This window comes from Triticum aestivum, chromosome 6A (genome assembly GCF_018294505.1).
Source record: "Triticum aestivum cultivar Chinese Spring chromosome 6A, IWGSC CS RefSeq v2.1, whole genome shotgun sequence".
NCBI classification, from domain to species: Eukaryota; Viridiplantae; Streptophyta; class Magnoliopsida; order Poales; family Poaceae; genus Triticum; species Triticum aestivum.
Window position 1 is genome coordinate 355,368,353 of NC_057809.1, and position 144,179 is coordinate 355,512,531.

Consider the following 144,179-nt stretch of genomic DNA (forward strand, 5'->3'; position numbering starts at 1 on the left):
AACATGGCATCATGAAGTTAACAGAAAACTGGAACATCATTTAGGCATTTTCATGGCAATGAAAACATATGCTACATGACATATATGAGGTATCAAATGGCATGGCATGATAAAGCATAACATGGACATCAAAACATGTCAACTAGGCATCTCCAGATTATGCATGGAGTTGATGGTAGCATCAAGTTAACATGGCAACATAATGTAACAGTTACAAACTTGGCAAAAATCACTAAGTCTCAGAAAACAACAAACATCAAGTACCCTACTTTGCATGCTTGTGCTAGTCACCACAAGGCACATAAAAATATATGGGTTACACCATTCTAAATGGCATGAAGATGCTCCTAAAACATATTGACATGATGCCCAAAAGACAAACACACAAAATGCTATGAAAATGACAAATCAACAATTTATGACAATCTTCAGCAGGTTATATCATTTAGCATTTTTGCAACGATGATTAGGGCATCGAGATGGACATTAACATGCATGCAAATGACACTAGCATGTAGAGCACTCAGAGACGAACAATTTGACATATTATACATCATCATAGGATAACCATGCACAAAGTTACACACACCGTAAGATGCACACATGATATTGGAAACTAGGGACTTAGCAGAAATTACCCAACGCGAAAAACAGGATCGGGCGGTTCTGGGGCGAGGCAATCCAGGGGGACGACGCGTTTGGTTCGGGGTCTGAGGCCGTATTGGGATGGGGCGATGCAGATCGGGCCGGATCCGGCGATGAGGTCGCCGGCGGTGATGAGGAGGCCAGAGAAGGGCGCCGGACGACGAGGTCGGGGCGGCCTCGGCCGGTGGCCGGCCAGCGATGAGGTGGCGTGACATAGGCGTGGGGAAGCCGAGGCGGAGGCGGGCTGTGCGAGGTGGCGGCGGCGCGCGACGGCGGTGTGCAGCGGCGGTGGCGCAGGGCGGCTCGGTCGGCAGCGGTGCGGAGTCCGGCGGAGGCGCGCGGGCAGCGAGGCAGCGCCGACGTGCGGCGACGGTGCGGTGGTGGCGATGCAGCGGGGCGTGGGGCGGCCTGGTTCAGCCCGGGGGCGGGCCGGCTGCGGGCTCCGCTGGCCACAATGGCGGGGAGGAGCGAGGAGCCACGTGGCGACACAGGGTTGGCGTGGGAGGCGGCGGCGATGACATGGCGGCCACTGATTGGCTCGAGCGACGTGGCTGCCGGCGGTGGATGCGTCCGACGGCAGGCGGACATGTCCGGCGGCACGGGAAGGAGTGGATCTAGGGTTTCAGACCCAGATTTGGACCGGGGAGGTGTTTATATAGGTAGCGGGAGCTAGGAGAGGGCCATTGAGGTGCGGTTTTCGCCCACACGATCGTGATCCAACAACGGAGAGCATGTAGGGGGTTTAGATGGGCTAGTGGGCTGTTGTGGAGGGGTGTTGGGCTGCAAAGAGAAGGAGGGCTTTGGTTAACACGATTAACCGTTGGGGTATCAAACGACCTCCAAATGGAATGAAATTTGACAGGCGGTCTACCAGTGATATACCAAGGCCACTCGACAAATCTTGGCGCATTCCGAGAATGGTTTTCTCCCGCTTACGAAACAAGGTCTGGAAGGTGCGGCGGGTGCATGTGAGAGTCGGATCCCGAAACGGACAATGAAGAGAACTGGAAGACACAGACGGATGCAAGTTTTGAAAAACATGCAAATGAAATGCACATGATGACATGGCAAAATGCAACACGCAAGTAAATGACATGGCAACGATGGTGAATGACTAGAAGACACCAGGCGCATCGGACTCGGGGTGTTACAGCCTGCCCCCACCCCCTGACGCGCCCTGGTGGGTAGTGGGCCCCCTGTCCAGCCTCTGGTGTCCATCTTATGGTATATAAGGTCATTTACCCTAGAAAAAATAAGGAGAGGGCTTTCAGGATGGAGCGTCGCCGCCTCGAGGCGGAACTTGGGCAAGAGCACTTTTGCTCTCCGACAGAGCGATTCTGCCGAGGATGCTTCCCTCCGGGAGGGGGAAATCGAAGTCATCATCATCACCAACGACCCTCTCATCATGGGAGGGCCAATCTTCATCAACATCTTCAACATGACCATCTCATCTCAAAACCCTAGTTCATCTCTTGTGTTCAATCTTTGTATCAAAACATCAGATTTGTACGTGTGGGTGACTAGTAGTGTTGATTACATCTTGTAGTTGATGTTAGCCGATTTATTTGGTGGAAGATTATATGTTCAGATCTATTATGCTATTCAATACCCCTCTGATTTTGAGCATGAATATGTTGTGTGAGTAGTTACTTTTGTTCTTGAGGACATGGAGAAGTCTTGTCATAAGTAATCATGTGAATTTGATATTCGTTCGATATTTTGATGATATATATGTTGTGATTCCCTTAGTGGTGTTATGTGAACGTTGACTACATGACACTTCACCATCTTTGGGACTAAGGTAATGCATTGTGGAGTAGTTATTAGATGATGGGTTCCTAGAGTGATAGAAGCTTAAACCCTAGTTTATGTGCTATCCTGTAAGGGGCTGATTTGGATCCATATGTTTAATGTTGTGGTTAGATTTTATCTTAGTTCTTCCTTCGTAGTTGCAGATACTTGCGAGAGGGGTTAATCATAAGTGGGAGGCTTGTTCAAGTAATAACAACACACAAGCACCGGTCCACCCACATATCAAATTATCAAAGTAGCAAACGCGGATCAAACCAACATGATAAAAATGACTAGATGAAATTCTTGTGTGTCCTCAAGAATGCTTTGCTTACTATAAGACACCGTTCTGGCCTATCCTTGGCTATAAAAAGGATTGTGCTACCTTGCCGCACCTATTTTTACTATTGCTACTTATTACTTGCTACAATTTATCTTGCTATCAAACTACTTGTTACCAACAATTTCAGTGCTTCTAGAAATTACGTTGCTGAAAACTGCTTGTCATTTTCTTCTACTCCTCATTGGGTTTGACACTCTTACTTATCAAAAGGATTATGATTGATCCCCTATACTTGTGGGTCATCAAGACTCTTTTCTGGCATCGTTGCTGAGGAGTGAAGCGCTCTTGGTAAGTGGAAATTGGCAAGGAAAAATTTATATTACGTGGTGAAATTTGCTGTCACTTGTTACTATGGAAAATAATCCTTTGAGGGGTTTCTTCAGGGTATCTTCACCTTGACCGAAAGCACAAATAGTTGCTCCTCAACCTACTGCACCTACTGAAAATATTTGTTACGAGATTCCTTCAGGTATGATAGAGAAACTGCTAGCTAATCCTTATGCAAGAGATAGTACACTACATCCTGATATACACCTAATCTGTGTGGATAAAGTTTGTGGATTATTTAAGCTTGTGGGTTTACCAGTAGATGAGGTTAAGAAGGTTTTCCCTTTATCTTTGGGGAAACAGCTGTTGAATGTATAATTTGGCTACTAGGTATTTTATGGGCCAAATTAATTTAAACTACTTTGGTTAGATTATTGGTTGATACAAATATTTTGCACTTGCTATTTAGTCTAAAATACAGGATTGGATCATAGTACAATACATATGCTGAAGAGGCAGACCAAGCTAGCACTACAAAAAAAGACACATCCGTGACATTTTGGGTCGAACAAATTTTTTTCTGTCATACATATGACACTTCTATGACGATAATTGTGACAAAACCCGGTATCATCATAGATGTGGTGGGCTCCTACTTCTATGACAAAAAACCATGACAGAAAATGGGCTTTTCGTCCTGGGCAGGCCGGAGACACACCTGCATGACATTCTTTGGGCCATCCATGACGAAAAAACCATGGTAGAAGCAAGGGGGTGGAAAATTTCGGGGAGTTCCCGGTTACGGTGGGAGGTCGGGGGCCGAGCGATGTGTGTTTCTCTCATACACGTACGCGCGTGTGTGTGAGGCGTTGGCTCTAACTGAACCCGAGCGAGGCGTTGGGCTCTAACTGAACCCGAGCGATTGCACTGCAGGCTACGCATTACTGAACCTGAGCGATCGATCGATGGCTGTTAACTGAACCTGATTGAGCGATTCCTTCGCTACTGCTGCTAACTGAAGCCGATCGATTGGATGAACAGTGAGCGTTGCGGGAGGAGGGGGGTTGGATGAACAGTGAGCGGTGGCGTTGCCTCTGGATGAACAGGACCCCATGGTGTGGAGGGCTGGATGAACAGTAGACGGTGGAGGGGTGCCCATGGAGGGGTGGTTGAACAGAACCCCGTGGTGTGGAGGGCTGGATGAACAGTAGACGGTGGAGGGGTGCCTGTGGAGGGGTGGTTGAACAGTAGCCGGTGGAGTAGCACGCGGTGGAGGCTGGAGGAGGTCGACGGTAGCCCGTGGAGGCTGGAGGAGGTCAACGGTGGAGATGAACAGTATCCCGTGGAGTCCCGTTTTACGGTACGCCACATCCCTCCCGATGAACAGGACCCCCGTTTCGACCGTAGGAGGTCCGTTTCGTCCGTTTTGCGGTACGCCACACCCCTCCTAATCAACAGGACCCCCGTTTAGACCGTAGGAGGTCCGTTTCATCCGTTTTGCGGTACGCCACACCCCTCCCGATCAACAGGACCCCCATTTCGACCGTAGGAGGTCCGTTTCGTCCATTTTCTGGTATGCCACACCCCTCCCGATCAATAGGACCCCATTCCAAACATAGGAGGTCCGTTTCCTCCGTTTTGCGGTACGCCAGGCCTCGTTTCCATCACCTGTTCCGTCCAAGCCCTCCCGATGAACACGACCACGCATTCCGTTCTGACCCAGCCAGTTGGCTCCCACGCGTTCCGTTGCCTCCCGATGAACATGACGCATTCCGTTGCCTCCCCATGAACACGACGCATTCCGTTGCCTCTCCATGAACACAACGCATTCCGTTGCCTCCCCATGAACATGACGACGACGCTGTTTCTCCGTTCCGACCCAGCCATGTACACGAGCCCTGGCCGTACGTATGCGCGAGTAGGCGTTCGAGACCCCGCCCGTATGTACACATACGTGGCCATATTTTCTTTCTTGCACCCTGGCCGCTGTACGTACGTGTACATGCTACGTGCACGCCTCTACTACGACACATACGTGCCTCTACTACGACACATGCGCGCCTCTACATCCACCAGTATATATGTACGTACACGTTCACGACTAGAATGACAACGCTACGTACGCTTCGACCAGGTGGGTCCCGACTGTCAGGCACTTCCTTGCGTGTGAAGATGTAGCTGGTGGGTCCCAGCAGTCAGTGGGGCGGGTGATTTTTTTTGCCCGGACGCAGTTCCTTGTGTGCGAAGATGTAGCTGGTGGGTCCTAGCAGTCAGGGGGAAACATTTTTTCACAAAATACGGTGGACCGTCCGGTGGGTCACCGCTGTCAGGTGGAGGAATCATTATTTTGCGTGTAATAAGGAGGCACTTTGTTGTTGCGGCCGTGAACCCAGCTGTCAGCCTCTCCATGTACAGTCCACGTCCGATGGAAGTCGTTCCTTGACCACGTTAACCACGCCGTGTCGAGAGCACCACGGCGGTGGACGACGGTGAGGACTAGGAAGGGGACGACTCAGAGCCAGGGAAGACACAACAGTGGATGCCCACGCGAAGAGGAGTACGAGGGTTCACTAGTTCGGCTGCGGTGTGAGGCTGCTATCGCCGCAGAATAACAAGGGGTGTGGGTGAGTAGAGGGATGGCCTGGCCAGCGGTGGGAGTAGTAGGGGGCGGTGAGGCCTCTGCGGCATCACATCCGGCCAGGCGAGGCAGGAGCACGCGGCACGACCGGCGCTGGTTTGGGCGGCTGGAGCAAGAAGACTAGAGGTTGAAGAAGCACTACGGCCATTGGATGAACATCGTATGGTAATAGGAGCTAGAATCGTTCATATTGACTAAGTTGACAAAGCCCTCCATCCCCGTCAACTTGGTAGGCCCACAAGTCAGCCTCCCACTATGCTTGGTTCCAGCTGGTAGGGGGAATATTCAATTTTGTGTGCGTAATAAGAAGGCACTTCCTTGTGTGCGAAGATAGCTGGTGGGTCCGACATGTCAGTGGGGGCCACATTATTTTCATGAAATACAGAGGCCCTTCCGATGGATCCCAGATGTTAGGTGGAGGAATCATTATTTTGCGCGTAATAAGGAGGCATTTCCTTGTGTGCGCCGTGGACCTAGCTGTCAGCCTCTCCACGCACAGTCTACTTCCGATGGTGTCGTTCGTTGACCACGCCACGCCGAGCGCATCCAAGGTGGTGGACGACAGCGAGGCCCCAGACAACAACGAGCCGGAGATGGGAAGACGCGGGAGTAGAGTCGCAGACGGAGAGGTGTACGAGGGTTAACTGGTTCTAGTGCGGTGTGGTTCGGCAATCGGTGGAGAAGAACAGGAGGTGTGGAGGGGTGGAGGGATGGCTGGCCAATGGTGGAGTAGTGCTTCATAGCAAAGTGTGCTAAGCAGAGCTGCTAGCAGCAGGAGGCGGGAGGTGGTCCCGACGGTGCTGGAGGAAGAAGACGAGACATTGAAGATGGATGCCGGTCGTTGGATGTAAATCCAACGGCTAACATGTCAGAATCATTTGTTGACTAAATTGACAACGACTTGCGTTGGCTTCGAGCTATTGGCCCACATTTCAGCCTCCAAAAATGTGGCACGTATTCAACCCATTTTTTCAGAATTTACAGTCTTTTTTTGCGCAGTAGAATTTACAGTCAATTTGATCTTTTTTTGAATTACAACCATTAGCTGGGCTGGGTGAACAAATAATGTAGCGTCCATGCAGCCCATTTATTTTATTTCCTAAAAAATTACAGGTCATTTGCACTTTCTTGAAATACATGATTTTGCTGGGCTGATTCTAATTATAATGTTGGGTTGGGCCAGCAATGTTATCAAAAATTAAAAAGGGGCTGGGCATTCTGTTATAAATATATTTAAATAATAAATGATATTATTACATTCGTCCTTAAATCTTACCAAGCTTTTGTACACAATCACTAGGATTTTCCTGCCAAAACAATCCAGGATTTTATTTGTTAAGAAATTATTTTTATAAGTTAATAAGGTGTGGGATATTGTTTTCTTACATATGTAAGTATCTGTTAAATATATGATGACAATAAAAATAGTATATAATAACATATAAAATAATTTAAATATATATGATATAGTTAGAAGGGAAACATAAGTTGGACCTGGTGTTCCTATTCTTATATATAAAAATAGAACAGACCTCTGCGTTTTCTTCAAAAAAGTACATAAATTGGGCTGCCAAAAATAAAACCTCGGATGGGAGGTCCATAGGCCGGTCGATACATGACGGCCCTAAGAAAATACAAACAGACCTATGGACCTCCCATCCGAGGTCGTGGGCTGCACATGTTAAAAATGAAAGCCTAGACGGGGCAGCCCAAAACCACATCCAACACTTGCCAAAACTTCGTCCCTCGTTTTCTCTGTGTTACGCACACTCGACATTGTGTGGGCATTTTGACTGTGCATCATATGAAGATGTGCTATGCATGAATGTTGATCAGCATGATGTTAACTGGCTGGTAGTTCCATTTTTGACCATGAATAAAACTCCAACATGATGTTAACCCTGTTTGAAAAGGTTGTGTTAATATAAATGCTCTGCCTCTGAAAGTTGCAGTTTCTTATCTAAAACTGAACTTGTAGTTTCTTATCTGAAACTGAAACTTGCAGTTTCTTCTCTGAGAATCACATTGTCTGCACTTTTATACTCCTATGAAACTACATTTTTAAGTGCTAAAAATGGATCTCTAGAATTCATAAAATACTTCATATGCTCAATACTGCAAATCTGAAATTCAAAAGACATTCATATCTGAAAGTACTCTCAAAATACACAACACAAAACACAATTCACAACCTACAAATACTGACAACCCTAAGCTCCTCCTGACAATTCACAACCTGCCCGACTATTGGGCTGGGGGGCAGCCCCCTCCTATTCCTCGGCGACAGACAACCGCCCCATGAGACGATGTGAACGGCGAGGGAGGCGATGGTGGGGAAGCGTCGTCGTGCCAACTGCTTTTCTCCTCTTGCAGTTGGGTTCGGTCGACGAAGACTCCATCAGCTCACTCTGGCATGACACCCTCACAAACGGCACCCTGTAGATGCTCGATCCTTCAAGCTCTGGTGGATGCTCCATCTGGGATTGATACTCCCACCACCTCTCCCTCACGATCGGATTCAGTGAATCTGTTTGCTCCATGGCCCAGAGGAGCAGCTCTATGTACTCCGACGCGACTCCCTCCTGGACTATCGCTGCCTTTTCGCTCTGTTGCAGATATTTGGCCATGGATGTCGCCGTCGCCGCTAGTTGGTCCTTGTTATCAAACCAAGACTGTATCTCCAACATCCTAGCTAGCTTCACAGGGTCGCCGTCTATGATCCTCACGTATCGGTTGTACTCCTCCATCGATCTACTTATCCACAACACCTTCACTCGCCGGCGGTGGTTTTTGAATGGAAGAGGAGAGGAGCAGCGCTGGTTTTGGATTAGAACGGGAGAGGAGCGACGCTGGTTTTGGACTGGAACAGGAGAAGAGGGGCGGTTGTTTTGAAATGGAAGAGGAGAGGAGCGGCACTGCATTTAGATTGGAACAGGAGAGGAGCGGCGGTGGTTTAAGAGGAGAAGAGCAGAAGAGCGGCCCTAGTCTTGGAAGTATTTTTGTTGTTGTTTTGCGTATTTCTGGTCAAAGTTTGACCACATACTATATTTGACAAGCAAAATGTGAATGCATGTCACCAAAAATTGTATTGTTTGGTTCGTATCTGAATGTACTTTCAAATTATATTATTTTTGCAATGTATAACATATATTTTATGTGTGAAAATCATGGTCAATTATGACCCAGAATAAAAGGGAGACTAGTTAATGTGGGGTCGCTTTCTTAATTGAAGGGTAAATTGATTTTGATTTTGATCCAGTCATAGCGCGCCGGCTCTCTCGTCCAATCCTAAATCGCTGCCGCACGCTCCTCTCCCTCTTCTCCATTGCAAAACCACCTCCTCTCCTCTCCGTCATCTCCATTCCAAAACCACCATCTCGCCTCTCCCTCTTCTGATCTTCTCCATTGCAAAACCACCTCCTCTCCTCTCCATCATCTCCATTCCAAAACCACCGTCTTGCATCTCCCTCGCCTTTTTAATTTCAAGTTTTGCTCCATGGCGCAATCCATCGATACTACTGCTGTACAAAAGTATACATTTTTTAAAAGGCTAGAGGGCGGGGCAGTCTAGCTTGGTCGGTTTCACGAGAGGCGAGGGCCTTTGTGATTTGACGGCTCATTACTGCTGGAAGGACGGGCCTTATGATTTGACTGCTCGTATAAATGCACCGACGACCTGATCGAGGAGGAGCAAAGAACCGTGCAGTATACTCAAGTTTTCCACTGGAGTAGTACTGCGACGGAGGAGCATGAAACACGGTAGCCCTGTGCCATATGGCGATAAAAATGATCTAATTTGCTAGTCATCTCATTGTTAGCATTGTTCTATTCATTCCCTAAAAAAACCATTGTTCTATTCATGCCTCGCAGAGAACGTGACACGTGCGGCGAAACACCCGAAGCAAAAGATGAAACACATGAGCAAAAGAAGAAGGAAGATTATCACCCCAAATGATCTAATTCGCCGCGGAGTCGTAACTGCTTCTTCATCGCCTCCACGACCTCCATCTCCTTGCGCGTCTCCTCCGCCATCTTCATTCTGTCCATGACACGGGATTTCTCGACGCGAGCCTTCATCATCTGTTCCACGACCGCGTTACGTACCTTGATAGCAGATGGGTGCTCGATGTGGAGCTTCGCCAACTCCTCCTTCCGTTCCATGACGAGGGCCTGCAGCATCTTCATCGAGGAACTACTATTCTCATGCAGCTTCTTCCAGCCGGCGTTCTTCTCCTTCAACAGGTCGATCTCGTGGCAGAGCTTCGCCTTGTCCTCCTGAAGTCGTAGGATTTCGCCGGTCGCCTTCTTCCCCGAGGCAATGCTCTTCTTCAGCAGCATCACCAAGCCGGCGGTCAACTCCCCCTCCTGATTGAGCTCAACGAGCATGTTGTCGAGGCTCTCCTTTAGCAACTCCATCAAGCCTTGGATGAACTCCTTCTGCTTATTGAGGTGCTTATTGAGCTGATCGGGCATGCCGTCGAGGGATAACGACTCCAGCTCCGCCGGCTCGGCATGTTCGCCTCCGCGGCTAGGGCGCTCCTGGGAGCCATTGCCTGCCCGTGAGAGATCTTTCGAGGTCTCTGCGTGGCGGCGAGCCCTCTCTTTTTTTCCGCAGCTTTGGTTGCCGCTCCCTTGTTACGAGTAGTTCTCGACCTAGAGCTCTGGTCATCGGCCATGGCAACGACGGACGAAGAAGAAGCACTTATGAGGAGGAAAGGTAGAGTAATTTTTGGTTAGGTAGTTCCCCTTTTTATAACCTAAGTAGTAGCAGTAGTACTAATACCTGCATAGTGGGAACACGTTCAGGTTTGGTACGTACTAGTAGGTGTGAGCAGGCTATCGGATGTGATGGGAACAAGGTAAAGATTAATTGATGGTTTTGGTTTCAAGGCCCGAAACGGCTCCCGATGAGTTTAGCGGAACATAAATTTCAAGTACTACACTGCTCAAATGCGTAAATATTATGTTACTGTCAAAAATTGGCACAAAATACAAAGGAGACCAATGGAAGTACTACTAGCAACCCACGATTTAACTACTCGCATGCGCGCAATGGAGTAATAATGTCTTTCTTCCTCCCTCACGTCCACTCAATTTACATGCGCTATATTAATTGACCATCAATGAAGTGAACGACTTTACACGCGTCAAATTATCACATGGGGTGGATCTTGGTACAAAATTGCGTTCGCCCGTGTACCCGCGTGTGCGTGCGAGGGAATGGGTGCGTGCGTGGCGTGCGTGCACATCTTCGCTTCGTGCATGTATCGCCAGTATGGCTCAGGGAGGACGAGTACATTCTTCTAGAACCAGCAGCACGTCACTGTGATCAATCCACGCAAGGAGGCCGCGACAACGCCTCCACATGTGCCATGTGGCTTCATGAATTGTAAGAGAGACATTGTGTAGCGTGCCATTGGTATTATAATTTACGTGTTTTGCACATACTGGATGTACTAGTAAGGTACGCGTGCATTGCACGCATCAGATTTTGCAACCAAATTATGAATAAATACCACACTATAGCATGTAAGCTCTGAGTCATATATGCCTGATGTAGCCCTTCGTTTAATTCTTATAGTTCATATCATTCAAAATCAATTAGTTTTTATAAAAAAGCTAAGAACGCGGGAATAGGAAAAACATGGGATTATAGTGGAATGTCATCTTGAATCCTACATGATTGTACGAGTGTTTGATTGTTCATAGAAAAAATGCAGAATTCTTTCAAAGAGGTTTGAGTGGATGGGATGTTTCGTATGAAATCTAGTGCAAATGAATCATATGGAAAAATTCCTATGGTTTACAATCCTACGAATCAAACAACCAAGATAGGAAAAATTCCTAATGATTAGAATCCTCCAAAATTCCTTTGAGAATCCTTTGAATCAAAGAAGCCCTTAATATATTTTATGAGTCATGGAATTGTGCGTTGTAAAGCATAAAGTACAAACAAATAATGGCAATTCAACTAGAAAAAAGGTTTGGGCAGTTATGATACTGAAGATTCTAGAACAAAAGAGAACCACTGTTGTTTTGAGGTTTGTGCATTATGCTTAAGTTCAACCATGGAGTCTGCTAGATTGTACATGTGGAAAACTCCGGTGGGGGGCTAGAAGATGGTGCGAGGGGCCGAGTGGAGGGAGACTATGAAGGAATGCACAAGTGCGAGATCGATATTTAGAGAGAGGGGGCGAACACGTGCACTGTTGCCTGTAGTGGCGGAGCCATGAAAAATAAATGAGCTAGGGGGCCAAGCTTTGCTAATCCTTTATGAGGAGGGTCAATTCATGAACTTAAACCATTTTTTGCAGCAATTGTCTAATGATCACATTCATATTAGCCTCGATATAGTGATGTTAGGGGGGGAGGGGGCAGGGCCCTTACTGCCCCTGTCTTCGCCATTGTGCACGCGTCTGAGAGATGAAGCAGAAGGCATGGATGATGAGAGGGGGACGTTGGATATATAATTAATGTGGGTGTATTAGCTATATATGTTAATCCTATATAGAGAGGTATAGATTGATCGATGTGGACGTGGGAAAGAGGGTGAGACCTCACTGGATATATCGATTGATCGGTTTGTGTGGAAAACTATGAAAGACCTAGCTATATACACACATACATAGAGGAACATCGATCGTTGCGCATGCACGCGTGAGAGATAAAGAATGCCCGATATGATGGAGAGGGGGATGTGTGTGGGTGTGTGCCTTCATGGGAGACCGACCTGAAGAAAAAGATTGCATGCGTGCGATGGATAATGCCGACTGGTAGTGTGTGTGCATGCATGCACGAGAGAAAGTTAGTGGTACAATTATAAAGAGAAGACTACTGTGTGGGTGTAAAAGAATAGGTGAGGTCATAATCAATGTAAAGTTGAATTCAAATATTTGAATAAGAGATCCTGATGTTTGAAACCCATGCATGCATGAATATAACGGAGATCTGCGCGGTGTGGTTTGGAAACGAGCATGTTGTAATGTATACACATTGAACAAGGTCAGACTGATTTGAATTTGAGATACCGATGGCAGACATCATTTGGCCACGTCGCATCCGTGCATGGACACACTATTCTAATTGGAGATGATGGGCGGCTTTCGCATCACATATCTATATCTATACCCTCTATATATATATTATTTTATATTTTTTATATTGTGTGCGGGTAACTTTAACTTTGAAAGATGGTCGTTGGATGAGGCGAATCCGATGGTCCAAAGATGGCAAATTTGAGCACTACTGGCCGTTGGATATCATCTAGATTCCACCAGATTTCGCCACATGTATAATCTAGAAGACTCCATGGTTGAACTTAAGCATAATGCACAAACATCAAAACACAAGCACTTCTTATTTGTTCTAGAATCTTCCGTATCAGAATTGCCCAAATGTTTTTCTACATGATTTGCCATTATTTGTTTTTACTTTATGTCTTACGACGCACAATTCCATGAATCTTAAAATAGATTAGCTTTCTTATAAAAACTAGATGATTTTGAATGAAATGAACTATAAGAATTAAACGAACATCTACATCATGCATATATGACTCAAAGCTTGCATGCTATAATGTGGTATTTATTCATAATTTGGTTGCCAAATCTCATGCGTGCAATGCACGTGTACCTTACTCTAGTCTAAATGGTGTTTGTGTGTGTGTGTTGTGCGTGTTGAGGTGCAAATTGTCTTTTTTGGTACACGTTAAGCTTGTTCTTCCGAAATTTCAAGCCGCGCCTTGTTATGCCGAAAATTCAAGCTAGCGTCTCTGTCTATCGTGCTGCGAAACTCCCGCCTCTTCAACCCGCGCCTTGTTAGCCCGAAATATTTAAGATATATCTTTGTCTCGTTGTGCTCCGACAACTCCCTCCATCTCAACCCGCGCCTTGCTATTCCGAAATTACAACGCGCGTGAAAACTCCCACCTCCTGTGAAATCCCGACACGCGAAATGCCCGTGGTACCCCTGAACCGAAAGAACCGCCTCAAATCGGTGGGGGTACTTTCGTAACTTACCCCACATTTCGGACAAGCGCGTCTCTAAGCCATGGTTCCCCACTGCCATCCCATCCGCCCACCCATTTGTACACCGAGGCCGCGAAAACCCGCGAGGAAACCCCACACCCTGCTTCGTCCGCCACCCAGCCGGAGCCTCTTCCCTGACGACGTCGTCCACAGCAACACCTCGACGTCCCTCATCCATCGTACCGGATGAAGATCCATCGTCGATCTCATTGTCCCGCCGGTTCAGCCACCCCGTCCTCCACCTCCAAGGAGCTGCCCCGACGTTCCCCTCGTCTTTCGCGCCACCTCCATTCCCACACCGCCGTCTTCACCTGCACCACCGGAAGAGCATCATCATCCCCATTCCCTCGGATGAAGCTGCGGCCTAATCGGCGCCACCAAAGAGGTTGCACACTAATCGCCGCATTTTTTTCTTGATTCGATCTCACGGTGGTGCCGGCGCTCGGTCCCGAGCCGACACGGTGTGGCTCCATCCAGAGCGGCGTCGCCGGCCACTTCCTCCACGACGTCGCTCCCTCAGCAGCGACGTCCACATCAATAGGAGCTGCTGCTGCTTTAGCTCTCGCTTGCGCTGCTGCTCTGCTCTTGCTCTCGGTCCCCTGCCTGGTCTGCTCTTGCTATTGCTCTTGCTCGTGTTGCTGCTCTCGCTCTTGCTCTTGCTTGTGATGCTGCTCCGATTTAGCTACACTTCAGTTGACAGAATCAACTTTTGGGTTAGTCGGTTTTTAGGGGGGGGGGGCTCGCCGGGGTGAAGAAAGAACCAGCCGCATCGGGGAGGCGGGCTCGCTGGAGAGGTACCCCACTATCTATCTTAGGGTTCAGGATGGGGCGGTGGTCGCCGGCGGTGGCGGGGCGGTGGGAGGGCGGTGGCGTGGGGATTGCCGGAGAAAAAGCTCGGCATGGGCGGGCCTAGAGGGATGGCCGGGGCAGCGGCGGACCGACGGTGGGGTGTGTTTTTGGGGTGGGCGGGGCAGCGCACCGCCGGCCGCGGGCGGCGGGGGGCTGCTGTTTGGCCAGTGGTGGCTGGCGGCTCAGTGGGGTGGATGTTGAAGATGAACCGTAGGCCCTTGATTTCATATCCAACGGCTGCAAAATCGACTGACCAGAGATGAAAAAGTCTGTCGACCGACGTGTAGCCTCACCTTGCTAGTGCATTCAGTTTCGACAGTTAAGTTCAGTTTCGACAGTTTAGTTCAGTTTCGACAGTTAAATTCAGTTTCGACAGTTAAGTTCAGAGATGAGCGGCTGATGTATTTTACATCTAGCACTTTGTGGTTATGTATTTTATGTCATGTATTGGAGATGCTATTAGAATTCCACTTAGGTTAACGTTGTTCATTGTCTCTCTAGTCTTGCTTCAGCCTCGGGGTCGTACAACTCACCGGAGCTGCTCCAACGACGAAACCCTCCATCACAGCGAAGCAGTACCTCGAGCTCCATCTCCAGATGCCTAAGATCTTCTTCCCCTCCTCCGACAGCCAAGTCAGCCATAGCATCCTCACCGGCCAACCGAATCACGCTGAGATCGACATGGCTTCGCCAAAGAGGTTGTACACTTGTTGCATCTCTTTTTACTCTACATGTTATATATATTGTCCACTGAGCACTTGTAGTAACAGGAAATACGATTATTTTATCCTACTATATGACAAGCAGTGAGGTACCAGGCAACTTAGCTATCCGTGATGGACTCTCTTGAATGCCATCATTATTTATCTCTGCGCGTTTGAGCTGTGCATTTGTCGATGGGCCTGGGAGTTGAGCTAGTATGGCAGTGGCCTGGGTCCAAAGTAATAGAAGTAGCACAAAAACATTTTTTTAGTGTAGGATTTTCCTTGCTCAAGCCTGCCTACTAGAATCGCCAGTGCTTGAAAGGAAAAGTGAATGAAAAACATCGGAATTGGAAAGTTTCCTATGGTACTACTTTTCATGAATTTGGTGCAAAGGAATGGAGCAAAGGAAAACTGTAGGATTTGTTCCTTTAGTGTCTCCTTGAAAGAAAAACCGTAGGAATTCTAATTTCCACTTCTCCTCCTTTTCATATTCCTATTCATCAAGCACAAGACTAAGAGATAGTAGCATAATAGCATTATAACCGTACATTTTCTTGTGGTTTGACTTAATCTCACCATGCTTTTTTGCATCCTGTGATCTTCCAATTGTTGTGAATCAAACACCCAGATTGGCAGAAATCCTGTGTTTTTAAATTCTCTGTTTTGCACGTGCATTCCTATCCTATTCCTGTCTATTTCCTATCCCTGCATTGTTAGAATCCTCAAATTCAAACAAGCCCTTACTCAATTACTTCTGTTACAGATATGTGTCAAAGAAAACCTTGTGTGGTTTGTCCTGCTCCTGCGGCGCTGTGTTCCACCCCAGCTCAGCTGCTCCAACGACGGAAGGGTTCACCACAGCAGGGATCCGCTCTCCAGACTGTCTTTCGCCGCCTCAGATCTTCTTCCCCGCCGCCGGCAGCCACGGCAACTGCATTACCATCATCAACTGAGCAGATGACCTTGAGGACTACACGGGTCCGCAAGAGAGGTCGCACTCTTCCGTGTCTGCTTACGTTATGCGTCGCTTAATATGATGACATGCTACATTATCGTCGTGTTCACCTATTAGACTCCGAGTCAGGTCCAAACTAATGCTGAAACTTGAGTTTTTAAATGGTTGTGGGGTACATATTGGGGCAGCAATCAGTACTATCTGTCTACTATCTGGTTAATCTCCGGTGTCTACTATGAGTTTCATGTTGGGTGCAAACAAACATTAAAGGAGCCATTATCTGTATTTTTTAACTAAAGCTATTATCTGCCTGCTATCATTGGTTTTGGGTCTATCCACAGTTTGCTACCATCACTCTGGATTTGTGCATGCACTCCTTACATAATCTCACTATGTTTTATTCCTATGCATGCCAGTTATTGTACACAATGGAACTGATCATGTAGAGCAAAAGAGACGAGCCTTGCGTGGCAATAAAATTTCATGCAGACGTCGTTCCATGGTGGGCGCAAAGGCAGCCCCCCTCCACCCATTTCGGATCGTAATCAAGAGGAAGATAACTGTTCTGAGGGGGATTCAGAAGGAGAAGACCACTCCTATTTACCCCATGAGGTCTTCGCTCTAACTTGGCATGCTGATGTTGGTAATATCATGCATATGGTGCCTTGCATTGCTTACTGTATACATTAAAGATGTCATCTGCTTAGTTTAGACATGCTTTGTGTCAATGCCATCTGTTTAGTTTCTTTATCGTATATGTGAATCATGCAATGCCATCTTGTCTAGCCAGGCATCATATATGTGAATTTTGCAATGCCACCCTGGTTAGCCAGTCATCTTATATGTGAATTATATCATGCCATCATTTTTTATTACGTGTTAAATTTGTCAACAATTTTAGTACATTCAATTACTCTTCCTGTGCATCAGCCATTCGGCACGGTCATGGAAAAATCTGGAGTGGAAACAAGGTCTTCAGAGCAGACAATGCTATCTGACGAAGCGCATGTCTTGCTGGTTACCGATAGCTCCTCAGAGGAGGATTCAGAGACAGATGACCAGTCATATCCCCCCCCCCCCGAGGTGCATGCCCTAACTTGGCAGGGTTATGTTGCTCATATCGTGCGTATGGTATCTTGCATTGCTATGTCATTTGCTTAGTTTAGACATGCTTTGTGTGAATGCCACCTGTTTAGTGTCTAATTACCATATATGTGAATTATGCAATGCCATCTTGTTGCAAGACATTATATATGTGAATTATGCAATGTTATCTTGTTGCAAGGCATTATGTATGTGAATTATGCAATGCCATGCTGTTTAGGCAAGCGTCATATATGTGAATTATATCATGCCATCCTTTTTTGTATTTCTCATTGCTTTTGTCGACAATGTTTGTATATTCAACTGCTCTTCCTGTGCATCAGCCATTTGAATTGGTGATGGAGAAATCTGGAGTGAAAACAAGGTCTTCAGAGCAGACAATGCTACCTGCTGAAGCAGATATCTTGCTGGTTACAGATAGCTCTTCAGAGGAGGATTCAGAGGCAGATGACCAGTCCTATTATCCCCTGAGGTGTATGCTCAAACTTGGCAGGGTTATATTACTCATATAATGCATATGTTGTATTGCAATGCTTAGTTTTTACATCATATACACAATATTGAATGCCATCTCCTTAGTTGACACATCATATATGCGATTGCCCTCTGCTCACTTCCTTAGTATATAAATCATATATTTGAATTATGTCATGCCATGATGTTTACATAGATAGCATGTATCTGAATTATGGCATGCCAACCCATTTTCTAAAGACATAATATAGTTATATCATCTCATCCTGTTTACATAGTCATCATATTTTAAATTATGTCATTCTATCCATGAATTATATCATGCCATCATGTTTCCATCGACGGCATGTTTGTGATTTATGGCATGCCAACCACTTTAATAGACACATCATATAGTTATATCATGTCATCCTGTTTACATAGTCATCATATTTTGAAGTATGTCATTCTATCCTATTTAGTTAGCCATCATACATGTGAAATTGTGTCATGCTATCCTGTTTAATTAGCCATCATATATGTGAAATTATGTCCTGCTATTCTGTTTGCTTAGACAACATAAATGTGAATTATTTCATGCCCTGTTTTCTTCCCTACTATCCATTGCACCTGTCTATCTTACAATGTCTATACATTCAATTACTTTTCTTGTTTATCAGCCATTTCAATTGGAGGGAGTGATGGAAGTATCTGTGGGAGTAAAAACACGGTGTTCAGAAAAGATCGTGCTACCTGTCGATGCAGATAGAACCACGGTTGTACTTGCCCAAGAACCAGCCCCACCACACATAACCCACACTCATGCAGATTGTACCCCTACCCAGTTGGACAGAGAACCAGCTACACCCCTTCTAACCCCAACCCCAGCAGATAGACACCCAGTTCCCGTTGACACAACACCGTCTCCACCATAGAGCACCCAAACACGAGCAGTTAGTAAGGCAACTGCAGTGCCCAAATCACGAGGACCACCACTCCGAACCCAAAGTCAACGCTTAAAGCAGAAGAAGAATTGTTCTTAGGTCAGGTTCCGTAGCTATGGTTCATACTACTTTGCTCTTGCATCACTGTATTTACTGATACCAACTAATTTCAAATTTGAAGGATGCAATTGAAACTCCAATGGCGCAACAGGTATGTTTTAAACCTGTTTCTTCAACGTGTTTGGCTGTTTGCTGTTGTAACTTGCTCTATGTTGATTTCAGTTTCAATTGAATAAACAGTTATGTTCTCATGCCATGCACATTACAAGTGTTGTTATTGCTGTGTAGTTTCCCACACTTATATTCTGTCTATGCTGCTTTGTCTTAAATAGATATGATTCGAACTGTATCTATCTTGATTTGGCAACATAAACTAGAATGATATAGACCATACAGTGACCATACTACATAGATATATGTTTGTTTCATGATGTTATCCTGTCCACCTTACTACTGAACTGGTTTACCAAAATGAGTTTCATATACTACATTCTAAACCTGAGATGTGTTTGTTTGTTTCTCTTTTAGAACGCGGATAAAATATTGGAGAAGAGTACCCTGCTATGCAATGGTAAAGGAAGTAATGTAGATAAGGTTCAAGATAGTGAGACATCCCTGTTGATCTCCAAGAAAGCTGATAAAAACTATATTGAAGACACTGAGACAACCCCAAAGTCCTGTCTTGATGTAGTGTTTGAGTTACTGGCTACCACTGCTGGCACCAGCTCTTCGAACTCGTTGCCTGAATCAATTCGGCTTCTTGAGTCTCAACTTCATGTTGAAAGACATCGATCAGATGTTATACGACAGGAAGCCGAAGGACTGAGGAAGTCCCTACAGAATTCAGATGCATACTTTCTGGTGCAACAGCAAGCGCTGGAGGACTTAAGCGCCAAACAAGAGAAAGTTAATAAGCTTGCTAAGCATCTTGCCAGCATTATGGGTACCCAGGATATTGTTTCTTGAGCTCTTTTGAAGTGGTTTCAGTTCTGGACTTGTTTTGCTACGGCGTTTATATGCTGCTGTGTTCCCTATATTTGCATTGGTGGCGAACTTTGATGCCCAGTGGATGTAATATGTGTAATAGCCGTGATAGCCTAGTGTAAGTTGCTTGCTTATTTATTTCCTTGTTGTCTTGTTTATTTGTTTGCTTGTAGTCAGTGCAGTTCTTTTTCTGCGGTTTGCTAGTGGTTGCAATAACCTATTTTTTAAAACTAGGCCACAATAACCATGGGCTAATATTTACTGTAGTGACACTGGGCCTCCTATGGGCCGTATAAACAATGGGCCTTCTATGGGCCGTATAAGTAGTGGGCCTTCTACGGGCCATAGAAACAGTGGGCCTTCTACGAGCCGTAGAAACAATGGGCCTTCTACGGGCCGTAGAAACAATGGGCCTTCTATGGGCCGTATCATTAATGGGCCTTATATGGGCCGTATGATCGATTGGCCAAACATGGGCCAAACATATCTCATTCTGGCCGTAAACGGGCTAGAGTTGGAATCGTCCGTTCATGGGTCGACCATAACGGGCCATCGTTAATAGGCCGTATTTGATGACGCTATGAAAACGACCCAACGTATTAACGGACCACAAACGGGCCAACTGTAACCACGGGCTGAATTTGGCCCACAAGCAGAAAATGACAGTAACGGGCCGTAAGTAAATGAATGCTGGAAAATAGCCCGAGAATAAATCGGCTCTGAGAAGGCCGAAAGATAACATGGGCTGGAAACGGCCCAACCGAATAACGGGCCGTTAATCGGTATAAAGTGATACACTGTTCTTTACAGGCCAGTTTCACCACGGGCCATTAATGGGTGTAAAGTACACTGTTCATTACGGGCCAGTTTCACCACGGGCTGTTAATAGGCCAAGAGTCACATAGGGCCTCATATGGGCCTAAAGACGTCATGGGCCATACATGGGGCCAGAAGTGAAAACGGGCTGGAATCATATTGGATGGCCCAGATGACGCTACTGGGCCTAATTCGAATAGGGCATAACGGGCCTTGGGTTAGCGGGCTGTAAATGGGCTATATGCGAACATGCCGTTAACAGGCTTTCCATGGGTCGGCCCGCCATCTTTTGACCAAGTCAAACGGGCCGACCTTTTCACATGAATGGGCCTCTGTTGGGCTATGCCATGTGTCGACATATCATAGGCACCTTTTGTCCAATGAGTGGATGGCATCTGTCCCAGCGATGAGCCGACACGTGTTTCCTCCAGCCAATGATGATTTTACATGTGGAAAATCCCCATTGGCCGGGGCTGTTAACGGTTTATCAGATCCAAAACTCATCCCGATAGCTTAACGGTGTTCCGTTACAGTTGATGCCACGTGTCGGTCACCCTTGACGAAAGCACTTCTGTCACGCGTGATTTATCGTCATGGAAGTGGACACTTCCATGATGATAATTTTGGTAATGTCATGGAACACTTCTACGACAGCACATGTATGACTATCTTGATTCTGTCATAAAAGCATCATGGATGTACATGCATGACAGAAAACGCAACCTACTATGACAGACACGTATCATCACGGAAGTGTATTTTTTTTGTAGTGTAGCAAAGATATTTACTCATGACAAGTCTTGGGTATGAGCGATCAAGTGATGGACGTGAAGGTGCAACAACACAAGGAGGATTATTAATCATAATTATCTGGTGTGATAGTGACATGGCCGGAATATTTTATTCGTATATCCAAGAGTCCTTGTACGTGTATGTGGCCTAATACGATAGCATGTAGATTCTATATGCATGTACTACATGGTAATTGAATCAAGTCTAATTCAGTTCTACTTTTGGAGTTGTACTCCTGTACGGCAAGTCACCGTGTACGCCAAGTCCCAGGTGCCTTATATAGGCCACGGAAGATTGGAAAAGACCCAACAATCGATCTATCAATACAAACTCAATTTTCACGTACGTCTATTTTCCGTCGTTACTTCTTGCCGAGCCCTAGCAGCCCTAGGGTTTGGTGATCTTTGCCATTTTCACTGAAAAGCGGTTGGTTCTTCTCCACGAAAGCAAGGAAATCTTTGTTGCTTTGCTTGTAAAGCAATCGTTTGTCGTCACGAAAGAACAACAAATATCCTATTGCTGCGCGGCGATTTCGTGTGCCAAGACAATTGGCGACTCCGCTGGGGACGAGAAGAAGAAGAGGTACACAATGAGTACCGAATCCAAGAACAGGAGCGACATTGACCCAGAGAACGTCATCACCGTCACACTCGATGATCTGTCGGAAGATGATCGGCGCGATCTTGAAGAGGAGCTTGATAAAGAAAAGGTTGAGAGGTTGAAGCTGAAGTTGGCTGGATACGTGAAGACGAGGAACAACATCATCAAAAAGGTAGTTCCAAGCCCTTCCGATGTGTTCAACACTCAGGTAAAAAACTCAACCGAAGAAATTGCTCATCTAATTGATGTGTCTGTAGCTAGTAAATATGGTTCTGATATGGAAAATACGACATGTACAATTACTCGAGCAGTACCTAATAGACTTGAAGAATTTAAGGTGCAGTTTAATAAAGATGTTGAAAATTTTCTACCTGGTCATGTACGCTCATTAGTGCTGCAAGTCAATGATGAGTATTCTGGAAAAAGACCGATGCCACCACACAGTAGCAGATTTAACATTTTGCCAAGTAATATACATACGCCTAGTGCATGGGCTAATGCTATGCAGCCTCACGTCCCTTTAAACAATAATCTGGATGACCAGGACTATGTTGGTAGTTCAGCTAATAATTTTGTTCCTAGTACTACTGCTCCTATTGTTTCGACTTCGGTTCCAGAAAATCGTAATAGCAATAACCGAAGTTTTAGGTTTAATTCTAATATGCAACAACCTAGTTATCGGACAGTGGCATATAGTATGCCACCACTGTCGTCTGTTGGTATCGGGGTTCTGTACGGGCCGATACCCGATTCAAATTTTAGTGGGTCTCCATTGCAAACTTCACATGCTCAAATTTTGTTGCCGGAGTTCCCGCCGTGTGCTTGTGTTCCATCCGATCCACAAGCTAGCTCTCTACAACCCAATGATAATTTTAAGGACCAGCTTGCTAATATACTTAGATAATTTGGTCTAGAACCTAAGGTAGAGCACGTGCATATCAAAAACCATACCTTGATTACTTTGACTTGACACCATATCCTCGTGGTTTTAGAATTCCAGATTTTGTTAAATTTACAGGGGAAGATGTTATATCTACTTTTGAGCATGTAGGACAATTTTTAGCACAATGCAGAGAGGTCGGCACATCGAATGTTTTTAGGTTAAAACTATTTCCTTTATATTTATCTGGTACTGCATTTACTTGGTTTACATCGCTTGCTTGCAATTCTATTTCAACATGGGCACAATTGGAGCAAAAATTTCATGAGTGTTTTTATAGCGGTGAAATAGAACTTCGGCTTTCGGATTTAACAATGGTTAGGCAGAAATATAATGAGCATGTTCATGATTATATTAGGAGGTTTAGGGATGTCAAAAAACGATGTTTCAGCTTAACCATAGCCGAAAAAGATTTAGCTGATCTTGCCTTTTCAGGTCTACTCACTCATATTAAGGATAAACTAGAAGGGCAAGAATTTTTAGATGTTAATCAAGTTTTGTAGAACGCTTTGGCGCAAGAAAACCGGGCTAAGGAAATTAAACAATACAACCGGTTTAAAGAAAATAGAAATAAAGAGAAGGATAACCATGTGGTTCATGCCTTAAATCCTATATACTTAAGAAGTTCACCCCCACTACTCGATTTATCTCAACATGCCGGATAGACACATCAGCATCCAATCATATCTTGCCAAGTCACATCTCATGTAGTCCCACTCAAGCCCACCTCTTCAATTCTGAAAAAATATTTTCCATGAAAGAAAACTGAAGCGTTTAGGATTCCCCACTGCCCATGCCCCGCTCAAGCCAACCTCTTCAATTCTGACCAAATATTTTCCCTGAAAGAAAATCTGAAGCGTTTAGGATTCCCCACTGCCCACGCCATATATCTCCCTGATTCAGCCCAAACCCATCGCCTCCTTTCCCCTCTATACATCCTACACGGCGGCTAGGATCCCGTCTAATGCCTCCCGCAGCGGCCATCTGGCTTGGCGGACATGCTCCCGTCTCACGCTCCTTTTGCAGGGATGCTATCCCGACTCCCCTCTTCATTTAGCACGGTGACCAGGCTCCCGTCTAAGACCCCTTCGGCAGGACCGACGGCCGGCCTCCGCTCTAGGCAGAGATCTCATCTTACGACCGTCTAGCAGGACCGCCGGCCCGGATGTTCCACTTCTCGAAACTCTACGGCTCAGGTATGGTTACCGGTCCGATACTCCTCCGATGAGTGTCTTGGTCCGCCGTGACTGCCGGTCGTCCTCCGACGGCTCCCGGAGATTTTCTCGTATGTTCACTCCTCCGGCTCTAGCCGCTGGTCTCCCATCTCCGACGAATTAACCGGTCCGAAAAAACCACTAATGCTCCTCGGCCAATTTGCCTTTCGTCGCCCCCTACTGTCTTCATTCTGGCAAGAGTAGATGGAGGGGATCAGGTGGAGTTCTTTTTTCTCAATTGTTTCACTCCACATGTCGTCGTCCATGTCGTCCTCAACCTCCAATCTGTCATTCATAGTTCGCCTCTCGTGATGGCTCCCAGCTAGAGATGCATCTTGCGGTCCAAGGCACTAATAGTCTATCTTTTTTGCAGGAAACCATCTCTCTATCTAGGGCTGATGTCCAGTCAGATTCCACTGCCGATTGCCAAGGTACCCATCTATCGATTCATGCATCGACTCCCAAGGCTCTGCACCACATGCAGGTATCAATTGATTCACATATAACCAAACCCGTATTATTTGGATTTTATTTTTGTGGATTTTGTAGCACATGAAGCTGCCGATGACAAGCCAACAAGAAGTTTTAGTACGGGAAACACCAAGATATTAACCATTGGAGAGGATGGTATCTTATCGGAATTGCTGATTTTTTTATATAGCATGCACATATGCATGGGTATGGTACTGCCATCACACAGATTATGGGGAGCAATCCATGATACATGTTGAGTTTCTCATGACCGATTTTTTGCCGGTTTATAGCAGTTTAAGCACCATTGATACACACCTATCCAGCCAGATGGGGAATGGTCGGGTCTATTTTCATATAAGCATTTTTCCTGCTATGATCAAATATTTCCTAAATGAATTTGAACTTCCGTGAAATTGGTGATATTATTGGAGTTGGCCTCCATTGAAGATCCGAGATATTTTTAGGTACAAAACAAATAGCCATAACATAGCTCACAAAATGATACTTGATTGTGTCATATGACTTGGCAATAGTACATGCTATGAACTGACTTAGTAATTGCGCGTGGGCGTGTCTATGTGTGTGGTTAGTTCTATGTTTTCATCTTTAGATCGACATTACTTAAGAAAAAGCAAAAATGCTTATGAGTGTGAGTTATATTGTACAATATATTAATTTCCTAATATTTAGTTATTCATATTTGCAATAACCAAACCGTTGAAACAGATGTAGCTGAGTACTTAAGATCTATGATGAATTTTCTTAGAAGTTATGATCATTTAATCTTAGCTACCGTTAGCAATGTTTAGCTAATCGATGGATGTACAAACACAAGACACATGGTGATTTTATCCAAGTTATCCCATGAGGTCCTATGCACTGAGTAAATTAAGGTTTTCACATAGTTTTATTTGGTGCAAAGTTTCAACTATTACAGCTAATGGTTTGGCATAAACAATCTTCTATATGGTCTCATAAAAATCCAATAGGAAAATTATGTGCCTGCCAGAGCCGAAGTGCACAAAGGATTTATCTATGATTTTTTTAGATAGAATGAAGTGCACAAAGGATTTACTTCACATGTTTTCCTAAAAGTGTTTAACTCTCACCAATACTCAACTTTCCCTTTAGTTTATTTGCAGATGCGAAATTATTATTTCAACAACACCTACCTTTCAAATTTATATCTTTATATTATCATGTAAAATATTCCTATATATCTTAGATTTTCAACCTTTTATATTTTCTTCTATCCGTATATTGTTTTACCAGTTGCCTCCATATTTGCCTTGCCAATCTTCATATTTTTTTGATAGTCTATATCTTATAAAATGTTATAAAAGATATACAATATTTTATTAATCCAAACACTGATGTTCGTACAATCAAATTGCATTGAATTATATTACAACCGGTTCCCGCAACAACGTGCGGGGTATCATCTAGTTATGATAGTGATTCGGCTAGTGAGGATGACGTTAACATATGTGTAGCCGAATAGGTTCAAGCGCCAAAGTCAAAACCATTTGCATGTTCTTCTTTGAAACCTACACCTGCTAGAAGAGATGAAATTAAATACACTCTTGATGTTAGCAAGTGTGATAGAATTTTTGATATGTTGCTGTAGAATAAATTAATTAGAGTGACAGAGGGTCATGTAATTCCACCTCCAGAAGAATTGGGTAGAAGAGCTTATTGTAAATGGCACAATTCTTTTTCTCATGCTACTAATGATTGTAATGTGTTTCGTTGACATGTGCAATCGGCCATCAATGAAGGACAATTGACGTTTACAGAAGGCTCTAAGATGAAGCTCGACAATGACCCTTTTCCTATCAATATGGTCGAACTTGAGAGTAAAAAAATGCTTATTCAGTCGAATCAGGCCGAATCTGCAAGAGAGAGAAATGTCATTGATGATAGTGCTCCTCCAAGGATGATCAAACCAAAAAATCCAGAACTAGGAGTATGGAAAGTTAATGGCAGAAGAAAACAAGCTCCATGGCTAAAGCCGACAGGTACCATGTTGTCGGAAAATATACCTCACACAAGACCAGCAATGTGTTTAATCGGCTCGGAGGTAATAAGCATCTAAGATCTCCTTCTGGACCTCGCGGTCATGAGCAATGGCAAGGAAGTGTGTATGACCAACAACCATATTTTGCAATGGAGTCAACATATTGGGGTTGTGCACCTCCTCTGTATCTGCAGTTTCCTCCATGGTGGTTTAATCCTTGGGCACCATATACTACAGGGCCAGCAGGTTATTTTCAGCCGAGATGGATCCCGCTGAGGCCTATGTTCAGACTAAACATGCATGAGAAAAGGGCTCGGTTCAATGAGGAGGCTAGATCACATAATGCCATCGAGATTTGAGGAAGTAGATCAACGGTATGCAATGCAGATGACAAAAACTATAAGGGTGGTCACAAGCGTGTGTGGGTGCCGGTGAAGTGTGCTGAAACTAAAGTGGCAAAAAATTCAGATGATTTATGTGCTACTCATGGTCTGAAAATTGTTAAACACCAGGCTCAAGGTGTTGTCCATAATATAGAATCAAGCGATGACGGTGCAATAGGATCGGTCACCAAGAAGATTATTGGTACAAAGGGAAACAATGGTGTGAAGGTGCAACCAGTTGGCCGATCTAATCAATGTGGGAAAGAAACTAATTCTGGGCATACCATGCATGCACAATCAGATAAGGCATATGTGGTATCCTCACGCACTAGTCAACAGTCTAAATCGATAGGTTCGTATGCTAATTTAGTTAAGGGAACATGTGGCACAGGAACATCCAAGAGTTCGCCTCCAATGGATTTCAAGTATAATAGCAACACATGCACACATTGGGATTCCAGCAATGTAAGCAGACATAATTCTAATGCTAGTAAAGTATATGATCAGCAAGGAGGTTTATCGGCTAAAGACAAAATATTCGTCCCAGGAATAATAGGATGTCAGTACAGGCCAAAGGACCCTCGGGGCAGCAAAATTAAGTCAGTCACGCCAGGGACTAAACTAGCACCTCAGTGGTGCCCAAAGGGACTCACTCACACTCAGAAATGACGTGTACAACGGCTGCGGACATTGGAAATAAAGGAAGAGATAGCTGAGAAGAAGCGCGATAAATGGTTCAATCAAGATAAAACCAATCTTACCCACAAAAACTTGGAAGGAGAAGCGCATCGCATCAGAGGAAAATAAAAATACGGATTACACAATTATTGTAGAAAATTCAGGGAATGATAAAGATGTACCAACTGATATGGATGTTAATATGGTGTTCGCGTTGCCTGCTGAATATCGCGCGCTCGAGGCTGAAATTGCCGAACTTATTTTTGGCCCAAAGAATGCTACATTTGAGAAACCAGAGAAGCATGGTCAACACCTAAATCCATTATCTATCAGAGGTCACATTGATGGTAAGCCTATTGGTCACATGCTTGTTGATGGCGGTGCAGGTGTTAATATTATGCCTTTTTTGGTATTTTCTGAACTGAACCAAAAAGAGAGTGAGTTAATGAAGACCAATATGGGACTTTGTGGGTTCTCAGGGGAATTGTTCGAGGCTAAGGGTGTTATTTCTATGGACCTCACAGTCGGAAGCAAAACGTTGCCGACTGCGTTTTTTGTTGTTGATGTCGAATTCATGCAAATTGTTGCATCCCTTATACCTTACATCAATGCTTAATTCAATGGGTTAATGATGATGTGGAGGTGATTGAGGCTGATAATTCTTCATGCATTGCTTTGACGGACGTGCTGGTTGATTAGGAACACGGTGAGATGCGATGTTTGACCGGTAGGGATATATCGGACTATGATTATATCAGTATTGGTGGAGATGGTTTTGTACCGATAAATGCACAGCCGGCTAATGTAGCTTGGCTTAATGATTTATCTATATAAATGATGAATAAAGATGACCGTATTAAGTGGCTTCAAAGACGTGCGGAGGAGTATCATTCCGGAAAGAGTGATATGCTTGAAACTATTGAAGATTTTGATAACATGGAAAAGCTTGGACAGGGATTCTCATCGGCTGATCCACTTGAAGAAATTGATATTGGTGATGGAAGTATTTTGAGGCCTACATTTATCAAAGCTAGCTTGAAAGCCGGTCAGGAAAGTAAGGTATATTTATTACTTAAAGAATTCATTGATTGCTTTGCTTGGAATTATACTGAGATGCCCGGTTTGAGTAGAGATTTAGTAGAGCATAGGTTACCTATTAAATATGGTTTTAGGCCGTATAAATGTAACATCCCAATTTTTATTAAATTTCGATGTTAATAGAATCATTCAATGCATATCATATTTCTTTGCATTTTGGTGTTTCTGAAATATTCAAATAATATTTTTCCACTCGAGGAAAACAAATGAGAGGGTGACTTCCTCAAACCTATAAAAGAGTTGGAAATTTCATTTGAATATTTTGAAGTATTTGGAGTTTATTTGGTATTTATTTGATTTGCAAAAAGTGCATTAGGAAAAATATATTTTCAATTTGTTATGTGCTTAAGTTAATGTTCATTAGGCTCTAAATATTGTATAGTTATTTTAGAAATTATTGTGATGTTTTTGTAAATTAGTTTGATTTTGTTTTAGGGCCACTTTTGTTTTCTGTTTAAAAAAACACGCACACACTCACCCGCCTAGACCGAAACTAGTTCGGCCCAAGGACACGCGTGCCCAGCTAGCCCCGCCAGGCCAGCTAGCCCACCGACCGAAACGGCCCAAGGCCAGCGCCCAGCGCCTGAAGGCCTCCTGCCCGGTCGACCGACTGCACGGTCCCTCGCTCGCCTACCCGCCGCCACCACTGACTGGTGGACCGCTCCCCATCACCTCCAACCTCCCGCCGCGCCGCACGGGACAGAGCCGTGAGTGCACTCGTCCGCAACCGCCGGCGAGGCCTCTCAGGATAATGCTTATCATGCGACCCTGCAGCCCCCTCCGCGCCTATAAAAGGCCCCCCCAAGTCCCTCTTCGAACCTCGCCGTCCCGCTTCTTCCCACGCCGCTTCTAGCCGCCGCCATCACCGGTTGCATCTCGCCAAAGACGCACCACTCCGTCATCCATTTCGTTGTCTGTGGCATCCCCTAGCTCGCCTTCCTTTGTCAATTGGATCCCCGCGACAAGGCACCTCTTTTTGACACCCTTTTTTGACCCCAGGACCCACCGAAGATGCCGCCCCGACGACACCCGACCTCGCCGGAGCCCGCAGAGTGCGCCGCCTTTGCCTCGCCGACCCCGACGCCCTGAGGAGCCCCGACTCCACCATTCGGACGCCCTCAATGTGCCCATCCTCCTCGTCGCCTTCCCCGTTGCCGGAACCCGCTGGAGCCCACGCCCCGTCGTCTGCTTGTCGCCGGCCACCACCACCACCCACTATGAGCCACCACCTACCCTCGCCCGTTCGATCTACCATGGACGATCCAGATTAGATTATAGTCATTTTTTATTTAGCGAACCAGTACGTGGTTAACCGCAGGTTTTATTTAAACCGAGCCGGTCGTTTTTTAGTTAGCCACCGCATAGTGTTTTTTCTTATTTAGCGGCCGTTCGCCTTATAAGCCCCACAATGGACACTGTTCGGCCACTCGCGTACTGCCACGTGGCCAAGGGCCTGTTCATAGTTTACTCTTCTTTTCTGTTTCATTGTTTAGTCCCTGTAATTAGTAGATTAGCCCCTAAACTTAGAATAGCCACAACTTTTTACCTGTAGGTCCAAATTCAATGAAACCAGCGGCAAATTTTTTGTATTATTTAGATATATCCAGTGGTATCATTTTTGTAAACTTTTGTCAAATTCAAATTTGAAAATATTCAGATTTGAATTCAAACTTCAATTGGCCATATCTCCTAGACCGTAGCTCCGATTAAGTTGATTCTTTTTGCACTTTGTCACCGTAGCCAAACCCTATCACCTACACCTTTCTCAAAATATGTTCACACACTTAGGATCTGTCCATAGTAGTTTTACTCGTATGCCTTGTATGCACTATGCGTCACATCACAAATTCTGAACCCCATGCCTATGTTGTGTTGCACTTAGAATATATGTTGTGATAGTTGAGTGTGTTGGATTTTCATTTGGATTTTTCGAGTCTTTTCATGTTGCATGTTACTTGGTTCTCTGAAATGATTGCTTATGTGAATGCAATGTTTGACTTTATAGTTTTTCATCAGAGAGTGACGAATAGTTCTATTAAGTAAATTTTTGAGAGCGATATAATCTTCATCAACTATTACCAGGCAAGTTCACATCTGACCATTCTTTTAATTACCTATGTTTTATCTATGCACTTAGTCCTTTGCGGTAGGATTGCATGGTAGGAACTTTATGTCGAATGGCTACGCTTTTACCTAGTAGTTCATTTGAGGTAGGTCTGAACTATACACCCTTTGTCACCATCGTGTAAGTTTATTTTTGCCTTGCTAATGCGGACATGGACTGGGAAGTGTTAATGGCGAGACATGAGTGACCAAGTAGTAATCAGGACCAAGACTTTTAAATGAACTACCCGGGCGGAAATTAGTTTGAATGGTGGCGAAGTACAGTGGGGGCACGCATGGGAAATCCATGGTGGTGCACCACTAGTGGTCCATCCGCCCAGGATCAAAGGGATCAAACATATTTTCATGTCTAGAAGCTTACGTATGCAGCCACAAGCCAACATGGGCTCTGGCTTAATTGAGTAGATAGTATGACCTCTTTCGGGATAGGCTAGCAGATGTAGAATGAGTAGGTGTACCGGCCTATCCATGGGTTAAGGGGGATACTTTCGAAACACTATGTCTCGGTCATACTATTCTCAAATGCCATGCAGTGCGAGAACTTCAAGGGAGGCGATCGAGTCTTGTTGGGAAAAGAGCGCAAACCTCTGCAGAGTGTTAAAATCTAGTCGATTAGCCATGTCCCCGGTTACGAGCAACTTGAGCATCTAGTAGTGGAGATGTCGGGAGATCTCATCACTCTTAATTTAAGCAGTTGGGTTTTAAATGAAACTTTGGGAATGGATCGAGTTGGGTTTGCCAACTCATCCTATGCTATTTTGTAGCAGTAGAATAAAATATTTTATCTAGGGAAAAACTAGCTTTATGCAAAAAAAACTAAACTTAGAGCTTTCCACCAGCCAAATTGCATGTACAAATAGGTTCATTATTCTTATGATGTGACTTGCCAGTACATTCAATGTATTGACCTACAGGGCTGCAACATCTTATTGAAGGAAGTATGCCCTAGAGGCAATAATAAAGTTGTTATTTATATTTCCTTATATCATGATAAATGTTCATTATTCATGGTAGAATTGTATTAACCAGAAACTTAGTACATGTGTGAATACATAGACAAACAGAGTGTCCCTAGTATGCCTCTACTTGACTAGCTCGTTAATCAAAGATGGTTAAGTTTCATAGCCATGGACATGTGTTGTCATTTGATGAACGTGATCACATCATTAGAGAATAATGTGATGGACTAGACCCATCCATTAGCTTAGCACTATGATCGTTTAGTTTATTGCTTGCTTTCTTCATGACTTATACATGTTCGTATGACTATGAGATTATGCAACTCCCGAATACCGGAGGAACATTTAGTGTGCTATCAAACGTCACAATGTAACTAGGTGATTATAAAGATGCTCTACAGGTGTCTCCGATGGTGTTTGTTGAGTTGGCATAGATCGAGATTAGGATTTGTCACTCTGATTGTCAGAGTGGTATCTCTGGGCCCTCTTGGTAATGCACATCACTATAAGCCTTGCAAGCAATGTGACTAATGAGTTAGTTGCGGGATGATTCATTACGGAACGAGTAAAGAGACTTGCCGGTGACGAGATTGAACTAGGTATGATGATATCGACGATTGAATCTCGGGCAAGTAACAAACCGATGACAAAGGAAACAACGTACGTTGTTATGTGGTTTGACCGATAAATATCTTTGTATAATATGTAGGAACCAATATGAGCATCCAGGTTCCGCTATTGGTTATTGACCGGAGATGTGTCTCAGTCATGTCTACATAGTTCTCGAACCTGTAGGGTCCGCACGCTTAACGTTCGATGATGATATGTATTATGAGTTATGTGATTTGATGTACCGAAGGTTGTTCGGAGTCTCGAATGAGGTCACGGAGATGACGAGGAATCTCAAAATGGTTGAGACATAAATATTCATATATTGGAAGGCTACATTTGGACACCAGAATGGTTCGGGTCGTTTCGGATAAGTTTCGGAGTACCGGGGGTTACCGGAACCCCCCGGGAAGTTATTGGGCCTCATGGGCCTCATGGTGGAAGAGAGGAGGCATGCCAAGGTGTGGCATGCGCCCCCTAGCCCAAACCGAATTGGACTAGGGCTAGGGTGCCAGCCCCCTTTCCTTCTCTTCTTCCTCTCCTTCCTTCTTCTCCTACTAGGACTAGGAAAAGGGGAACCCTACTCCTATAGGAGTAGGATTCCCACCTTGGGCGCGCCCCTTGTGGCCGGCCTTCCTCCTCCCCTCCTTTATATACAGGGGATGGGGGCACCCCATAGACACACAAGATGATCTTTAGCCGTGTGCGGTGCCCCCTCCACAGTTTTACACCTCAGCCATATTATCATAGTGCTTAGGCGAAGCCCTGCGTTGGTAACTTCATCATCACCGTCGACACGCTGTCGTGCTGATGGAACTCACCCTCGGCCTCAACTGGATCAATAGTACGAGGGACGTCACCGAGCTAAACATGTGCAGATCGCGGAGGTGCCGTGCATTCGGTACTTGATAGGTTGGATCACGAAGACATTCGACTACATCAACCGCGTTACTAAATGCTTCCACTTTCGGTCTATGAGGGTACGTAGACACACTCTCCCCTCTCGTTGCTATGCATCGCTTAGATAGATCTTGCATGATCGTAGGAAAATTTTGAAATACTATATTCCCCAACAGTGGCATCCGAGCCAGGTCTATGCGTAGATGTTATATGCACGAGTTGAACACAATGAGTTGTGGGCAATAATAGTCATACTGCTTACCAGCATGTCATACTTTGATTCGGCGGTATTGTTGGACAAAGCGGCCCAGACCGACATTACATGATCGCGTTCATGAGACCGGTTCCACCGCCGTGCTTCGCACACAGGTGGCTAGTGGGTGTTTATTTCTCCAACTTTAGTTGAATCGAGTTTGACTATGCCCGGTCCTTGTTGAAGGTTAAAACAACACCCTTGACGAAAAATCATTGCGAATGCATAGGTAAGAACGGTTCTTGCTAGAAGCCCGTAGCAGCCATGTAAAACTTGCAATAACAAAGTAGAGGACGTCTAACTTGTTTTTGCAGGGCTTGCTGTGATGTGATATGGTCAAGACGTGATGATATATAAATTGTTGGATGAGATGATCATGTTTTGTAATAGTTACCGACAACTGGCAGGAGCCATATGGTTGTTGCTTTATTGTATGAAATGCAATCACCATGTAATTGCTTTACTTTATCACTAAGCGGTAGCGATAGTCATAGAAGCAATAGTTGGCGAGATGACACTGATGCTTCGATGGAGATCAAGGTGTCAAGCCCGTGACGGTGGTGATCATGACGGTGCTTTGGAGATGGAGATCAAAGGCACAAGATGATGATGGCCATATCATATCACTTATTTGATTGCATGTGATGTTTATCTTTTTATGCATCTTATTTTGCTTAGTTCGGTGGTAGCACTATAAGATGATCTCTCACTAAATTTCAAGGTATAAGTGTTCTCCCTGAGTATGCACCGTTGCTACAGTTCGTCATGCCGAGACACCATGTGATGATCGGGTGTGATAAGCTCCACATTCACATACAATGGGTGCAAGCCAGTTTTGCACATGCAGAATACTCAGGTTAAACTTAACGAGTCTAGCATATGCAGATATGGCCTCAGAACACTAAGACCAAAAGGTCGAGCGTGAATCATATAGTAGATATGATCAACATAGTGATGTTCACCATTGAAAACTACTCCATCTCACGTGATGATCGGACATGGTTTAGTTGATATGGATCACGTGATCATTTAGACGACTCGAGGGATGTCTATCTAAGTGGGAGTTCTTAAGTAATATGATTATTTGAACTTAAATTTATCATGAACTTAGTCCTGATAGTATTTGCAAATTATGTTGTAGATCAATAGCTCGTGATGTAGTTCCCTGTTTATTTTTTGATATGTTCCTAGAGAAAAATAAGTTGAAAGATGATAGTAGCAATGATGCGGACTTGGTCTGTAATCTGAGGATTATCCTCATTGCTGCACAGAAGAATTATGTCCTTGATGCACCGCTAGGTGAAAGACCTATTGTAGGAGCAAATGCAGACGTTATGAACATTTGACAAGCTCGGTATAATGCCTACTTGATAGTTTAGTGCACCATACTTTACGGCTTAGAATGAGGACTTAAAAAATGTTTTGGATGCCACAGAGCATATAAGATGTTCCAAGAGCTGAAGTTGGTATTTCGGACTCATGCCCGAGTCGAGAGGTATGAGACCTTTGACAAGTACTTTGCCTACAAGATGGAGGAGAATAGCTCAACCAGTGAGCACGTGCTCAGAATGTCTGAGTACTACAATCGCTTGAATCAAAGTGGGAGTTAATCTTCGAGATAAGATAGTGATTGACAGAGTTCTCTAGTCACTATCACCAAGTTACTGGAACTTCGTGATGAACTATAATATGCAAAGGATGACAAAAATGATTCCCGAGCTCTTCGTGATGCTCAAATCGACGAAGGTAGAAAACAAGAAAAGCATCAAATGTTGTTGGTTGACAAGACCACTAGTTTCAAGTAAAAGGGCAAGGGAAAGAAAGGGAACTTCAAGAATAATGGCAAGCAAGTTGTCACTCTCGTAAAGAAGCCCAAAGATAGACCCAAGCCTAAAACTGAGTGCTTCTACTATAAAGGAAATGGTCACTGGAAGTGGAATTGCCCTAGATACTTGGCGGATAAGAAGGATGGCAAAATGAACAAATGTATATTCGATATACATGTTATTGATGTGTACTTTACTAGTGTTTATAGAAACCCCTTAGTATTTGATACTGGTTTAGTTGCTAAGAGTAGTAACTCGAAACGGGAGTTGCAAAATAAACATAGACTAGTTAAGGGTGAGGTGATGATGTGAGTTGGAAGTGATTCCAAGGTTGACAAGATCACCATCGCACACTCCCTTTACCTTTGGGATTAGTGTTGAACCAAAAATAAATGTTATTTGGTGTTTGCATTGAGCATGAATATGATTGGATCATGTTTATTGCAATACAGTTATTCATTTAAGCCAGGAATAATTGTTGTTATATTTACATGAATAAAACCTTCTATGGTCATACACTGAATATAAATGGTTTATTTAATCTTGATCGTAGTGATACACATATTCATAATATTAAAGCCAAAAGATGCAAAGTTAATAGTGATAGTGCAACTTATATGTGGCACTGCCGTTTAGGTCATATTGGTGTAAAGCGCATGAAGAAACTCCATGCTGATGGACTTTTGGAATCACTTGATGCTTGCGAACCATGCCTCATGGGTGTCGGTTTCAAAAACGACAGATATCGGGTAGGGGGTCCGAACTGTGTGTCTAAGGATCAATGGTAACAGGAGACAAGGGACACGATGTTTACCTAGGTTCGGGCCCTCTTGATAGGGGTAATACCCTACGTCCTGCTTGATTGACTTTGATGAGTATAGGGGTTACAAGAGTTGATCTACCATGAGATCATAGTGGCTAAACCCTAATTGTCTAGCCTGTATGATTATGATTGTGATCTAGCCTCTACGGACTAAACTCTCCGGTTTATATAGACACCGGAGGAGGCTAGGGTTGTATAGAGTCAGATTACAGAGAAAGGAATATCCATATCCGCACGCTAAGCTTGCCTTCCACGCCAAGGAGAGTCCCATCCGGACACGAGGGAAGGCCTTCTACCTTGTATCTTCATGGCCCATCTGTCCGGCCCACATCACGGAGCTCGGACACCCGAGGACCCCATAAACCAAGACTCCCTCAGTAGCCGCTGAACCAGTCTTCAATGACGATGTGTCCGACGCACAGATTGTCTTCGGCATTGCAAGGCGGGTTCCTGCTCTGAATTCTTCAAAGAAGTTGACCATCAGGACTATATCTGGCTCTGTACAATAGTCATACCTCTGAATTAAAATACAGATAAGTTTTGTCCTCCGAAGATTTCACTGGTGAGAAGTTATGTCCGGCCATTTTATTATTTCAAACCGTTTTTCGGCCTCCTGTTTCGCGTTTCAAGATGCAACCACCGACGACACGTCTTGTCAAAGCAGAGATCGTGCCCCCTTATTATGGGATTCTTATCAATACGGGTATGGGAAACCCAACCGTGCCATCTCACACGACCACTTGGAAATAGGCGAGCTTTAAGGCTCGTGGGGGACGCATGGTATTCACTGTCTTTATAAGGAGATAAGATTCCCCCTTTTTACCCCACGCCTTCCCCTTGCTCAATCCATCCACCCTCAAGCTCTAGCACTCAAGCTTCGATCCACTCCATTCCCAGAAAGTACTCCAGCCATGTCCGAATCCGGAGCGCAGGGCAAGTGGATGGCCTCCTCCTTCATGGAGGCAAACATCAAGGAACTTCGGGAAGTGGGGTATCTGGCCAAAGAGATCGCCCACCGACTCTCGGCCAAAAATAGGTCATCCCCACTCCAAAGCCCGGCGAGAGGGTAGTGTTCATCCCCCTTTTTCTTCGCGGACTGGGTTTCTGATTCATCCTTTCGTCCGTGGCCTCATGTTTTACTACATGCTAGATTTCCATGATCTAGCCCCAAATTCCTTCCTCAAAATTTTAGCATTTATCGTCGTATGCGAGGCATTCCTCCGTATTTCCCCCCACTTCGGCCTATGGCTCAAGGTTTTCAATGTGAAACTGAAAGTGGTGGACGGCTAGCACGCGGACTATGGTGGCGCTATGGTGAGCAAACTGCCCAACGTCACTTGGCCCAAGGGCACCTTCGTGGAGACCGTGAAGGGATGGCAGTAGGGGTGGTTCTTTGTCACAGAGCCCAGCGACTCCACATGGGCTGCTCCCATGGAGTTCAAGTCTGGGCCACCAATGCGGCTGACATCCTGGCTTAACAAGGGCCTGGACTGGCGTCAACTAATGAGGTAACGATGCTAGAGAAGTGCATCAAGAGCATGCTAGATAAAAATACCAGCCTTGCCAGCGTGATACAAGTGATGCTCTTCCGCCGAATACTCCCCTGTCAGGCGCGCCAAGAGCCCATGTGGGAGTTCAACCTGGCTGGTCCTCGGACCCTGCATTGGTTCTTTGGCACGAAGCATGAAGACATGTGGAAGCTGCTCTTCAAGAACTAGAAGTCATGGCCGAAGACAACCGAAGACCTCGGCTACGACAGCTCCCATGCTGCGACCGCCGTAAGTTCTTTGGTAACATTACTTTGCGAGCCCAAGGAGCACACTAAAATCTCCATTTTCTTTTGCAAGGCTGGACCAAGAAAGTGAAACGGATTCACTGTCCGGCTTCGCTGCCCAAAGATGAAGCTATTCATCTGTTGACGAGGATGCTAGTCTCGGCGCTGTACCAAGCGCCGGAAAAAAAGTCCAAGGAGAAGGGCAAGGAGGCCAAGAGCGGCCTCCGCCATAAGGGTGCTTTGGACATAGTGTCCGAGGACACCGGAACCCTCTCCTCCCCTGACGAAGAGGAAGAGGAGTGTAACGCCCCAGATATAACTTTCCCGATTTGTACTCCAACTCTTGTCGTTTCTGGCGTTAAGTTATATTTATTTCTCGGGTTTGGGTCTTTGTCTCCGTGTGTTGTTTTCGTTTTCATGCATCTCATATCATGTCATCATGTGCATTGCATTCGTATACGTGTTCATCTTATGCATTTGAGCATTTTCCCCGTTGTCCGTTTTGCATTCCGGCGCTTCTTTCTCCTCCGGTGGTCATTTCTAGTTTTCTTTCGTGTGTGGGGATTAAAATTTCCAGATTGGACTGAGACTTGCCAAGCGGCCTTGGTTTACCACCGGTAGACCGCCTGTCAAGTTTCGTATCAATTGGACTTCGTTTGATACTCCAACGGTTAACCGAGGGACCGAAAAGGCCTCGTGTGTGTTGCAGCCCAACACCCCTCCAATTTGGCCCAAAACCCACCAAACTCTGCTCCATCTCCTAGAGCGTTCGATCACGATCGCGTGGCCAAAAACCGCACCTCATTTGGACTCTCCTAGCTCCACTTATGCCTATAAATAGCCCCCTTCGTTTTCCTTCTTCTTCTTCTTCCCCGAAACCCTAGATCCGCCGTTCCTCTCGCGCGCCGGACAATTCCCCCACCGACGGACACGTCCGCCCGTAGTGTCTGGCCGCCACGTGGCAGCCTCGCACTCGCCGCGCCCGGCTCGCGCCGCCGCCGGCCCGGGTGGCCTAGGAGGGGCCCCCGCGAGCCCGAAGTCCCCCGCGCCCCGCGCCTCGACTCCGCCGCCGCCTCTCCCACCTCCGGCGACCGGCGCCGCCTCGGGCCGCCATCGCCGCCACGGCCGCCACCTCGCCTCGGGACCTCCGCCACCACGCCGACCTCGCCGACCGCCGCCTCCATGCAACCGCCGCCGCCTCCTCGCATCGCCGGCCGCCTGCCTCACCGGAGCCCAAGTCCGGCCGGCCTCGCCCCGGCCTCTTCCTCCCTCCACGCCGGCGACCTCAACTCCGGCCGGTCAACCTCGACTTCCGCGCCCGATGAACAGTGCACCGGATCTCAGATCTGAGATATTTTGAGATGGTTGACTTTTTCCCTCTCCCCCTTAATTTTTGTGCATACTTTGACCGGTGATATCTCCGCATCCATAGCTCCAATTTGGACATATAGTATATCAAAATGTTCGCCTCGATGAGTACATCATTTCATTCCATTGCATCATTTTCATTTGAGCGCATTTCGATGCCCGAAATGCTGTTAGAAGGAGGCTTCGTGAGTTAATTGGCAGATCTGCTAGTTCATCTTAGACTTTTGTCATTTTTGCCATGATTAATGTGTGCATGCTATGGCCGTGAGTTCTTCATATGTTTTATTAAGGGTTTTGTCATCTATCCAGAGGTGCAACCCATGTATTTTTAGGATGTGTGTCGTGACTTGTGCAAGCTTGCAAAGTGGTGCACTTGATAATCCTGTTTTCAGGGACTTAGTAGTTTTCATTAAGTCTGGGATTATTTAGTTCATGATGCCATATGTTCATGTTGTTTCCTAGTGATCCGTGCCTCTTTTGAGGATGATCAGTAAAGGAGTTTTGTTAATCTTGTTATGCTCTATCCATCAATGTCTTTGTTTGCAATTATGGAGCAACCTAGCTTGAGTCAATCGAGCTCTACTTTTGCTTCGTTGTGAATCTGGGCAGAACGTCAACTTGTTTGTGATTTTGCCGATGTTATTGTAGCTAATCCGTGCATGCTATGCCATTGTTTTTGCCATGTCTAGCTTGTATTTTGTGCCTTCTTAAGGTATGTATGCTTGTCATGCCATGACTTGCACCATGGTGAGTGCATCGAGCTCGTAAACGTGCCTTCGTGAGTTATATTTCAGCATGTCCCAGTTTTCACTAAGTCTGAAAACTGATTATGTTTTTGCTATGTTCGTGTGCTTGTTAGAATATTTTGTGATCCCTTTTGGCTCAAGGTCACTTAGGGTCTTTTGTTAAGCTTGTTGAGTAGCTCCATGCCATGTTCTTACTTGTCTTATAAGGTCATGTATCATGTTGTTTTGCTGCTTCGAAGAGGGCTTCATGATCTGAAATTTCAGACAAGTGTTAATTTCACTAAGTCTGAAATCTGTTTACCATTTGCGTTTTTGCCATGCTTGTTTGAACCTCTTAAGGGATGATTTGGCCGTAGCTTAGTGCTAGACTTTTATTAAGCATCTTGTGTGCATCCCGGCCATGTATTTTGATGCCATGTTTGGTGGTTGTAGCATGTTCATCTCATTGCATGTAGATGCCTACTTGCTGTAAATCGCAGACCGGTGTCATTTTTGAATCGCTTGCCATTTCCAAACCATAACTCCGATTCCGGTGTTCTTTATATCGTTTTCAAGCGATTTCATCTCATCTTTCCAGTGGCACCCTTGGAATTCCAAGTTGAGGCCAGGTTCATGCATTTTCTTTCATATCTTGCATTTTGCATCTCGCATCGCATCCCGCATAGCATATCATCATTTCATCATATTGCTTGGTCTTGCATGTGGTTGATTGTATCCTTGTTGCTTGTTTGTCTTGTTTGGGTAGAGCCGGGAGACGAGTTCGCTAACGAGGAGCCCATTGAGTTTGCTTTTGAGGATCCAGTCAACTCTGACAACTATGCAGGCAAGATGATCATACCCTTGAAATCACTACTATCTTTGCTATGCTAGTTTGATCGCTCTTTTGCTATGCCATTGCTACGATGCCTACCACTTGCTTGCAAGACTCCCAAATTTCCATGTCAAACCTCTAACCCACCATGTCCTAGCAAACCATTGATTGGCTATGTTACCGCTTTGCTCAGCCCCTCTTATAGCGTTGCTAGTTGCAGGTGAAGTTTGGAGGCCGTTCCTTGTTGGAACATCTTTTATCTACTTGTTGGGATATCATTATATTGCCATGTTATCTTAATGCATCTATATACTTGGTGAAGGGTGGAAGGCTCGGCCTCTCGCCTAGTGTTTTGTTCCACTCTTGCCGCCCTAGTTTCTGTCATATCGGTGTTATGTTCCCGGATTTTGGGTTCCTTATGCGGTTGGGTTATAATGGAACCCCTTGATAGTTCGCCTTGATTAAAGCTTTTCCAGCAATGCCCAACCTAGGTTTTACCATTCGCCACCTAGCCTCTTTTTCCCTTGGGTTACCGGAGCCCGAGGGTCATCTTATTTTAACCCCCCCGGGCCAGTGCTCCTCTGAGTGTTGGTCCAAACAGAGCCACTTGCAGCGCCACCTCGGGGCAACTTGAGGGTTGGTTTTAGTTGTACGTAGTGTTCATCTGAGTGTGCCCTAAGAAAGAGATATGTGCAGCTCCTATCGGGATTTGTCGGCACATTCAGGCGGCGTTGCTGGATTTGTTTTAACCTGTCGAAGTGTCTTGAATTACCGAGATACCGAGTCTGATCGGAACGTCTTGGGAGGAGGTCTATTCCTTCGTTGACCGTGAGAGCTTGTCATGGGCTAAGTTGGGACTCCCCTGCAGGGATTGAACTTTTGAAAGCCGTGCCCGCGGTTATGGGTAGATGGGAATTTGTTAATGTCCGGTTGTAGATAACTTGAACCTTAAATAATTAAAATGAATCAACTGAGTGTGTTACCGTGATGGCCTCTTCTCGGCGGAGTCCGGGAAGTGGACACGGTGTTGGAGTTATGCTTGCGCAGGTTGTTCTTCTAGATTCTCGCTCGTGCTTTGCCTCCTCTTCTCGCTCTCTTTTGCGAATAAGTTAGCCACCATATTTCCTAGTCGCTTGCTGCAGCTCCACTCATATTTTACCTTGCCATACCAATAAGCTCAAATAGTCTTGATCGTGAGGGTGCGAGATTGCTGAGTCCCTGTGGCTCACAGATTACTATTACACCAGATGAAGGGCCTGATGATTCCGCTCCAGGAGACGCGTATGAGCTCAAGTGGGAGTTCGACGAAGACTCTCAACGATACTATGTTTCCTTTCCCGACGATCAGTAGTGGTGCCCAGTTGGGGGTGATTGGGACCGTGTCGCATGTTGGGTTCTCTTTTATTTTGGCGCTGTAGTCAGGCCTTGAGTGTATGGATGATGTAATGTTATTTATGTACTTGATTGACGTGGCGAGTGTAAGCCAACTATGTTATCTCCCCTTTTATTATTACATTACATGGGATGTTTGTGAAGATTGCCTAACTTGCGACATATGCCTTCATTGAGATTATGTCTCTAAGTCGTGCCTCGACACATGGGGTCTATAGTCGCACCGAGGGTGTTACAAGTTGGTAATCAGAGCCTTCCCCGACCTTAGGAGCCCCATTGCTTGATCGTTTTTAGCAGCCGAGTTGTGTCTAGAAAAATGTTTTGAGTCATTTAGGAATTATATATCGGAGAGTTTAGGAATTCTTTTTACTTCCCAGTCTCCTCATCGCTCTGGTAAGGCTTCCTGACGTAGAGTTTTGACTCTTCTCTTCTCAAATTTCACTAAGCCTAGTCACGCGGTTCTGCGCCGATGTTTAGGAGAACATGCCTGGCTGCCTCCCTCCGCCGGGGACTCATCCCGGCGGGTCAATCTCAGACTTCCGCGTTCTCTGATGAATAGTGCACCGGATCTCAAGATCTGAGATCTGAAATATTTGAGACGGTGACTTTTCCCTTCCCTCTTAATTTTGTGCAATACTTTTCAAGCGGTGATTATCTCGAATTCGTAGTCCGTTGGAGCATATAGTAATATCAAATGTTCGTCTCGCTCGATGAGTACATCATTTCATTCCATTGCATCATTTTCATTTGAGTGCATCTTGATGCCCGAAATGCTGTTAGAAGGAGGGCTTCGTGAGTTAATTGTCAGTCTGCTAGTTCATCTTAGACTTTTGTCATTTTTGCCATGATTAATGTGTGCATGCTATGGCCGCGAGTTCTTCATATGTTTTGTTAAGGGTTTTGTCATCTATCCAGAGGTGCAACCCATGTATTTTTAGGATGTGTGTGGTGACTTGTGCAAGCTTGCAAAGTGGTGCACTTGATAATCCTGTTTTCAGGGACTTAGTAGTTTTCACGAAGTCTGGGATTATTTAGTTCATGATGCCATATGTTCATGTTGTTTCCTAGTGATCCGTGCCTCTTTTGAGGATGATCAGTAAGGAGTTTTGTTAATCTTGTTATGCTCTATCCATCCATGTCTTTGTTTGCAATTATGGAGCAACCCTAGCTTGAGTCAATCGAGCTCTACTTTTGCTTCGTTGTGAATCTGGGCAGATCGTCAACTTGTTTGCGATTTTGCCGATGTTATTGTAGTTGATCCGTGCATGCTATGCCATTGTTTTTGCCATGTCTAGCTTGTATTTTGTGCCTTCTTAAGGGATGTATGCTTGTCATGCCATGACTTGCACCATGGTGTGTGCATCGAGCTCGTAAACGTGCCTTCGTGAGTTATATTTCAGCATGTCCCAGTTTTCACTAAGTCTGAAAACTGATTATGTTTTTGCTATGTTCGTGTGCTTGTTAGAATATTTTGTGATCCCTTTTGGCTCAAGGTCACTAAGGGACGTTTTTTAAGCTTGTTGAGTAGATCCATGCCATTTCTTTCTTTATCATGTTCAGGTCCTGTAGCATGTTGTTTTGTTGCTCCGAAGAGGGCTATATGATCTGAAATTCCAGACAAGTGTTAATTTCACTAAGTCTGAGATCTGTTTTACCATTTGCGTTTTTGCCATGCTTGTTTGTACCTCCTAATGGATGAATTGGCCATAGCTCAGTGCTAGACTTTTGTTAAGCATCTTGTGTGAATCCGTGCCATGTATTTTGATGTCATGTTTGGTGGCTGTAGCATGTTCATCTCATTGCATTTAGATGCCTACTTGCTGTAAATCGCAGACCGGTGTCATTTTTGAATCGCTTGCCATTTCCAAACCGTAACTCCGATTCCGACGTTCTTTATATCGTTTTCAAGCGATTTCATCTCATCTTTCTAGTGGCATCCTTGGAATTCCAAGTTGAGGCCAGGTTCATGCATTTTCTTTCATATCTTGCATTTTGCATCTCGCATCGCATCCCGCATAGCATATCATCATTTCATCATATTGCTTGGTCTTGCATGTGGTTGATTGTATCCTTGTTGCTTGTTTGTCTTGTTTGGGTAGAGCCGGGAGACGAGTTCGCTAACGAGGAGCCCGTTGAGTTTGCTTTTGAGGATCCAGTCAACTCTGACAACTGTGCAGGCAAGATGATCATACCCTCGAAATCACTACTATCTTTGCTATGCTAGTTTGCTCGCTCTTTTGCTATGCCAATGCTACGATGCCTACCACTTGCTTGCAAGCCTCCCAAATTGCCATGTCAAACCTCTAACCCACCATGTCCTAGCAAACCGTTGATTGGCTATGTTACCGCTTTGCTCAGCCCCTCTTATAGCGTTGCTAGTTGCAGGTGAAGTTTGGAGGCCGTTCCTTGTTGGAACATCTTTTATTTACTTGTTGGGATATCATTATATTGCCATGTTATCTTAATGCATCTATATACTTGGTGAAGGGTGGAAGGCTCGGCCTCTCGCCTAGTGTTTTGTTCCACTCTTGCCGCCCTAGTTTCTGTCATATCGGTGTTATGTTCCCGGATTTTGCGTTCCTTACGCGGTTGGGTTATAATGGGAACCCCTTGATAGTTCGCCTTGATTAAAGCTTTTCCAGCAATGCCCAACCTTGGTTTTACCATTCGCCACCTAGCCTCTTTTTCCCTTGGGTTACCGGAGCCCAAGGGTCATCTTATTTTAACCCCCCCCGGGCCAGTGCTCCCTCTGAGTGTTGGTCCGAACCGGGCAGCCTGCGGGGCCACCTCGGGGAAACTTGAGGGTTGGTTTTACTCGTAGCTTGACCTATCTGAGTGTGCCCTGAGAACGAGATATGTGCAGCTCCTATCGGGATTTGTCGGCACATTCGGGCGGTGTTGCTGGACTTGTTTTAACCTGTCGAAGTGTCTTGATTACCGAGATACCGAGTCTGATCGGAACGTCTTGGGAGGAGGTCTATTCCTTCGTTGACCATGAGAGCTTGTCATGGGCTAAGTTGGGACTCCCCTGCAGGGATTGAACTTTCGAAAGCCGTGCCCGCGGTTATGGGCAGATGGGAATTTGTTAATGTCCGGTTGTAGATAACTTGAACCTTAATTAATTAAAATGAATCAACTGAGTGTGTTACCGTGATGGCCTCTTCTCGGCGGAGTCCGGGAAGTGGACACGGTGTTGGAGTAATGTTTGCGCAGGTTGTTCTCTAGTTCTCGCTCGTGCTTTGCCTCCTCTTCTCGCTCTCTTTTGCGAATAAGTTAGCCACCATACTTGCTAGTCGCTTGCTGCAGCTCCACTCATATTTTACCTTGCCATACCTATAAGCTTAAATAGTCTTGATCGCGAGGGTGCGAGATTGCTGAGTCCCTGTGGCTCACAGATTACTATTACACCAGATGCAGGGCCTGATGATTCCGCTCCAGGAGACGCGTATGAGCTCAAGTGGGAGTTCGACGAAGACTCTCAACGATACTATGTTTCCTTTCCCGATGATCAGTAGTGGTGCCCAGTTGGGGGTGATTGGGACCGTGTCGCATGTTGGGTTCTCTTTTATTTTGGCGCCGTAGTCAGGCCATGAGTGTATGGATGATGTAATGTTATTTATGTACTTGATTGACGTGGCGAGTGTAAGCCAACTATGTTATCTCCCCTTTTATTATTACATTACATGGGATGTTTGTGAAGATTGCCTAACTTGCGACATATGCCTTCAATGCGATTATGTCTCTAAGTCGTGCCTCGACACGTGGGAGCTATAGTCGCATCGAGGGTGTTACAAGTTGGTAATCAGAGCCTTCCCCGACCTTAGGAGCCCCATTGCTTGATCGTTTTTAGCGGCCGAGTTGTGTCTAGAAAAATGTTTTGAGTCATTTAGGAATTATATATCGGAGAGTTTAGGAATTCTTTTTACTTCCCAGTCTCCTCATCGCTCTGGTAAGGCTTCCTGACGTAGAGTTTTGACTCTTCTCTTCTCAAATTTCACTAAAAAAATTTAGGATCACGCGGGTATCTTGGAATCGTTCCGATGGTTTTATGATGAGAACATTGACTTGGTGCCTCCTGTCAGGGGTTTAGTGGAAGTGTCCCGGGGAGTTGAGCTCTGAGGTGTTGTCATCATAATTTTATCGTTGCAATTCTGGAATACCTGAGTTTAGTACGCCGACATTGAAAATCTCTTTTATGCAGTTCGTTGGTGAGATAACCTCGACGCCACCCAGTACTGGGGCGGGAGTTCGGGAGTATCGCCATAACTTTTATAACGGATGCTTTTCAAAGGTTGAGGTAGATGGTTTCCGAAGTTTTCTTGGTTATGTGTTGAAGGATGGACACAGCTGGATGTAGGATTTGCTAGTTTGGGTGAGATATTATGCTTCCCCTGTATCCCCAACACCTGATTGCATAACCGGAAAGGTTCGGGAGTTTCATAGGTGGGAATTCTAGTAGCTCTAGTTCTTCTTCCACGGATATTGGTTTGAGATTGGGATTTCTTACCGATTATTCGTTCTTGATCCGTACCTTATTGATTTATTTCTCTACCTTAATTCTACGTGGCTTCTCAATTTATGGATATGTGACCATTTCAAGAGGAATGCATTCGTTCATTTTGTTCGGATGTGAAGACTATATGTTGCAATTTTCATTCCGTTGGATTCAGCTTCAATATTTATCTGTCAATGTGCTAATGGTGGTCAACCTCTTCAGGATGGCTCCTCCAACGCGCACGACTCCGGATCCTGATCCGCCACCGCCTTCACCTCCTCCAGAGGCATGACAAGCTGTGATGGCCGCAACCAATGCAAATACACAGTTGATCATGCAAATTCTTCAAGAACGCAATCAAGGCAGTCAAGGGAATCAAGGCAACAACCAGAGTCACTTTGCTACACTCAACCAATTCCTTGCTAACGGGCCAAAGACTTTCAGCAATTGTGTTGAGGCAACCGATGCTGATGATTGGCTTGTGGATCTGTGTAAGCATTTCGAGTGCAGTAATGTCAGGCCTGAGGACTTTGTTAAGTTTGCTTCCTTCCAACTCAAAGATCAAGATGCAGAATGGTTCCAGCAGTACAAGGACTCCAGAGGTGGACGTGTTATCACTTGGGATGATTTCCGTCGAGATTTCCGAGCTCATCATATTCCCCAGAGCGTGGTTGAAAGCAAGCGTGAGGAATTCCACAATCTGAAGCAAGGCTCTTTGTCTGTCTATGACTACAACAAGTTGTTTCAAAAGCTCGCCCACTTTGCCAAGTAGGACGTCCCTGATGAGAAGAGCATGATATATTAGTTCAGGGGTGGTCTTAGAGAAGATATTCAGCTCGCTCTTGTTCTCTTCGAGCCCTTGAGATACGATGAGTTCTACAACATGGCACTGAAGCAAGAGGCTGCTCAGTTGAGGTGTGATGCTTCCAAGAAGTGAGTCAGAGATGTTACTCCTTCTTCCTCTACTCAAGTGGCCAAGCAGCAGAAGTTTTGGCTTCCTCCTCCTCCGTTTCGTCAGCCGTATCAGCAGAAGAGCAAAGGTGGTAGTGGTTCTTCCCACCCACCCAACCCTGGTTTTCAGAACAAGACTTCATCTCAAGTTCCAAGATCGAGTGCTCCGTATCATCGTCCGCTTTCAGAGGTCACGTGCAACAAGTGCCAACAGAAGGGTCACTATGCCAACAAGTGTCTCAACCAGAGGCGTCTTCCTCCTCCTCCTCCTGTCAGATCGACAAGTACAGCTGTGGTCAAGCACAACCCCAAGCACGCCAAGGTCAATTTGATGAACGCAGCTCAGGCAGAGGATTCTTCAGATGTCATCATGGGTAACCTTCCTGTTAATGATATTCCTGCAAGAGTTCTTTTTGACACAGGTGCATCACATTGTTTCATGTCAAAGCCATTTTTTACCAAGCATGAGTTCATTTCTTCTCATTTGGGTAAACAAATGGATATCGTTTCTCCTGGCAAACGTTTGAGTGCTAGTTTGGAGGTGCCAGATGTTACTATCACGTTGGGCGACTACAAGTTCCTTTCTTCCCCAATGGTTCTTGGTAACTTGGATATTGATCTTATTCTTGGGATGGATTGGCTTTCTAAGCACAAGGCTCAGCTTGATTGTGCAGCCAGGCAGATTCAATTGACTCATTCGTCTGAGGATGTAGTTGTCTTTGCCGCTCGGGATAATACCATCCGTCTGTTTTCTCTCAATGAGAAGGGTGAATTGCATGCCATCTCTCAAATTCCAGTCGTTTGCGAATATCAAGACGTCTTTCCAGAAGAGCTTCCAGGAATGCCTCTGCACCGGCCAGTTGAATTCGTTATTGATCTTGAGCCTGGTATGGAACCTGTGTGCAAACGTCCTTACAAGCTCGGACCTGAAGAGTTGAAGGAGCTGAAGAAGCAACTCGATGAGCAAGAAAGAATGGGTCTCATCCGGCCTAGTTCTTCTCCGTGGGGTTGTGGTGTTCTTTTTGTGAAGAAGAAGGATGGAATGGACCGACTTTGTGTTGATTACCGTCCAGTGAATAAGAAGACCATCAAGAACAAATACCCACTTCCCAACATCAATGAGCTGTTCGAACAACTCAAAGGTGCCCAAGTATTCTCCAAGCTTGATCTCCGTATGGGTTATCACCAGATTCGCATTCGTGAAGAAGATATTCCCAAGACAGCATTCAGAACAAGCTTTGGTTCATATGAATACACTGTCATGTCTTTTGGCCTTGCCAATGCTCCTCCGATGTTCTCTCGCATGATGAACTTCATCTTCAACGCCTACACCAATGACTTCATTTTGGTCTATCTCGACGACATTCTGGTTTTCTCCAAGAACAAGGAAGATCATGCCAAGCACTTGCGTCTGGTTCTTGATAAGCTCAGAGAACATTAGTTCTACGCCAAGTTCTCCAAGTGTGAATTTTGGCTCGATGAGGTTCTTTATCTTGGTCATATCATCTCTGCCAAGGGCATTGCCATGAATCCTGAGAAGGTGTCTGCAATTGTGAATTGGGAACCTCCTCAGAACGTGAAGCAACTCCGCAGTTTTCTCGGTCTCGCAAGCTATTGCCGAAGATTCATTGAAAACTTTTCTAAGATCGCGAAGCCTCTCTCAAATCTTCTTCAGAAGCACGTCAAATACGTTTGGTCTCCGGAGTGTGATATTGCTTTCAAAACTTTGAAAGAGAAGTTGATCACTGCTCCAGTTCTGACTCCGCCTGATGAATCCAAGCCGTACGAGGTCTTTTGTGATGCCTCTCTCCAAGGTCTTGGCGCAGTATTGATGCAAGAGAATAAAGTTGTTGCTTATACATCTCGCCAGTTGAAGCCTAATGAGAAGAACTACCCCACTCATGATCTCGAGTTGGCGGCAGTTGTGCATGCTCTTTTGACTTGGAGACATCTTCTATTGGGAAGAAAAGTGGACATTTTCACTGATCACAAGAGTCTCAAGTACATCTTCACCAAGCCTAATCTCAACCTCAGGCAAACTCGATGGTTCAAAATGATTCAAGAGTATAATCCGAGTATTGAGTATACTCCAGGAAAGGCCAATGTGATTGCTGACACTTTGAGCAGGAAGGCTTACTGCAATAGTCTGATTCTTAAGCCTTATCAACCCGAGCTTTGTGAAGCTTTCCGCAAACTTAATCTCCAAGTTGTTCCTCAAGGTTTCCTCGCCAACCTTCAAGTCTCTCCTACCTTGGAAGATCAGATTCGCCAAGCCCAACTTCTTGATGCTATGGTGAAAAAGGTGAAGATTGGGATTGCCAAGAGTCAGTCCAAGTACAAGTGCTACCGCCTTGATGACAAGGACACTCTCTTCTTCGAGGATCGTATTGTTGTACCCAAAGGTGACCTCCGTAAAGTGATCATGAACGAGGCTCACAATTCTCTCCTCTCCATCCACCCTGGGAGCATGAAGATGTATCAGAACCTTAAGCAAGCTTATTGGTGGACTCGAATGAAGCGCGAGATCGCTCAATTCGTGAATGAATGTGATGTCTGCAGAAGAGTGAAGGCAGAACACCAAAGGCCAGCTGGTCTCCTCCAACCTCTTGCCATTCCAGAATGGAAGTTTGACCACATTGAGATGGACTTCGTGACTGGGTTTCCAAAGTCCAGGCGTGGCAATGATGCTATATTCGTTGTCATCGACAAACTCACCAAAGTGGCTCATTTTCTGCCTATCAAAGAGTCGATCACTGCAGCTCAATTGGCGGAACTCTATACCTCTCGCATTGTCTCTCTACACGGTATTCCTCAAGTGATCTCTTCAGACCGTGGCAGCATCTTTACCTCGAAGTTTTGGGATTCTTTTCAGAAGGCCATGGGCACCAACATCCGCTTCAGCACAGCTTTCCATCCTCAAACAAGCGGTCAAGTCGAGCGTGTCAACCAGATTCTTGAAGATATGCTCAGGGCTTGTGTGATCTCCTTCGGCATGAAGTGGGAGGATTGTCTTCCTTATGCTGAATTCTCCTACAACAACAGTTTTCAAGCAAGTTCGGGCAAGGCCCCTTTTGAAATTCTGTATGGCAGGAAGTGTCGTACCCCTCTCTACTGGTCTGAAACCGGTGAACGTCAGCTTTTGGGTAATGATTTAATCACAGAAGCAGAAGAAATGTGCAAAGTCATTCGAGATAACCTCAAAGCAGCCCAATCCCTCCAGAAGAGCTACTATGATAGTAAGCACCGTGATTTGGCTTTTGAGATCAGAGATCATGTTTACCTCCGCGTCTCTCCTATTAAAGGTACTCGTCGCTTTGGTATCAAAGGGAAGCTTTCCCCTAGATACGTGGGACCTTTCAAGATTGTCAGCAAGAGAGGCGACCTCGCCTATCAACTCGAGCTTCCTTCAAAATTTGCAAATGTTCATGATGTGTTCCACGTCTCTCAGCTTCGAAAGTGCTTCGAGACTCCTGACCGCACGGTCAACTTCGAGGACATTGAGCTCCAAGAAGATCTCTCTTATCATGAGCACCCAGTTGCTATTCTTGAAGAGACTGAATGCAAGACTCGCAACAAGTCAATCAAATTCCTCAAAGAAAAGTGATCACACCATTCTGACCGTGAAGCTACCTGGGAAAGCGAGGATCACCTCCGTTCTGAGTACCCGACGTTCTTTCAGTCCTTGATCTCGGGACGAGATCCTTTCGTAGTGGTGGAGTGTTGTAACGCCCCAGATATAACTTTCCCAATTTGTACTCCAACTCTTGCCGTTTCCGGCGTTAAGTTATATTTATTTCTCGGGTTTGGGTCTTTGTCTCCATGTGTTGTTTTCGTTTTCATGCATCCCATATCATGTCATCATGTGCATTGCATTCGCATACGTGTTCATCTTAGGCATTCGAGCATTTTCCCCGTTGTCCGTTTTGCATTCCGGCGCTTCGTTCTCCTCCGGTGGTCATTTCTAGTTTTCTTTTGTGTGTGGGGATTAAACATTTCTGGATTGGACCGAGACTTGCCAAGCGGCCTTGGTTTACCACCGGTAGACCGCCTTTCAAGTTTCGTATCAATTGGACTTCGTTTGATACTCCAACGGTTAACCGAGGGACCGAAAAGGCCTCGTGTGTGTTGCAGCCCAAAACCCCTCCAATTTGGCCCAAAACCCACCAAACTCCGCTCCATCTCCTAGAGCGTTCGATCACGATCGCGTGGCCAGAAACCGCACCTCATTTGGACTCTCCTAGCTCCACTTATGCCTATAAATAGCCCCCTTCGTTTTCCTTCTTCTTCTTCCCCGAAACCCTAGATCCGCCGCTCCTCTCGCGCGCCGGACAATTCCCCCACCGACGGACACGTCCGCCCGCAGTGTCCGGTCGCCACATGGCAGCCCCGCACTCGCCGCGCCCGGCTCGCGCCGCCAGCCGCCGCCGGCCCGGGAGGCCCAGGAGGGGCCCCCGCGAGCCCGAAGTCCCCCGCGCCCCGCGCCTCGACTCCGCCGCCGCCTCTCCCACCTCCGGCGACCGGCGCCGCCGCGGGCCGCCATCGCCGCCACGGCCGCCACCTCGCCTCGGGACCTTCGCCACCACGCCGACCTCGCCAACCGCCGCCTCCACGCAACCGCCGCCGCCTCCTCGCGTCGCCGGCCGCCTGCCTCACCGGAGCCCAAGTCCGGCCGGCCTCACCCCGGCCTCTTCCTCCCTCCACGTCGGCGACCTCAACTCTGGCCGGTCAACCTTGACTTCCACGCCCGATGAACAGTGCACCGGATCTCAGATCTGAGATCTGAGATATTTTGAGACGGTTGACTTTTTCCCTCTCCCCCTTAATTTTTGTGCAAACTTTGACCGGTGATATCTCCGCATCCGTAGCTCCGATTTGGACATACAGTATATCAAAATGTTCGCCTCGATGAGTACATCATTTCATTACATTGCATAATTTTCATTTGAGTGCATCTTGATGCCCGAAATTCTATTAGAAGGAGGCTTCGTGAGTTAATTGTCAGATCTGCTAGTTCATCTTAGACTTTTGTCATTTTTGCCATGATTAATGTGTGCATGCTATGGCCGCGAGTTCTTCATATGTTTTGTTAAGGGTTTTGTCATCTATCCAGAGGTGCAACCCATGTATATTTAGGATGTGTGTGGTGACTTGTGCAAGCTTGCAAAGTGGTGCACTTGATAATCCTGTTTTCAGGGACTTAGTAGTTTTCACCAAGTCTGGGATTATTTAGTTCATGATGCCATATGTTTATGTTGTTTCCTAGTGATCCGTGCCTCTTTTGAGGATGATCATTAAAGGAGTTTTGTTAATCTTGTTATGCTCTGTCCATACATGTCTTTTTTTGCAATTATGGAGCACACTAGCTTGAGTCAATCGAGCTCTACTTTTGCTTCGTTGTGAATCTGGGCAGAACGTCAACTTGTTTGCGATTTTGCCGATGTTATTGTAGTTGATCAGTGCATGCTATGCCATTGTTTTTGCCATGTCTAGCTTGTATTTTGTGCCTTCTTAAGGGATGTATGATTGTCTTGCCATGACTTGCACCGTGGTGAGTGCATCGAGCTTGTAAACGTGCCTTCGTGAGTTATATTTCAGCATGTCCCAGTTTTCACTAAGTCTGAAAACTGATTATGTTTTTGCTATGTTCGTGTGCTTGTTAGAATATTTTGTGATCCCTTTTGGCTCAAGGTCACTAAGGGACTTTTGTTAAGCTTGTTGAGTAGCTCCATGCCATTTCTGTCTTTGTCATGTTCAGGTCCTGTAGCATGTTGTTTTGTTGCTCCGAAGAGGGCTATATGATCTGAAATTCCAGACAAGTGTTAATTTCACTAAGTCTGAGATCTGTTTTACCATTTGCGTTTTTGCCATGCTTGTTTGAACCTCCTAATGGATGAATTGGCCGTAGCTTAGTGCTAGACTTTTGTTAAGAATCTTGTGTGCATCCGTGCCATATATTTTCATGTCATGTTTGGTGGCTGTAGCATGTTCATCTCATTGCATTTAGATGCCTACTTGCTGTAAATCGCAGACCGATGTCATTTTTGAATCGCTTGCCATTTCCAAACCGTAACTCCGATTCCGGCGTTCTTTATATCGTTTTCAAGTGATTTAATCTCATCTTTCTAGTGGAATCCTTGGAATTCCAAGTTGAGGCCAGGTTCATGCATTTTATTTCATATCTTGCATTTTGCATCCCGAATCGCATCCCGCATATCATATCATCATTTCATCATATTGCTTGGTCTTGCACGTGGTTGATTGTATCCTTGTTGCTTGTTTGTCTTGTTTGGGTAGAGCCGGGAGACGAGTTCGCTAACGAGGAGCCCATCGAGTTTGCTTTTGAGGATCCAGTCAACTCTGACAACTGTGCAGGCAAGATGATCATACCCTCGAAATCACTACTATCTTTGCTATGCTAGTTTGCTCGCTCTTTTGCTATGCCATTGCTATGATGCCTACCACTTGCTTGCAAGCCTCCCAAATTTCCATGTCAAACCTCTAACCCACCATGTCCTAGCAAACCATTGATTGGCTATGTTACCGCTTTGCTCAGCCCCTCTTATAGCGTTGCTAGTTGCAGGTGAAGTTTGGAGGCCGTTCCTTGTTGGAACATCTTTTATCTACTTGTTGGGATATCATTATATTGCCATGTTATCTTAATGCATCTATATACTTGGTGAAGGGTGGAAGGCTCGGCCTCTCGCCTAGTGTTTTGTTCCACTCTTGCCGCCCTAGTTTCCGTCATATCGGTGTTATGTTCCCGGATTTTGCGTTCCATACGCGGTTGGGTTATAATGGGAACCCCTTGATAGTTCGCCTTGATTAAAGCTTTTCTAGCAATGCCCAACCTTGGTATTACCATTCGCCACCTAGCCTCTTTTTCCCTTGGGTTACCGGAGCCCAAGAGTCATCTTATTTTAACCCCCCCCGGGCCAGTGCTCCCTCTGAGTGTTGGTCCGAACCGGGCAGCCTGCGGGGCCACCTCAGGCCAGTGCTCCCTCTGAGTGTTTGTGAAGATTGCCTAACTTGCGACATATGCCTTCAATGCGATTATGTCTCTAAGTCGTGCCTCGACACGTGGGAGCTATAGTCGCATCGAGGGTGTTACAAGGAGGAGTAAGAGAGAACCCCCCCCAAGGGGGAGAAGAAGAAAAGGGCAGCCTCCGCCGATCTAGAGGCCGAGGCGTCCAAGAAAGGGAGGATGTCTCTTACAGATGACTCCGAATCGGACGCCGACGAGTGGCGCCCCAGGCCGAAGCCCCTGGCTGGATCGTAAGTACTCAAAGGTATATATATGTCCGGCTTTTCTGGCTTACAGTTGTAATGCATTTAAATTGTATGATGCAGTCCGGTTAAGGTCCTTCCCCAATGATTCTCTTCTTCCGGGATTTTGCTGGGTCCAAACATGATGGAGAGCGATTCACCTCCACTAGTTTCCTCCCCCTGCAGTGGACAACACCGAGGTGCCATCCCAAAGGACCCTTACGGAATAGGGAGAGGTGCCGGAGGCTGCCAAGAACATGGGGGAGCCGACCCCCATGGAGACTGGAGACAGGGGCCATGTCCAGTTTGCCCCCCAGCCAAATGTCATTCCGGAAACCCACACAGTTCCGGAGACAGAGGAGCAACCCTCTTCGCGAGAAGGGGGTGCGCCTACAACACTGGCGCCCTCCATCAATGCGGAGGCGCTGGACACTCTGGTGAGAGCGCTTTAGAACGCCACCATTGTGGAAGAACATCGTACCCTTATGGGTATGGTGATTGAAAAGGTTCAGTCTGCGAAAAGCGGACTGAGTGAATCCTACACTAGCCTTTAAAAAGGCTTTGAGGTATGTGATTTACAGTATCTTTTAACTGTATAAAAAGAATGCATGTGTATAGATAGTAGCCCCTGAGACTCTGTTTGGTGTTTGGAAAGAAAACCGAACATAGGATCTAATAACTCATGCAGGAGACTAACACGCATATCTATTTGAACAAGCAGGGATCAGCTGCTCATGCCGCCGAAGCATCCAAGCTAAAGCGGAAGCTACAAGAAAAGTAAGGTATGTAATGCCCAAGCATGTCTTGAAACGATGCTAGCTATGATGTAGTATCTCAATGAGTTTCATAATTTATGTTTTGCAGCTGACACGTCTGAGGTCGAGGCCCTCAAGAGTGCGCTGGCCGAGGCCAAGAAGGAGGCAGAGGAGCAACGAGCCTCCCGCCTTAATCATGAATCACGGGTGGATGAAGTCCAGAAAGAGCTCAAGGATTCCATAGGAAAATGTGAATCCTTAGAGCGCAAGAGTTCGGAGCCGAACTTCGAACTTGCTAAGGCACTCCAAAGCGCACAGGAAGCCTGGGTCGAAGCCCAAAGTGATGTCCAGGAGATCCAGGAGGCAAGCCAAATTGTGACGGGTAAGGCCTTTAACCTGCAGAGAAAATTTGTGAAGAAAAGGTACATCTTTCTAACCCGGATTTGGAGTTCTCCAGGAGTGTTTGCGGACCTACCCCGGAGTGTCGCTGATGCCGCAGAGTTATTCCGGGCCGAAGAGGGGAGCTCAATGGAGAAGCTGTTCTGGTCGCAATACCTTGCACCAGAGCATCCTATGCCCCACAGCGATCAGCTGAAGCAATGTACCGAACTACACAGGGTGGCTGAATTGGCCATGAGGGATTTGATAATCCGTCTTTGGCCCGCCGAACCCATGCCCAGTAGCTACTTCAGTCTCGTCAAGCGGCTGGTCAGCGCCTGCCCTCGGCTTGATACCGTGAAGCGGTTGGCCTGTATTGAAGGTGCGTGGATGGCCTTCGCCCGCGTCAAGGTGCAATGGGTGAAGATTGACGCCGTCAAGCTTGCGACCAAGGGACCGCCCGCTGGGAAAGAGCATCGCACGCCGGAGCGGTACTTTGATGATGTCCTAAAAGGATCCCGCATTGTAGAGGGCCAATGTTCAAAGGACATCATATTTGAATGAATGTAATTATGTTGTCTACTCCTGTATCACGAGATAAGGCTTATGTATGATATATTGCTTATAAAAATATCTCCTCCTGTGCGGCTGTTTGTAATATCTGAGAGTCGGCTAGTCGTCGGCTTCGACCCCCACATAGGTAGTACGGGGGTGTTCGGGATAACACTTAAAACACACTTGACCCATCATACTGGTCCGTGAAGGAGGTGTTAGTGCGGTGAACCAGGCAATTGGACTATACGGCTTGATTGCCCTCACTTAGCCATAGGAGTTTTATAATGGGAGAGCGGGCGCAGCCCATAGTATTATTCGATTATCCGAACTCAGGTGATGTGAATGCCTGGCCGGGTGGAGACCGGCCTATCGCATAATGCGGAAAAAATTGCTAAAGATTTATACTTAGTCACCGAATAGCTGACCAGCTCTTGCCGCATCATGACAGTCAGTTTTCGGCTTTCTCTACTGAGGTGTTTGTCTGGGTGAACCAGAAACACAATCGTAGTAGTTCTCCCTTTACTACCCTAGCCGATCAGACAAAACGTAAGGTAGCAAGCACAGGAGCCAGGCAACCCAACTATTGACCAAAGACATGATTCGGAGCCAATGCATATAATGCTATATTCGGGACGCCGAATTGCACTATTAAACGATGTACGCGGCTTAATAAAGCCCTTGGCGATTTAGGTCATACCAAGGTGTACATGACAACCAGACAAAAATAGGGAAACATATGTTGAGAGATACGCCAACGCCACATAGGTTTGGGCAAAAAAAACTGTTTCCATAGTAGTCTGATTGATACATCTAAATGTATTGATACAAATAGTGCAATAAGCAACAAGGCCATTTTACATGCCGAACACAAGGGGAAGCCGTGCGTGAGTCTTGACCGCGGACGGGGTGATCTTTAAGGATCCTTTAGCTATTCTGGTACGTATCTATGCTTCTTTTCTCCTTGGTATATTGTCCTTCGAGAGGAACATCGACCGGTGTTTTCATAATAGGCCACGGAAAGAGGCTTTGGTACCGTCGAAAGGGTGACGTGGTTTTGAGGGAACCTGAAAGAAAAAAAAAGAAAAAAAGGAAGAGGAATGTGAGTTTCCTGGTAGGGTCTAGCTGTATTGCAGGCATTGTCCTTATTGTGCCTCCATCCTTTCATATGGTATTTTTAGTGCGTAATTATGTATGCGTGTCACATATGCCACAATTCGGTAGGGGATGAGATGGAGGACGGATTGCTAATCGAGCTCCTGACGAGCTGGACTGTCGTACAATGGGGTAGTCAGGACTCGTTTGACAATGTCCGAGGACTTGGCCGCCGACGTAATAGTTGGCTAAATGAGGCCACCTTGTACTTCCGCTGCCAAGGCCGCGGTGTGCTCCTCAGTGCGGAGGGAGCGTTCCATGTTTCCATTCACTGTTATAACACCACGTGGTCCCGGCATCCTGAGCTTGAGATAGGTGTAGTGCGAGACTGCATTAAAACGAGCGGACGTGGTTCGTCCGAGCAGTGCGTGGTAGCCACTGCGGAAGGGGACAATATCAAAGATCAAGTCTTCGCTGCGAAAGTTGTCTGGTGAGCCGAAGACCAATTCCAATGTGATTGAGCCCGTGCAACGGGCCTCTACACTGGGTATCACTCCTTTAAAGGTAGTTTTAGTAGGCTTGATTCTTGACGGAGCAATACCCATCTTGCGGACTGTGTCTTGATAGAGCAGGTTAAGGCTGCTGCCGCCGTCCATGAGGACTCACGTAAGGTGGAATCCATCGATGATTGGATCGAGGACTAATGCGGCCGAACCTCCCTGACGGATACTAGTCGGATGGTCCCTGTGATCAAAGGTGATTGGACAGGCTGACCATGGGTTGAATTTTGGGGCGACTGGCTCTATCGCATAGACGTCCCTTAGCACGCGCTTGCGCTCCCTCTTGGGGATATGGGTGACGTATATCATGTTCACCGTTTTCACTCGGGGGGAAATTTCTTCTGATACCCTGTTTTCGGTGTGCGAGGTTCCTCATCGTCATCCTCACTGGGTGACCCTTTCTCCTTATGTTCGGTATTTAACTTGCCAGCCTGTTTGAAGACCCAACAACTTCTGTTGGTATGGTTGGCAGGCTTATCAGGAGTGCCGTGGATCTGGCAGGGACGATCGAGTATTCGGTCCAGTCTTGATGAACCGTCTTTGTTTTGTTTGAATGGCTTCTTCCATTGACCGGAGTTGGAGCCACTAAATCCGGCATTGACTGCCGTATTCTCTGTATCATCATTGTTGCTCCGACGCTTATGTTTGTTGCGTCAGGGCCTTCCGTTGCCGTTTCGGGCTTCTGAAGTGCCGGGGTCGCTGGTACTGTTACCGCTATGAGCTAGCCAGCTATCGTCACCCTCACAAAAGCGGGTCCTTAGTGCTGTAAGGGCTGCCATGGACTTCGGCTTTTCTTGGCCGAGGTGTCGGGCGAGCCATTCGTCATGGATGCTGTATGTGAAAGCCGCTAAGGCTTCGGCGTCCGGACAGTCGACAATCTTGTTCTTTTTAATTAGGAACCTGGTCCAGAATTTCCTGGCCGACTCTCCGGGCTGTTGGACTATATGACTGAGGTCATCCGCATCCGAAGGCCGGACATAAGTGCCTTGGAAGTTGTCTCTAAAGGCATCTTCCAAGTCTTCCCAGTTTCCAATAGAGTTTTCTGGGAGGCTGTTTAACTAGTGCCTAGCTGGCCCCTTAAGTTTTAGAGGAAGGTATTTGATGGCATGTAGATCATCACCGTGAGCCATGTGAATGTGGGGAAGAAAATCTTCAATCCATACCGCGGGATCTGTTGTGCCGTCGTATGATTTGATGTTCAAGGGTTTAAACCCTTCAGGGAACTGGTGCTCCATTACCTCATAAGTGAAGCATAGGGGGTGTGCGGCACCTCCGTATCAGGCCATGTCACGACGCAGTTCAGATGGAGTCCGTATGCGGTTTTCAGCCCGAGGTTGGCTGTGTTTATCACACCAGGCTTGATAGCCCACCTCTCACGCCGGAGCACGCCCCAGTGATCCATAGATTGACCTGGTCTGACCTGCCCTATTTTCCAGGTCCTGTCATAGGTCGTATGTGTATCCCCGAGCTGTTGTTTCTATGCTTTTACGACGAGGTGGTGCGGGCTGGTGTTCGGTTTTAGTTGCCACTCTATCCCGGCCACGTGGTGGTTTATCGGGTCTGTCAGCCGCATTACGCACGGGTGGTATGGGCTCCAACGCCTCATCGTCGAATTGGGGTAGCTTCTTGCGCTTCGGGTAACGTATTTTGGTCACTCAAGGCCGTATTCTTTGGCTGCCAGGACATTAGTCCATCTGTTGTTGAGCAGGTCTTGGTCAGCTTGAAGCTTCTGCTGTTTATTTTTTAGGCTTCTAGCCGTGGCTATTAGCCGGCGCTTGAAGCGCTCTTTTTCGAGTGTTCCTCTGGCATGATAAAATCTTCGTCGCCGAGGCTTACGTCATCTTCGGAGAGTGGCAGATAGTTACTGTCCTCCTAGTCGTTGTTCCCTGTTTGTTCATCAGGGTCAACTTGCCCGTCCTCCCGATCATCCTGTTCGGATGTTGGTTCGATGGGGTCTTCTTGGGCTTCAGCGTTCTCTGAAGTACCATTGTCTTCGGTGTTGGTATTGCTGTTCTTGCCGTGATGCGATTTAGAGTGGCGCCGCTGGCGTCGAAATATTGGCGATATCTCAGGAGGTTCGTCCTCGACTGGGTTTTTCTCATCATCCTCGTCACCGTTTTAGGTGTATCCACTATATATACGTCATACGAGGAGGTGTCCGTCCAACGTCCAGTGACCGGCAGGTTTTGGGCCTGCTCCTTGCCGACATCGTCGTCCATACCGTCGATGTCTTCGGAGGCGTAATCAAGCATGTCGGTTAGGTCCTCGAGAGTGGCTATGAAGTGGGTGGTGGGTGGGAAGTAAAATTCCCTATTTCCAGCCCCTAGTCCGGGCTGGGCGTGATTCAGAAGCGGTTCCTCTATGATGATGATGGATCACATTAGGTCCAAAGCCTCGTTTAAGAGCAGGGTTTGGACATGGTCAGAGGTTTCTGGGCCGAGCTCGCATGACGCGGGCCTCCAAGGTTCGGAAGTAGTATCCGGAGAAGAGTCCGGCCTTGCAATGATTGTTGGAGACGCTATTCTCTGTGTTGAGCTCTAAGGCCGCAGAGAATCCGGCGGGCTCTAGACTCCCATCTTCAGACCTGATGACGCGCTCTAGATCTAAGGCCGGAGTAGTGGTTGAAGCCACGAACCCTTGGAAGATCAAGTCTCCTCGGATATCAGCGACATAGTTTAGATTTCCAAAACTGACGTGGTGACCAGGGGCATAGCTGTCGATTTGCTCCAGGTGGCCAATCGAGTTGGCACGCAGTGTGAAGCCACCGAATACAAAGATCTGGCCGAGGACAAAAATCTCCTTCACGGCAGCATTGTTGTAGACGATTGATGGAGCCATCGAGCCTTTCGACGACATAGTGGAACTCTCAATGAAAGCACCAATGTCAGTGTCAAAACTGACAGATCTCGGGTAGGGGGTCCAAACTGTGCATCTAAGGATCAATGGTAACATGAGACAAGGGACAAGATATTTACCCAGGTTCGGGCCCTCTTGATGAAGGTAATACCCTACGTCCTGCTTGATTGACTTTGATGAGTATAGGGGTTACAAGAGTTGATCTACCACGAGATCGTAATGGCTAAACCCTAATTGTCTAGCCTGTATGATTATGATTGTGATCTAGCCTCTACGGACTAAACCCTTCGGTGTATATAGACACCAGAGGGGGCTAGGGTTGTACAGAGTCGGTTTACAGAGAAAGGAATATCCATATCTGCATGCTAAGCTTGCCTTCCACGCCAAGGAGAGTCCTATCCGGACACGAGGGAAGGCCTTCTACCTTGTATCTTCATGGCCCATCTGTCCGGCCCACATCATGTAGCCCGGACACCCGAGGACCCCATAATCCAGGACTCCCTCAATGGGCAAGATGACTAAGACTCCGTTCTCTAGAACAATGGAGCGAGCAACTAACTTATTGGAAATAATACATACTGATGTATGCGGTTCGATGAGTGTTGAGGCTTGCCGCGGGTATCGTTATTTTCTGACCTTCACAGATGATTTGAGTACATATGGGTATATCTACTTGATGAAACATACGTCTGAAACATTTGAAAAGTTCAAAGAATTTCAGAGTGAAGTGGAAAATCATTGTAACAAGAAAATAAGGTTTCTACAATCTGATCGTGGAGGTGAATATTTGAGTTATGAGTTTGGTCTTCATTTGGAACAATGTGGAATAGTTTCACAACTCACGCCACCTGGAACATCATAGTGTAATGGTGTGTCCGAATGTCATAACCGTACTTTATTAGATATGGTGCGATCTATGATGTCCCTTACCGATTTACCACTATTGTTTTGGGGTTATGCATTAGAGACAACTGCATTCATGTTAAATAGGTAACCATCTAAATCCATTGAGACGACGCCGTATAAACTGTGGTTCGGCAAGAAACCTAAGTCATCATTTCTTAAAGTTTGGGGCTGTGATTCTTATGTGAAAAAGTTTCAACCTGATAAGCTCAAACCCAAATTGGAGAAATGCGTCTTCATAGGATACCCAAAGGAAACTATTGGGCACACCTTCTATCACAGATTTGAAGGTAAGATATTCGTTGCTAAGAATGGATCCTTTCTAGAGAAGAAGTTTCTCTCAAAGGAAGTGAGTGGGAGGAATGTAGAACTTGATGAGGTATTTGTACCTTCTCCCGAATTGGAAAGTAGTTCATCACAGAAACCAGTTCTAGTGATTCCTACACCAATTAGTGAGGAAGCTAATGATGATGATCATGAAACTTCAAATCAAGTTACTACTGAACCTCGTAGGTCAACCAGAGTTTGGTCCGCACCAGAGTGGTACAGTAATCCTTTCTAGAAGTCATGTTACTAGACCATGAAAAACCTACGAACTATGAGGAAGTGATGATGAGCCCAGATTCCGCGAAATGGCTTGAGGCCATGAAATCTGAGATAGAATCCATGTATAAGAACAAAGTGTGGACTTTGGTGGACTTGCCCGATGATCGGCAAGCCATTGAGAATAAATGGATTTTCAAGAGGAAGACGGACGCTGATAGTAGTGTTACTATCTAGAAAGCTTGACTTGTCGAAAAGTGCTTTTTCAATATGTTGACTACGATGAGATTTTCTCACTCGTATCGATGCTTAAAGTCTGTCCGAATCATGTTAGCAATTGCCACATTTTATGAAATCTGGCAAATGGATGTCAAAACTGCATTCCTTAAATGGATTTCTTAAAGAAGAGTTGCATATGATGCAACCAGAAGGTTTTGTCAATCCTAAAGGTGTTAACAAAATGTGCAAGCTCCAGTGATCCATCTATGGACTGGTGCAAGCATCTCGGAGTTGGAATATATGCTTTGATAGTGTGATCAAAGCATATGGTTTTATACAGACTTTTGGACAAGCCTGTATTTACAAGAAAGTGAGTGGGAGCTCTATAGCATTTCTGATATTATATGTAGATGACATATTGTTGATTGGAAATAATACATAATTTCTGGATAGCATAAAAGGATGCTTGAATAAGAATTTTTCAATGGAAGACTTCAGTGAAGCTGCTTACATATTCGGCATCAAGATCTATAGAGATAGGTCAAGATGCTTGATAAGATTTTTCAATGAGTACATACCTTGACAAGATTTTGAAGTAGTTCAAAATGGAACAGTCAAAGAAGGAGTTCTTACCTGTATTGCAAAGGTGTAAAGTTGAGTAAGACTCAAAACCCGACCACGGCAGAAAATAGAAAAAGAGATTGAAAGTCATTCCCTATGCTTTAGCCATAGGTTCTATAAAGTATGCTATATTGTGTACCAGACCTAATGTATACCTTGCCATGAGTTTGGCAAGGGGGTACGATAGTGATCCAGGAGTGGATCACTGGACAACGGCCAAAGTTATCCTTAGTTACCTAAGAGGACTAAGGAAATATTTCTCAGTTATGGAGGTGATGAAGAGTTCGTCGTAAAGAGTTACGTCGATGCAAGCTTTTTACACTGATCCGGATGACTCTGAGTCACAATCTGGATACATATTGAAAGTGGGAGCAATTAGCTAGAGTAGCTCTATGCAGAGCATTGTAGACATAGAAAATTTGCAAAAAATACATACGGCTCTGAATGTGACACACCCGTTGACTAACCTTCTCTCACAAGCAAAACATGATCACACCTTAGTTCTCATTGGGTGTTAATCACATAGCGATGTGAACTAGATTATTGACTCTAGTAAACCCTTTTGGTGTTAGTCACATGGCGATGTGTACTAATCACATGAAGATGTGAATTATTGGTGTTAAATCACATGACGATGTGAACTAGATTATTGACTCTAGTGCAAGTGGGAGACTGAAGGAAATATGCCCTAGAGGCAATAATAAAGTTGTTATTTATATTTCCTTATATCATGATAAATGTTTATTATTCATGCTAGAATTGTATTAACTGGAAATTTAGTACATGTGTGAATACATAGAGAAACAGAGTGTCCCTGGTATGCCTCTACTTGACTAGCTGGTTAATCAAAGATGGTTAAGTTTCCTAGCCATGGACATGTGTTGTCATTTGATGAATGGGATCACATCATTAGAGAATGATGTGATGGACTAGACCCATCCGTTAGCTTAGCACTATGATCGTTTAGTTTATTGCTTGCTTTCATCTTGACTTAAACATGTTCCTACGACTATGAGATTATGCAACTCCCAAATACCGGAGGAACACATAGTGTGCTATCAAACATCACAACGTAATTGGGTGATTATAAAGATGCTCTACAGGTGTCTCCGATGGTGTTTGTTTAGTTGGCATAGATCAGGATTAGGATTTGTCACTCCGATTGTCGGAGAGGTATCTCTGGGCCCTCTCGGTAATGCACATCACTATAAGCCTGGCAAGCAATGTGACTAATGAGTTAGTTGCGGGATGATTCATTACGGAACGAGTAAAGAGTCTTGCCGGTGATGATATTGAACTAGGTATCATGATACCGACTATCGAATCTCGGGCAAGTAACATACCAATGACAAAGGGAATGTATGTTGTTATGCAATTTGACCGATAAAGATCTTCGTAGAATATGTAGGAACCAATATGAGCATCCAGGTTCTGCTACTGGTTATTGACCGGAGATGTGTCTTGGTCATGTCTACATAGTTCTCGAACCCGTATGGTCCACACGCTTAACGTTCGATGACGACATCTATTATGAGTTATGTGATTTGATGTACCGAAGGTTTTTCAGAGTCCCGGATGAGATCAGGGACATGACGAGGAGTCTCGAAATGGTCGAGACATAAAGATTCATATATTGGAAGGCTATATTCGGACACCGGAATGGTTCAGGTCGTTTCGGATAAGTTTCGGAGTACTGGGGTTTGCCGGAACCCCCCCCCCCCCGGGAAGTTATTGGGCCTCATGGGCCTAATGGTGGAAGTGAGGAGGCAGGCCAAGGTGTGGTGCGCCCCCTAGCCCAAACCGAATTGGAATAGGGCTAGGGGGACGGCCCCCCTTTCCTTCTCTTCTTCCTCTCCCTCCTTCTTCTCCTACTAGGACTAGGAAAAGAGGAAACCTACTCCTACTAGGAGTAGGATTCCTCCCTGGACGCACCCCTTGTGGCCGGCCCTACTCCTCCTCCCCTCCTTTATATACAGGGGAGGGGGCACCCCATAGACATACAAGTTGTTCTTTAGCCGTGTGCGGTGCCCCCCTCCAGAGTTTTACACCTTGGTCATATTGTCCTAGTGCTTAGGCGAAGCCCTGCATCGGTAACTTAATCATCACCGTCGACACACCGTCGTGCTGATGGAACTCACCCTCAGCCTCTACTGGATCAAGAGTACGAGGGACGTCACCGAGCTGAACGTCTGCAAATCGCGGAGGTGCCATGCATTCGGTACTTGATCGGTTGGATAACGAAGACATTCGACTACATCAACCGTGTTACTAAACACTTCCGCTTTCGGTCTACGAGGGTACGTAGACACGCTCTCCCCTCTTTTTTCTATGCATCTCGTAGATAGATCTTGCGTGATCGTAGGAAAATTTTGAAATACTGCGTTCGCCAACACTTATGTTGCAGGAATTTCTATGATGAGTAAGAGTTACGTTGTAGGGTTACAGTCTACACTCAACTTGCCGTTGGCATTGATGGGACTGCACACCCGTTCAATTGTTTCCGCTGAGACTTATGAGGTATATACTAGTTTTACGTTATTTATACATGTGATTGCACTTCGATATATACATTGATGTACTTTGTGTGCCAGCATACCGATCCAGGGATGGCACAGATACACAGAGGCTTGACCGTTTGAGGTCGGGTCGCTACAATAAACAACCTCCTAGAAGTTCCAATCCTAATTTGTATGACCGCATCAAAGAAGAAGTTGATCATTTGTTAAAAGCTAAGTTTATTCAGCCGTGTAGATATGCAGATTGGGTTTCTAATATTGTGCGCGTGGAAAAGAAAATACTGGTAATATTAGAATCTGTGTTGATTTTAGAGATTTGAATAAGGCTACTCCAAAAGATGAATATCCTATGCCTATAGCCGACATGCTTATTAATGATGCCTCGGGACATAAATTAATTAGCTTTTTAGATGGTAATGCAGGTTATAATCAAATATTTATGGTCGAACAAGATATATCTAAGACTGCTTTTCGTTGCCCAGGTTTTGTTGGTTTATTTGAGTGGTTCGTTATTACATTTGGGTTAAAAAATGCCGGTGCTACATACCAACGAGCTATGAATTTAATTTTTCATGATCTTCAAGGCATTGTACTAGAAATATATATTGATGACACAGTTGTTAAATCAGATGGGTTTGATCATCATTTAGCCGATTTAAGATTAGCTTTTGAAAGGATGCGCTGGTATGGATTAAAAATGAATCCACTCAAGTGTGCTTTTGGTGTGTTGGCTGGTAAGTTTTTAGGCTTCATAATTCATGAGAATGGCATAGAGATTGACCCTAATAATGTGGAGGCAATTTAAAAATTGGAGGAACCCACGTGTAAAAGGGATGTGCAAAAGTTGTTAGGAAAAAATAATTACTTGAGACGATTCATATCTAACCTTGCAGGGAAAATTGAAACATTTGTTCCTCTACTTCGGCTAAAGAATGAAGCTGAATTTACTTGGGGGGCAGAGCAACGAGATGCTTTTAATTATGTAAAAGCGATGCTTGTAGAATCCTCCAATATTGCACGCGCCCAAGACTGGTGCGCCATTCAGGCTGTACATTGTTGCAGAAGATAGGGTGATCGGTACAGTGTGATGTCACTTGAAGCTACGTCGGTATTTCCCCAAAGAGGAAGGGATGATGCAGCACATCGGCGGTAGGTATTTCCCTCAGATGTGAAACCAAGGTTATTGAACCAGTAGGAGAACCAAGCAACACAACATAAACATCACCTGCACACAAATAACAACTACTCGCAACCCGACGTGTAAAAGGAGTTGTCAATCCCTTTTAGGTAGCGGCGCCCGAAATTGGCAAACGGGTGTGAGATAAAATTGTAGATATTGATATATCGAACGCCAAATAAAATAGATAAGAATAAATTGCAGCAAGGTATTTTTATGTTTTTGGTTTAGTAGATCTGAAAATAAAAGTAAAGGAAAATAGATCGCAAAGGCAAATAATATGAGAAAGAGACCAGGGGGCCGTAGGTTGCACTAGTGGCTTCTCTCAAGAAAAATAGAAAATGATGGGTAAACAAATTACTGTTGGGAAATTGATAGAACTTCAAATAATCATGATGATATCCAGGCAATGATCATTACATAGGCATCACGTCCAAGATTAGTAGACCGACTCCTGCCTGCATCTACAACTATTACTCCACACATCGACCGCTATCCAGCATGCATCTAGTGTATTAAGTTCATGGATAAACGGATTAATGCAATAAGAACGATGACATGATGTAGACAAGATCTATCTATGTAGAGATAGACCCCATTATTTTATCCTTAGTAGCAACGATACATACGTGTCGGTTCCCCTTCTGTCACTGGGATCAAGCATCGTAAGATCGAACCCACTACAAAGCACCTCTTCCCATTGCAAGATAAATAGATCAAGTTGGCCAAACAAAACCAAAATATTGTAGAATAAATACGAGGCTATAAGCAATCATGCATAAAAGAGGTCAAATAAATCAAATACTTTCATGGATATAAGAAGATAGATTTGATTATAAACTCAAAGATCATCCGATCCCAACAATCACACCGCACTAAGAGTTACATCATATGGATCTCCAAGAGACGATTGTATTGAGAATCAAACGAGAGAGAGTAAGCCATCTATCTACTAACTACGGACACGAAGGTCTACAAAGAACTACTCCCGCATCATCGGAGAGGCACCAATGGAAGTGATGAACCCCACCGTGATGGTGTCTAGATTGGATCTGGTGGTTCTGGACTCTTCGGCGACTGGAATTGATTTTTGTCGACTCCCCTAGGGTTTCTGGAATATTGGGGTATTTGTAGAGAAAAGAGGCGGTCCAGGGGGCACCCGAGGTGGGCACAACCCACCAGGGTGCGCCTGGGCCTCCTGGCGCTCCATGGTAGGTTGTGCTCTCCTAGGAATTTTAGACAACTTGCATATAAAATGCTTCTGTGAATAAAAGCCAATAAATATATTTGAACTTGCATTTTATTAGCGTAGAAAAAAAATGTTTTTTTAACTTGCATTTTAGCCCAGATAAAAGTGCAAACTTGTCTAGCGTAGCAAAAATGTTTTTCTAACTTGCATATAATAGTTCAGTGTATGGTTTTGATCTTAACAGACCATATAATTATGTGAATTTTCTGGGAAATTTTTTGACTTATTTTATTCGTATTTTTGGTAATTTAGTGTTTCTGAAAAAACCAGAAAAAACGATTTCAAAAAAAGTGCGTTCGATAGTTTTAGACCGCCCATCCCCTTTAGGACCAACAGCTCCCGTATGTTTTTTTCAGATTCTTTTCCAATCTTGTTTTTATCATATCTTTTAATCTATAGATCAGATTTAGTTGATTATTTTTTCTGTAGTTTCATAAAATCCCCTCTATCCAGAGAACCAAACGAAAAATATTTTTGAAAGTTTTAAATTTCGAATTCAAACAGATCTGAATTCAAACTTCGATAGGCCATAACTTGAGTTTCGTAACTCTGCTTAGTTGATTCTGTTTGCAAATCAAAGCTTATGACATGTACCTTCTGTTAAGATCAAAACCATATAATTTTTACTGCTGTAAAAATTACGTTCTATACAGAAACTTAATTTGGTTCTTTCAGAGTTTTTTGCAAGGGATTTCGTCGTTTCTTTTTGTTATCTTTGAGTGTTATGCTTATGTATGTTATTCCTTGCTCATGTAGATTGTCCGGAGTGCCAAGAGTAGAATTGTCAGGACTTTGAGTGCGGATTATTTCATCAAATTTAACAGGCAAGTTTGCACTTTTGATCATACCAATCCTATGTTTTTGCTTTGCATGTAGTGCCCTCTATCAACACAGTAGTATGCACGTGTAGGACTACTATGCTATTTTAAACCCAGATAGGATAGCCATATGTTAGCCGGATCCTAATAGTCTTGCCGCCACATTGGGAATCGTTACAGTGTAGTTATTGCTTAGCCATGCTATGGTAGATGTGGATTGGGTACCGTGTGATTCATGAAAGTTGCGAGAGAACTTAAGCAATGACTACATTAACAACTTACATGTATTGTATTTCCTTGGAGGCTTTGCAATACCAATTAATCAATCATCTGGGCGGAAAGGTTTGTCAGGACCAGACGACAAGTATGTATCCTCTGGGAGGCTCTACATTACTATAGAAAAGGTGGGGAACGCCGCTGTCATTGTGAAAACCGGCAGATCTCGGGTAGGGGCTCCTGAACTGTGCATCTAAGGATCGAAGGTAACATGAGGCAGGGGACACGATGTTTACCCAGGTTCGGGCCCTCTGAATGGAGGTAATACCCTACTTCCTGCTTGATTGCCTTTGATGAGTATAGAGGTTACAAGAGTTGGATTACCACGACATCGTAATGGCTAGATCCTAGATATCCAGCCTGTATGGTTATATTTGCCTCTACGGACTAAACCCTAAGGTTTATATAGACATAGGAGGGAGCTAGGGTTGTACAAAGTTGGTTTACAGAGAATGGAATCTTCAGATCCACACGCCAAGCTTGCTATCCACGCAAAGGAGAGTCTCATCCGGACACGAGGGAAGGCCTTCTATCTTGTATCTTCACGGCCCATCTGTCCAGCCTACGTCACATAGCCCGGACACTCGAGGACCCCATAATCCAGGACTCCCTCAGTAGCCCTTGAACCAGTCTTCAATGACGATGTGTCCAGTGTGCAAATTGTCTTCAGCATTGCAAGGCGGGTTCCTCCTCCGAACACTTCAAAGTTGTCGACCACCAGCACTATATCCGGCTCTGTAAAATAGTCATAATCCTTAAACATAAAGGTAAAATACAGATAAATTCTATCTTCTGATGATTTTATGGACGAGACGTTACGTCCGGCCATTTTATTATTTCGAACCATTTTTCGGCCTCCCGTTTCGCGCTTCGAGACGCAGCCTCCGGCGACACGTCTTGTCAAAGCAGAGATCGTGCCCCTTATTACGGGATTCTCATCAATACGAGTTTTGGTAACCTAACCGTGCGGTTCAGGTGGCCCCTTGGGAACATGCGAGTTTTAAGGCTCGAGGGGGGGACGCTTGATATTCGCAGTCCATATAAGTGGATAGAACCCATCTGTTCCACCCCACGCCTCATTCTCTCTACCTCTCCATCCCCGAGCTCTAGCGCCCAAGCCTCAAGATTTTCTCTCCTTGACAAATCCTCCGACCATGGCCGGCTCTCAAGGCAAGTGGGTATCCTCCTCCATGACGGAGGAGAACATTAAGGAGCTACAGGAAGCGGTATATTTGACCGCGGAAATCAAGCACATGCTTCCCGATCCAGCGCAGGTCATCCCAACTCCGGAGCCCAATGAGAGGGTGGTGTTTATCCCCCACTTCCTCCATGGACTCGGATTCGCCCTCGACCCCTTTGTAAGGGGTCTCATGTTCTACTATGGGCTGGATTTTCACGATCTGGCCCCAAATTCGTTCCTTCACATCTCGGCGTTTATCATCGTGTGTGAAGCATTCCTCCATGTCCATCCACACTTCGGCTTATGGCTCAAGATTTTTAATGTGAACCGAAGGTGGTCAATGGGCAACACACGGACTGTGGTGGCGCCATGGTGAGCAAGCTCCCCAAAGTCAATTGGCCAAAGGGAGTCTTTGTGGACACCGTCAAAATATGGCAACATGAATGGTTCTATATTACAGAACCCCACGGATCCAAGAGGGTAGCTGCACCAGCCTTTAGATCCGGACCCCCGCTAGGGCTTACATCCTGGACCGACAAGGGTCCGGACTAGGGGTTGGTCCCTGAGGTGCTGCTGCTGTAGAAACGCGTCAAGAGCATGATAGCGAAGGACGTTACCCTTGTTGACGTAATCCAAGTGATGCTGATCCGCCGAGCACTTCCCTGCCAGAGGCGGCCCCTCAAGATGTGGGAGTTCAATCCGGAAGGGCGGTGGACCCTACAACGGTTCTACGGCACAACGCATAAGGGGATTTGGAAGCTGCTTTTTAAGAAGCGGAAATCATGGCCAAGGTTCTCAGATGACACCGGCCTCGACTGCAACCATCCGGCCTTTGAGGTAAATTCTAAAAACTCCGAAGACCAATAGGCTTCATTAACCCGAGGGAGAGGTGCTAAGTAATCCATCCCCAAACAGGTCTATATTAAGAAGGCGGAGCAGATCCGGTGTCCGGCTCCGCTCCCTAAAGACCCAGCCAATCCCCTTCTAATGAGGATGCTGGTACCAGCGCCATACCAGTCGCCGACAAAGAAGGACAAGAAGAAGAAGAAAAGAGAGGAGGGCACTTCAGACGCAGTGTCCGGGGATGTTGATGCCCAGTCCTCTCACGAGGGTGATGAAGATGAGCAGGAGGAGGAGGATGAAGAAGATCCTCCACGCAAGGGCAAAAAGAGGGCGGCCTCCGAAGACCTAGAAGACGAAGCGTCCAAGAGGGACAAAATTACCCTCCCCGATGACTCGGAGTCAGACGTCGAGGTTGCCCCGAAGCACTGGCATCGGACTAAGCCCCAAGCTGACTCGTAAGTGGTTCGGGATTTTTCGCACTTATTCAATCAATGAACTGTGATGGTAACTCTGAGTTCTATCTTTTAGTCCGGCCCGCGATCTTCCCCCACTATCTTCGTCCTCAGGGGATCTGCCATCGGAGATGATGGAGAGCGGGTCGCCACCATTAGCCTCCCCGCCGCCTAGGGCAGATGACGCCGGGGTATCGCCTCATAGGCCCTCCCCAAGCCTTGAAGAGACACAGGGGGGGATATTTAATGGCGCCAGAGGGTAATACCTGGCTGCCGGAGGGGCGGGGGGGGGGGACGGTCCTCATGAAGACCGGCGACGAGGGCCCCGGTCAATCCGTTCCCTAGCTGCAGACTACTCCGGAGACCCACACGGCCCCGGGGACTAGTGAACAACCTCCCACGGGCGAAGAGGGAGCGGCGACCTCTGCTAATCCGGAGGCGCCGAATACAATGGCGGGTGCACTTCAAAGTGCGTTCGGCCTAGACGAGCACCACGTCCTGATGGGCACGGTGTCTGAGAAGATTCAGTCCGCCAAGAGCAAGCTGAATGAAGTCTTCTCTAGCCTGCTAGCAGGTTTCGAGGTACGCAATGTAATATTTTTGATCATTTTTGTGAAATACATGCATGTACACAGATAGTAGCCCTTGAGACTCTGTTCGATTTTTGAAAGAAAAGAGAGCAGAGGATCAATAATCAATTATCAGGTGGTAACACACTATTTTATTTGGATTAAAATAGGCTTCGCTGTTAGTGGTGACTGCCCAATCTGCAGAAGTTTCTGAACTCAAGCGAAAACTGGAGCGAGCCGAGGAGGACCTAGTCCTTGTTAACACGCTGCTTGGCCAGGTGCAAGGTAGAAGATACATCTTACTGTATGCCTTTTTATGTCCGTGTTTATTGTGGAAATTCAATAGCTGCAATGTGCGTGTTTGTACAGATGGTGCCGCCACGGTGGAAACCCTCAGGGGAGAGCTTGCTCAAGCCAAGTAGCAAGCAAGGGTAAGCAAGGCAATCGCCGAGAAGGCGGCTGCTGACTTGACGGCTGAACAGGCTGCTCGGCGCCGTTTTGAGGAATGGGTGACCGAGATGGATCAAAAACTTAAGGACACCGCCGCCAAGTGCAAGTCCTCGGAAACAGAAAATAAGGTGAAGGGGACCGAACATGCCAAGGCCCTTCAAGACGCTTCAGAGGTATGTTCCGAATCCCACGTAGCACGCGAGGAAATCCGTCAAGCCGGTCAGATAGTGGCTGGTAAGCCTTTTCTTTTACAGGCTAAATTTGGAGACCAGAAGTATGCCTTGCTTAATCGACTGTGGAGTTCTCCAGACGCATATGCAGATCTGTCGACGAGTGCTGCGGACGCTACCCAATTCTTCCAGGCCCAGGAGGGGTACGAGTCGGAGAAGTTCTTGTCGGCATTCTGGGAACGGGGGTCCCCAGACTTGCCTGCCTGTGGCCTGCAGCGTGGCTCGAGGAGGGGCCCTGCACAGCCCATCTTCATCAACACAGACCCAAGACCCTCGCGACGGGCCAAGCCTCGCGTGGTGGACGACACGGAGCTTCCTCAGGCAGGGCCTCCCGTACGCCGCTCCGTACTTATAGCCGGCGAGGGCCAACCGTCGGCCCCCACAATCGCAGGTAATCATGACCTGCTTTGCATGCAGGGACTTGTCTAATCCGTGCAGTTGCCGAGGCGCCATGGGGAAGTGGAGACGCCCACGTCCAATCAACTGCCACGCGGCCCCCAAGGCCGCAGGCTATTAGGGCCTGCGGCGCTTCGCTCTTGCCCTTTCGCCTCCCTGCACGACCAAGTCCAGGCGCGCCTTGGGCCCGGAGGCTACTGTCGGCATTCTGGGAATGGTGGTCCCTAGACTTGCCTACCTGCGGCCTGCGGCGTGGCTCGAGGAGGGGCCCTGCACGGCCCATCTTCATCAACACAGACCCAAGACCCTCGCGAGGGGCCAAGCCTCGCGGGGCGGACGACACGGAGCTTCCTCAGGCACGGCCTCATCAGGCTGGCTCGCGAGGAGGCGGAGAGATCAAGGCGGGGTACCTCATGAGGTGCCCGTGACGCAAGCCATGACGACCAAGGGCGCCAGGCGGGCGCCAGCCCGCGCAGTGTCCTCCTTTCCTCTTTGGTGCAAAGGGAGCAAGCGCAGGCGAGAGCATCAAGTAAAGGCACCCGTTTCGGTGCAATGAGACCAAGACCAGTCCAACGGCAGGGAGGAAGTCATTGTGGAGCCCAAGCCAGCGTCACCACCAGAGCCTTTGCTAGGCGAGGACCAACTTTAGTTAGGACAAGTGTACCAGATGTTCCCCTTCAAAATGGCCAATTGTTGGCGCCCTTCCCGCTCAATATTTGGGAAGAGGCCCAGGGACTTTGCCTATAAATAGGACTAGCCACCCCCAGGGTAGGGGGCAATCAAGAAGGGAGAATTAAGAAGCCAAGAGAGAAACTAGCTAGGATCGGATCGAGTAGCATCACACAGAGAGAGAGAGAGAGAAGGGCGACTGAACTCCTCCTAGCAGTTCATCCCCCCAGCCAAGAACAGACCCTCGCGAGGCTGTTCTTCCTTGTATTGCTCATCATCATCAGCCCAAGAGGCAATCCACCACACCACACACTGGAGTAGGGTATTACACCACAACAGTGGCCCGAACCAGTATAAACCCTGTGTCTCTTGTACTGTTCTTTCCATAGCTTAGATCTTAGCGAGGCGGAGGGGTGCAGGTAGGTAGAAGGCGAAATCTTCGCGCGCACCCCATTGTTCGAACCTCAAGGGTCTGCCGGAACCCGAAATCTGACATTTGGCGTGCCAGGTAGGGGTGCGCCGGAATTCGTCTTGCACCACCCCGTTCTCCTCCGACCATCGCGTCCATGTCTGACGCTCGTCGGGCCCGCGCCGAGCGCCGGGCCGCTCTCGCTTCCCGCGTCGCCCAGACGGCTCCTGTCGGTGGGCATCCTCGCCGTTCCCCGTCACCTGCCTTCAACGCCGCCACCGGCCCAGCGGGGAACGAGCAGCAAGCGTCGTCTCAGCATCCGTCCGTGCGGTAAGACGGCCGCACCGCTACTCCCTCGCTCACCCCAGCTGGTTCTTCGTCCCGCGCACTCCGCGCACCCATGGAGGCTCGAGCTGCGCTCATCGCGGCAAACGAGCTCCTGCGCTACCGTCCCGTCGACGATGTCTATGAAGAATGGCTCGACCGCGTCGCTGAGCTCGTCCGCGCCGCAGGGGGGTCTCCTGCGCCGTCCGTTCCGCTGCACTGCACCCCGCCCCGCGCGGGCGACGAAGCTCTGGGGGCGCCCCAGCCACCTCCTCCTCAAGAAGGCGCCATGGCTCCAAGGCGCGTGGCCCCTGGGCGGAACCCGCACCGTCAGGTGCCAGCGCGGCAAGAGCAGAGCTGCCTAGAAGTCCCTCGCCCGCAAGAAGCTGCCCGGGCGCTCCCTGCTCCAGCACGTCGCGACCATGCTCCTGCTCCCGCACGTCAAGACCACGCGCTGCTCCCAGCTGCAGTGCGTGGGGACATGCAAGACCAAGCTCTCCGTCACCCAAGGCCTCCCGTGGCCACAGCAGGCTGTCGTGCCTTCACCACCGAGCTATGCAGCGTTGCATGGCCCGGCAAGTTCAAGCCAGACCTGCCTCCTCGTTACGATGGCACGGCCGACCCTGCGGAGTTCCTCCAGCTCTATGAGCTGGGCATCGAAGCTGCCAACGGAGACGAGAAGGTCATGGCAAACTGGTTTCCCATGGCGCTCAAGGACGGGGCCCGCACCTAGCTCCTGAACCTGGCTCCAGGCATGATCTCCTCCTGGGACGAGATGCGCACCCGCTTCATCGCCAACTTCCAAGGTACTCGCGACCGGCCACCCGCCGTGAGCGACATGCGCCGCATCAAGCAACAACCTGGAGAGACCCTGCAGAAGTACATCCAGCGCTTCAACAACGCATGCCTCAAGATTCCCAAGGTGACCGAGGAGGCCATCATCTCAGCCTTCTCCGACGGCGTGCGCGATGTCAAGATGAAGGAGGAGCTGGTGATGCATGAAGACCCGTGCAGTTCCTTGGAGTTGTTCAACTTGGCAACCAAGTGCGTCAGGGCTGAGGAAGGGCGTCTCTCCCTCCTTGAGCTGCCTGCCGCGGACCCAGAAGAGAAGAAGCCCAAGGCCAAGGATGTGAAGCGCAAGGGGGCTGCCGTGCTCGCGGCAGAACCAGACACCAAGCAGGGCAGAGATCAGCCCGAATCTTCCAAGGGCAGTCGGTACTGAGTGTACCACGACCTCCACACCCACAACACCAACGAATGTTAAGAGCTCCGAGCCGTGCGAGAAGGAAGGATCGGCCGTTGCCCCGACCACGGTGACCGGGGCTATGGTCGAGGAGGAGGAAGGAACGCAGGACGCCGGGAAGACCGCTGCCCGCGCCAAGGGTGGCGCGATCGACCTCGCGAGGATCGCTGGCAAGACCCGCCTCACGAGGAAGACTGGAGGGATCAGCCTCGCGAGGATCGCCCGCAAGGCAACGCAGGCCTCCCTCCGCTGCCGCCGCAGCCAAGGAGAAACGAGGACCGCCATCAGGACGAGGGGGCTGGGGGCTTCCAGGAGCCGCGCGCGATCGCCTGCATCCTGGGCGGGGCTCAAGCCCCAGCCTCTCAACGCATCTTCAAGCAGTTCACCCGCGAAGTGAATGCAGTCCTCCCCAAGCTCGAAGCCACGCACCCTCTCAGGTGGTCGGCGTGCACCATCACGTTCAGCTCAGCAGATCAGCTCAAGTGTGCGGCCACAGCCGGAGTCCTCCCGATGCCTTGTTCCCCAATCATCAGCAACGTGGTGGTCACCAGGACCCTCATCGATGGCGGGGTAGGGCTCAACGTCCTGTCCGTGGAAACATTCAACAATCTCCAAGTGCCCTACAACCAGCTTCAGCCAACCAAGCCTTTCTCCGGAGTCACCGACGGCTCCACGGTTCCGATTGGGCAGGTCCGCCTCCCTGTTACCTTCGGGGCACGCGACAACTACCGCACCGAGCTCATCGACTTCGACGTCGCTCACATTCGCCTGCCGTACAACACCATCCTTGGGTACCCAGCGTTGGCCAAGTTCATGGCCATAACTCACCACGGCTACAACGTTCTCAAGATGCCAGGAAGTGGCGGAGTCATCACGGTGCCCTGTGAAGAGAAGGACGCGGTGTGTTCCCTGGAACGAGCCTTTCAAGACGCATCACTGGAAGACCCGGATCGCGGAAGAAGGAGGCTTCCCGAGACCGCCCCCAAGAAGAAGACATTGTCCGGCCCAGCCCCTCAGGAGGCAGGCCCCTCAGGGCCCGCGCCTGCCCAGGGGGAACCTCCTTCCATCACATAGGAAAGCGCGCCCGGTGCCCTCCTCGGGCAGGGCTCGGGGGCTCTCCCCTAGAGGGCCACCAACCTGGCTAAGGTCACGAGGGAGGCGCTTGAGCACCACATGGAGGCGTGTTTCGAAGCACGTTTCCCTCAAGAAGCAGTAAGGCAAGGAGAGCCAGACCCTCAGGAGTTTGTCAGCAAGGCCATTCAGGAGCTACAGGAGTCAAGAGTCATGAAAGGCGGCCGCCGCCTACCAGCTGTGGCTCCCCATCCAGGCGAGGATGGTGGGCTGCGTGTATGCATCGACATACCAGGGCTCAATCGAGTTGCCTCTCTGGAGTGCCTCTGGCCCTCGCGAGTGGGGCGTTGTGAAGGTCCACCCCACAGCTACGTTCGCATGCCTTACGGCTTGCCGAACGCGGCTGCCGCGTACCAGTGCCTCATGAGGGGCATCATGGAGGCTCAAGACGCCAGGAGTTCCGCAGCCCTGGCGGAGATGGAGATGGTCCGCGAGGAGCCACCAGCGCCTCCGGAGCCTCCCAAGGCCCCTGGGCCTGGGGGCTCGTGAGGATCGGCTTCCGCAGCCCACCGAGTCTACTACGCCAACACTCCTTCGTCCTCAACATCATCAGGTGACATCTTTCAAGTTTCATTTCCAGCTGGGAGCGCCCCCCAGGGCTGCATTATTCCCAGGCCGCGTGGGTCCGTCCCTGCGGCATGTATCCCTTTTATTTCATGTTGTTAGCTTACCTTGTTGGGGGCGCCCCACGGGCTGCATCATCCCCAAGTCGCTTGGACCTGACCCAGTGATGTCCGCCTTCCCAGCATCTATTTGAATGAATCCACTCCTTCGCGGCTAATGTGTTTGACCTAGTTGCCCGCTCAACATCCGCCCCAGAACTCTCGAGGTAGGCGACCTCGTGCTCAGGCGGGTTCTCTCCAGGGAGGGACTGCCCAAGCTCTCTCCCATGTGGGAGGGCCCGTTCAAGGTTGTTCATGTTTCCAGGCCTGGCTCTGCGCGCTTGGAGACTCAGGAGGGGGTGCCGGTCCAGAACGCATGGAACATCCAGCACCTCCGGAGGTTCTACCCTAAAAAGGCCCAGAGCCTGTGAAGAAGGCGAATGCCTGTGAAGATTATCCTTTTTTGGAAAAGGCCCGGAGCCTGTGAAGAAGGCGAATGCCTGTGAAGATTATCCTTTTTGGAAAAGTCCCAGAGCATGTGAAGAAGGCGAATGCCTGTGAAGATTATCCTTTTTGGAAAAGGCCCAGAGCCTGTGAAGAAGGCGAATGCCTGTGAAGATTATCCTTTTTGGAAAAGGCCCAGAGCCTGTGAAGAAGGCGAATGCCTGTGAAGCTGTCGCGTTTGGGAAAAGGCCCGGAGCCTGTGAAGAGGGCAAATGCCCGTGAAGCCTGCTCCCCCCAAGAAAGGCCCGGAGCCTGTGAAGAAGGCCAGCGCATGTGAAGCTCGCCGCCCGTGACACTCTCACGTAATAATGAGTTGGGGCTGTACACGTCCCAGAGTCTCAGGAGCGCTGGCCTCAGGCCCTGGGGCTCCCTCCCACGCCTAGTGGCAGCACTTAGCTCCGCGCTGGTGAGAAGACGTCGAAGACTAGATTAGGTGCCAGACGCGGCTTTTTCATTTGCTTTCTGCAGTTGGCTTGTTCATTCTCATTCGAAGTTTTATTGAAGCTGTTGCCGTCTTTGGCTTGTGGTTCTTCGACTTTTCACTCTCCTGCCTCGATTTCTCTTATGCAAGGCCTCGCGAGGGGGATGGTCGAACACCCTCGTGAGTGTTTCCGTCCTAGTCGTTCGAAGGTTTCGCGACCTGGGTCCATTACAGGAGCACCCCTCCAGTCCGTGCCCCACGGGCACCGCGACACGAACACAGGGCCTGGGTCGGTTGCCCCCCCACGGCTGGGGCCGGGAACTATCCACTCGCGGCCGGAAGGCACGATAATGGAAGCAAAGCGATGATTAACAGCAATAACCCAAACACGCCCCCGCGGGGCTCCACGCTACTGTCTTTTTACGTAGGAAAAACGAAAAGAAAGAACAAATCAGGCGCAGCTCGCCTCACACCGGCCTGCAGGGAAGACTCGAGTTGCCTCCGGGGCTCAGGCAGACTCCCTCTCGCGCTTCACCGAGGAGCGACGGCGGGCAGATGCGCTACCACCTCCCAAGCAGGTACGACGGCGTGGAGGCTGACCGCGGCCACCGCTAGAAGAGTCGCCGCCTGAAGAAGAACCGGTGAAGCTTGGGGAACCCTGAGCGCCGCCAATCACGCGAGCGCTGTCCTCTCCATCATCGCCGGGGCTGGGTCCCCGGCCGCGGTCGTCGTCCTCAGGGCAGCACCCTGCGTGGCGACCATCTTCCCCAAACACCCTCATGTAGAGGGTGGCATCACCGTCAAACTTGAAGTGCAGGGTGCACCGACGGCTTAGGCCACGCGCGCGGGAAAATGTCTGCCAACCGCGGGTCAAGGCCAGGCTCCCGGCCGTGGAGACCTCCAGTGAAGCCCATGAGGCCCGGCTGCAGCAGCCATCTTCCTGAAGCCAGAGGCCGCCCAGGGCGCCGGCCGGGAGCTCGCCGAGGAGGAAGCGAGGAAGTTGAAGCCGGGTGCTAGTCGGCTCAGCCGACCACACAATGAACTCCGGCAGCACCTCTACAGCACGAAAGCGCAACCTAGGGGAACGTGCGACCGAAGCGCACCCCCGGCCACAACAGTCCGCCCGTCACCATGCTGGAAATCATCTCCACGGCCGCGGGGAACTGCCATGGAGGCCATAGGATGTTTGCGAGGGCGCCCTCGGCCGCGCTTGGGCTGGGGAGAGGCAGGCTCAACCTGGCGAGCCTTCCCTTTCTCTACGGCCGAGAACCTCCTCGACGGAGCCATGAAGAAGAAGGAGAAGCAAGGGGCGATGAACTGGAAGGGCGCGCGCCGCTCCATACTTATAGCCGGCGAGGGCCAACCGTCGGCCCCCACAATCATAGGTAATCATGACCTGCTTTGCATGCAGGGACTTGTCCAATCCGTGCAGTTGCCGAGGCGCCATGGGGAAGTGGAGACGCCCGCGTCCAATCAACCGCCACGCGGCGCCCAAGGCTGCAGGATCTTAGGGCCCGCGGGGCTTCGCTCTTGCCCTTTCGCCTCCCTGCACGACCAAGTCCAGGCGCGCCTTGGGCCCGGAGGCTACTGTCGGCATTCTGGGAATGGGGGTCCCTAGACTTGCCTACTTGCGGCCTGTGGCGTGGCTCGAGGAGGGGCCCTGCACGGCCCATCTTCATCAACACAGACCGAAGACCCTCGCGAGGGGCCAAGCCTCGCGGGGCGGATGACACGGAGCTTCCTCAGGCACGGCCTCATCAGGCTGGCTCGCGAGGAGGTGGAGAGATCAAGGCGGGGTACCTCATGAGGTGCCCGTGACGCAAGCCATGACGACCAAGGGCGCCAGGCAGGCGCCAGCCCGCGCAGTGTCCTCCTTTCCTCTTTGGTGCAAAGGGAGCAAGCGTAGGCGAGAGCATCAAGTAAAGGCACCCGTTTTGGTGCAACGAGACCAAGACCAGTCCAATGGCAGGGAGGAAGTCATTGTGGAGCCCAAGCCAGCGTCACCACTAGAGCCTTTGGCAGGCGAGGACCAACTTTAGTTAGGACAAGTGTACCAGATGTTCCCCTTCAGAATGGCCAATTGTTGGCGCCCTTCCCGCTCAATATTTGGGAAGAGGCCCAGGGCCTTTGCCTATAAATAGGACTAGCCACCCCCAGGGTAGGGGGGAATCAAGAAGGGAGAATCTAGAAGCCAAGAGAGAAACTAGCTAGGACCGGATCGAGTAGCATCACACACACACAGAGAGAGAGAGAGAGAAGGGCAACTGAACTCCTCCCACCAGTTCATCCCCCTAGCCAAGAACAGACCCTCGCGAGGTTGTTCTTCCTTGTATTGCTCATCATCATCAGCCCAAGAGGCAATCCACCACAGCACACACTGGAGTAGGGTATTACACCACAACGGTGGCCCGAACCAGTATAAACCCTGTGTCTCTTGTGCTGTTCTTTCCATAGCTTAGATCTTAGCGAGGCAGAGGGGTGCAGTTAGGTAGAAGGAGAAATCTTCACGCGCACCCCAGTGTTCGAACCTCAAGGGTCTGCCGGAACCCGAAATCTGACAGTTCTTCTGGTTGCAGTTTGTGGAGCAGGAGCGTCCCCTACTGCTAAATGACTAGATGGAGCAATGGGCGGAGCTGCATAAGATGTCTAGCACGGCCATGAAGGACGTCATAGTCCAGCTGTGGCTGGCTGAAGCCATTCTAGACAGCTACTTCGGCCTCGTGCGGCGTCTCGTCGATGCGCTACCTAGGATTGACGCCGTCAAGAGGTGGTCCTGTATAGAAGGAATGTGTATGGATTTTGCCCATGTCAAAATGCACTGGGTGAAAATGAATGCCAGAAAGGTGCCAGTTGAGGTTCCTCCCGAAAGCAAGGCCCATCGGACACCGGAGCGCTATTTTGAGGATGTGCTAAAAGGTTCTCGCCTTATAGAGGGCCAATGCTCCAAGGACGTAGTGTTCGAATAAAAGAGTCTGAACTGTCCGGGGATTTGTATTATGAACTAAGTATTTTGTAATATATTCATTCCTTGATGAAAAGTTTTTATCCTCCTGTGCGGCCGTTTATTATATCTGAGAGTTCCCAGTCGTCGGCTTCAGCCCCCATGTAGATGCTACTGGGGTGTTTGGAATTGCACATAACTACACGTAACCAAACGTCTTGGTCCTTGAAGGAGGTGTCAGTGCAGCGAACCAGGCAATCAGACTATTCGGTTTTATTGCTCTCACTTAGCTATAGGAGTTTGACAATAGGTCTATTAGGTAGCCCCTGGTATGTACGCGGCTATCCTGATGTGGATGCTTTACATATGTGACCGGGAAACGGTCCTTCGTGTAATACAGAAAAATTGCTAAGGATTGTATGAATCGCCGAGTGGCTGACCAGCTCTCGCCGCATCATGATAGTCAGTTTTCGGCTTTCTCTACTGAGGTGCTTAACCGGACGAACCAGAAACACAATCACAGTAGTTCTCCCTTTAATACCCTAGCTGATCAGATGAAGTGTAAGGTAGCAAGCACAGGAGCCGGGCAACCCAACTATTGACCAAAGACATGATTCGGAGCCGATTCATATAATGCCGAGCTCGGGACACCAAATTGTGATGTAAAGTTGTTCGGGCTTTTGTTTGGCAACACATATGTTGCCTTATAGAGCCCCTGGCAATTTTATGCCAAGGTGTGTACGTGAGACCAGTTAACAGGCGGAATAATGTCTATTAAAAACGACACCGAATAAGAATTTTGTTCACTAAAATCTGATTGATATGTCAAAACGTAATCTTACAGAAGGTACCATAATCACCAAGGCCATTTTACATGCCGGGGGTCTAGGGCTCAGGGAAAAGCTCTATACAGGTTCTTGAGTGAAGTTGTGGTCTAGAAAATGCTTTGCACCTTCTTGCCACACGTCTGCGCCGCTTTCGCCCAAGTAAGAATGATTCCTTTAAAGGAATGGTCTTCGGCCATGTATACGAAACAGGGCTCGGAAAGAGTCCTCGTGGGTCCGAAGAATGAGTAGGTTTTGATTCACCAGTGGTAAAAAAGAAAGTATGATTAAATAAAGGGGAAGACAGTATATGGCCGAACCTTTTTATAGGCTTGTTCGTATATTGCCTCCACCGATGCCTAAGGTATTTTGAGTGCATAATTGTGCACGCGTGGTATGAATTCTGCTGATGTACGTGGTGGTCGATGGAGGCTAGGCTGCTAATCCAGCCCTGAAGTTGCTGGACTGCCGGCATGTAGGACTGACTGGTCTTGCGTGGAGAAGTCCGGTGGCCTAATAGCCAGGGAGATGTGCGGCTTGATAAGCCGCTTTGTACTTCGGCCATAATGACCGCTGTATGCTCCTCAGTACAGAGGTAGCACTCCATGTTTCCATTGATTGTAATGACGCCACGTGGACCGAGCATCTTGAGCTTCAAATAGGAGTAATGCAGGACCACATTGAAGCGGGCAAAAACGGTTCGTCCGAGCAGTGCGTGATAGCCGCTGCAGAAGGGGATGATGTTGAAGATCAAGTCTTCGCTTCGGAAGTTGTTCGGCGAGCCGAAGACTACTTCAAGCGTGATTGAGCCCGTACAACGGGCCTCTTTGCCAGGTATTACTCCTTTGAAGGTAGTTCTAGTGGGCTTGATTCTTGACGGATCAATGCCCATTTTGCGAACAGTTTCTTGATAAAGTAGATTGAGACTGCTGCCGCCATCCATGAGGACTCACGTAAGGTGGAACTCACCGATGATTGGATCAAGGACCAGAGCTACCGAACTTCCATGATAGATACTGGTTGGGTGATCCTTTCGATCAAAGGTGATCAGACAAGCCGACCAGGGGTTAAATTTGGGGGCGACGGGATCTATGGCGTAGACGTCCCGTAGTGCGTGTTTTCGCTCCCTCCTAGGGATATGTGTGACATATATCATATTCACTGTTTTTACCTTGGGGGGAAATTGCTTCTGTCCCCCTGTGTTTGGTTGACGAGGCTCTTGGTCATCATCGTCGCTTGGTGATCCTTTTCCCTTGTGTTCGGCGTTAAGTTTGCCAGCCTGCTTAAAGACCCAGCAATTTTTGTTGGTATGATTGGCAGGTTTACCGGGGATGCCATGAATCTAGCAAGGCCAATCCAGTATTCTATCTAGACTGGATGGGCCATCTCTGTTTGCCTTGAATGGCTTCTTCCGTTGACCGGGTTTGGGGCCGCCGAATCCGGCGTTGACCGCCGTGTCTTGGGCTCCTTCGTTATTGCTTTGACGCTTGTGTTTGTTGCGTCGTGGCTTGCCGTTATCGTACCTGGCTTCGAAGGTTCTGGGGTCGCTCGTGCTGTTGCTTCTACGAGCGAGCCAGCTATCCTCTCGTGCACAGAAGCGGGTCATGAGTGTGGTAAGGGCTGCCATGGACTTCGGCTTTTCTTGGACGAGGTGTCGGGCGAGCCACTCGTCCCGGACGCTATGCTTGAAGGCCGCTAGGGCTTCGGTGTCCGGACAATCCACAATCCGGTTCTTCTTGATTAAGAACCTGGTCCAGAGCTGACGGGCCGATTCCCCGGGTTGCTAGATTATGCGACTAAGGTCGTCGGCGTCTGGGGGCCGAACATAGGTACCTTGGAATTTATGTTTGAAAGCGTCCTCCAAGTCTTCCCAGCTCCCAATAGAGTTTTCTGGTAGGCTATTCAGCCAGTGTCGAGCTGGCTCGGTAAGTTTTAGGGGAAGATATTTGATGGCGTGTAGATCATCACTGCGAGCCATGTGAATGTGGAGAAGAAAATGTTCAATCCATACCGCGGGTTCTGTTGTGTCGTCGTATGATTCAATGTTCACGGGTTTAAACCCTTCTGGGAATTGGTTCTCCATTACCTCATCGGTGAAGCACAGGGGGTGTGCGGTGCCTCTGTATCGGGCCATGTCACGACGTAGTTCGGATGACGTGCGTATGCAGTTTCTGGCCCGGGCATGGTTATGCTTATCGCACCAGGCTTGATAGACCTCCTCTCGTGCCGGAGCACGCCCCCGCGATCCGTATATTGACCTGGTCTGACCTGCTTTTTTTTCCAGGTCCTGTCGTAGGTTGTGTGTGTATTCCTGAGCTATTGTTTCTCTGCTTTGACGGTGAGGTGGTGCTGGCTGGTGTTCGGCTTGAGTTGCTCTTCTGTCCCGACCACGTGGTGGGCGGTCGGGTCTGTCAGCCGTGTTACCCGCGTGTGGTATGGGCTCCAGCGCCTCATCGTCGAATTGGGGTAGCAGCTTATGCTTCGGGTAGCTCTTTAGTGGGCGTTCCAGGCCGTATTCTGCAGCTGCCAGGACATTAGTCCATCTGTCATTGAGCAGATCTTGGTCAGCTTGAAGCTGTTGCTGTTTCATTTTTAGGCTTCTTGTCGTGGCTATTAGACGGCGCATAAAGCGCTCTTCTTCTAGGGGTTCCTCTGGCATGATAAAATCTTCGTCGCCGACGCTCACGTCGTCCTCAGGGAGTGGCAAATAGTTGCTGTCCTCCGAGTCTTCATTCACTGCTTGCTCGTTAGGGTCAACTTGCTCGTCCTCTCAATCATCCTGTTTGGATATTGGATCGATGGGTTCTTCTTGGTCTTCGGCGTTCTTCGGAGTATCATTGCCTCTGGTGTCGGTATTGCTATCTTTCCCACGACGCGATTTAGAGCAGTGCCACTGACGTTGACTCTTCGGTGGTATCTCAGGAGGTTCGCCCTCAACTGGATCCTTCTCTTTGTCATCATCGCCTTCCTTAGGTGTCTCCACCATGTATATGTTGTATGAGGAAGTGGCCGTCTAGCGTCCAGTGAACGGCGGGTTTTGGGCATGCTCCCCTCCAGCATCGTCGTCCATACCGTCGATGTCTTCGGAGCCGTAGTTAAGCAGGTCGGTTAGATCCTCGACAGTGGCTATAAGGTGCGTGGTGGGTGGGAAGTAAAATTCCCTATTTCCAGCCCCTAGTCCAGGCTAGGCGTAATTCGGAAATGGTTCCTCTGTGATGGCAAGGGATCGCATTAAGTCCAAAGCCTTGTTTAAGACCGAGGTTTGGACGGGACATAAGTTTCTGGGCCGAACTCACATGATTCGGACTTCGAGGGTTCGGAACTAGTGTCCGGAGAAGGGCTCGGTTTTGTGATAACTGCCGGTGGCGCTATTCTCTCCGGATCTCCGGTGTTGAGCTCTATAGCTGCAGAGAGTCCATCAGGCGCTAAACTCCCATTTTCGGACCTGGTGACGCGCTCCAGATCTAAGGCCGGAGTGGTGGTTGGGGCTGCAAACCCTTGGAAGATCAAGTCTCCACGAATATCAGCGACATAGTTCAGGTTTCCAAAACTGATCTGGTGATTAGGGGCGTAGCTGTCGATCTACTCTAGGTGGCCAACCGAATTGGCACACAGTGCAAAGCCGCCGAATAGAAAGATCTAGCCAGGGAGAAAAGTCACCTTCGTAGCAGCATTGTTGTAGATGATTGATGGAGGCATCGAGCCTTTTGACGACGACACAGTGGAACTCTCAATGAAAGCACCAATGTCGGTGTCAAAACCGGCAGATCTCGGGTAGGGGGTCCCGAACTGTGCGTCTAAGGATCGAAGGTAACAGGAGGCAGGGGATACGATGTACCCAGGTTCGGGCCCTCTTAATGGAGGTAATAACCTACTTCCTGCTTGATTGACTTTGATGAGTATAGAGGTTACAACAGTTGATCTACCATGAGATCGTAATGGCTAGATCCTAGATATCCACCCTGTATGGTTATATTCGCCTCTACGGACAAAACTCTCCGATTTATTGCTACCTCTTGAGCATGCGTTGGTTTTCCCTTGAAGAGGAAAGGGTGATGCAGCAAAGTAGCGTAAGTATTTCCCTCAGCTTTTGAGAACCAGGGTATCAATCTAGTAGGAGACTACACGCAAGTCACCTAGTACCTGCACAAACAAACAAGAACCTCACAACCAACGCGATAAAGGGGTTGTCAATCCTTCACGGTCACTTACGAAAGTGAGATCTGATAGATAATAAGATAAATATTTTTGGTATTTTTGTTGTATAGATTGAAAAGTAAAGATTGCAAAATAAATAGTAAACTAGAATTGTAGATCGGAAACTTATATGATGTTAAGTAGACCTAGGGGCCATAGGTTTCACTAGTGGCTTCTCTCAAGATAGCATATATTACGGTGGGTGAACAAATTACTACCGAGAAATTGATAGAAAAGAGCATAGTTATGATGATATCTAGGCATGATCATGAACATAGGCATCATATCCGTGTCAAGTAGACCGAAACGATTCTCCATCTACTACTATTACTCCACACATCGACCGCTATCGAGCATGCATCTAGAGTATTAAGTTCATAAGAACAGAGTAACGCATTAGGCAAGATGACATGATGTAGAGGGATAAACTCAAGCAATATGATATAAACCCCATCTTTTTATCCTCGATGGCAACAATACAATTTGTGCCTTGCTGCCCCTGCTGTCACCGGGAAAGGACACCGCAAGATTGAACCCAAAGCTAAGCACTTCTCCCATAGCAAGAAAGATCAATCTAGTAGGCCAAACCAAAATGATAAATCGAAGTGACTTGCAAAGATATGAAATCATGCATATAAGAATTCAGAGAGAATCAAATATTGTTCATAGATAATCTTAATCATAAACCCACAATTCATCGGATCTCGACAAACACACCGCAAAAAGAATTACATCAAATAGATCTCCAAGAACATCGAGGAGATATTTGTATTGAGATCCAAAGAGAGAGAAGAAGCCATCTAGCTAATAACTATGGACCCGAAGGTCTGTGGTAAACTACTCACACATCATCGGAAAGGCTATAGTGTTGATGTAGAAGCCCTCCGTGATCGAATCCCCCTCCGGCAGATCACCGGAAAAGGACCCCAGATGGGATCTCACGGGTATAGAAGGTTGCAGTGGTGGAAAAGTGGTTTCGTGGCTCCACTGTATGTTTTCAGGGTATAAGAGTATATATAGGCGAAATAAGTAGGTCGGTGGAGCTGCGAGGGGCCCACGAGGGTGGGGGGCGCGCCGCCCTACCTCGTACCCGCCTTGCTGCTTCCTTGACATCCACTCAAAGTCTCCTGGATTGTGTTTGTTCCAATAAAGATCCTCGCGAAGGTTTCATTCCGTTTGGATTCTGTTTGATATTCCTTTTCTGTGAAACACTGAAATAGGCAAAAAACAATAATTTACACTGGGCCTTCGGTTAATAGGTTAGTCCCAAAAATAATATAAAAGTGCATAATAAAGCCCATAAACATCCAAAACATATAATATAATATCATGGAACAATAAAAAATTATAGATACGTTGGAGACGTATCAAGCATCCCCAAGCTTAATTCCTGCTCGTCCTTGAGTAGGTAAATGATAAAAACAATTCTTTTGATGTGGAATGCTACCTAACATAATTTTCAATTTATTCTCTTTATTTCAGCATGAATGTTTATATCCGAAAGATTCTAGACAGAAGTATAATATTGACATAAAAATAATAATACTTCAAGCATTACTAACCAAGCAATCATGTCTTATCAAAATAACATAGCCCAAGAAAGCTTATCCCTACAAAATCATATAGTTTGTCCATGCTTCATTTTCGTCACACAAAATGCTCCCATCATGCACAACTTCGATGAAAATCCAAGCAATTATTTCATACTTTAGCCTTTTCAAACTTTTTCAACTTTCACGCAATATATGAGCGCGAGCCATGGACATAACAGTATGGGTGGAATAGAATATGATGATGGAGGTTGTGTGAGAAGACAAAAGGGAGAAAGTCTCACATTGATGCGGCTAATCAACAGGCTATGGAGATGCCCATCAATTGATGTCAATGCAAGGAGTAGGGATTGCCATGCAACGGATCCACTAGAGCTATAAATATATGAAAGCTCAATAAAAGAAACTAAGTGGGTGTGCATCCAACTTGCTTGCTCATGAAGACCTAGGGCATTTTGAGGAAGCCCATTATTGGAGTATACAAGCCAAGTTCTATAATGAAAAATTCCCACTAGTATATGAAAGTGAAAACATAAGAGACTCTCTATCATAAAGATCATGATGCTACTTTGAAGCAAAAGTGTGGAAAAAGGATAGTAACATTGCCCCTTCTCTCTTTTTCTCTCATTTTTTGGGCCTCTCAGTTTTTATGGACTTTCTCTTTTTTTCTTTGAAGAACTTTCCTCACATGGGACAATGCTCTAATAATGAAAATCATCAGACTTTTATTTACCTAGAACTCAAGAATTATAACTCGATACTTAGAACAAAATATGACTCTATGTGAATGCCTCCGGTGGTGTACCGGGATATGCAATGAATCAAGAGTGACATGTATGAAAGAATTATGAAGGTGGCTTTTCCACAAATACAATGTCAACTACATGATCATGCAAGGTAATATGACAATGATGGAGCGTGTCATAATAAACGGAACGGTGGAAAGTTGCATGGCAATATATCTCAGAATGGCTATGGAAATGCCATAATAGGTAGGTATGGTGGCTGTTTTGAGGAAGATATAAGGAGTATTACGTGTGATAGAGCGTATCATATCACTGGGTTTGGATGCACCGGCGAAGTTTGCACCAACTCTCGAGGTGAGAATGGGCAATGCACGATACTGAAGAGGCTAGCAATGATGGAAGGGTGGGGGTGCATCTAATCCATGAACTCAACATTAGTCATAAAGAACTCACATACTTATTGCAAAAATCTACAAGTCATCAAAACCAAGCACTACGCGCATGCTCCTAGGGGGATAGATTGGTAGGAAAATACCATCGCTCATCCCCGACCACCACTCAAAGGAAAGAAATCAAAGAACACCCCATGCTTCAAATTTGTCACACAACATTTACCATACATGCATGCTACGAGACTTGCCAACTTCAACACAAGTATTTCTCAATTCCATAATTACTCAACTAGCACAACTCTAATATTACCACCTTTATATCACAAAATAACTATCAAGAATCAAAGTTCTCATAACATTTAATGCACTCTATATTAAAGTTTTATTATACCCATCTTGGATGCCTATCATATTAGGACTAATTTCATAACCAAAGAAAATTACCATGTTGTTCTAAAAGACTCTCAAAATAATATAAGTGAAGCATGAGAGATCAATAATTTTATAAAATAAAACCACCACCGTGCTCTAAAAAGATATAAGTGAAGCACTAGAGCAAAATTATCTAGCTCAAAAGATATAAGTGAAGCACATAGAGTATTGTAATAAATTCCGATTCATGTGTGTCTCTCCCAAAAGGTGTGTACAACAAGGATGATTGTGGTAAAGTAAAAATAAAAGACTCAAATCATACAAGCTGCTCCAAGCAAAACACATATCATGTGGTGAATAAAAATATAGCCTCAAGTAAAGTTACCGATAGATGAAGACGAAAGAGGGGATGCCTTCCGGGGCATCCCCTAGCTTAGGCTTTTGGTTGTCCGTGAATTTTACATTGGTGTGACTTGGGCATCCCCAATCTTAGGCTCTTGCCACTCCTTGTTCCGAAATCCATCAAATCTTTACCCAAAAACTTGAAAACTTCAGAACACAAAACTCAACAGAAAAGCTCATGAGCTCCGTTAGTATAAGAGAACAAACCACAACTTTAAGGTACTGTAATAAAATCATTCTTTATTTATATTGGTGTTGAACCTACTGTATTCCAACTTCTCTATGGTTCATACCCCCCGATACTAGCCATTAATTCATCAAAATAAGCAAACAACACACGAAAAACAGAACATGTCAAAAATTGAACAATCTGTAGTAATCTATAGGTTTTGAATACTTCTGTAACTCCAAAAATCATGAGAAATTAGGGCATCCTAAATAATTTGTATAGTTATGTACTTCAGTTTGAATCCGTATTTTATATCTCTCTGGGAAAAAGTGAAAATTATTCTCGTGAGCGCATACTTTCTGTTTTTTCCAGCAAGATCAAATATCAATCATCCAAGAAGATCCTAAAGGCTTTACTTGGCACAAACACCAATTAAAACATAAAAAACACAATCATAAAATAGGATAGATGATTTATTTATTACTAAAAAGGAACAAAAAGCAAGGAACAAAAATAAAATTGGGTTGCCTCCCAACAAGCATTATCGTTTAACGCCCCTAGCTAGGCATTGATAATTTCAATGATGCTCACATGAAAGACAAGAATTTAAGCACAAAGAGATCATCATGAAACACGTGACAAATACATTTAAGTCTAACATACTTCCTATGCATAGGCATCTTATAGGCAAACAAATTATCATAGCAAGCAAAAACTACAATATGCAAGGAAGCGGAAAGAAACAGTAGTAATCTCAACATAATGAGAGGTAATTTAGTAACATGAAAATTTCTAACATCATATTTTCCTCTCTCATAATAATTCCATGTAGGTTCATAAGAAAATTCAACAATATAGCTATCACGAAACATATTCTTAACACGATCCACATGTATGCAAAGTTGACACTCTTCCAAAATAGTGGGATTAACATTAACTAAAGTCATGACCTCTCCAAACCCACTTTTATCAAAAACTTCATAAGATTGAACATTCTCCAAATATGTGGGATCTAAAGTCGACACTCTTCCAAACACACTTTCAATATTGCAAACATTATTATCAATCTTATATTCATCATGGGGCTTAAATAAAATTTTAAGATTATAAGAAGAATCACCCCAATCATGATCATTGCAACAAGTAGAGGACGAAGCAAAACTAGCATCCCCAAGCTTAGGGTTTTGCATATTATTAGCACAATTTATAATAAAATCATTGCAATCATGCTTTTTATTCAAAGATCTATCGTGAATCGCTTCATAAAGTAATTCATCACACTTTTCATATTCATGAATTTAGAGCAAAACCTCATAAAGATTATCTAGTGCACTCAACTCACTAGCAATAGGTTCACCATAATTGGATCTCTTAAAGAGATTAGCAAGTGGATGAGGATCCATAAACTTTTAGCAAGCAAAGATGTAAGCAAAAAGAAGGTACATGGTAACACAACCAAACAAAAGATGGAACGAAAGAGGGGTGAATAAAACGGCAATGGTGAAGTGGGGGAGAGGAAAATGAGAGGCAAATGGCAAATAATGTAATGCGAGGGATAAGAGTTTGTGATGCGAACTTGGTATGTCTTGACTTGGCGTAGATCTCATCGGCAACGACACCAGAAATGGATAGTTGATGGGATATCAAATCTTGACTTGACTTGGTGCAAATCTCCCCGGCAATGGTGCCAGAAATCCTTCTCACTACCTATTGAGCATGCGTTGGTTTTCCCTTGAAGAGGAAAGGGTGATGCAGCAAAGTAGCGTAAGTATTTCCCCTAGTACATGCACAAACAAACAAGAACCTCGCAACCAATGCGATAAAGGGGTTGTCAATCCCTTCACGGTCACTTACGAAAGTGAGATCTGATAGAGATAATAAGATATTTTTTTGGTATTTTTGTTGTATAGATTGAAAAGTAAAGATCGCAAAATAAATAGTAAACTAGAATTGTAGATCAGAATCTTATATGATGTAAAGTAGACCTGGGGGCCATAGGTTTCACTAGTGGCTTCTCTCAAGATAGCATATATAACGGCGGGTGAACAGATTACTGCCAAGTAATTGATACAAAAGCGCATAGTTATGATGATATCTACGCATGATCATGAACATAGGCATCACATCCGTGTCAAGTAGACCGAAACGATTCTGCATCTACTACTATTACTCCACACATCGACCGCTATCCAACATGCATCTAGAGTATTAAGTTCATTAGAACAGAGTAACGCATTAGGCAAGATGACATGATGTAGAGGAATAAACTCAAGCAATATGATATAAACCCCATCTTTTTATCCTCGATGTCAATAATACAATACATGCCTTGCTGCCCCTGCTGTCACTGGGAAAGGACACCGCAAGATTGAACCGAAAGCTAAGCACTTCTCCCATTGCAAGAAAGATCAATCTAGTAGGCCAAACCAAACTGATAATTCGAAGAGACTTGCAAAGATATCAAATCATGCATATAAGAATTCAGAGAAGAACCAAATATTTTTCATAGATAATCTTAATCATAAACCCACAATTCATCGGATCTCGGCAAACACACCGCAAAAATAATTACATCGAATAGATCTACAAGAACATCGAGGAGAACTTTGTATTGAGATCCAAAGAGAGATAAGAAGCCATCTAGCTAATAACTATGGACCCGAAGGTCTGTGGTAAACTATTCACACATCATCGGAAAGGCTATGGTGTTGATGTAGAAGCCCTCAGTGATCGAATCCCCCTCCGGCAGATCGCCGGAAAAGGTCCCCAAATGGGATATCAGGGGTACAGAAGGTTGCGGTGGTGGAAAAGTGGTTTCGTGGCTCCCCTGGATGTTTTCAGGGTATAATAGTATATATAGGAGAAAGAAGTAGGTTGGTGGAGCTGCGAGGGGCCCACGAGGGTGGGGGGCGCACCTGCCCCCTTGGCGCGCCGCCCTATCTCGTGGCCGCCTCGCTGCTTCCTTGAAGTCCACTCCAAGTCTCCTGTATTGCATTTGTTCCGAAAAAGATCCTCACAGAGGTTTCATTCCGTTTGGATTCCGTTTGATATTCCTTTTCTACGAAACACTGAAATAGGCAAAAAAAAAGAGCAATTTGCACTAGGCCTTTGGTTAATAGGTTAGTCCCAAAATAATATAAAAGTGCAAAATAAAGCCTAGAAACATCCAAAACAGATAATATAATATCATGGAACAATAAAAAAATTAATGATACGTTGGAGACATATCATTTATATAGACACCGGAGGGGGCTAGGGTTGTACAAAGTTGGTTTAAAGAGAAAGGAATCTTTAGGTCCGCGCGCCAAGCTTGCTATCCACGCAAAGTAGAGTCCCATCCGGACATGAGGGAAGTCCTTCTATCTTGTATCTTCATGGACCATCTGTCCGGCCTACGTCACATAGCCCGGACACCCGAGGACCCTATAATCCAGGACTCCGTCAGCCGCCCAGGTTCAAAAAGGTTGGACATGTTTCATATCAAGTAGCTTTTGTGCGCAGCCACAAGCCATTATGGGCTCTAGCTTGGTTAACCCTAGTTGTGACTCTAGCCGGCCGGTGCTAAGAGATGAAGAATGGTAGGATTGGATGGGCAACAACAGTGGCCCAGAGGAACTCTTGGGAAGACCATGTTTCGTTCATCCCGTTCTCAAACACCAGGAAGTGCGAGGACATGAAGGGAGGGATCGATTCTTGTGGGGAAAAATGCACAAACCTGTGCAGAGTGTACAAACTAATCATGATTAGCCGTGTCCCCGGTTACGGACAACTTTGAGAAACTAGACATGAAACCTCTAGAAGATCTTCTCATCCCAAATAATTATTGTGATGTGGGTTTAATTAAACCATGATCCCTGGGGGCTCTCATGGAAATAACAATTTGGGAACCTATGATCCTCGGAGTCTCTCATAGGTGGGTTAAATTGGAGGCGGTCCAATTTAACAATAGGTTATTAAAGTGAAAAGAAATAAAACTTGGCTAGTGAGTAGAAGTAAGACAAAATTGGCTTTATGCAAACTAAACCTTAGAGCTTTTCACTTGATATATCCTTGCATGTAGATGACAGGTCTATTTTCACTCCTTGGGTGTGACTTGCCAATACATTCAATGTATTGACCCTTTGTGGCTGCAACATTTCATGTTGCAGATCTTTCAGACGAAGAGTAAGGTGCGATTTCTGCACTCACTTTTGCCGTGCAGTTGATGGAATCATTTACCTTCGAAGCTTCCACAGTTATTTTATTTGGATGGCCTTCAGCCATATTATTTTAATAAATACTCTTTTGAGGACTTTGATGTAATAAAGTGTGTGATTGAACTCTGTTATAATTCCTCGAGTACTGTGTGTGTCAGCATACCGATCCAGGGATGACACTTAAGCATAGAGACTTCGATCCATTGGGATCAGGTCGCTACAGTGTCATAGTGAACCATTTGGGAAACATTGTGTAAGGCACACAGGCCAACATATGAACTATGTGCGATATGTGCCCCATCGCACACGAGTTTTCTACGGAACCCGTCTGCCATGCAAGACTCCATCACACACGTTTCCCAACAATTACCGTGTGCGATAATGTTCTATCACAAACGGTTCAGGAGTCCCTTCACACACATACAAGTGCTGCAGACCATTTGTGATTTGTTGTGTATCACCGACAGTTGCGGTAAGAGTGACATGTGCTTTTCGTTTGAGATCCCACACGTTTCCTGAAAAAATTACGACTGGGATTGTATTTTACATTGGGCACAGTTTACTCCGAGCTCTCGTGTGCGATACCGTGATATCACAAACGGTTCTAGAGACTCTACGCACACATAGTAGCGCTGCAAATCGTTTTACTGTGTATCACCAATGGTTCCGCTACGATTGACATATGCTTTCTGATGTGGATCGCACACACTCATTTGGTTGAACCGTGTGCAGAGCAATTGCCACGTTAAAACAAATCCCATTTTGAATCGGCATGCAAAAAGCAAATTCGCCATAATATTCAATCGAACAAATAGTGTCCACAGGAAGAACATTCATCAGATTTTGCAACAATTGCAATTGAACATATGGTAGGTAAATTCCAATGATTTTTTCACACATATATGCATTACATAATTAATCATTGTGTACAAAATACGAAGACCTCATTAGATGAAAAACAATGGATCTATGCGTACATGTTTAGCAGCTAACTCTTACTCAATGTTTCAGGAGAACGCATGTTGAAATCTTCATTATCACCAGTGGGATTGATGTAGTGATTCAGGAAGAAGTCGTTGCTAAATCTCTGCACCATCAGCAATTCACTAGCCGGGAGTGGTTCAAGGGTCCTCGGTTCTAAGATGAGCTGCAATATTTTTAAGATCAGAATGTGCCATATGAGTGGAGTAGAAGATATTAATTAAGATAGACTTACTGGTACTAATTCGTGAGGATCGTCACAACTATCAACAGATTTGCAGAAGGAGATCATGTGTCTGCAAACATAGTATCCACAAAGGTTGGTCCTTGCTTGTTGCTGAGGACAATGAATTTTTTGTACATAATTAGTCATGTATTTGTCCTGTTAGGAAAAACCTTGTTGGTATCCTGGGAACGGGGGTCCCCAGACTTGCCTGCCTGCGGCCCGCTGCGTGGCTAAGCCAGCATGCCATACGACCCATCTTCATCAACAAGGCATCCAAGACCCTCGCGAGGGGCCAAGCCTCGTGAGGAGGACGACACGAGACCTCCTCTGGAGCAGCCTAGTCAGGCAGGCTCACGAGGAGCAGAGATATCAAGGCGAGGCGAACCTCACGAGGCTCCCATGACGTGAGCCATGACGATCGACACCAGGCGGGCGCCAGCACGCATAGCGTCCTTGTTTCCTCTTTGTTGCTAAGAAAACTAGCGCAGGCGAGGAGTGATGACCCACAAGTATAGGGGATCTATCATAGTCCTTTCGATAAGTAAGAGTGTCGAACCCAACGAGGAGCAGAAGGAAATGATAAGCGGTTTCCAGCAAGGTATTCTCTGCAAGTACTGAAATAAGTGGTAACAGATAGTTTTGTGATAAGATAATTTGTAATGAGCAACAAGTAACAAAAGTAAATAAGGTGCAGCAAGGTGGCCCAATCCTTTTTGTAGAAAAATACAAGCCTGGACAAACTCTTATATGATGTAAAACACTCTCGAGGACACATGGGAACATCGTCAAGCTAGTTTTCATCACGCTCATATGATTCGCGTTCGGTACTTTGATAATTTGGTATGTGGGTGGACCGGTGCTTGGGTGCTGCCCTTACTTGGACAAGCATCCCACTTATGATTAACCTCTATTGCAAGCATCCGCAAATACAACAAAAGTATTAAGGTAAACCTAACCATAGCATGAAACATATGGATCCAAATCAGCCCCTTATGAAGCAGCGCATAAACTAGGGCTTAAGCTTCTGTCACTCTAGCAACCCATCATCTACTTATTACTTCCCAATGCCTTCCTCTAGGCCCAAACAATGGTGAAGTGTCATGTAGTCGACGTTCACATAACACCACTAGAGGAGAGACAACATACATCTCATCAAAATATCGAACGAATACCAAATTCACATGACTACTAATAGCAAGACTTCTCCCATGTCCCCAGGAACAAAAGTAACTACTCACAAAGCATAAACATGTTCATAATCAGAGGGGTATTAATGTCCATATAGGATCTGAACATATGATCTTCCACAAATTAAACCAACTAGGATCAACTACAAGGAGTAATTGACACTACTAGCAACCTACTAGCACCAATCCCGGACTTGGAGACAAGAATTGGATACAAGAGATGAACTAGGGTTCTAAGATGAGATGGTGCTGATGAAGATGTTGATGGAGATTTCCCTCTCCCGATGAGAGCAATGTTGGTGATGACGATGTTGATGATTTCCCCCTCCGAGAGGGAAGTTTCCCCGACAGAACAGCCCCGCCAGAACCCTAGATTGGTTCCGTCAAGGTTCCACCTCGTGGCGGCGGAGTTTCGTCCGAAAAGATGGCTTATGATTTTTTCCCATCGAAAGAGTCCATATTGCAGAAGATGGTCACCGGAGGGCCACCAGGGGGCCCACGAGGTAGGGGGGCGCGCCCAAGTGGTAGGGCGTGCCCCCCACCCTCGTGGGAAGGGTGTGGCCCCCCTGGTGAAGTTCTTGTGCTCAATAATTTTTATCTATTTGGAAAACATCATCCGTGAAGTTTCAGGACTTTTGGAGCTGTGCAGAATAGGTCTCTAATATTTGCTCCTTTTCCAGCCAGAATCCCAGCTACCGGCATTCTCCCTCTTTATGTAAACCTTGTAAAATAAGAGAGAATAGGCATAAGTATTGTGACATAATGTGTAATAACAGCCCATAATGCAATAAATATTGATATAAAAGCATGCTGCAAAATGGACGTATCAACTCCCCCAAGCTCAGACCTCGCTTGTCCTCAAGCAAAAAGCCGAAATCGAAAAATATGTCCACATTTTTAGAGATAGAGGTGTCGATAAAAATAAAATATAGACATGAGGGTATCATGATCATTCTTAGAGCAGCAACTTATATAATTCTTGTCATATGATGTCTTATGCTAGAGTAATAATTTAACCACAATATCAAGTATGAATCGTAAACTTCATTGAAAACTAACAAACTATAATCTCAGTCATTGAAGCAATTGCAATTTATCATAACATAGGAAAGAGTCAATGTATAAGAGCTTTTCAGCAAGTCCACATACTCAACTATCATATATTCTTTCACAATTGCTGACACTCACGCAATACTTATGGGTATGGAGTTTTAATCGGACACAGAGAAAGATAGGGGCTTATAGTTTTGCCTCCCAACGTCTTACCTCAAGGGTAATGTCAACAGTAATAGTTCATGAAAACTCACATCCAATTAGCCATATATACCAGGATCTTTCCAACATATTGTGCTTGCCAAAGGATAAAATGTAAAAAGGAAGGGTGAAGATCACCATGACTCTTATGCAATGTAGGAGATAAAAGTAAAAGATAGGCCCTTCGCAGAGGGAAGCAGAGGTTGTCATGCGCTTTTATGGTTGGATGCACAAAATCCTAATGCGAAAGAACGTCACTTTATATTGCCACTTGTGATATGGACCTTTATTATGCAGTCTGTCGCTTTTATTACTTCCATATCACACGATCGTATAAAGCTTATTTCTTCCACACCAATCAATCATACATATTTAGAGAGCAATTTTTATTGCTTGCACCGATGACAACTTACTTGATGGATCTTACTCAATCCATAGGTAGGTATGGTGGACTCTCATGGCAAAACTGGTTTAAGGGTATTTGGAAGCACAAGTAGTATCTCTACTTGGTGCAATGAATTTGGATAGCATGAGGGGGAAAGGCAAGCTCAACATGTTGGAGGATCCAAGACAATATAATTTATCTCAGATGTAAGAAAACATAACCCATTACGTTGTCTTCCTTGTCCAATGTCAACTCTTTAGCATGTCATATTTTAATGAGTGCTCACAATCATAAAAGATGTCCAAGATAGTATATTTATATGTGAAGACCTCTCTTTCTTTATTACTTCCTATTAATTGCAACGATGACCAAAACTATGTTTGTCAACCCTCAACAACTTTTATTCATCATACTCTTTCTATGTGAGCTCATTACTCTCCATAAGAGTCACATGATCTCTTTGTTTCTTTTTTATTTCTTTCTCTTTTCCTTTATTCACTTAGGATCATGGCAAAATAATCAAGCCCTTGACTCAACACTAATCTTTATTATATAGCTCACGGACTCGATTACATAGAGGGATAATAAAGCAAAACTCACAACTAGATCATACTAAGAACTTTTATTCTACTAGATCAAGATATTACCAAAAGGATCGAACTAAGAAAAACGGTAAAGATAAAAGTGATGGTGATATGATACCGGGGCACTCCCCCAAGCTTGGCAGTTGCCAAGTGGAGTGCCCACACCCATGTGATTATGTATCTCTTTTCAGGGATGGTGATGTGATGTTCTTGGCGATGATGCCCCTCAAGATACGATACTCCTCCTCAAGCTTGTTGACTTGCTGCTTGAGGTCCATTATTTCCTTTTGGAGTTTTCCTGTAATAGCCAAAGCTCCCTGCACCTAAGGGTGTTGCATAGCTGCGGGAGAACCATTGACACTCTTTTTCATATTCTCATAAGAAAGAAATCTATCATTGGAAGGGATAACCGAGTTTGGAATAGCTGAGCTCTGCAGTTCTCCCATGGTGAATCCAGCTTGGAGGCGGGAAGTGATTTCTTGATCCTCTTCCATGGCATCTATCCTCTTCAAATCAGCCTCCATCTCTTCCTCCGTTGCTGGCCCAAAGGGGTCAACATGATCGTCTGTCGTTGATCTCGGTGCCGGATGAGACACCCGGCTCTCCCCGATTGAGTCTTGCGAAGGCATCCTGCTCTAATCTGCAGCAGCAACAGCTCGAAACACAAACAGGAGATAATTGCATGATACGGGAGTCAAAACCCCCGGGAGGTTATATAATGAATTTTTACCGACCAAAATATGTGTCCTGTAAGAAAACGGAGTCCAGAGAGCACACGAGGTGCCCGCGAGGTAGGGGGGTGCGCTCAAGGGGGTAGGGCGCGCCCTCCACCCTCGTGGAGCCCTCGTGTCGTTTCCGGACTGCTTCTTATTTTTCTAATTTTCTAAATATTCCAGTACGGAGAAATATTGCCTTAAAAACTGTTTTGGAGTCAGTTTACTTACCGTACCACATACCTATTCCTTTTTGGAGTCTGAAACGTTCCGTAAAGTGTCCCTTATGTATTCCTTCGGGGTTACGGTTTCAATAACATTGGTTTCAACATTTATGGGATTACCTGAGATATAATGTTTGATTCTTTGACCATTTACCACCTTCGGATTTGTGCCTTCGAAGTTGTTGATTTTTATGGCACCGGAACGGTAGACCTCTTTGATAACGCAAGGACCTTCCCATTTAGAGAGAAGTTTTCATGCAAAAAAAATCATAAACAAGAGTTGTATAGCAATACATAATCACCTACGTTAAACTCACGCTTTTGTATTCTTTTATCATGCCACCTTTTAACTTTTTCTTTAAACAACTTGGCATTTTCGTAGGCTTGGGTTCTCCATTCATCAAGTGAGCTAATATCAAATAACCTCTTCTCACCGGCAAGTTTAAAATCATAATTAGTTCTTTAATAGCCCAATAAGCCTTGTGTTCTAGTTCGAGAGGTAAGTGACATGCTTTTCCATAGACCATTTTATACGGAGACATACCCATAGGATTTTTATATGCAGTTCTATAGGCCCATAATGCATCATCAAGTTTCTTGGACCAATTCTTTCTGGACCTATTAACAGTCTTTTGCAAAATTAATTTGAGTTCTCTATTACTCAATTCTACTTGACCACTAGACTGAGGGTGATAAGGAGATGCAATTCTATGATTAACATCATATTTAGCAAGCATTTTACGGAAAGCACCATGAATAAAATGTGAACCACCATCAGTCATTAAATATCTAGGGACTCCAAACTTGGAAAAATAACTTCTTTAAGCATTTTAATAGAAGTGTTATGATCAGCACTACTAGTTGGAATAGCTTCTACCCACTTAGTAACGTAATCAACAACAACTAAAATATGTGTATAACCATTAGAGGAAGGAAAAGGTCCCATATAGTCAAAGCCCCAAACATCAAATGGTTCAATAACAAGTGAATAATTCATAGGCATTTCTTGACGTCTACTAATATTACCAATTCTTTGACATTCATCACAAGATAAGACAAACTTACGGGCATCCTTGAAGAGAGTAGGCCAATAAAAACCAGATTGCAGTACCTTATGTGCAGTTCTATCTCCAGCATGGTGTCCTCCATAAGCTTCGGAGTGACACTTGCGTAGGATCTGTTCCTGTTCATGCTCAGGTACACAACGTCTAATAACACCATCTACTCCTTTTATAAAGATGTGGGTCATCCCAAAAGTAATGCCTCAAATCATAGAAGAACTTTTTCTTTTGCTGGTATGTGAAACTAGGTGGTATAAACTTAGCAACAATGTAATTAGCATAATCAGCATACCATGGAGCAGTATGAGAAGCATTTATGACATTTAATTGCTCATCAGGAAAGCTATCATCAATAGGTAGTGGGTCATCAAGCACATTTTCTAACCTAGACAAGTTGTCTGCAACGGGGTTCTCAGCTCCTTTTCTATCAACAATATGTAAATCAAATTCTTGTAGCAAGAGAACCCATCTAATAAGTCTAGGTTTAGCATCTTTCTTTTCCATAAGATATTTAATAGCAGCATGATCAGTGTGAATAGTTACTTTAGAATCAACAATATAAGGTCTAAACTTATCACAAGCAAATACAACTGCTAAGAATTCTTTTTCAGTAGTAGCATAATTTCTTTGAGCATTGTCTAGAGTTTTACTAGCATATTGAATAACATTTAGTTTCTTATCAACTCTTTGTCCTAGAACAACACCTACAGCATAATCACTAGCATCACACATAATTTCAAAGGGTAAATTCCAATCAGGTGGCTGAACAATAGGTGCAGAGATCAATGCTTTCTTAAGTATTTCAAATGCTTCTACACAATCATCATCAAAGACAAATGGTATATCTTTTTGTAATAAATTAGTCAGAGGCCGAGAGATTTTTGAGAAGTCCTTAATGAACCTCCTATAAAAACCGGCATGACCAAGGAAACTTCTTATACCTTTGATGTCCTTGGGACATGGCATCTTTTCAATAGCATCAACCTTGGCTTTATCAACTTCAATACCTCTTTCAGAAACTTTATGCCCCAAGACAATACCTTCATTAACCATAAAGTGGCACTTTTCCCAATTCAAGACAAGATTAGTTTCTTCACATCTCTGCAAAACTCGATCAAGGTTGCTCAAGCAATCATCAAAAGAAGATCCATAGACGGAAAAGTCGTCCATGAAAACCTCACAAATCTTTTCACAAAAGTCAGAGAATATAGCCATCATGCATCTTTGAAAGGTAGCAGGTGCATTACATAAACCAAAAGGCATACGTCTATAAGCAAAAGTACCAAAAGGGCATGTAAAAGTAGTCTTTGATTGATCTTTGGCTGACACAGGTATTTGAGAGAAACCAGAATAACCATCTAGAAAGCAAAAATGTGTATGTTTGGATAATCTTTCTAGCATTTGATCGATAAAAGGTAAGGGGTAATGATCTTTTTAGTAGCCTTATTTAATTTGCGGAAATCAATTACCATCCTATAACCAGTAATAATTCTTTGAGGAATCAATTCATCTTTATCATTAGGAACAACAGTAATACCTCCCTTCTTAGGGACACAATGGACATGACTTACCCACTTACTATCAGCAACGGGATAAATTATACCTGCCTCAAGGAGCTTTAGTATCTCCTTTCTTACCACTTCTTTCATTTTAGGATTCAGACGACGTTGATGATCACGAACTGGTTTAGCATCTTCTTCCAAATTAATTTTATGTTGACATAGAGTGGGACTAATGCCCTTAAGATCATCAAGAGTATACCCAATAGCAGCACGGTGCTTCTTCAGAGTTTTCAATAATCTCTCTTCTTCATGTTCTGAAAGGTTAGCACTAATAATAACAGGGTATATCCTTTTCTCATCAAGATAAGCATATTTAAGAGTATCAGGTAACGGTTTAAGCTCAAACACGGGATCACCCTTGGGTGGAGGAGGATCCCCTAGGATTTCAACAGGTAAATTGTTTTTCAGAATAGGTTCCTGTTTAAAGAATACTTCATCTAATTCCCTTCTTTCATTCATAAACATATCATTTTCATGGTCTAGCAAATATTGTTCTAAAGGATCACTAGGAGGTACGGCAATAGAAGCAAGACCAATAATTTCATCCTTACTAGGTAATTCTTCTTCACGGTGTTGTCTACTAAATTTAGAAAAATTAAATTCATGAGTCATATCATCTAAACCGATAGTAACAACATCTCTTTTGCAATCTATGGTAGCATTAACAGTATTTAAGAAGGGTCTACCAAATATAATGGGACAAAAGCTATCTTGTGGGGAACCAAGAACAAGAAAATCAGCAGGATATTTAGTTTTCCCACACAAGACTTCAACATCTCTAACAATTCCCATTGGTGAAATAGTATCTCTATTAGCAAGTTTAATTGTGACATCAATATCTTCTAACTCAACAGGTGCAATGTCATGCATAATTTCTTTGTATAAGTCAATAGGTATTGCACTAGCACTAGCACCCATATCACATAAGCCATGATAACAATGATCTCCTATTTTAACAGAAATAACAGGCATGCCTACCACAGGTCTAGGTTTATCTGTATCACGGGGTTTAGCAATTCTAGCAGTTTCATCACAGAAATAAATAACATGCCCATCTATATTATCAGACAAGAGATCTTTAACAATAGCAATATTAGGTTCAACTTTAACTTGCTCAGGAGGTGTATATGTTTTAATATTGCTTTTACGAACCACAGTTGAAGCTTTAGCATGATCCTTTATCCTAACAGGGAAAGGCGGTTTCTCAACATAAGAAGTAGGAACAATAGGATCATTATAAGTAATAGTCTTTTCTTCAACTTTAATAGGTGCAGCTACTTTTACTTCTATGGGAGGATGATATTTAAACCACTTCTCCTTGGGGAGATCAACATAAGCAGCAAAAGATTCACAGAAAGAAGCTACTATCTCAGAGTCAAGTCCATATTTAGTGCTAAATTTACGAAAAATATCGGTATCCATAAAAGATTTAACACAATCAAAACTAGGTGTCATACCTGACTCCTTACCATTGTCGAGGTCCCAATCTTCGGAGTTGCGTTTAATTCTTTCCAATAAATCCCATTTGAATTCAATAGTCTTCATCATAAAAGAGCCAGCACAAGAAGTATCAAGCATGGTGCGATTGTTATCAGAAAGCCGAGCATAAAATTTTTGAATAATCATTTCTCTTGAGAGCTCATGATTGGGGCATGAATATAACATTGATTTAAGCCTCCCCCAAGCTTGAGCGATGCTTTCTCCTTCGCGAGGCCAAAAATTATATATATAATTGCGATCACGATGAACAAGATGCATAGGATAAAACTTTTGATGAAATTCCAATTTCAATCGTTTGTAGTTCCAAGACTCCATATCATCACATAGCCTATACCATGTCGATGCATCTCCCCTCAAAGATAAAGGGAAGACCTTCTTCTTAACAACATCTCCGGGTACACCTGCAAGCTTAAATAATCCACAAACTTCATCCACATATATTAGATGCTCATCAGGATGTTTTGTTCCATCTCCTAAAAAAGGATTAGCTAGCAGTTTTTCTACCATACCCAAAGGAATTTCAAAGCAAGCATTTTCATTTTCAGTAGGTTCAGTAGGTTGAGGAGCAACTCTTTGCTCTACTGGTCGGGGTGAAGATACCCCGAACAAGCCCCTCAGAGGATTACTTTCCATAGTAACAAGTGACAGTAAATTTCAGCACACTATATAAATTTTTCCTTACCAAATTCCACCTACCAAAGGCGCTTCACTCCCCGGCAACGGCGCCAGAAAAGAGTCTTGATGACCCACAAGTATAGGGGATCTATCGTAGTCCTTTCGATAAGTAAGAGTGTTGAACCCAACGAGGAGCAGAAGGAAATGATAAGCGGTTTCCAGCAAGGTATTCTCTGCAAGTACTGAAATAAGTGGTAACAGATAGTTTTGTGATAAGATAATTTGTAACGAGCAACAAGTAACAAAAGTAAATAAGGTGCAGCAAGGTGGCCCAATCCTTTTTGTAGTGAAGGACAAGACTGGACAAACTCTTATATGCAGTAAACGCTCCCGAGGACACCTGGGAATATCGTCAAGCTAGTTTTCATCACGTTCATATGATTCGCGTTCGGTACTTTGATAATTTGGTATGTGGGTGGACCGGTGCTTGGGTGCTGCCCTTACTTGGACAAGCATCCCACTTATGATTAACCTCTATTGCAAGCATCCGCAAATACAACAAAAGTATTAAGGTAAACCTAACCATAGCATGAAACATATGGATCCAAATCAGCCCCTTACGAAGCAACGCATAAACTAGGGTTTAAGCTTCTGTCACTCTAGCAACCCATCATCTACTTATTACTTCCCAATGCCTTCCTCTAGGCCCAAACAATGGTGAAGTGTCATGTAGTCGACTTTCACATAACACCACTAGAGGAGAGACAACATACATCTCATCAAAATATTGAACGAATACCAAATTCACATGACTACTAATAGCAAGACTTCTCCCATGTCCTCAAGAACAAAAGTAACTACTCACAAAGCATAAACATGTTCATAATCAGAGGGGTATTAATGTGCATGTAGGATCTGAACATATGATCTTCCACCAATTAAACCAACTAGCATCAACTACAAGGAGTAATTAACAATACTAGCAACCTACTAGCACCAATCCCGGACTTGGAGACAAGAATTGGATACAAGAGATGAACTATGGTTTTGAGATGAGATGGTGCTGATGAAGATGTTGATGGAGATTGCCCTCTCCCGATGAGAGGAGCGTTGGTGATGACGATGGCGATGATTTCCCCCTCCGGGAGGGAAGTTTCCCCGCCAGAACAGCCGCGCCAGAACCCTAGATTGGTTCCGCCAAGGTTCCGCCTCGTGGCGGCGGAGTTTCGTCTGAGAAGATGGCTTATGATTTTTTTCCCATCGAAAGAGTCCATATAGCATAAGATGGTCACCGGAGGGCCACCAGGAGGCCCATGAGGTAGGGGGCACGCCCAGGGGGTAGGGCGTGCTACGTCTTGAGCTTGCTTTGGTTTTCCCCGAAGAGGAAGGGATGATGCAGCAGAGTAGCATAAGTATTTCCCTCAGTTTTTGAGAACCAAGGTATCAATCCAGTAGGATTCCACGCTCATGTCCCTCGTACTTGCACAAAGCGATAGCTACTCGCAACCAACGCGATTAGGGGTTGTCAAGCCCTTCACGGTCACTTACGAGAGTGAGATCTGATAGATAGAATATTTTTGGTATTTTTGATATAAAGATGCAAAGTAAAAAGTAAAATCAAAGTAAATAGCAAAACAATATAAAAGTGATGGAGATTGATATGATGAGAATAGACCCGGGGGCCATAGGTTTCACTAGTGGCTTCTCTCAAGAGCATAAGTATTCTACGGTGGGTGAACAAATTACTATTGAGAAATTGATAGAATTGAGCATAATTATGAGAATATCTTAGCATGATCATGTATATAGGCATCACGTCCATGACAAGTAGATCGAAACGATTCTGCATCTACTACTATTACTCCACTCATCGACCGCTATCCAGCACGCATCTAGAGTATTAAGTTAAAAACAGAGTAACGCCTTAAGCAAGATGACATGATGTAGAGAGATAAATTCATGCAATATGAAATAAACCCCATCTTGTTAGCCTCGATGGCAACAATACAATACATGCCTTGCTGCCCCTTCTGTCACTGGGTAAGGACATCGCAAGATCGAACCTAAAGCTAAGCACTTCTCCCATGGCAAGAACTACCAATCTAGTTGGCCAAACCAAACGGATAATTCGAAGAGACTAGCAAAGATAACCAATCATGCATAAAAGAATTCAGAGAAGATTCAAATATTATTCATAGATAGACTTGATCATAAACCCACAATTCATCGGTCTCAACAAACACACCGCAAAAAGAAGATTACATTGAATAGATCTCCACGAGAGAGGGAGAGAACTTTGTATTGAGATTCAAAGAGAGAGAAGAAGCCATCTAGCTACTAACTATGGACCCGAAGGTCTGAGGTAAACTACTCACACTTCATCGAAGGGGCTAGGATGATGTAGAAGCCCTCCGTGATGACAGCCCTCTTCCGGCGGAGCTCCGGAACAGGCCCCAAGATGGGATCTCGTGGATACAGAAAGTTGCGGCGGTGGAATTAGGTTTTTGGCTCCTTTTCTGATCGTTTGGGGGTATGTGTGTATATATAGGAGGAAGGAGTACGTCAGTGGAGCACCGAGGGGCCCATGAGGCAGGGGGGCGCACCCTAGGGGGGGGCGCCCCCACCGTCGTGGCCACCTCTTTGATCCCTTGCAGTAGGGTCTAGGTCTCCTGGATCACATTCGGTGAGAAAATCACGTTTCCGAAGATTTTATTCCTTTTGGACTCCGTTTGATATTCCGTTTATCTGAAACACTGAAATAGGCAAAAAAATAGCAATTCTAGGCTGGGCCTCCGGTTAATAGGTTAGTCCCAAAAATAATATAAAAGTGGAAAATAAAGCCCAATATAGTCCAAAACAGTAGATAATATAGCATGGAGCAATCAAAAATTATAGATACGTTGGAGACGTATCGGCATCCCCAAGCTTAATTCCTGCTCGTCCTCGAGTAGGTAAATGATAAAAAGAGAATTTTTGATGCGGAGTGCTACTTGGCATAATTTCAATGCAAATCTTCTTAATTGTGGTATGAATATTCAGATTAGAAAGATTCAAGATAAAATTTTATATTGAAAAAGAAAATAGTAATACTTCAAGCATGCTAACAAAGCAATTATGTCTTCTCAAAATAACATGGCCAAAGAAAGTTATCCCTACAAAATCATATAGTCTGGCTATGCTCCATCTTCCCCACACAAAGTATTTAAATCATGCACAACCCCAATGACAAGCCAAGCAATTGTTTCATACTCTAACTTTTTCAAAACTTTTTTCAATCTTCACGCAATACATGAGCGTGAGCCATGGATATAGCACTATAGGTGGAATAGAATGGTGGTTGTGGCAAAGACAAAAAGGAGAAGATAGTCTTACATCAACTAGGCGTATCAATGGGCTATGGAGATGCCCATCAATAGATATCAATGTGAGTGAGTAGGGATTGCCATGCAACGGATGCACTAGAGCTATAAGTATATGAAAGCTCAAAAAGAAACTAAGTGGGTGTGCATCCAACTTGCTTGCTCATGAAGACCTAGGGAAATTTGAGGAAGCCCATCATTGGAATATACAAGCCAAGTTCTATAATAAAAAATTCCCACTAGTATATGAAAGTGATAACATGAGAGACTTTCTACTATGAAGGTCATGGTGCTACTTTGAAGCACAAGTGTGGTAAAAGGATAGTAACATTGTCCCTTCTCTCTTTTTCTCTCATCATTTTTTTGTTTGGGCCTTTTCTCTTATTTTTATGGCCTCTTTTTTTCGTCCGGAGTCTCATCCCGACTTATGGGGGAATCATAGTCTCCATCATTCTTTCCTCACTGGGACAATGCTCTAATAATGATGATCATCACACTTTTATTTTTCTTATACTCAACAATTACAACTCGATACTTAGAACAAAATATGACTCTATGTGAATGCATCCGGCGGTGTGCCGGGATATGCAATATGACAATGATGAAGTGTGTCATGATGAACTAGATGGTGGAAAGTTGCATGGAAATATATCTCGGAATGGCTATGGAAATGCCATAATATGTAGGTATGGAGGCTGTTTTGAGGAAGGTATATGGTAGGTGTATGATACCGGCGAAAGTTGCGCGGTACTAGAGGGGCTAGAAAAGGTGGAAGGGTGAGAGTGCATATAATCCATGGACTCAACATTAGTCATAAAGAACTCATATACTTATTGCAAAAATCTCTTGCAGTTGGGTCCAGGTCTCCTGGATCACGTTCGGTGAGAAAATCACGTTTTCGAAGATTTTATTCCGTTTGGACTCCGTTTGATATTCCGTTTATCCGAAACACTGAAACAGGCAAAAAACAGCAATTCTAGGCTGGGCCTTCGGTTAATAGTTTAGTCCCAAAAATAATATAAAAGTGGAAAATAAAGCCCAATATAGTCCAAAACAGTAGATAATATAACATGGAGCAATCAAAAATTATAGATACGTTGGAGACGTATCAGGGCGCGCCACCCACCCTCGTGGGCAGGGTGTGGTCCCCCTGGTGAAGTTCTTGCGCTCAATGTTTTTTATATATTTGGAAAACATCATCCGTGAAGTTTCAAGACTTTTGGAGCTGTGCAGAATAGGTCTCTAATATTTGCTCCATTTCTAGCCAGAATCCGAGCTGCCGGCATTCTCCCTCCTTATGTAAACCTTCTAAAATAAGAGAGAATAGGCATAAGTATTGTGACATAATGTGTAATAACAGCCCATAATGCAATACATATTGATATAAAAGCATGATGCAAAATGGACGTATCAAGGAGTACCGAGGCATCAGGAAAGGTTGCCATTTTGGAGCAACAAGACCAAGACCAGAAGGACGGCAAGACGGAGGTCATCGTGGAGCCGAAGACGGTGTCACCACCAGAGCCTTTCGCAGGTGCAGACCACCTTTTGTCGGGATAGCTTGTACTAGCTGCCCCCTTCAAATTAGCCCGCCATTGTTGGATCCCTTCCCGCTCAATATTTGGGAAGAGGACCAGGGCCTCTATAAGTAGGGCTAGCCACCACCATAGAAAAGGGGGGCGAGGAGACGACATCTTAGATCACTCTCTCACCCATACAAGTTAGCCACGCACAAGAACACCTCAACCTCAGGAGGCTGTTCCTCCCCTTGTATTGTTCATCACCAGCGCAAGAGGCAATCCACCACCACCACACTGGAGTAGGGTGTTACACCACAACGGTGGCCCGAACCAATATAAATCCTGTGTCTTTCTGTGTTGCGAGTTCGTCGAGTTCGTCAGTGAGATCTTAGCGAGCTAGGGCGTAGATCGGTAGGAGGGAAAGACTTCGCGCGCACCCTAGTGTTCGAACCTTAAGGGTTTGCCGGAACCCCACATCCGACATTTGGCGCGCCACGTAGGGGTGCGCCGTAGCTTTCCTTCTGTCAGTTCATTGCTCCGTCGCTGCATCGTCTCCATGGCGGACGCTCGCCGCGCTCGAGCTGAGTGTCGGGCTGCTCTCACCGCCCGCGTTGCTCAGACAGCTCCCATCGGCGGGCCGCCACGTCATTCTCCGTTCCCCGCCGCCAATGCTGCCACCGGCCCGGTGGGGAACGAGCCGCAAGCGTCTTCGCTGCATCCTTCGGTGCGGCAGGACGGCCGCACCGCCACTCCATCGCTGGCCCCAGCCGGTTCTTTGTCTCGCGCACACTATGCTCCCATGGAGGCATGGGCCGCACTCCTCGCCGCAAATGAGCTCCTGCGCTACCACCAAGTCGACGACCTCTACGAGGAGTGGCTCGACCGCGTCGTCGAGCTCGTCCGTGTCGCAGGGGGCTCCCCGACGCCGTCCCTCTCTCGGCCTCACCCTCAGCCAGCCACGGGCGACGAGGCCCAAGGTGCGCCTCCACTACCCCAGCCCAAAGACGGCTCCTTGGCACCAAGGCGCGCGGCCCCGCGATGCGATCCGCCACGACCCGTGCCCGCGCGCGAAGAGAGAAGCTGCCAAGAAATCCCACGCCTACGAGAAGCTGCACCCGTGCTTCCCGCGCCGCCTCGTCAAGACCGTGTGCCGCTTGCGGCGGCCCAGCGCGGATCTCGACAAGACCAAGCTCCACCTCCGAGGCGGGCCCCAGTAACCATGACCAGCTGCCACACCTTCACCCCCGAGCTCCGCAGCGTCGCCGGGCCAGGCAAGTTCAAGCCGGATCTGCCTCCTCGCTACGACAGCACCGCCGACCCCGTAGAGTTCCTGGAGCTCTATGAGCTAAGCATCGAAGCAGCCAACGGCGACGAGAAAGTCATGGCGAACTAGTTTCCCATGGCTCTCAAGGATGGGGCCCGCACCTGGCTCCTGAACTTGCAGCACGACTCGATCTCCTCCTGGGACGAGATGCGCGACCGCCTCGTCGCCAACTTCCAGGGCACTCGCGACCGCCCGTCGGCCGCGGCCGATCTGCGTCGCATCAAGCAACAACCAGGGGAGACCCTCCAGAAGTACATCCAGCGCTTCAACAACACCCGCCTCAAGATCCCCAAGGTCACAGATGAGGCCATCATATCCGCTTTCTCCGACGGCATCCGTGATGTCAAGATGAAGGAAGAGCTAGCCATCCATGAGGAGCTCTGCATGTCTCAGGAGCTGTTCAACCTGGCGACCAAGTGTGCAAGAGCTGAGGAGGGGCGCCTTTCCCTCCTTGAGCTGCCATCCGCATGCACAGAGGAGAAGAAAGCCAAGGCCAAGGACGTGAAGCGCAAGGAAGCGGTAGTGCTAGCTGCGGAGCCCGACACCAAACGGGGCAGAGATCAGCCCGAGTCATCCAAGAACAGCCGACCGTTCTGCACCTTCCACAACCTAAACACCCGCAACACCAGCGACTGCCAAGAGCTCCGAACCCTATGCGAGGGACGCTACGGTGGACGCCCCGAGCACGACGACTAGGGCTACGGCCGTGGAGGAGGACGAGGAGGCGGACGTTGGGACGACCGCGGCCCACGCCAGGAATGGCGCGACAGGCCTCATGAGGACCGCTGGCAGGATCATCCTCGCGAGGGGCCCTGGAGGGACCAGCCTCGTGAGGATCGCCCCCAAGGCAACACCGGTCTTCCTCAACTGTCGCCACCAACAAGGAAGCCGACGACATCACCCGAAGAGCATCCAAGCGGCAACCGCAGGAGCTAGGCGTCTTTGAGGAGTGGATCTTCAAGCCATCAGCTGCGCCACCTCTTTCAAGCATGACCCAGCCTCGGGAGGAGCACCCCAGCCTCCGCCAACGGGAACCCCGACCTGTGGACCGACCTCCGGGGCTCGGCTGCTCTTGGCGCTCGAGCCTCATGAGGAATGCTGGACCAAGGAATTCAAGGAGTACTTAACGCACGGGACGTTGCCAGAAAAGTAAGAGGAGGCAGAGTGCATGGCCCGTCAAGCTAGGACATACTGTATCCAAGACGGCGAGTTATATAGGAAACGACCGAACGATGTCACACTGCGCTGCATATCCAGTGACCAAGGAAGGGAGTTGCTGATTGACATACACGGCGAGGACTGCGGACACCACTCGTCATCACGGATCCTCGTCGGCAAGGTGTTCCGCAGTGGATTCTACTGGCCTACAACACTCAACGACGCAGCCGAGCTGGTGAAGTTTTGTGGAGCCTGCCAATTCCACGCCAAGCAAATCCATCATCTAACTCAGGGCCTTCAAACTATCCCACTCACATGGCCGTTCGTGGTCTGGGGCCTGGATATCCTAGGCCCGTTCCCTCGGGTGCCAGGGGGCTACCGCTACCTCTACGTCGCCATCGACAAGTTCACCAAGTGGGCGAAAGTGGAAGCCGTCGATACCATTGATACGTCTCCAACGTATTTATAATTTTTGATTGCTCCATGCTATTTATCTACCGTTTTGGACATTATTGGGATTTATTATCCACTTTTATATTATTTTTGGGACTAACCTATTAACCAGAGGCCCAGCCCAGAATTGTTGTTTTTTGCCTGTTTTAGGGTTTTGAAGAAAAGGAATATCAAATAGAGTCCAAACGGAATGAAACCTTCGGGAACGTGATTTTATCAACAAACAAGACCCGTGAGACTTGGACCCTACGTCAAGACACAAAAGAGGAGTCCACGAGGTAGGGGGGCACGCCCACCCCCCAAGGCGCGGCCACCACCCTCATGGGCCCCCTGTTGCTCCATCGACGTACTCCTTCCTCCTATATATACCTACGTACCCCAAACGATCAGATACGGAGCCAAAAACCTAATTGCACCGCCGTAACTTTCTGTATCCACGAGATCCCATCTTGGGGCCTATTCCGGAGCTCCGCCGGAGGGGGCATCGATCGCAGAGGGCTTCTACATCAACACCATAGCCGCTCCGATGAAGTGTGAGTAGTTTACCTCAGACCTACGGGTCCATAGTTATTAGCTAGATGGCTTCTTCTCTCTTTTTGGATCTCAATACAATGTTCTCCCCCTCTCTTATGGAGAACTATTCGATGTAATCTTCTTTTTGCAGTGTGTTTGTTGAGACCGATGAATTGTGGGTTTATGATCAAGTCTATCTATGAACAATATTCGAATCTTCTCTGAATTATTTTATGTATGATTGGTTATCTTTGTAAGTCTCTTCGAATTATCAGTTTGGTTTGGCCTACTAGATTGATCTTTCTTGCAATGGGAGAAGTGCTTAGCTTAGGGTTCAATCTTGCGGTGTCTTTCCCAGTGACAGCAGGGGCAGCAAGGCACGCATTGTATTGTTGCCATCGAGGATAACAAGATGGGGTTTTCATCATATTGCATGAGTTTATCCCTCTACATCATGTCATCTTGCTTAAGGCGTTACTCTGTTTTTAAATTAATACTCTAGATGCATGCTAGATAGCGGTCGATGAGTGGAGAAATAGTAGCAGATGCAGGCAGGAGTCGATCTACTTGTCTCAGACGTGATGCCTATATACATGATCGTGCCTAGATATTCTCATAGTTATGCTCATTTCTATCAATTGCTCAACAGTAATTTGTTCACCCACCATAGAATACTTATGCTCTCGAGAGGAGCCACTAGTGAAACCTATGGCCCCCGGGTCTATATTTATCATATTAATCTCCTACTACTTAGTTATTTCCTTTGCTCTTTACTTTGCCTTTATTTTACTTTGCATCTTTATCACAAAAATACCAAAAATATTATCTTATCATATCTATCAGATCTCACTCTCGTAAGTGGCAGTGTAGGGATTGACAACCCCTATTCACGTTGGTTGCGAGGATTTATTTGTTTTGTGCAGGTACGAGGGACTCGCGCGTAGCCTCCTACTGGATTGATACCTTGGTTCTCAAAAACCGAGGGAAATACTTACGCTACTTTGCTGCATCATCCCTTCCTCTTCGGGGAAAACCAACGCAGTGCTCAACAGGTAGCAACCATCCTAGCCGGCTCTGCTGTCAAGTTCATCAAGGGCCTCGTGAGCCGCTTCGGGGTCCCCAACCGCATCATCACAGATAACGGTTCGCAGTTTACTAGCAACCTATTCAAAACCTACTGTGCTAACCTTGGAACACAGATCTGCTACGCTTCGGTGGCCCACACCAGGAGCAATGGTCAGGGCGAACGTGCTAACGCAGAGGTCCTGAGGGGCCTCAAGACAAGGACCTTCAAGAAGAAGCTGGAGGCCTACGACAGGGGCTCACACGACGAGCTCCAGTCCGTACTATGGTCCATTCGGACCACCGCCACCAAGCCAACGGGAGAGACTCCATTCTTCCTCGTCTACGGAGCCGAAGCGGTCCTCCCTCACGAGCTCAAGCATCGCTCCGCATGGGTCCTGGCATTCGACGAAATGCAGCATGACGCCGCACGAGGGATGGACCACGTGTTAGTGGAGGAACATCGCCACGGAGCTGCGCTGCGTACGGCGAGGTACTAGCAAGCACTGCGGCGATTCCACTGCCGCAACATCCGCTCCAGGACACTCGAGACGGGAGACCTAGTCTTGAGGCGGGTCCTCTCTAGGGAAGGGCTGCATAAGCTTTCACCAATGTGGGAGGGCCCGTTCAAGGTCATTCACATCTCCAGGCCTGGCGCTGTGCGCCTGGAGACAAAAGACGGAGTACCGGTCGAGAACGCTTGGAACATCCAGCACCTCCGGAGGCTTTACCCATAAAGCAAGGCCCAGAGCCTGAGAAGCAAGGCCTAGAGCCTGAGAAGCAAGGCCCAGAGCCTGAGAAGAAAGGCCCAGAGCCTGTGAAGAAGGCCCGGAGCCTGTGAGGAATCGCCGCCCGTCACACTCTCATGTAACAATGAGTTGGGGCTGTACACGCCTCGGAGTCTCAGTGGTGCCGGCCTCAGGCCCTGGGGTTCCCACCCATGCCTAGTGGACAGCACTTAGCTCCATGCTGGTGAGAAGACTTGAAGACTAGATTATGTGCCGGGCGCGGCTTTTTCATTTGCTTTCCGTATTTGGCTCCCTTTTCGTTAATCGAAATTTGCTTTTGGCACTCCTTGCTGAGTTGACCCTCTCGTTTCTCACTACGTTTTTTCGGCTCAGGTTAGCTCGTGTTCTCTCTCTTGCATGCCTCACGAGGGGGCTGGGCAGGTGCCCTCGCGAGCATTTTCTCCCTTCTCTGCCTTCTCGCGAGCCACCCTTGTTCGAGCCCAAAAGCTGGCATGCCTCTCATAGTCCGTGCCCCTCGGGTACCGCGATACAAGGCACCAAGCCAGGACTAGGGTGAACAGCAAATCTTTTAACGCACTTCCTAACGAGCTTTCGCAGTTCCCCAACAGATGCAGGCCACCAAGGCAAGATGGGCACGAGGAAATTAGCACCTCGTGAGGAAGAGGGCGCCCCGGATACACCAGGTTAAGTCATCTTTGCACAAAATAACAACATAATACGCATGGTGTCACGATCGAGGAACCATAGTTCGATACACGCCCCCCTGGGCCCAAACTGGTTACATTCCTGATGTAGGAAAAAGAGTAAAACAAAAGCAGCATCATAGCAATCTGCGGAGGTAGGCCCCTAGCGGCACCCCGAACCTAGCCGGATCCTTCTTCGCTCTTCACGGAGGCGCGACAACGGGATGACCCACTGCCGCCTCCAAAGCGGGCGCGACAGCTGGTCATGGCCACTGCTGCTGGAGCTGTCACTGGAGGAACAGCCACCGTAGCGGGACAAGACGCAGCCTCCATCGAGGGCAGGCTCGCCCCAATCCTAGTCGCGACCGTCCCCGACACCGAGCACCTCCTCACCATCGTTCGCCTCTGGGCAGCACTCGGCGCGGCGACCATCTTCCCCAAAGACCCTCACGAAGAGGGTTGATTCCCCGTCGTACTTGAAGTGGAGGGCACACCGCCAGCCCAGGCCGTGCGCGCGGGCGAACGTCTGCCAACCGTGGGCCATGGCTATGTTGCCCGCGGTGGAAGTCGCGACTGCAACTCAAGAGGCCTTGCTGCAGCAACCATCCGCCTGCAGCCAGAGTCTGCTTGGACCGGAGGCCGGCAGCTCGTTGGCGAAGAAGCGGGGAAGTTGGAGCCAGTTGCCGGCTGGGTTCTCCGACCAGACAATAAACTCCTGCGACACTTCCACTGTGTGGAAGCGCGGGCGGGGGTGGGCACCAAAGCACGCCTCCCCTTGTTAGTTGGATTGCCGTGGCTGGGACGAGCCACTCCACGTGTCGTGGTGCCACTCCGACAGTGGGCCGCGACAGGGGACGCGGTGTGCTTGCGCGGACGGCCACGTCCGCGCTTGGGCGCCGGCGAGCAGGGTCCCTCGCGAGGGGCCTTTCCCTTCTCGGCGGTGGAGAACTTCCTTTGTGGCACCATTGGTGGCACATCGAGCAATGAAGCGAGGAAGAAGAAGCTAGGAGAGAAGCGAGGAAAAAGAAGCTAGGAGTGGAGCGAGGAAGAAGAAGTAGAAAGCGAGGAAGAGATGGGCGATGGGGGCTCCGCCCCCTCCCCATTTATAGAAAGAGAAGGCCAACCGGCACCTCCCACGACCACAAGTAATGATGGTTTCCCTTTCATGTCGCAAGGACTCGTCAAGTCGTGCAGTCGCCGAGGCAGCGTGGGGAAGCGGAGGCGCCCATGACCAATCAACCGCCACGCGTCAACCAAGGCCGCAGGCTTCGGGGGCCCGCGGTGCTCCGTGCTTGGCCCTTGGCTTTGCCATGAAGCCAAGCCCGAGCGCACCTTGGGCCCGGGGGCTACTGACGGCATCCTGGGAACGGGGGTCACCAGACTTGCCTGCCTACGGCCCGCTGCGTGGCTAAGCCAGCAGGTCGTACGGCCCATCTTCATCAACAAGGCATCCAAGAACCTCGGGAGGGGCCAAGCCTCGCGAGGAGGAGGACACGAGACCTCCTCTGGAGCGGCCTAGTCAGGCAGGCTCACGAGGAGCGGAGATATCAAGGCGAGGCGAACCTCATGAGGCTCTCGTGACGTGAGCCATGACGATCGACACCAGGCGGGCGTCAACACGCACAATGTCCTTGTTGCCTCTTTGGTGCTAAGAAAACTAGCGCATGCGAGGAGTACCGAGGCATCAAGCAAAGGTTGCCATTTTGGTGCAACAAGACCAAGACCAGAAGGACGACAAGACGGAGGTCATCGTGGAGCCCAAGACGGCGTCACCACCAGAGCCTTTCGCAGGTGCAGACCACCTTTTGTCAGGATAGCTTGTACTAGCTTTCCCCCTTCAAATTAGCCCGCCGTTGTTGGCTCCCTTCTCGCTCAATATTTGGGAAGATGACCAGGGCCTCTATAAGTAGGGCTAGCCACTACCATAGAAAAGGGGGGCGAGGAGACGTCGTCTTAGATCACTCTCTCACCCATAGAAGTTAGCCACGCACAAGAACACCTCAACATCAGGAGGTTGTTCCTCCCCTTGTATTGTTCATCATCAGCCCAAGAGGCAATCCACCACCACCACACTGGAGTAGGGTGTTACACCACAACGGTGGCCCGAACCAGTATAAATCCTGTATCTTTCTGTGTTGCGAGTTTGTCGAGTTCGTACGCGAGATCTTAGCGAGCTAGGGCGTAGATCGGTAGGAGGGAAAGACTTCGCGTGCACCCCTATGTTCGAACCTTAAGGGTTTGCTGGAACCCCACATCCGACAAACCTAACTGGTGTTAGATGTATTGTTTTTTCTTTGGACAAAAATAGAAAGAGGTTTATTTAGAAGCTTGAACATTTGACTAGCATAAGAAAATGTATTTGTAGATTATTGGATAATATTTCCAAAAATAACGGATTTCGGTGTGTTACCGGAGAAACAATCTCGGGCTGCAGAGGTAGTTCCCTCTTGAACATGTTCCCTGGTTTAGTTTTCCACAATGCGAGCACACTGCAAATGAAGATGAATTTTGACAACATCAACTATTGAACCAGATATGAATGCAAATTAATGTCAACATCATATAATTCAATACCTATCCATGAATTGCTGAAGATGCGTCAGATCCCGAGCGTTTGTTGACTCTCTAAGAGAATCCATGTAGTAAACTATGTTCTTGTTTGGAACAATGAATACCAATATCCAGTGATCGGTACATATTAAGAAAGCCATGAACTTATGAATTATGTCGAAATCTGAAAGACAATTAGTGTATGCGTGGTAGTTTACTTGACTTACCGTTCATGATATGGCCAGAGAAATGATTCTGCATGGGACATGTTTCCGAAGAGACGAACGACCGTGTTAGTGTCCCAGTCCCATAGGTGCTTACCATCTAATGTTGTTCCATTTGCTAATGCAGGTTCTATGAAATACACACTCTCCCTTTTTCTTCTCTACGTGTTCAATCCCCTAAGAGGAATAAAATGTAGTTAGCTGTTTATCATTTACAACCTTGTATGGAGAAGTTGATCAGAGTTTGTTAAGTACTGACAAAATCAGGCATCTATCAAGAGTGACATCGAGCTCGTTGAAGTTGAAGAAGAGATGTAAGTCCTCGAAACTCACATTGATGGAACCAACATCGCGTCGGAAATGATCTCTGTTGTAGTGGACTAGTAAACCATGATGACCTGCTGACATTTGATCCATGCAATATTCATGTAACTCACGACAACTGGAGCTGCACTCATCAAAGTATTTGCCAACAAGAAATGGCTGGCCATGGATGTAATTGCGTGCTTCAAGTACGTCTGCTTTACTTTTAGCAAGCAACAAATCTACTTCTTCATCATCCATGCCTTCAGAAATAATATTACTCCCCGATTCAAACAACCTACTGTTAATTTGGTTCTGGGCGATGAGTGCTTTAAGTAAGAGGCAATCGTTCTCTTTCCTCTTTGCTCTCCTTCTGCGCTTCCTCGTGGGTGCAGCCTTTTTGGCCGCTTCCTTCTTGGTACTTGAAGTATTTCTGGTAGAACGTCTGGTTTGCTACAAGGTAGACTGCCGAGCAGAAGGTGAAGCTTCGACGGACTGCTTAGCAGATGGTTTATCTATGCTGGACCACTGAGCTGGCGGTGCTACCGTGACAGACTGCTGGGCTATAGGAGCAGAGGCATTGGACTGCTGACCATGCGTTGAAGCTATGTCGGGTTTCTGCACAGGTGGTGCCAACTTGTCGTTGTGCTGAGGAGGCCATGCCAACACGTTGGTTTGCTGAGCAGGAAGTGCTCACGCATTAGTATGCTGATCACGCGACTACAGACCGACAGACTGATGAGCAGTCAGTTCTAGACATACAAACTGCTTAGCAGGTGGTTCCGAAGCATTAGCTACTTAGCAGTCCGTTCCACCAGGTTGGTCTAATGAGCATGTGTGCAGCTGGGTCTCCCCCCGCTGCTTCAGCGACCGGCATCTGAACCGGTGGTGCGTCTTCAGCAGTTGTATGCCTTGCCACTGGCTGCTCTGGGGCAGAGGATGACATGGCCTGTATGACACAAAGTCGGGCCGGCTGATCACAGGTTGATGCATCAGTCGTCAGATTACAAGTATTAGGTTCTTTGGGGGAAGCATGCGAGAGCTGCCGTGGCAAGAGAGAGAGTCACCAGTTGAGGGGCGACATTGGTTGCTCTTGGCAGGGCTTCAGGGATCTCATTGATGAACTCTATTTCCTTTCGTGGCCACTGGGGATGTAACAGTGTTTCTCCCAAGGTCCTTTGCTCATCAAAGTCTCCTAGGACATTCTTCAGGTAAAATTCATTGAATCTAGGCTTTACTTCAGTCACGTGGCACTTCACACAGCTTCGCTTTAATGGCAAATTGTCCAACAAGAGGCCCTCTTCCAAGAAGGGTGGGTAAACCCAGGTTGTTGCACATTTTAATGTACCTTCATAATGTGTAAGCACTCCCTTCGGTCTGTCTTTCATTCTAGATAGATCAGATATAGCAACATCATGAGCAGTTGCAACCTCAGCGTCGCTGGGGTCAGCTGATGCACAACTACTCTTGTGCGGTGTTGTCGTGCAATAAGCAACACCCTCCATGACCGACTCCCCTCCCATCCGCTGGCTATCTGTTAGTGTTAGAGTCTTCTGCATCATCATTGACTCGTCAATATCCTTTCAAATAGCCAGATACATGTCCTTCCTCAACCTTTCATACAATTCATTCTGCTTCATTTCACTCCTCGCTTTTTTCATGTTGAGCCTCTCTTCTTTGCTGAGTGTAAAAGCCCTCTTGTGCGGGACATTAACACCTATACCCCTTGCACGACTAGGGGGCTCTCTTGTTTCCAGAGCATCGGACAAAATGTCACATGGCCCTGAGTTCCTGTAGAACCTTCCAGGGATCTTGGAAGCCTTTAACATCACTTGATACAGTTCTTCGTCACATGAGTTTTCAAAGTAATAAGTTTCGTCATCACGCCTCCTTGCACATGCCCACAAGTAGTCTCTGGCGCATTCGCCCCTGATTTCACTAGAGGCCGGTTTCCCACGCGCCGCTACTGCTTCTTTGTCCTCCTGGTCCCATATCAGTTTCATGCCATAGTATCCTGCCACACCCATACGGTGGGGGTGTGTGTTCTTCTTTTGAAGTTCTGATTGCTTGGCACTCTTCTCAGCAAACTCTTTAGTTGGCCTGGCCCTTTTGAATTCTGCCCAGTCTGCCTTTGTAATTTTGGGGTATGCGGGGATTGGGTCCTTGCCTTCACTCAAGTACTTCTTGTACAACACGTGCTTCCAGTTTCTCCAAGCATCCCTAGCCTTCTTCAGTGCAGCGTGTTCCACTTGCATTCTCCACTGCTCTAGAACATTGAAGTGATCCATGATCTCCCGAACTATCCTTCACCGTGTTTCCGTGTCAGCCTTCCAAAACCCCAGCAGATTAATGTTGAGCCTTGCCCTGCCAACAAATCCACACACACTCCTGAACCTCGTCCGTGCTTTATCTGGTTTAGTTGGAGCCCAAGACTTCAAATCGATCTCAGTTACTTCATATACACCTTTAGGCTGGTGTGTGGGCATCCTTGGAGCGTTCCTCCATGTCCTAGCCGGAAGGGTAATTGCTACAGCTCTATCCCGTTCAAGATTACTTGATCCCTCACCATTTGCTGAAGACCTAGGGTTGTCGGAATCAGATGAAGATACATCTCCTGAAGCTTGAGTGATGTCGCTGCTAATCGGCATCTACAGAGAACACATGCGAAATTCAGGGAAGGAAGATAAGCATAAAACTAACAACTTGGTATGAAGCTGTCTAAACACGTCATGCAAAAATTTAGAAAATGTATGGCTTATTGTTAAGTTTGTGTGACTCGGGCGCTCGCTGCTGTGGTTCTAAGTCTGGCAGTAGAATGGGGGGTAGGAATATAGAGGCAAGATCGTAGCTATGGAGGAGTTGTACACGCGAGTTTTACGAGTTCAGGCCCTTCTCGGAGGAAGTAATAACCTTACGTCTCGGAGCCCGGAGGCGGTCGACTGGATTATATGCATGTGAGTTACAGGGGGTGCGAACCCTTGTGCATGTGGAGGGGGGTGGCTTATATAGAGTGCGCCAGGACCCCAGCCAGTCCACGTCACAGAGGGTTTAAGGTACATTGAAGAGAGAACATTACTGGTAACGCCCACACTAAAGTGCTATAAATGACAATTAAGCATATAAATAAATTCTCGACCTTTGCTCATGCAGAGTGGCTTTAGCTCTTTTGTCTGTCGAGTGACTTCTACGATGGTCGAGTGACATTGATTCTTCCGAGTGGAATGTCTCTGGTCGAGTGGATGATGGTACCCTTTGAATGATCCTGGCTTTAGGGTGATGTCCTAGGGGAGGATGTCTAGTTCATTTCTATGACCCTACCCTAGGTACATAGCTTCATCATTAGCCCCCGAATGGTTCGGGGTTCGAGTGGAGAAGGAGTTAATAATCTCTCCGATTCAGCTTTTGTGCTTTGAGAATGTCTCCCTCAGAGGTCGAATGCACATTCATGATGGCTTCAACTGCTTGTTCAGTCGCCTTGATCCATTCTTGGTTTTGTCATGTGAACTTTCGTTGGTAAGTTTCGAGTGTTGATATGGAAAAAATCTTCCGTCTGACGGGTTGTTATGCCGTCTGCGGATTTCAGGACTCGAATTTTGGGAAGCGCGTCGGGTGGGGGAGGCCGCAGTAATCGAGACGGATTAGGCAGGCCGCTTCGATCTCCGCGCCACCTTTTTTGCCACGTATCGCGCGCGTGACTATTGCGGGATTTGATAAGACCATCCGGGTCTACAAGTCAGTCACTCGGAAGTGACCTTATATAAGGCGCCGAACCAGGGTTTTTGAACAGTGCACCTCCATTCTTCTTCCTCCTCCTCAGATTCCTCCGCTGCGCCTGCTTCTGCTCTTGGCATCGTCACCCCGCTCGAACTCGATTCACTGCCATGGGGAAGGAGAAGACGGTGTCGTTGGAGCGTGCAAAGAAGGCGACGGCGAAGGCGAAAGGGAAGAAGACCAGCCGGGGCGAATCTTTGTCAAGGTCCAGCCTGCCGGCTGGCTGGATCCAGGGCGACTGGATTCGCTCGACAATCAGTCAAGATGACATCGATGACCTGGTTGAGGGGGGACTGATCCCCCACGAATCTGCGCGGCTCCCGGGGAACGAGACCGAGCCGCAGCCGCGGGAGGGTGAGTGCGTTCTCCTTGCCACCCATGTCGACCGCGGGTTTTCTTTGCCTCCCCACCCTTTCTTTCGCGGTTTCTTGAACTTCTTTGGGGGCTCAACTCCACCACTTTTCTCCAAACACCATCGTGTACCTTGCCGCTTTCGTGTCCATGTGCGAGAACTTCTTGGGTTGTCGACCACACTAGGGTCTCTTCAAGCACATATTCACATGTCGCTCTCAAACGATCAAGAAGGCCAACCCGAGTGACGAGAGGACGCACGTGATACAGATGTGTGGGGGTATTGGAATTCAAATGAGGAACAAAAGCACTTTCCCAACTACGATCCTTCCCGACTCGGTCCGGGGTTGGCAGTCAACCTGGTTCTACTACAAGGACCAGCCGACTCCGGGCCAGTCGACTGGACTTCCCCCCTTTTCCATGGCTCGAGTGGAGAAGCCCTCTACCTTGAGAGTGATCCCGGAGGAGAAGGAGCAGGTGAAGGTGTTGGTCGAGTGGGTTGTCCAACTTGTCCGCGACGGTGTGACCGGTATGGACCTGTTGGAGGTCTTCCTTAGTCGACGCATCCAACCACTCCAAGCTCGTGACCATCCGATGTGGATGTACTTGGGACTCGAGGATTCCACTCGGATCCACCCGGAGGATGTTAGCGAGGACACGGTGGAGCAGTGGCTGAGGGGTATGCGTGTGAGTTACAAGGGGTGCGAACCCTTGTATCTGTGGAGGGGGGTGGCTTATATAGAGTGCGCTAGGACCCCATCCAGCCCACGTCACAGAGGGTTTAAGGTACATTGAAGAGAGAACGTTACTGGTAACTCCCACACTAAACTGCTATAAATGACAATTAAGCCTATAAATAAATGCTCGACCATTGCTCATGCAGAGTGGCTTTAGCTCTTCTGTCTGTCGAGTGACTTCTGCGACGGTTGAGTGACATTGATTCTTTTGAGTGGAATGTCTCTGGTCGAGTGGATGATGGTACCCTTTGAATGATCCTGGCTTTAGGGTGATGTCCTAGGGGAGGATGTGTAGGTCAGGTCTATGACCCTACCCTAGGTACATAGCTTCATCACTCGCGATCTGTAAATCGACAGTAACTTATTGGAACAAATACATCTTATTTGTAATAGTTAGGAAGGTAGATAATGAACATATATACGCTCTTCGTTATTTTATAGCCAATTTGGGAACACACGGAATGAAACAGGAAGAGGGATTACGAGGAAATATGCCTCACCGCGATGGAGAGCAGTAACTAACATGCTTCTTAATGCAAACCCAGCCGGACCACAGGAGAAGCGAGGGTTACAGGATCAATATGCTCGAGGGTGGCTAGCGAGCAAACAAAGACAACGAGGCACGGGCAGCCGCGTGTTGGGAATGGCAGTTGTCGGGGATATACCCCACGGTGTAACCCGGCTGGATGTATGACCTGGATGGATCTTGGCGACTCACGAGTAACCCGCCTGATCTTGGCGACTAATTAATAAACCGGCGGGTGGGTCAGACGGACGACAAGGCCCAAGGTCCAGTATGCCAGTTCGCATGATGATAGACCGGCTTAAGAGGAAAGGCATGAGGAAAATTCTCCTACAAAGGAAACAAGACTAGGACTCCACTTGTAATAGAGTAATCCTAGTCCTACTAGGACTAGTTATGTAACCCGCCCCTTCAACATAAATAAGGAGGGCAGGGCACCCCAAGAGGGAGAAGAAAATAATCGCTAAGGCTAGACACGTCTAAAAGGGGAGCCGGATTATGCGGCGACTCCCTCACGAGTATAATGAGACCTAGCCACAAACAACATGTAGGGTTGTTACCGGATTATGTTTCCCGGGGCCCGAAGCTGTCTAAATCCTTATCTTATGTGTTGATTGTCAGGCGTCTCTCGATTCTGACCAACCCCTTCAAGCTACCGCATTGATGCGTTGGCCTCACGACTAAGTCCTCACACTAGGACATCTGCCGTGACAACTCCACGACAGTTGGCGCCCACTGTGGGGGCCTGCGCATGATGGTGATGAGTTCTTGAAGGGATCTCTTTCAGGGATCGAGAAGTTTGCAATTTTTCGGATGAAAAATAACCAGTTTGGAAAGATTCACATCAACTACAAGTTCATCAGTCAAAGATCAAAGAGTTTTTAAGTGATGGATTAGACAAAGTTGAGATCAAGAGGAGTTAGGGTTGCGGTTTGTTGCCCGCCGCCGTCCTACGATTTGCTTGGTCATCGTCAAGTCGCCAAGATCAACGAGCGTACTGCAGTTATATGTTTCAAAGAGACCTTCTATTGCTATATCCTTTGACCGGGTCAAAAAGAAAAGGAAAGATGGGTATGAAAAAGGACTCAGACAGGACTCCACCGGCCATGACCCGGATTCGCTTTCATCGAGTCGCCAGCGTAACCCGCCCGACCGCGGGCCCCCTCACCAGCAACTACGTCGACCGTCGAGCCACCACCGAGATTCCCCGGTCTCGCTTCTCCTTGCTGGACGTCGCCCCCGTCTTACAGCCGGCGCCGGTCTACGGTCCTCTGCCGCGTTAAACCGCCACAAACCACAGCTGCACGTAGAGCCGCCGGGACAGCGCCCGCAAAACCGCCAGCCCGCTCGTCGTCATGTTGAACTCCACCGGCTCCTACGGCCGTAGCCCTAGGTGTTGTGCGCCTCCGAGCTGCCAGGTTGAGTCGCCACAGTTTCACTCGCCGGCCCCCGCCGTTGCTTCCACGGCATCGCCCGGGCTGCTTCGCTGCCAGGGAGCTGATCTCATCGACCTGCTACTGCGCTGCTACGTTTGTTCCGTTCTGTCGAGAGACGTTCCTTCGAGAAAACAAAATGGATTCAGTCCAATTGTAATACAGTACGCCTACGCTGTACAAGCTGCTACAAGTCAGAATCGATCCTAACTACTTACGTGCTTGGCTGCGGTTGATCCTGGGTGATCTGAATGTCGATTTAAAATCCAGCATCGTCCTCGAACCGCCGCCTTAGTTTACTGCACGTCCGGACCAAGTCGCCACTGCCGGTCACATCTGCGTGACCCGGCCACCACCAGCCTCGAGCCGCCATGGCCTTGCGCAGCCTCAATCATTCCACCGGGCGGTTTGCCTCAGCTGCTGCCGTCCGAGCCGCGGCCCTCACTCAAGCCGCCAGCTGCTTCCAAGTCACCTCCGCCCTTGCGGCCGTCCGAGCCGCCGCCGTGGCCTCGCTTCTGCATCATGTAACCTCTGAGATGGAATCAGCTTTGAAGTTTTTCAGCCGACCATCTCTTCGTCAAACAACAGCCTTGATCTTGAGTACCATTGCCGGTTCTATGGAGATTTTATCCACTTCAGTCTTCAGGCCTTATTAATCAACTACAACAGGAGCAAAGGAGCTAATTGGACACACCTAAGAGTATTAACCATAGCTGCTGCTACTGTTTCCTAGCAAGACCAGATTAGTGCTAATGGAAGGAACAATGTAAATATGAGAATATTATACATGAAGGTGCCTGCACGTAACCAATGAGTGCTAGTACTACTTCAGATCAGTATAGACGAACATCTACTTTGTTAAACTATGTCCAACATCACCAGCATCCTCATCTATCCGACAAAAATACTAGTTGCTATTTTTTCTATCCGTTTTTAAGTATATATTAATTTATCCAAGAACAATTGCTCTGGCTTGGGATGTTTTCTATGCAGGACAGTTATTCACTGCAAGAATGATCATTATGTCACGGATATAAAGCTTGCACCCATATTATCAAGCTCCAGCATCCAACCATACCGCATTGTTCAACAAATGTGTGTGCAAACCGCCGCCTCTGTGGCTCAGTCTACAACAACAACACTACGGCCGACTCTCCTACCCGCACTGGCTTACAACACCGCGACCGACTCATCTGTCCGTGACGCCTCTGATGCTACAGTTGTCTTTACCGCCCGTCCCTCGCAGTCTGGTCTACATCAACACACCGGGCCGTACCAGTCTGCATGAGCTATTTATTGAATATGAGCAAGTCACTGCTTGGGTAGCCCGGTTTTCTTTCAACAAATTGGAGGCAAATTATCATATGTTATCAGCCACCGTCTGGACTGGATGGCTCAATGGGCAGGCGCACAAGTCTCCGCCACTACAGTTTGGTTAACTTCAAACAGCCAGTTGGAAGGAACCATTGGCCGAGTCGCTGACACGGCTCATACGGGATCATTTATAACCCGCCGCAGTCAACTCAACTTTCTGTGGATTCACATCGCGCTATCAACACCAATGATATACACCCTATGCTATGGTCAAATATGGAGAATTTCAAGTCAACTCCTCGAGTCGTCTTGAGACTCGGGGGCTACAATGACATGACTTGGCAGAATTGGCCGGCTTAAGAGGAATTCAAAAATCCGGATCATTGGAGGGAAGATAACCCGGTCCCGGAGGCTACCACCATATTGGTAAAAATTTAAAGGCCGTCAGAAAATTTCTGGCTTAAAAAGAAGGATATCCAGTTCACAATACGGCTCAAGGGAAATCTGTCTCCCACAAAGCTCTAAAGCTCTCAAATCCGGTTTAAAACTCCGGCTCAAGAAGAATATCCATCTCTCACAAGTTTGAGTTCTCAGAAAAATTAAAGGTTGCCAAAGAGAACTTGCTGCCATGATGCGCGGTTCAAACATGGGTATCTTGCCTTATGGTTCATCTTATTATGGTCACTTGGGGGCTTCCTGCTCATCGAGCATAGCTGTCGGTACCCTCTTGATCAGCGCAATGCCAAAGCTTATGTGATCACTTGGGGGCTTCCTGCTCATTGAGCATAGCTGTCAGTACCCTCTTTGATCGGTGCAATGCCAAAACTTATATGATCACTTGGGGGTTTCCTGCTCATTGAGCATAGCTGTCAGTACCCTCTTGACCAGGCGCAATGCCAAAGCTTATATGATCACTTGGGGGCTTCCTGATCATCGAGCATAGCTGTCAGTACCCACGTGATCGGTGCAAGGACAAAATTTATATGGTCACTTGGGGGCTTTCTGTTCAAATATAGGTGTATTCACCAAAGAGAACATAGCTATCGGTACCCTCTTGATCGGCTCAACGCCACGTTTGTAAGTATGTCACTTGGGGGCTTCTTGTTCAAACATAGGCGTATTCGACCGAAGAGAACACAGTGTTAATACCCTCTTGACCAAGTTTGTTCAAACATAGGCGTATTTGACCGAAGAGAACAAACTCTGACCGGGCCGTCCTACCTGTAACACCAGCTGCTTCAACTCCATCAGGTCATCCTGGTTGACCCGCCAAACTCTTAACAACCAGTCTTTATGGCGTATTCGACCAAGATCTGAGCTTGATTAAGTTTTAAACGGCGGCTTTTCATGCGAGAGTACGGTTTACAGAGTCAGATGGATCCAGGCTTCATAAGCCGCCTTCCTTGAAACTTGGATAAATCAGCCAATGATACTGTCACTCCAACCCCGTGTACTCCTCATAAGTCTTTGAGCAAGACCAGACTTATCTAGGGTTCAAATGTCGATTGGGCCACCGTGAGTCCGGATCATGGCAGCACGAACAATCCAGTGGCTCCGGCTAGTTTCATTGAAGATGACACTTTAATTTGACAGTCTACAAAAGCCTTGAATTTCTTTGTTTTTATTCGGGTTTGAGTTTTTCACTACTTTTCGGTTTTTTATAAGTCAGGCCCAGCTGCCCTGTTTACAGTTCATATTTGAAGCATACTTTGGGTCTTTGCAACCCGCCAGGATGGCAGAGTCTAAGTCGCCAGTATATGATAATAGGCAACATGGATGGATTTTTATTATGGTTATCAATAACCAATATTATGATTGAGGTTTTCAAAAGTCGCTTCAAGCGCAACAGCTATTATTTATCAATGGATATGTTTTATTCTACAATGGAGGGAATAGTGCCGAGTCACTACAGGCTTATGACCGGGCACTTGGGGGCTACATTATTCAAATTGAGATTACATCAAATATACAAGTCCCATGTCACTGCCAGCATGCGCCATGGCACTTGGGGGCTAATGCAAAGTCATCTTTTGCTCACTTTATTGAAGACCCGACTCATCACATTGTAATGAGCCGGCCCTTGGGGGCTACACATTGCTGCTCAAGTCTGCATGATGATATCTACAAAGTCCCTGCTCATTATTGCATAGTGACTCGGCCCTTGGGAACACACTGGTTGAAGTTTTCATGAGTATAAGGCAATTACAAGTCCCAGGCTGCTGCAAGCATGCCAACCCGACATTTGGGGGCGACATATATGGAATATTCAGTTTTTTACTAGCGACTGAGATGAACAACACGGATTTCTTCAAAGTGGTTATTTTGAAGTAAGTCTTAAGTCATCACTTTGCTTTGCTCAAGACTTGGGGGCTACATGTAACATAGATATAAGGGAGAAATATTTTCAAATTCTCTGTTTTGAGCAAACCAGATTGACCCGACGTCACCAATCATTATGACCCGGTGTCTGCAACAATCATAACTCGGTGTCATCAACAATCATGAACCGGCATTGGCAACAATCATGAGCCGGCGTTGGGAACAATCATGACCCGGAATTATCAGTTTTTATAACCCGGCAATGGTGGTAATAATAAACCGACAAGTTCTACATCTTCAACCTGGCTGAATATCCGTTGAATATTTGAAGATCAATATTTTTGTCAAGTCAGAGCATTGAAGACCGACTAAAATGGATTCTTTATTTACAATATTTCTTCTACAAGCAAGTTGATTATGAAGCTGGCCTATTGACCCGGATTTTCTAGGAGGAAATGACAAGGACTTAAGGATGATCAGGTGCCAGCTTACAAATATTTAACCTGAAGCACAACCTGTCAAATTTTTTCTTGTATTTATATTGCAGATCAGTTTAACATGGATAAATCCAAATTAAACTGGGGGCTAATGTCGGGGATATACCCCATGGTGTAACCCGGCTGGATGTATGACCCGGATGGATCTTGGCGACTCACGAGTAACCCGCCCGATCTTGGCGACTCACTAATAAACCGGCGGGTGGGTCAGACAGACGACAAGGCCCAAGGCCCAGTATGCCGGTTCGTATGATGATAGGCCGGCTTAAGAGGAAATGCATAAGTAATATTCTCATACAAAGGAAGCAAGACTACGACTCCACTTGTAATAGAGTAATCCTAGTCCTACTAGGACTAGTTATGTAACCCGCCCCTTCAACATATATAAGGAGGGGCAGGGCACCCCAAGAGGGACAAGAAAATAATCGCTAAGGCTAGACACGACTAAAAGGGGAGCCAGCTTATGCGGCGACTCCCTCACGAGCATAATGAGACCTAGCCACAAACAACATGTAGGGTTGTTACCAGATGATTTTTCCTAGGGCCCGAAGCTGTCTAAACCCTTATCTTAGGTGTTGATTGCCCCACGTCTCTCGATTCCGATGAACCCCTTCAAGCTACCGCATAGATGCGTTGGCCTCACGACTAAGTCCTCAAACTAGGACATCTGTCGTGACAACTCCACGACAGTAGTGGAGGTAGGCTTGATGCCGAAGAGCGGGCACACGGCCGGGGTGAGCACGCTGGCGCCGGATAGGGTTCTGCTGTGGATCTGGTGGAGGGGAGAGCTGGTGATGGAGATTGGGTGGACTAGTTGAGTGAAACGCGGGCGGGCGATGGGGGGGGGGTGTTGGCATCCTAGGTGAAAAGGGTGAAAAATATCCTCGGTGGTCGTGCGGAAAGGCCTATGCAAACGGTGGCCTCTAAGCACTCGTGTGCACAAAGAGAATCATTTCGTTTGAAATGAAGACATACTAATTTTGAAATGAAGACGTGAGTTCATCGTTTCGCCTCTAAATTTTTCCCACATTAAGCAATCACCATTATACCACGGGTTTGATTTGCTGGCGCATTTCATGTCTCGTGTGCTATATTTAAGACATTTTTTAGCCTTTACCATGCATTTTGGCATATAAATCAAATCCTAGCTGGACTGCATTTTATTTGGGCCTTCTCTCATTTTGGCCTCTTTTTATTATTTTATTTTATTTTTCGTCCGGAGTCTCATCCCGACTTGTGGGGGAATCATAGTCTCTAGCATCCTTTCCTCACTTGGGACAATGCTCTAATAATGAAGATCATCAGACTTTTATTTACTTACAAATCAAAGATTATTACTCGATACTTAGAACAAAATATGACTCTATGTGAATGCCTCCAGCGGTGTACCGGATCTACAATGAATCAAGAGGGACATGTATAAAAATGATGAATGATGGCTTTGCCACAAATACGATGTCAACTACACGATCATGCAAAACAATATGACAATGATGGAGCGTGTCATAATAAACTGAACGGTGGAAAGTTGCATGGCAATATATCTCGGAATGGCTATCGAAATGCCATAATAGGTAGGTATGGTGGCCGTTTTGAGGAAGGATATGTGGTGGGTTTATGGTATCGGCGAATGTTGTGCGGTACTAGAGAGGCTACAAATGGCAGAAAGGTGAGAGTGCGTATAATCCATGGACTCAACATTAGTCATAAAGAACTCACATACTTATTGCAAAAATCTATTATTCATAGAAACAAAGTACTACGTGCATGCTCCTAGGGGGATAGATTGGTAAGAAAAGTCCATCGCTCGTCCCCGACCCCTACTCGTAAGGAAGACAATCAATAAATAAATCATGCTCCGACTTCATCACATAACGGTTCACCTTACGTGCATGCTACAGGACTCACAAACCTTAACAGAAGTATTTCTCAAATTCACAACCACTTACTAGCATGACTCTAATATGACCATCTTCATATCTCAAAACAATCATAAGGAATCAAACTTCTCATAGTATTCAATGCACTTTATATGAAAGATTTTATTATATCCCTCTTAGATGCCTATCATATTAGGACTAATTTTATAACGAAAGCAAATTACCATGCTGTTTTAAAGACTCTCAAAATAATATAAGTGAAGTATGGGAGTTCATCAATTTCTATAAAATAAAACCACCGCCGTGCTCTAAAAAGATATAAGTGAAGCACTAGAGCAAAATTGCCTAGCTCAAAAGATATAAGTGAAGCACATAGAGTATTCTGATATATCACGATTCATGCGTGTCTCTTCCAAAAGGTGTGTACAGAAAGGATGATTGTGGAAAAGTAAAAAGCAAAGACTCAAATCATACAAGACGCTCCAAGAAAAACACATATCATCTGGTGAATAAAAATATAGCCTCAAGTAAAGTTACCGATAGACAAAGACGGAAGAGGAGATGCCTTCCCTAGACATCCCCAATCTTAGGTTTTTTGACATCCTTGAATATTACCTTGGGGTGCCTTGGGCATCCCCAATATTTGGCTCTTGCCACTCCTTATTCCATAGTCCATCAAATCCTTACCCAAAACTTGAAAACTTCACAACACAAAACTCCAATAAAAAATCTCGTAAGTTCCGTTAGTATAACAAAATGAATCACGACTTTTGGTACTATTGTGAACTCATTCTTTATTTATATTTGTGTAATATCTACTGTATTCCAACTTTTCCATGGTTCATACCCCCCGATACTAGCCATATATGCATCAAAATAAGCAAACAACACGCGAAAAACAGAATCTGTCAAAAATAGAACAGTCTGTAGCAATCTGGATATTTCGAATACTTCTGTAACTCCAGAAATCCTGAGAAATTAGGAAGTCCTAGAAAATTTGATTATTAATCCTCTTTGAAAAGAATAAGTATGTTATTGTGCTACTGTAAGAAACTAAAACAAATCTCCTGGGCGTAAAAGTTTCTGTTTTTCAGCAGGATCAAATCAACTATCACCATAAGCTATCCCAAAGGTCTTACTTGGAACAAACACTAAATAAAACACAAAACTACATCTAAACAAAGGCTAGTAGAAAAATTTATTGCAAAACAAGCCCTAAAAAGTAAGAACAAAAATAAATGTTGGCTGCCTCCCAAGAAGCGCTATTGTTTAACGCCGCTATCTAGGCACAAAACATGAATAGATCTAATTATTGTCATCTTTGGCATGCAATCCATAAGTGGCTCTCATAATAGATTCATAAGGCAATTTAATTTTATTTCTAGGGAAGTGTTCCATGCCTTTCCTTAGCAGAAATTGAAATCTAATGTTTCCTTCTTTCATATCAATAATTGCACCAATCGTTTTAAGCAAAGGTCTACCAGGAATAATAGGACATGTAGGATTGCAATCTATATCAAGAACAATTAAATCTATGAGCACATAATTCCTATTATCAAGAATAAGAACATCATTAATTCTTCCCATAGGTTTCTTAATAGTGGAATCCGCAAGATGCAAATTTAAGGAACAATCATCAAATTCATGGAAACCTAACACATCACATAAAGTTTTCGGAATCATGGAAACACTGGCACCCAAATCACACAAAGCATAGCATTCATAATATTTAATCTTAATCTTAATAGTAGGTTCCCACTCCAATCCATGCTTTTCTTCAAAATATTTCATCATAGCATAAATGATATGTTTAGTAAAATCTTTGTTTTGATTATAAGCATGAGGAGAATTCAACATGGATTGCAACAAGGAAATACAATCTATTAAAGAACAATTATCATAATTAAATTCCTTGAAATCCAAAAGAGTGGGTTCATTGCTACTTAAAGTTTTGACCTCTCCAACCCCACTTTTATCAATTTTTGCATCAAGATCTAAAAACTCTGAATCATTGGGACACCTTCTATCTAAAGTTGACTCTTCTCCAGTCCCATCTTTATCAAGATTAACATTGGAAAAATATATTCAATAGGAGTCATATCAATCACTTTAAGATCTTCATCATTATTTTTCATGGAAACTAGAAGCACACGCTTTTATAAACCAATCTTTCTTAGCATGAATCTTAGCAGTTCTTTGTTTGGACTCATCAATGGAAATTCTCATGGATTTGAGAGACTCATCGATATCATGCTTAGGTGGAATATATCTAAGTTTCAAAGAATCAACATTGAGAGAAATTCTATCCATGTTTCTAGCCAAATCAGCAATCTTAAGCAAATTTTCTTCAATCAAAGCATTGAAATTCTTTTGCGAACTAATAAATTCTTTAACACTATTCTCAAAATCAGAGGGCATCTTATTATAATTTCCAGAAGAATTGTTGTAGGAATTACCATAATTATTAGATGAATTACTAGGAAACGGCCTAGGATTAAAATTACCTCTATATGCGTTATTACCAAAATTGTTCCTACCAACAAAATTCACATCCATAGATTCATTAATGTTTTCAATCAAAGTACACAAAGGCATATCATTAGGATCAATAGGAGCATTCTTATTAGCAAACAATTTCACAAGCCCATCCATCTTTCCACTCAAAACATTTATTTCTTCAATCGCATGCACCTTTTAATTAACTAGTGGAAGATCTTTTGGTATGCCATTGAGAATAATTAACCATAATATTATCTAGGAGTTTAGTCTTCTCCTAAAGTAATTTCCATAAAAGTGCCTCCCGCGGCCGAATCTAAAAGATTTCTAGAAGCAAAATTCAATCCGGCATAATTTTTTTGTATAATCATCCACAAATTCAAACCATGAGTAGGGCAATTTCTAATCATCAATTTCATCCTCTCCCAAGATTGTGCAACATGTTCATGATCAAGTTGATTAAAATTCATAATATCATTCATAAGGGAGAGGATCTTAGCTGGAGGAAAGTACTTCGAAATAAAGGAATCTTTACACTTATTCCATGAATCAATACTATTTTTAGGCAAAGATGAAAACCAAGTTTTAGCGCGATCCCTAAGTGAGAACAGAAATAGCTTCAACTTAACAATATCATTATCCACATCTTTTTTCTTTTGCATATCGCACAAACCAATGAAATTATTAAGATGGGATGCGGCATCTTCATTGCGAAGGCCGGAAAATTGATCTTTCATAACAAGATTCAACAAAGCGGTATTAATTTCACAAGATTCCGCATTAGCATCGGGAACAATCAGAGTTCTAATAAAATCATTGTTGTTGGTATTGGAAAAGTCACACAATTTGGTATTATCTTGAGCCATCGTGACAAAGAAAGCAATCCAACACACGAGCACACAAAAAGCAAACGAAGAAGACGAACGAAGGAGGGGCGAAGAAAAGGCAAATCTTTTCATAAATCGTTTTAGAAATGGGGGAGAGGAAAACGAGTGGTGAATGGCGAATAATGTAATGTGAGGGATGAGAGTTTATTATGGGTACTTGGTATGTCTTGGCTTGGCATAGATATCCTCGGCAACGGCACCAGAAATCCTTCTTGCTACCTCTTGAGCTTGCGTTGGTTTTTCCCTTGAAGAGGAAAGGGTGATGCAGCAAAGTAGTGTAAGTATTTCCCTCAGTTTTGAGAACCGAATACCTGCACAAACAAACACCAATTTGCAACCAACACGACAAAGGGGTTGTCAATCCCTTCATGGTTATTCGCAAAGTGAGATCTAATAGAGATGGATAAACGATAAAGTAATATTTTTGGTTTATGGAACGGAAAATAAAAGATTTCAAAGGAAAGTAAATTGAAAACTAGAATTGTAGGTCAGGAACTTATATGATGGAAAATAGACCCGGGGCCATAGGTTTCACTAGAGGCTTCTCTCAAGAAAGGAATTATTACAGTGGCTGAACAAATTATTGCCGAGCAATTGATAGAAAAGCACAAAGTTATGATGATATCTAAGGCAATGATCATGAATGTAGGCATCATGTCCGTGTCAAGTAGACCGAAACGATTCTGCATCTACTACTATTACTCCACACATCGACCGCTATCCAACATGCATCTACAATATTAAGTTCATAAAGAATGGAGTAATGCCTTGAGCAAGATGACATGATGTAGAGGAATTAACTCAAACAATATGATGAAAACCCCATCTTTTTTTCCTCGATGGCAACAATATAATACGTGTCGGTTCCCCTTCTGTCACTAGGATCGAGCACCGCAAGATTGAACCCAAAGCTAAGAACTTCTCCCATTGCAAGAAAAACCTATCTAGTTGGCCAAACCAAATCGATAGTTCGAAGATACTTGGAAAGATATCAAATCATGCATATAAGAATTTAGAGGAGATTCAAATAATATTCATAGATAAGCTGATCATAAATCCACAATTCATCGGATCTCGGCAGACACACCGCAGAAGAGTATTACATCGAATAGATCTCTAAGAACATAGAGGGGAACATGGTATTGAGAATCAAAGAGAGAGAAGAAGCCATCTAGCTACTAGCTATGGACCCGTAGGTCTGTGGTAAACTACTCAGCTTAATCGGAGAGGCAATGGTGTTGATGTAGAAGCCCTCCATGATCGAATCCCCCTCCGGCGAGATGCCGAAAAAGGCCCCAAGATGGGATCTCACGGGTACAGAAGGTTGCGGCGGTGGAAAAGTGGTTTCGTGGCTCCCCTGGAAGTTTTGGGGGTATAAGAGTATATATAGGAGGAAGATCTAGGTCAGGAGGCCACCAAGGGTCCCACAAGGTTGGGGGGCGCACCCTCCACCCTTGTGGTTGCCTCATGGCTCTTCTGACTTGCACTTCAAGTCTCCTGGGTGTCTTCTGGTCCAAGAAAAATCATCGTGAAAGTTTTGTTCCGTTTGGACTCCGTTTGGCATTCCTTTTCTGTGAAACTCTAAAACAAGGAAAAAACAGAAACTAGCACTCGGCTTTAGGTTAATAGGTTAGTCCCAAAAATCATATAAAATATCATATTAATGCATATAAAACATCCAAAACAGATAATAGACTGGTACAACGACGTGCTATACAAACGGTTTTTACCCCTTTTCGCGATGACATTTGGAACCGTTGCCAAGTGAGTGTGGGCGATAGGGGGGTCCTTCCCACATCACCCAAAAAACCGTCGGGGATAGGCCCTCCTGGGACACCAAATGAGCTTGTGTGCGATCGGGTGAGGCATCAAAACCCACTCATTTCTGTAGGTATGTACATCCCACACGGTGAAACCCAGAAAATCATTTCCGTAGGTATGTACATTCCACACGGTGAATCCCAGAAAATCATTTCCATAGGTATGTACATCCCACACGGTGAATCCTAGAAAAACATTTCAGTAGGTATGTATATAACACATAGTTCTTTGTGTGGAAACGTTTGTGCAAGGTGGCCTAATGCAAACAGTTCGCTGTCAGAAGCCGTGTGTGACTGTTAGTTGATCAAACACGCCTACTTTCTAAAAACCGTGCGGGTTGTTTGAGTTCATCACCCACAGTGTTGTCTAAGTAACCGTCTGCAACACAAAACCCCAATAAGCAGGGTAATTAGCCTATTATTGATAATCCATGTACTAATCAAACTGATATTTCTTATAAAACACACCAGATATTTCATATCCGTATAAAAGCAACCAGGATTTCATAATCGAATTACATCAGATAGCTTCCGCACTCAGTTACGCCATTACACAACAGCACCAAGTTTCACATGCAGCATAAAAAACCTTTGGAAAGTAGCATCATACATGGTAAATAGACAGATGAATCTCATCTGGGAAACTGCAGAAGCGGAAGGAAAATATTGAGCCTTCAGTGATGTTGAATGTCCTTGCAACTTTAGGCTAGTGGCTATGGATAATTGCCTGCCCAACCTTCTTCCTCTTCAGCAAGACTTCAATATTGTACTGTGGGTGCTAAATGAATACCTTCCTCGCCTCTTGACCATGCAGGTGATTTGAGAGGTAATCATCGGTGAACTGCTTTGAAAAGTACTGAAAACAAAGCTATGCATAAATCGCTGTTGTAAATTTTGAAATGGCGCAAGGGGTAAAAACAAGGTAAAAGAGTTGGTACCATCATATAGTTTACTGATGTCTTCTTCATTGTGCAAACAAAGATCTTGCTATTATTCGTCGCAAGTTTCTTCATCCTAACAATCTTTCTGAGTTTCTTGACTTGACTGATATTCATGGACATCTCATTTCCCCATATGCAAAATGGGTCGAACAGTGTGTCAAAGACTCTGACAGCAGGACCTACATGTGCAAGACCAAATTGTAAGAAACCTAAATATTAGAATGATTCCTGCAACTGCACAATAATGTGCTATTAGCCAAAGGACCCTGCTTGAACAAACCTTGATGGTAAACCGCAGTGTCTCCCATTGTTTCCGTACAACACACATAAGGAATATCTTGATCAGGTTAACTAAGGGTTTCCATACTATCAGTGGAATATGTATTGAGTACAGCCAAATTTGATTAGTGTCACATGCATAACAATACAAAATTGTACCCACAGCAAATGAAAATCAAATTGTATCACTGAACCAAATAGTTAAATGGACAGCAGACCAAATGAACCAAAATAGTTAACTAAGCACGACATTGCAGAATAGAAACATGTACTAGAAGATAAGACAGTTAACAAAACAAAGAATGCTTGAGAATAGTACTACGAAATGTAGCAATTGTTGGACCAAAGTGTTAACTGAACATTACATTTTAGGGGACCAAACTGTTAACTGAACATCAGATTTCATATTAACATTACAGAGGACAAATCACTAGAAGGCACTAGCGGTGTCCTCAAGAAAACAACACGAACTATATTTTAATTTAGACAACCATGTGGCGGTGTCGATGGTGGCCTAGAAGACGAGGTGCTCCTCCAAGATCTGGCGGTCGACACGCATGGCAGCCATAGCGACCTCGTGCGTGCGTGCGATAGCATGCTACTGAGCTCCATGTTATACTACATGCAAAATGGCTATGGGCAGCGCTTAATTGGAGGAGGGGGCAGTGATTTCGGTGGAAGGTGTTGCGCCATCGGTTGGGGCATGTGGGACGATAAAGGAGGAGGATGGTGTGGGTGGGGTGTGGATTACCTGACATATCGACGAGGCCGCATATCAAGAAGAAGGGTCGGTGGAGAGGAGGCCACGCAGCGAGAAGAAGGGTCGCCGTCAAGGAGGCGGCGTTGCAAGAAGAAGGGTCGCCGACGAGGAGGCGACGCTGCAAGAAGAAGGGTAGCCGGCAAGGAGGCGACGCTGCAAGAAGAAGGGTCGCCGACGAGGAGGCTAAGCTGCCAGTAAGCAACAGTGAAGGTTTGACCTTGGAAAGCAAGGAGGAATAGTGGAAATGTGGCTTTTGGTAGGAGGGAGGGGGGAGATAGATATGTGGCAAAAAAATTCGCTCGGTGCCGCGAGAAACTGGAGCGTAAGTGTGGTTCAAGCGGGGGCGGTGGACTGTAGACGACGAAGCTTCCTACGTAAGCCAGATAAGACGGTGCACCAAGATATTTTATATCGCACCCCACACGATTCTTTCTAGTAAACTGTTGGTGGTATACCTGCTTTTTTCATTATGTTCTGAAAGACAAAATGGTGTTATAGAGGGAAAGGATGGTGTTTGAATTGCTATAACATTTACGTATAGTGAACATGCACCTAGTACATGAGTGTCGTGTTTAAATTTGGAATTATTCCGGGTTCGTTTGGCATTTTTATGCATTATATGAGTTTCTGGGCATTTAATGTGCATAATTAAAATTTGAACTACAAGCACATGCTCCAATGCACCAAAGTTTGTTGAAAAATCACATGTGTGTCTTTGGGTGAATTTATAGGTACCATAAAAGAAATGGGAATGAAATTCAAACATCTGGGCGTCGTGGCTCGACCGGAAAGATTGAGAAACTTGGTTTTTTAATTCCTGTAAATCCAAAACATGCCTGAAAATCATGAAACTTGGCATGGTGTCATGACATGGCACCAACATGCTGCGGTAATTTTTTTGGCCGAATTGGGACAAGCTTTGGTGTAAGATTCTTGCAAACCAGAGCTTCCCTCAAGAAGGCTCATGGTTCCGAGAGGGAACGAGTCACCTCCATGTGCGAAACGACATATGTACACTGCCTTCTCCCTCCTTAATTTTTGTATACTGGCAGATTAGACCAAATAGAAGTATCGTGCTAAATTCTGGAATTATTCCGGGTTCGTTTAAACTTTTTCATTCATTAATTGAGTTTCTGCACATTTAATGTGCATAATTCAAATTTGAACTACAAGCACATGCTCCAGTGCACTAAAGTTAGTTGAAAAATCATATGTGTGTCTTTGGGTGAATTTATAGGTCCCATGCAAGAAATGGGAATGAAATTCAAACATCTGGGCGTCGTGGCTCGGCCGAAAAGATTGAGAAACTCGATTTTTAATTCCTGTAAATCCAAAACACGCCTGAAAATCATGAAACTTGGCATGGTGTCATGACATGGCACCAACATGCTGCAGTAATTTTTTTGGCCGAATTGGGACAAGATTTGATGTAAGCTTCTTGCAAACTGGAGCTTCCCTCAAGAAGGCTCGTGGTTCCGAGAGGGAATGTCTCACCTCCTTGTGCAAAACGAGATACGTACACTCCCTTCTCCCACCTTAATTTTTGTACACCGGCAGATTAGACCAAATAAAGTATCGTGCTAAATTTTTTAATTATTCCGGGTTCGTTTGGCCTTTTTAATACATTAAATGAGTTTTTGCGCATTTAATGTGCATAATTCAAATTTGAACTACAAGCACATGCTCCAGTGCACGAAAGTTGGTTGAAAAATCATATGTGTGTCTTTGAGTGAATTTATAGGTCCCATGCAGGAAATGGGAATGAAATATAAACATCTAGGCGTCGTGGCTCACCCGGAAAGATTGAGAAACTTGGTTTTTAATTCCTGTAAATCCAAAACACGCCTCAAAATCATGAAAATTGGCATGGTGTCATGACATGGCACCAACATGTTGTGGTAATTTTTTTGGTCGAATTGGGACAAGCTTTGGTGTAAGCTTCTTGTAAACAGGACCTTCCCTCAAGAATGCTCGTGGTTCCGAGAGGGAACGTGTCACCTCCGTGTGCAAAACGAGATACGTACACTGCCTTCTCCCACCTTAATTTTTTTAGACAGGCTGATTAGACCAAATAGAATTATCGTGCTAAATTTTGGAATTATTCCTGGTTCGTTTGGCCTTTTTATACATTAATTAAGTTTCTATGCATTTAATGTGCATAATTGAAATTTGAACTACAAGCACATGCTCCAATGCACCAAAGTTGGTTGAAAAATCACATGTGTGTCCTTGGGTGAATTTATAGGTCTCATGCAAGAAATGAGAATGAAATTCAAACATCTAGGTGTCGTGGCTCGGCCGGAAAGATTGAGAAACTTGTTTTCTTAATTCCTGTAAATCCAAAACACGCCTTAAAATCATGAAACTTGGCATGGTGTCATGACATGGCACCAACATGCTGCGGTAATTTTTTTGGCCGAATTGGGACAAGCTTTGGTGTAAGCTTCGTGCAAACCGGAGCTTCCCTCAAGAAGGCTCATGGTTCCGAGAGGGAACGTGTCACCTCCGTGTGCGAAATGACATACGTACAATGCCTTCTCCCGCCTTAATTTTTTTACAAAGGTAGATTAGACCAAATAGAAGTGTCATGCTAAATTTTGGAACTATTCCGGGTTCGTTTGGCCTTTTTTATACATTAATTGAGTTTTTGCGCATTTAATGTGCATAATTCAAATTTGAACTACAAGCACATGCTCCAGTGCACAAAAGTTGGTTGCAAAATCACATGTGTGTACTTGGGTGAATTTATAGGTCCCATGCAAGAAATGGGAATCAAATTCAAACATCTGGGCGTCGTGGGTCGGCTGGAAAGATTGAGAAACTTGGTTTTTTAATTCATGTAAATAAAAAACGTGCTTGAAAATCATGAAACTTGGCATGGTGTCATGACATGGCACCAACAGGCTGCGGTAAATTTTTTGGCCGAATTGGGACAAGCTTTGGTGTAAGCTTCTTGCAAACCGGAGCTTGCCTCAAGAAGGCTCGTGGTTCCGAGAGGGAACATGTCACCTCCGTGTGCGAAACGACATACGCACACTGCATTCTCGCGCATTAATTTTTTTACACAGGTAGATTAGATCAAATAGAAGTACCTGCTAAATTTTGGAATTATTCCGGGTTCGTTTGGCCTTTTTTATACATTAATTGAGTTTCTGCGCATTTAATGTGCATAATTCAAATTTGAACTACAAGCACATGCTCTAGTGCACCAAAGTTGGTTGAAAAATCATATGTGTGTCCTTGGGTGAATTTCTAGGTCCCATGCAAGAAATGAGAATGAAATTCAAACATCAGGGCGTCGTGGCTCGGACGGAGAGATTGAGAAACTTGGTTTTTTAATTCCTGTAAATCCAAAACACACATGAAAATCATGAAACTTGGCATGGTGTCATGACAAGGCACCAACATGCTGCGGTAATTTTTTGGCCAAAATGGGACAAGCTTTGGTGTAAGCTTCTTGCAAACTGGAGCTTCCCTCAAGAAGGCTCGTGGTTCTGAGAGGGAACGTGTCACCTCCGTTTGTGAAACGACATACATACACTGCCTTCTCCCGCCTTAATTGTTTTACACAGAAAGGTTAGACCAATAGAAGTATTGTGCTAAATTTTGGAATGTTTCGGGTTCGTTTGGCCTTTTTTATACATTAATTGAGTTTCTGTGCATTTAATGTGCATAATTCAAATTTGAACTACAAGCACAGGCTCTAGTGCACCAAAGTTGTTTGAAAAATCACATGTGTGTCCTTGGGTGAATTTCTAGGTCCCAAGCAAGAAATGGGAATGAAATTCACCCAAGGACACACATGTGATTTTTCAAACAACTTTGGTGCACTGGAGCCTGTGCTTGTAGTTCAAATTTGAATTATGCACGGGAATGAAGTTCAAACATCTGGGCGTCGTGGCTCGGCCGGAAAGATTGAGAAACTTGGTTTTTTAATTCTTATAAATCCAAAACACGCCTGAAAATCATGAAACTTGGCATGGTGTCATGACATGGCACCAACATGTTGTGGTAATTTTTCTGTCCGATTTGCAAAGGCACTCACATTAATAATCAACAAAGTCATTTTGGAACAAGTGCTGTCATGTTACAAATCAGAAACACAAGTATTATTGAAATCGTGGGCGTTCTACTTACCAATTACGTGCCGCCAAGCGTCCCCTTTTTTAATTGGCTAGGAGGTGTCGCGCGGGGCAGCTATTTGAGTATGGGAGGCGTGCACGTGCTCATCGGGAGAAGAGCCCTTTGACCGCTACCCGCTGCGCACCTCCCTCCCAACGTCTCCATTAATGGCGCCCGAGCCCCTGTTCTGTGGCGTGGCTATATGTCTGACTGGACTAAGATTTAAGAGAGAAAAATGAAAATATGAAAAGAAAGTTTTGCACGGATCTTGATGTAAGATCTGATGGACCAATATAGCATCGACCGTGACTTATAGCAAGCACGGTGAATATAAGGACGATGACAGTGGATAATAATTGTCTTACATATTTAGGAACATAATTAAAAAAAGCCACATGCGGCAACGCCCAAAATACAAAAGGGCAAAAGAGGAAGGAAGACAACGATCTGGATCACTGATCTCTATGTTGCTGCAGGCCATGGGAACTAGTCTCCGCAGCGAGCGGTGATGAGCTCTTTCTGGTCCTCAAGATGATGCTTGAGAGCATCCCATGATTCCTCCACCAGCCTTCTGTGCTTGATGCGTAGCATGGCATTCTCGTCCATAAGTTTCTCGACGATGATGCCAGTCCTGTTCAACAAGGCAGGGGTCTCCTACTGCTGCTCCGCACTTCCGACGATCTTCGTTCTCAGCAAGTCACGCTCGGCCCGCAGCTTCACATTGTTCTCATTTAGTTGTCAGATGACGCCGGTAGCCTCTTCAAAAGAGGCTTTCATGTCGTCCTGCAACCTCGCCCAGCCGGAGATCTGATCCATCTGGCTATGGACGATCGCATGTGTGCGCCTATAAGAGTCCTCGCCTGCCCGAGAGACATTTTCCCAGTCTGCCACGGCGCGGGAGGACATCTCTGCTGCATTCGTGGTGCGGCGGGACATCTCTTCTGCTTCCACGGCGCGGCCGGACCAGTCTGCTGCATCAACGGCGCGGTGGGACCTGTGTGCTGTTTCGGCGGTGCGGCGGGACCTCTTTGCTGCTACGGCCGCGCGGCGGGACATGCC